The 144,179-nt window shown below is 40.4% G+C and overlaps 5 protein-coding genes across 9 annotated transcripts in view; 3 read left to right on the forward strand and 2 right to left on the reverse strand.

The window, feature by feature from the left end:
- Window positions 1-4,505: 4,505 nt before the first annotated feature.
- Window positions 4,506-28,283, forward strand: cables1 (Cdk5 and Abl enzyme substrate 1). Of its 4 annotated transcripts, none has more exons than XM_080861949.1 (10): window positions 4,506-5,369; window positions 14,170-14,241; window positions 16,383-16,475; window positions 17,494-17,571; window positions 20,278-20,377; window positions 22,084-22,240; window positions 23,560-23,663; window positions 25,879-25,985; window positions 26,113-26,320; window positions 27,559-28,283. In XM_080861949.1, the coding sequence occupies exons 1-10, from the start codon at window positions 4,810-4,812 to the stop codon at window positions 27,583-27,585; spliced, it is 1,506 nt and encodes a 501-aa protein (XP_080718075.1). In that variant the 5' UTR covers window positions 4,506-4,809; the 3' UTR covers window positions 27,586-28,283. The 4 variants fall into 4 exon arrangements, with proteins under 4 accessions (XP_080718075.1, XP_080718073.1, XP_080718074.1 ...); XM_080861947.1 differs by having other exon boundaries at window positions 4,515-5,312; window positions 27,299-28,283; XM_080861946.1 differs by having other exon boundaries at window positions 4,518-5,369; window positions 27,299-28,283.
- A 4,262-nt stretch (window positions 28,284-32,545) lies between these two features.
- Window positions 32,546-50,633, reverse strand: npc1 (Niemann-Pick disease, type C1). The gene is made up of 25 exons (XM_080861941.1): window positions 50,470-50,633; window positions 47,825-47,956; window positions 47,564-47,670; window positions 47,079-47,224; window positions 46,715-46,882; window positions 46,342-46,591; window positions 45,402-45,484; window positions 44,930-45,297; window positions 44,105-44,331; window positions 43,676-43,776; window positions 40,929-41,031; window positions 40,654-40,843; window positions 40,234-40,416; window positions 39,628-39,742; window positions 39,047-39,174; window positions 38,615-38,749; window positions 38,403-38,492; window positions 37,951-38,141; window positions 37,685-37,800; window positions 37,136-37,265; window positions 36,848-37,033; window positions 35,915-36,146; window positions 34,772-34,885; window positions 34,433-34,595; window positions 32,546-34,348 (listed from the first exon to the last, which is right to left on the reverse strand). The coding sequence occupies exons 1-25, from the start codon at window positions 50,545-50,547 to the stop codon at window positions 34,266-34,268; spliced, it is 3,819 nt and encodes a 1,272-aa protein (XP_080718067.1). The 5' UTR covers window positions 50,548-50,633; the 3' UTR covers window positions 32,546-34,265.
- Window positions 50,634-51,915: 1,282 nt separating this feature from the next.
- egfra (epidermal growth factor receptor a (erythroblastic leukemia viral (v-erb-b) oncogene homolog, avian)) lies at window positions 51,916-95,653 on the reverse strand. The gene is made up of 28 exons (XM_080861942.1): window positions 95,384-95,653; window positions 74,770-74,921; window positions 72,937-73,123; window positions 72,691-72,816; window positions 72,528-72,596; window positions 72,198-72,316; window positions 71,300-71,441; window positions 70,233-70,349; window positions 68,899-69,025; window positions 68,739-68,812; window positions 68,569-68,656; window positions 68,254-68,453; window positions 67,958-68,090; window positions 67,455-67,545; window positions 66,742-66,899; window positions 65,077-65,115; window positions 64,799-64,943; window positions 64,569-64,691; window positions 63,813-63,911; window positions 62,261-62,446; window positions 61,628-61,783; window positions 60,064-60,139; window positions 59,148-59,294; window positions 58,263-58,360; window positions 57,982-58,149; window positions 55,491-55,538; window positions 55,274-55,367; window positions 51,916-53,824 (listed from the first exon to the last, which is right to left on the reverse strand). Exons 1-28 carry the CDS (start codon window positions 95,493-95,495, stop codon window positions 53,481-53,483), a joined length of 3,618 nt encoding a protein of 1,205 aa, XP_080718068.1. The 5' UTR covers window positions 95,496-95,653; the 3' UTR covers window positions 51,916-53,480.
- Window positions 95,654-106,790: 11,137 nt separating this feature from the next.
- mmp16b (matrix metallopeptidase 16b (membrane-inserted)) lies at window positions 106,791-123,865 on the forward strand. 2 transcript variants are annotated; one of them, XM_080861943.1, is made up of 11 exons: window positions 106,791-107,213; window positions 108,835-108,983; window positions 109,247-109,261; window positions 109,619-109,735; window positions 110,824-111,128; window positions 113,318-113,479; window positions 113,910-114,127; window positions 114,216-114,354; window positions 116,836-116,986; window positions 119,639-119,754; window positions 120,123-123,865. In XM_080861943.1, exons 1-11 carry the CDS (start codon window positions 107,085-107,087, stop codon window positions 120,482-120,484), a joined length of 1,863 nt encoding a protein of 620 aa, XP_080718069.1. In that variant the 5' UTR covers window positions 106,791-107,084; the 3' UTR covers window positions 120,485-123,865. The 2 variants fall into 2 exon arrangements, with proteins under 2 accessions (XP_080718069.1, XP_080718070.1); XM_080861944.1 differs by lacking the exon at window positions 109,247-109,261.
- Window positions 123,866-141,342: 17,477 nt separating this feature from the next.
- The window catches only part of pter (phosphotriesterase related), a 14,655-nt gene continuing 11,818 nt past the window's right edge, over window positions 141,343-144,179 (forward strand). The window contains exon 1 of the mRNA XM_080861953.1: window positions 141,343-141,612. The gene's annotated coding sequence lies outside the window, so the exon portion shown is untranslated. The remainder of the gene's footprint in view (window positions 141,613-144,179) is intronic.

Consider the following 144,179-nt stretch of genomic DNA (forward strand, 5'->3'; position numbering starts at 1 on the left):
CAGAGGTTCTTGAGTCTTTGTTAAAGTTATCGGTTACACCTATGTTTACCTACTGTGTAAAAGAAAATCATGTTAATCGCTTCTTTGACATCAGGTAGTCAAGTATGGTTTAAACTCCTGAACTGACCTAAATGAAAGCTTTCATTCGCCAAGAATGACAATTATAAAACTGGATATATGCAGATATAATTTATTAGACTGTTTTTCAAATTCTTTTGAATGCATTTATCAAAATAAACCAAACTGTGGTTACTTTCTTTTGTTCTATTTCCTGTCAAGATGATCCTCAGTAATGTTGATCTCCGGGCTGTGGGGAGCCCCGTCCATGACTGATAGTGTTGCACTGCATGGTTTTCTATCCAGGTATGCATTTACCACACTGGCAGTGTGTTTGGGATTATTGCCATGTTAGAAGAAAATTAACCATTTGCTTTCCAGATGATATTGTAAGGTGGTTCGAAATCTGATGGCACTTTTCTGCGTTCATGATTTTATACATTTTGGCAACATCCCCAACAGCACTGCCTGAACCATGACAGAGCCTCCACATTGATTTACAGCTGGCAGTAGACACTCACTTCTGTACCTCTCTGCCGACGTCCTCCGTACACACTGTTTAAATTGGTTTAATTTTGGTGGTAAATTGTCATCAGTGTGTGTTGAATTCATGACTCTATAAAACCTGTTGCCAATGATTTTTACTCCAGCTATTGTTTAATCTGACATATTACAGCTTCTTGCCCTGTTCCCCTTAAGAATGGCTTCTTGACAGCCATCCTTCCTTTGAGACCATTTCTGATGAGGCTTCAGCAAACAACTGAAGGGTCAGATATATTTATCCGGTCCTGTGTCAGGACAAATTTTTTCCTGTTTCTTAAGAACATGATTTTCAGGAACTGTTCATTTGTTTCTGTCCTCATCTTGTCCAGTTTCCTCAGTTTTTAAGAACACAGTGAACACTATGATGAGATATGCAAAGTTTTTGCCAATAGTTCTTTGTGAATACTGTTTTTTTTCCCAGTCAAGTTGTGCTACCTACGTCCAGTCAATAACATTCATTTTGGATCCTTGAGGTAGTTCTTCACCAGGAATGATGTATCTTTTGAGTCACTGTCGCATTGAAAGACAAAGAAAATGTCTTTCAAGCCAGTCTTGCTGCTGACTGCTGGAGGTTTTCTTTCAAAATCTTCACTTCCCTGTTTCTTCATGACTCCTTCTGCCTTGACAAGATTTTGGTGCATACTCAATCATCCAGGTAAGTAAATCCCTAAAGGTTGATTCTGTTCATCTGGACGTAGCATTTTCAGTGGGAGAAACATTTCGTCACCCCAATCTTATAAACAGTACATTTGCATAATGACAGAAACCAGCCCACTGAAGGAGCAATGGGCTGGAAGGTCAGTTCCTTGATGATTAATATGCAGATTCTCATGACCACTGATCAACAACCACTGATCAAAGCCCACTGATCAATGGCCATGAGTACCATTCACAGAGAGTTGGGGAATGGCTGCAATCACAGCATTGCAAAATGGCAAAAGATGTACCCTTAGGCTCCCTCCTCAGTTCAGAGATGGTCTTTCCCCTTTCAGGTAAATGGCCTCCTTGACTCCCCGCTCAAACCAGCGTTCCTCCCTGTTTATAAGATTGGGGAAACCTGCAGTCGGCTGAGACTGAAGAAGTCACTTGGATGAGTGACGAAATGTTTCTCCCACTGAAAACGCTACATCCACATGAACAGAATCAACTTTTGGGGGCTTGACAAGATTCCCAGTTCCAGCGTTACTCCACTGGTTACTCCATCCATCTTACGGGGTGGACTGGACACTCTCCCAGATGTCATAAGGTGAGAGGTGTGGTACACCCTGGACAAGTTCCCAGTCTATTGCAGGGCTAACACAGAGAGACAGACAACCATTTGCACTCACATTCACACTTATGGGTAATTTAGAGTTACCAATTAACCTAACCTCACTAACTGCATGTCTTTGGACTGTGGGAGGAAGTCGTAGTACCAGGAGAGAACCCAGGCAGACATGCAGAGAACATGCAAACTCTACACAGAAAGTGCACCAGCAAGCTGTCAATCCATACTTTAAAAACAGTAGGAAAGCGATGACGACAAAGCTTGCTACAGAATTTTCTTTCGATTTTTGTTTTTGACAGGTTAAACCATAATAAATACTAATAGCAGACAAGTGTGCATGTGCTTTTCTGCCTCTTATAACCCCAGTGATTTCCTGGGGTTTGAAATCTCATGTCATCTTGTGAATTTCTCGAGTCCAGGCAACTAACCACTATTGCATCATGTCATCTCCACAAGAACAAATTAAGTTGTTAAATTTCATGCAGATCATAAAAGATTTAATTACATTCACTATAGAAACATTTGATTTTTTTGTTCAAATTACAAGTTAGACTCTTGTAAAAGTAACAACCACTCAATGTCTTTTTTTCTGAGTGCATCTCTGTGGCCAAACCAAAGCTCTGACCAAAGAACGAGCTTCCAGTATGAGTAATCTTTCCTCAGGTTGTTTTTAGCATACCTCAATTTTCTTTCCAGAGTCTTCGAAATCTTTCACTTCCTGCCTCTGACAGGCTTGTGCTGCACTGTGTGGCTCTCTTTGAATTTCTCGATGATGCTTCTCACTCTAGTTCATGACGCAGGAAATGCTGTGATAACTTTGTATATCAACTACTCTACTCAAGTCTAAACCGATTTCTTTTGTTTTGTGCATGATGCTTTCTCAAGCTCAAATCCTTCTATATTGTGTGCAAACTTTTAACTGGATTTTACAAGCTTTGACCATAACAATGTTAAAGCACACCGTTGCACAACAGTGGTTTGTGCTATGGCTCCATAAAGAGGTCAGTTTTTTAGGTGGCTAATAATGTTGACCCTGGTAATTTTTCATTGTTCTGAAATAATTCTGGTATTGTGTGCAAATAGAAATAATTTACACATTCTAAAGAAAACTAATATGTTTAGAAATGCCTTGTTGATAGGCGAACATATTTTCACTACTTCTGGGAGTGTAAATTGATTTCCAGGTTCTGAACATTTATTTCTAAGGAATTTAATTGAGTACAAATAATAAAAAGGGATCTTGGTGTTTCACTCTTAGGCCTGCCCTCTAGAGAGTTGCATCTACCCACGGCACATTACAGACATCTGGAGAAGCTTCTTTTAATTGGCAGAAAGTTGGTTTTTACACAACTGAATCAAAGCTTCTCTGCCAAGTGTTAGCATTTGGTACCGGGGAATTTTTAATTTATCCACATGAAAAACTACATGCAACTATAAAAGGAAATGAGCTGTTTTTGAGGGTCTAGTCACTTTTTTATAGTATCTACCTTCAGGCCTGAGAAAAGGGCTTCTAGAAGAGAAGAACTATGGTGAATAATACCAAAGGTATTTTCTCTTCTGCCTTCACAAACACATGAACTTAACTAATATCCCATTCCTTATCCATAGAGTTTAATATGATGCCAGCCCACTCTGAAGCTGTAACAGCTTCAACTCTTCGAGGACATCTATCCACAAGCTTTACGAGTGTGTTTAAGCGAGTTTTGGACCATTCTTTCCGAAGCACATTTGTAAGGTGATGTTGGATGGGAAGGCCTGGCTTGCAGTGTCCGCTCTAATTCATCCCAAAGGTGTTCTGATGGGTCGAGGTCAGGATTCTGTGCAGGCCAGTCAAGTTCTGGCCACATCTTCATGGACCTTGCTTTGTGCACTGGTGTGTGGTCATGTTGGAACAGGAAGGGGTCATCCCCAAACTGTTTCCTACAATGTTTGTAGAAGCAGTCTGCACACCTAGGTGCTTGGTTTTATTCACTCATGATAGTAATTGGAACACCTGAATTAAATGATTTGGGTGGGTGAGTGAATACTTTTGGAAACATAGTGTAGATGTAGTAGACTACAAGGCATGGGACAAGATACCCCTTTTTATGTCTTCCTGTCATATTTAATTTTTTATTATCACTGTTACAACCATTATTATTATTATTATTATTGTTAATGTGTCTTTTCTATTCGTTATAATTGATTTGCTAACTATGTAGTACAGGGGTATCAAACATTAGGCCCAACACTGAACATGCTCCAAATTTCCCTTTTTAGCTCTAGACTAAAATATGCTGGTTGCTGCAAGCACCCGTCAAAAAACTCCACTAGATGGCATATTTAATTGGGTTATGGCCAAAAAAAAAGCATACCCAGTACATGACAAGCGGACAGATGGCGCTATCGCTTCAGATATGCTGACTCATACGGTGCACGAAACCGATGGATTTTATCAAAACAAACAGAGCAAGGCCCCCATTCTATCAGCGCACAACGATCCCCGCACATAACACATGTCTGCACATTTAGAAAGTCCAGTTTCTACATGTATGAATAAAATTAGAAATGCACAAAGAAGGATAAAAAAAAAGTTTTCACCCTGCAGGAGTGTGAAGGCTGCAAAAACAATACAGCAGGTAGAAAAAGTTTATTGAAGATGTTACGAACATCTCGGAGTTTATGTAATTTTAGCACGCACTATCAGAGAAGTGGAGGCTTCAGCAGTCAGGAAAAAGAAAAAAAAAACACATGTATTCCCGACAGCTCATTGGTCCAAATTTTCCCTGTGCTGCCACAATACTGCGCACACGTGACCTCGCTGTTTTCACCCAGTTTAACGCGTGTACTTAAAAAGACGGGCACCACCGTTCGCCAACACAAGCACGACCATCCCATCAGCACTCATGCCCGCGAGGTGAGACCGCTGCTGAGGGTGGGACTCGGACACCTGGAAGTGGACCATGGCGGCTGCCACGAGCAGCAACACATCCACAGCCACGCTTCAGATAAAGCACTCCAGTCTCGAGCATACGCGGAAACGCATCGACCCGAGGAGGAGGCAAGCGGCGCTGTCCTTTCTCAGCAACATTTCTCTGGATGGACGGCCCGTGCAGGACGATGCGGGTAGTCAGAGCGAAGGGGAAACCCCGCTGGAAGCTCGGACTAGACAGAGCCTGGTTTCTACGGAGCCCTCGGCGTACGGAGCCGCTGCTGCTGCGGCGGCTGCAGCGGCGGCGGCCACCACCACAGCCACCCAGGCGCTCGCTTTAGCAAACCAGGCTCTCCACGCCAGCAGCAGGGCCAGTTTTGGGACGGGTCCCACTGCTCCCCCCGTCGGTACAGACGCGGAGGGCGACGCTTTTGTGCCCTCGACGTTCAGCTCGCCTTTCTCCGCGGTCCCAGCCTCGACTAGAGGGAGGCTGCAGACGTACACTCAGGGAATCCTACCTGCGACCTACTCCAGGCAAGTCTCCCAGAACTACTGCCCGGAGGGCGGACAGATAGAGCAGCAGAGGTCAAGGTAACTGTGTACACAACGGTTTTACTTCACTGTCTGAGCGCACAACGACCAAAGTTCACTTCTGCACTGCAGGATCGCCATAGACTGCTCATTAAACTGCACACGAAGTGCATCTCGCAGGCAAACCTTTCTTTTTCACTTCTAAAATCTCGCCAGCAGAATAGAATAGCCCTTTATTGGCATTGTACTTGTACAACGAGATTGTGGGTGCTCTACAGCAACTGTGCAGGAATGAAATATTAATAGTAGGCAGCAGGAATATATACACAATCAAGAGACTTATATATACAAAATAAGAGAAAGGCACACATTAGAGAACAAGTTGCAAAGTGTTTGCACACTCACTGTATGTTGCATATCTGTTAGTATTTCTAAAGCACCATGGCACTTTCCAAAATCAGTTTTATTGGGTATGTTGTGTTCCAGCAAGTTCTTAAGGAAATGTTAAGGATGATTAGCTTTCCAGACTTTCCTACATCAGTTGTTATTTATTATGTTATGATTTAGAAATGGGGTGTCAAACATAAGCCCCAGGGGCCATATTCAACCAGGCAAGGACTCCAATTCGGTGTTGTAAATGACTTGTTGGCCCATGATCTTTGAAACATTTGTCAAACTTATCTCTCGTCAATGACATTGAGCAATTTTAGGCCAGAAAGAACATTTCTGTTAGGGGGTTGAAGCTGCTGTCACTTTCTTGCAAAGTGACTTTTATACATCCTTTTATTTATGAATGGAAAACAATCAACGACACTAAGAATGTCTTTTTCAAAAGAGATGCAGTAGAAGTTGCAACAAATATCATGTAACAGTTATATAAAGATATTTTAAGCCATCAAAAAGCACTGGATTCATCGTAAGGTACAACACAGGTTATGTTCAATAACGCAGAGTCATAAAGATGCTTGCAAAACAGGTCAATTCTTTATCTCATATATAACCCCTTCAGAAATCCTGTTGACTGCAGACTGCTTATCAATAATAAACAGAGGTGTTAGACATAAGAACACACAGAAACACTGGAAATCACTTTTTGGGGCACCAGCCCCACTGCATGGGTCTTGAAAATATGAAGGAGATTATTTTTCTTAAGTTAAGCGTCCCTGATTTAGTAGTTTCTCATTGTTGTGTGACAAAAACGGAGGGGCGTCCAAATAAATGGACTCTTGGCAATTTTCTTGCAGGTTTCTTATGATCAGCTGTTTTCAAAAGATACTTGCACTTCTGAGAAATCAGTCTTTCCAACACAGCATGAGGAAAAAGTTCAGCTGTATGCTTTACTCCATGCAGGTGCCTGCAGGCTTATGACTCACTGATATGCACAGGGGATGGGGGGCAGATAGTTTTGATCACAAGTCCAGCAAACCATGGAGCTGTGCACCCTCGTTTCCCCCCGAGGAGAAAATCCAGCATCTTATTCAGTCTCTGTTTGTCTTTCTTACATAAACGTTCTTCGGCTCTTTGTCAAATTGTCCTCAGCTTATTTTTAGTGAGTGTCTTGACAAAACTTGGCACACACCTGCTGTCTACTTCATTTCTGTGTGACGCAAACATCCTGTAACTCTGCACTGCTGTCCAGCTCCACATGCAACAGGGGCTTGTTGTTTCACACGAGTGTCTTTTTATTTGCCTTCTTTGTCTACTTTATTTTCACACAAGGGGGAGAGTTTGGAGGTCTCCACCTCGAAGAGGGACGACTGTCAGTGCGGATCATCTTGTGGTTCTCTCACTGTCAGAACCTGCCGTCAGATCTTCTCTGTTCAGAGCCCCCTCGTCTTTTATCCAAATCCTCGCCTCCTGCTGAAGGGCGTGCCAGACTTCTCAGGAAGTTCTGCTTCACAGGGAAACGCTCATGAGCCTAGTTACTGCACTGAAATTGATTTGTCAAATCAACTTGTTTGGAATGTCTTATTCTCTACTTTTCTTTTTTGCTATATATTTAAATAGTGGGGGGGGGGGAAAAATGCATGACTGACATCATTACATCACTAACACATTTTAACTTGTTTAGCTTACAAGAGGCAGCATTATTGAACCAAACAACATATCTACTAATGAGAGTTGCTGTAATAATAAAAAAGAAGTGGTATTGGTTCATATGTTGTGCAGTATTCACTAGTATGAAAACTAACCTGTAGAACATGCAGATCTCTGTTAAGTTGATCAGGGTGTCATCACATAGTTTGTCCAGCAGAGGGCTTCAGCTCCTGTTTACTCTATGGTGTCTGTAGCACAGGTAGCAGAGTAGCATCAGAGCTCATCAATCAGTAGAAAGGGGAATCATCCCATATTTCACTCTCAACACGATATTGTTGCGAGCTAGCTGATTTAATATATTGCAGGAGATTAGCCCTCTTCTTAAAGTATAGTAGCATCACCAGAGTATTTACACACACAATATCGCTATGCATAATAGCACCATACTATGCTGTATTGTTGCCCCATCCCTAGTAGTGAAGCAGCGTCTTCACAGTAAGCTGCAGATTGATTTGTGACATTCATTGCTGATATCATATTTTTATTTTTTTCACCTTTAAAACATTGGTATCCAGTATTGGTCAGGCTGCAGATCATTAGAAGCCAAACTTTTCAAATGTTAATCATTACACATCTTAAAGATTACGATAAGCTTTTGCTTTTAAATGCTGGTTTTAAATACTTGGAAGTCAGCTTGTACAAACCTGCCAGCTTTTCATATTTTGTGCTAATAAGCTCAGCACCCGAGAAATACTGAGTTCCAGCCACAGTGTTGCACATGTTGGATCCAGTTTCTGCTTTGCCATGTGATGTACCAGCGACCGGTTTGTGTTTTTTACCCCGCCTCTGCTGGGAGAGACTCCATCCCCCAAAGATCCTCAGCTGAATAAGCGGTTAAGAAAATGGATTTGATGCTTCTTATTCTGCTTTGCAAATACAGTCAGAATTTGTTAAAGCCTGACTTTACCCCCTGTTTTTGATATCCGCTCGAAGGACGCCCACATAAAATGAATTCTGATGTCGAGAAATATGCAACCTGCTGATTGAGCGCGGCCATATTCTACCAGCGTGCGGACAGACGAGCGCTCTGCACAGTGCCTGGTCTGTTTTCTGAGGGCAGCTGGTGGAAACGTGTACAGAGGTCCCTCGCCGGGAGAGGCAGGATGCCCGGGCTTTCTGAGGAGCAGCTCTGGCTCTCAGCTCTGTATTTTCTGTCCTCCACTTCCTCTCCCAGGGGAATCGGAGACACACTCTCCCCTCAGACTTTTTGGCCTTCAATCCTGCTTTCGTTGAGGAAGCCGAAGAGCCTCTGATGTGCCGCCAAAATAGACTTTCTGAGCCCAAAGCTGCTTCAGACAATATCCTCATCAGAATCTAATGCGTGGAAACGATAGCTAATTTCATATTCCACTCCTCAGCGTTCATCCATCAAGAATCAGCCAAGAGCTGTGCTTTAAATATATAATAGTGAGTACCATCTGGTACTGTCTGCCTGAGGTGTAGAGCAATGTTCATTATATTGTTTCCCCTGTAAAACACAGGCAGGATGAGTCTTATCACGTCCTGCGTGGGTTATATTCCCATCACTATTAGATTACCCAGAAACACGTACTTTAAAGTATTTTAACAGGCCTTTTTGCATGTGGAAGCAAAACTGTGGCTGGAAAACAAGCAGCACAAGCCACCGTAATGGCTCTCTGGAGTCTTGTGTGTTCGGGTCACATACTTCTGGTTATGGGGCCGATTGCTGTTCGCTGAGGTCATGGTTGGCATAATCTCAGGATTATATAAGAATGCCTCATTTTCCTTCCCTGAATCTTTCGGCGTCTGAGTCGTGGATAAAAGGAAAGCTAAGAAAAGCCCCCAAAATTAACCAGGATCAGCCTGTGTGTGAAACGTGTTTTGAAAGTTATTTTGATGTAATTATTGTATTATTATTATTATTTTTTCTCTTGTTTCCTTTTTGCCCGTTCATTCCTCGCGTTTGTTGCTACATCCCGTTTGTACTCATTATACTTTTGAACCTTTCCGGACCAGACGGGCTGAACTCCCCAGAGTGCTATATTTTTATTTTTTTTTATTTTTTTTATCACAGTAATCACATTTCCCTTTTTCCTGACTATATTTGTGTGAATAAGCCCACAACATTACATGTATTTTTCACTCAGCGACTCTGCAGGAAAATGGAAGACTGTGTCCTGTGGCAAGCTGCCAACAGGTCGTACGCGTGAAACCGTTTAATCTCCACATCTAAACAGTCAACTTGAGTTTTACGGCTTCATTGCTTAGCAGGATTGTCAATAGCATTCAAAAACATTTCTTTTTTATATTGCAGGAGCATGGTGTGCATTTGTAGTGAAAATAATTTTACACTGTGTCTGACTTCATTCAAGAAAAGGTGTTTAAATAAAATCACTTCCCAGGCAACAGTGGCAGGAGTTGCTTTCAGAGACTCTGCTGTTGATTTACACGGACGCTTGTCTGACCCTTCTCACTGGGCCTAGTTAATGCCAGACTGGATGGAAACGGATTGCTCTAACCCTCCCTAGCAGGGTCTGAAGTGAATGAGTGGCCTGTCCCGTGTTATTGTTTCCAGGATTTGCACCAGCTTGGAAAACATCTTTTGCATTAAAAGCACGTGCTGCTGCTGATGTTCATGTAGAGACATTATTTCTCATTTAGCACACTCTTTGCAGAGTTTTAAGGGGGGTGGGGGGGTTCTTCCTGTTATAGTCCTACATGCATATGGAGCGGTTGGTAACTTGATTGATAGAATTTGGAAAGAAATGTAGCTCAGAAACTTTCAAGATAATGAAATGAAGCAGGTAACTTGCAGAGTTGTGGGCTTCTAATGCAATTCATTCACTGCAGCACCACACGGTCATAAAGAGAGACTGCCAAGAATGTAAGTTTGAAAGCTTGCCTGATTTATCTAACAAAGAAACCAACTCTATCCGTCCCAGTATTAAATTAGCTTTAGCTCCAATATACAGGGAGTGCAGAATTATTAGGCAAGTTGTATTTTTGAGGAATAATGTTATTATTGAACAACAACCATGTTCTCAATGAACCCAAAAAACTCATTAATATCAAAGCTGAATGTTTTTGGAAGCAGTTTTTAGTTTGTTTTTAGTTTTAGCTATTTTAGGGGGATATCTGTGTGTGCAGGTGACTATTACTGTGCATAATTATTAGGCAACTCAACAAAAAACAAATATATACCCATTTCAATGATTTATTTTTACCAGTGAAACCAATATAACATCTCCACATTCACAAATTTCTGACATTCAAAAACAAAACAAAAACAAATCAGCGACCAATATAGCCACCTTTCTTTGCAAGGACACTCAAAAGCCTGCCATCCATGGATTCTGTCAGTGTTTTGATCTGTTCACCATCAACATTGCGTGCAGCAGCAACCACAGCCTCCCAGACACTGTTCAGAGAGGTGTACTGTTTTCCCTCCTTGTAAATCTCACATTTGATGATGGACCACAGGTTCTCAATGGGGTTCAGATCAGGTGAACAAGGACGCCATGTCATTAGTTTTTCTTCTTTTATACCCTTTCTTGCCAGCCATGCTGTGGAGTACTTGGACGCGTGTGATGGAGCATTGTCCTGCATGAAAATCATGTTTTTCTTGAAGGATGCAGACTTCTTCCTGTACCACTGCTTGAAGAAGGTGTCTTCCAGAAACTGGCAGTAGGACTGGGAGTTGAGCTTGACTCCATCCTCAACCCGAAAAGGCCCCACAAGCTCATCTTTGATGATACCAGCCCAAACCAGTACTCCACCTCCACCTTGCTGGCGTCTGAGTCGGACTGGATCTCTCTGCCCTTTACCAATCCAGCCACGGGCCCATCCATCTGGCCCATCAAGACTCACTCTCATTTCATCAGTCCATAAAACCTTAGAAAAACCAGTCTTGAGATATTTCTTGGCCCAGTCTTGACGTTTCAGCTTGTGTGTCTTGTTCAGTGGTGGTCGTCTTTCAGCCTTTCTTACCTTGGCCATGTCTCTGAGTATTGCACACCTTGTGCTTTTGGGCACTCCAGTGATGTTGCAGCTCTGAAATATGGCCAAACTGGTGGCAAGTGGCATCTTGGCAGCTGCACGCTTGACTTTTCTCAGTTCATGGGCAGTTATTTGGCGCCTTGGTTTTTCCACACGCTTCTTGCGACCCTGTTGACTATTTTGAATGAAACGCTTGATTGTTCGATGATCACGCTTCAGAAGCTTTGCAATTTTGAGACTGCTGCATCCCTCTGCAAGATATCTCACTATTTTTGACTTTTCTGAGCCTGTCAAGTCCTTCTTTTGACCCATTTTGCCAAAGGAAAGGATGTTGCCTAATAATTATGCACACCTGATATAGGGTGTTGATGTCATTAGACCACACCCCTTCTCATTACAGAGATGCACATCACCTAATATGCTTAATTGGTAGTAGGCTTTCGAGCCTATACAGCTTGGAGTAAGACAACATGCATGAAGAGGATGATGTGGACAAAATACTCATTTGCCTAATAATTCTGCACTCCCTGTACATTGTCTTGGTGGAATGTGGATTCTATCTCCTCTCTTTACATCCATGTGGAAGAACAGTTACAGTAAAGAATAACTTTTTCAGTGGATTCATTAGCATGTGAGTAATACATGCAGATAAACTTGAAAAGCAAGTAAAACCTGTTTAAAGATTCATTTTGTGACTTTTTAAAAAAATTTTCCTTCATGCGGGCTGTTAAAAACAACATGGAAATACCCTTAACATGGGTCTTATTGCTGGAAAACACTGGCGTATTTACACAACCAGGATACACTAGTAGTAGTGGAGGGCTTTTGGAGTCTGGTGTGCGTTTTCTGAGTTGCTAAAATGCTGCAGCTGCAAACAAAGAGGATAAAAGTGGTGAGCAAACCAAAATGGTAATTTGTCAGCCATAATGTCAAAACAAGGAGCTGGAAAAGCTTAAAGTGCTCTGCAACGCTGAAGAGGACTGTACTGTTAATTGACAATTCTCCATATAAAACGATCAACCTGTTTTGAATCTAAGAGCCTCATGCAGCATAAAGTAGTTTAATGAATGAAGCGATGTTCAGTAGAGAAGCCTTTACTTTCCTCCGTATCTGCACTCATAGATCCCAAATCACCCAGCCAGTCCATCCCTCAGGGTTATCACTGAAGGAGGATGATGTAAGACTGGCCATAAATCACATGACACCACTTGTCTGACCCTCACGGAGAGGTCAGGCCAAACCCTTTTATTATGGCCCTTTCAACTCACGCAAGCAGGAGACAGAGTTTGTGTCAGCTGCCCACAGGTCTGATCATTCTTATCATTTAGACTCCGATTTTACTGCTCATGTCTTTTATGAAGGCTTGATGTTTTCCCCTTCAGTTTATGATCATTAGGCCCATTATATTGAGTGCAGAAGGTTAGTCAGTACAAAGGCCTTAAGCTTTTTTTGTCTGCTCCAGTGGCCTGGCTTCTCATGTAAACACTCAGCTCACCCAGTCTCCTCTAGTATACACTGTTCACTCAGCCTGTGTTGGATCCTCGAGGACGGAGCTATTTTTTGTTCATTTGTCTGCACGCTCTGTCACTTATTAACCAGCCGCTTTACTTTACACTCTACCGTCTCTCCCTTTGGTCAGCTGAAACGCTCCGGCGGGTGTGAAGTGTGTCCGGTTGGACGTCTTCGGTTTGTCTTGATGCTGCAGCATCTTGCAGCGCTATAGCACGTCTTGATTTATGAGGAGAATTGGATGCTGCACAATTACAGGCTTTTTCCTGGCTCAGAATGGGCATTTGGGGGGAGCGTGCCTATGCACATAACCATTATCTGTCCTTGTACAGTAAAGTCAAAGTGTGTGCAACCTCTGTTTGACAGAAATGTTTGCATTTTTATGCTAATTCAGATAGTTTGCTCAAGCGATCCAAACCCCAATTAACACAGACTGCTTGCAAATTTCTCTCTGCAGGAAAAAGTCCTGCGTTGTATACAGTAGTAAGTATATTTACCCTCTGGCACTGTTACAGATTTGTCTTCTACGTCATGACAGATAACCCGCTGGGGAAATGTGTGAGCTTTTTCTTATCTGACCTCTAATACGTTAATTTCCACTCCTTTAAATGTAGACACTTTTTTTTTTTTTTTTTTTTTTGAAGGACGTGTTGTTATTGTGGTGCTAAACGTGCAATTATAACCTAATTTTGGCACGGCTCAGACCTTCTTAGCTGTCACATGTGGGTTTGTTCTGAAACTGGCAGCTGATCATATAAAAGCGATCCAGCAGAATTAGACTGTTGAGTCGAGCAACTTAAGTGTGAAATAAAGGCCATCTGTGACCAAATGTGTTACACAAAGTGCTCGCAGAGCCAGCTCGTTATCCTCTCAGCAGCTCTGATCCTGGAAAATTCACTGTGATCCACGCAAGACTGAGTGGGGGGGGGGGCGATCATTGACCACACAGGGGCACAGTGGCGTTCGCTGATGACAGTTATAAGTCAACCATCCAAAACCGGTGTTTGCAAATTAATCTCAGAATTTATAGAAACTTAAAATTAAAGTTAAAATTGGAAACCACAGTTTAACCTTTGTTCCAGGCCACTGCTGACCACACGTATTGTTTTTAAACCTGGGTGTTAAACATTCAACCTTTTTGAGTACAGACTAAAAATATAACATTGACCCAGTGGAAAGAATTATTCAAAAGGTAGTTCCTCTTAAAGCTGACTGTTGAACTTGTGAAGTGTTGGTGTGATGTTGATATTTCTTCATATCCCGTAACATGTAACTTCCCCTCTATGTGCCCCCCCAGACGAAGGCTCATCTCTCAGCGCTCGTCGCTTGAAACTCTAGAGGACATTGAAGAAAATGCTCCTCTGCGCAGGTAAACGCTTTACATGTTCACACTGCTACTACAGTCATGTGGAAAGGGGGGAAAAACACCTTCTTTCATTAAGCTTTTACATATTTGGACGTGTTTAAAAACAAAATCGTCACACATTCATTTAATGAAGACATATTCAACATGCAGAAGCATAGTGTGAAAAACTACGTGCACAGCTGCATCAGGTAGAAACGTTAGCAGCAATATCTTGATGTAATATTTTTCTGTATGACTTCATCAGTCTCTTCAAAATTTTAGAGGAAGTTTAGTCGATTTCAACGCTGCAGGCATTCATTTATGCACAGGTCCCTCCACAGCGTTTTAATCAGGTTGAGGTCTGGTCTCTGACTGGGCCGTTGCAACACCTTGATTCCTTTTTTTTTTTTTTTTTTTTTTTTTTTTTTTTTTTTTTTTTTTACCTCAGTGGTTGAAAGTTACCCAGATCCTCTGATTGCAAAAACCACTCAAATCATCACCCCTCTGCCAAACATCTCAGCTTTGGTCTCGTCTGTCCAAAGGCTTTGCAAGAAGACATTGATTTAACACACACCCCAATGCCCCAGACATGCAAACTGCCAAAATGACTGCCTTTATAGAGGCATTTACTCACATTTACTCATGATTAATAAAACAAATGTATTTGATTAACACAACCTGGATGCTTCTTTCTCTCTTAATTCTTATGGCACTTAGCTTTTCCCACACTGCTTCTGCATATTAGTTTTTCTTAACTAAACAAGGACTATGTGTTTTCTGAGGCTGTATGTAGCTTATTTTAAGGTCTGGTATGTAGAGGTGGGCAGATCAATTCAAATATTGATTAGTATCAGTATGCTGGTATTGGATTGATAATGGCACGATAAGATCGATACTTTGTTTCTATCCTCTGAGTTCAGAATGTAGCTCACTGAATTTAGTTAAATAATTTGCTTTTTTGGAAACGGACACTTTTACATCCCTGGTCTCCAAAAACCTCGCTTCAAATACACGAAAAGCTGAAGTTAAAAAAAAAAAAAAAAAAAAAAGTAAAAATCACAGAGATTTAGCCGTCCATTAAAATATGTTCACAATTTGCAAATTGATGGTGATCATCTCAGCAACCATGACACACTGCTATCGCCTACATAAGGTGCTTTTGTAGGTCAAAAGTATCTATGTCAGTGTTGGTATCGACATTACTGGCTCTGTATTTACCTTGTTTGATACAAACATTTTTGCAGTATTGCACAGTATTACTTAGGGCTGTTCGATATAACGATATATATCGGATGACGATATAAAAACATTTATCGTTTCATTTACGCTATTGTTTGTTTCGTGGTGTCGCAAAATAAACTGTTTACGGCAATATTTTTTTCACCGTTTTGATGGTCACTGTAGTGGCTATGTTAATTTCTTAAAGTTCTCTCTTTCTCTTATATTTAATATAACCACACTACAGACGGACAAGCGCCTGTTTTTATGCGTTGTCGTTAGCAACAACGACGGTAAAACCATCGTGTCTGCTTATTTATGTTCCACATAAACCTTTCACAATAAAGCTCAATATCCTGTTGAGACTTTTCAAAATAAACTGAATCACATGACAGAGCAGATTATTTACTGATGAGAAGTAAAAAAGAGCCGCCAGGTGCTAAAAAAATAAACCTTAGACTCAAACGTTAGAACAGGCTTTCCCCCGCAGCACGCCGTGTAATAAATGCTCACAAAGAAAATGGCGGCCTTTACAACTTATGTCTAAAAATGTATAGTTTCATACATCGGTTAAAACACTCGACTCCAGCTACATGATGCGCAGCTGGAAACACTTCCCACAAGTCGAGATTCACAGAATTTACAGAAAATGTTACATTTTTGTGATTTATATCGTTATCGGACGATAGAATTCTTATATCGGGATATGAGATTTTGGTCATATCGCACAGCCCTAGTATTACTGGTAAGGATTATATGATTTTATTTTTAAAAAAAAATGTATAATGTACCAATATGTAAAACCTTAAAGCTAAAAAAAGGTTTGCTTTCTTTTTACCATTCCTGTGTATTTCTGTGTCTCAACATGAGTCACTTAGCACAGTGTCGTGCGCCCCACTTGGGGGGAACTGTCTGTTTCTAAGTTTTTTGTTTGTTTTACATTTCAGATGCCGAACCCTATCGGGTTCACCCCGACCAAAGAGCTTCAAGAAGGTTCACTTCGTAAAGAACATGAGGCAACACGATATGCGCAATGGAAGGTATGAAGCCAAACATCGCCTCCCCGCAGTCGATACAAGTCCTCACTGAATAATGGAGGCTGCCCCAGTCAATGAACTGCAGTATGGATGTTTCTCACATTACAAGCCACATCGCAGACAAGCAGGCCAGGCCCCGGCCACAGTTTCAGCTTATAGATAGATGCAACTGCCAATCCTGCACGTGCAGAAGAATCTGATGAATTTTGATGTTAATCTTTATTTGATCACTGTCACAAATTCTGTAATCACGCCACAAATCACTCGCTACTAAATTATAAGATGACTGTGCTGTAGCATGAATGCAGCACGCAAATCTTTAAATGCAAACAAATTTTGGCAGAAATGTTCTGATGTTGAAGTTGAGGTCAACGTATCTAGGGAGCGTGTCTGTGTAATACTGACGGGGTGACTCTTATTATCACTGCCACTTCGTTTGGATTTAGACGAGAGTTCAGTTAGCTTTTATTTATCGGTGATTTGCGTGGCACAATCGTGCTCTGGTGATTTTCAATTGTCTCAAAGTGTAGCTCTATGAGTTAGTCTTCACTTATTTTATCCAACATTTGGATAACATTGCAGTGTACCACCTCTGAAATTATTATCCAGTTTTCAGCTGATGTTGAAAGACTCAGCTTTTTGAGACCCTCGTGTGGAGTTTGTTTCCTGATGCTGATTTGTAGTAATAAGGTTCACCACGTGTCTGCGAGCCCGAGTTAGGAAGCTGGAATTATGAGGTTGTTGTAGTTAAAGTCAGAGCCGTTCTGCTCGCTGTGCTGTTGACCTCAGGTCATCGGGAAATGGGCTCTGATTGGATGCCTTAGTTATTAAAAATAAGGTCTTGTAACAAACGCATCACTGTTACACACAAACTGAGTGTATGTGCCAAACTGCAAGAAACTCAGAATAACACACCAAGAATGTTCAGTTCATTCTGTTACTGCAAACTATTACCAAGTGTAACCTGTGCATCTTGTCCGATAGATGTTGATTAGCTTGTTTGCCATTTTTGTTTTTGTAGGATAGTCCTTATCAGTGGCAGAAGATCCTTCTATAGTGTATTTTCTGTCCTGCCCTATCGAGATTGTAGCCAAGCGGGGTATGTATCCTACGGCATGCCGAACGTCGTAACGTCCTCCAACCTGTGCTTCCTCTTTCCCTTTGTTTTCCTCATCCCTCTTGTTTTGGTGGATGCATTTTTATCTTAATAGGTTAATAAAAATGTTTTTTTTTTAAAAAGTAATCTAACAAGGACTTTAAGACTTAGATTGTCGCCTAATGCTTGTTGCTTGTGATACTTTTCCCGTGGTGGCTCTTGGGCACTCATCCTTCTTTGTTCAAGTCAACCCATTCTTGTCTGTTGCAGCTGTTGCTGGCTTCGCTATTCAGCATTTAATATGAACCTTACCTGGTTATTAGAAATAGACGTTTTCGGTGTGTAGTCAACTGATTTTAATTCTCCACTGTGCTGACAGACTAGGATTTCTATTGTCTGCACACTTATAACATGTTATTAACCACTTCTTTTTTTAACTGCCAGGGTTTACATGTCTTAGCGGCGTAGATCTTATCTATAGATAATTTTTCCTGCTTTTCTTTTAAAGCAACATGAGCCCTGTGTTGGGGAGTTTAGCTGTTGTATGGCCTTACTTCTGACGCCCCCCCCCCCCCCCCAAAAAAAAGGTGTGTTTTGGAGGAAGTGAAAGAGAAAGGGCGACAGATAAACACCAGAGGAAACAATGCACAGAAAGAAAAGCAACACACCACGGCTTAGTGAAGAGCGGGGAATTTCCTAAGCCAGCCAATCAGTGCAAGGTCAAGGGTTAATAAACCTCCCGGGGCTCTCCGATAAGCATGTTTCACTGCTCCTTCACGCTAATCGCCCATTTCCAGCTCGACTTTGGCTGGGACAGCCAAAACTCAAAAATATTTTATTAGACAACTTGTTACTTAAATTATTTATTTATTTTCAGAGTACATTCAGCAGACTGGTATGCCTTGCATCTTGAGTAATTTTGCAAATTTTCAATACAGAAGTTAAATACATGGTTAAATCTGCAGCTCAAAGTCCAGCTCGGACTTTCGTAAACTAAGAAGGTGGAATGCAGCAGGCTTCAGGCGGTTAAACCTCAGGCTGTGGGTCATCACTGTCTTTTCATGGGCTAATTCTTTGAGTTCAAACACTCCCGTGTAGACTTTGCATGTTTCCTCTTTAGCAGCGCTGGATTCCGATGTTTCTCTGGCACGTTAAGGAACACTTCTGGCATCGGAGTGGAAAAAATTACATGGATCAAATGTGGGATGAATTTCCTCACAGGGATATTTGAAGTAAAAAAAAAAAGACTTTGGAATATAATTGGAAGCAGTCACCCTCGACTGTTCGTGTGAACTATGAAGTATTTGTAATGGGGTCAAAGTTGTTTAAGCTGTGGTTATTTTTACTTTCTTGACGCTGAATTTCGAAGCATGCGTGACGAACACTTTGCAAGAATTTCACCAATACTAACATACAGATGTTTGGCGCCAGTGATTCCTATTCGTGCATGCTGCTGAGCAGCTTTTCCTGTCATTTCCTTTCATTTCTCTGTATTCTCAACCAAATGAAGCAAAACCTTTTTATTTTCTGGATGGCTTCATAGAAAAGCGCTCTCCCTAGAAAGCTTCCCATCTCTTCTTTTCCCCCCTTTCTTCTTTGATTTTCACTGTTCTGTAAGAGGTCCACTGCCTGGGGATCTCCGTGTCTACGATGCATCTGTCATCATCGTGTCCTGCCGTGCCTGTCTGCCAGATAACGCTGTTTTCATGAAAGCCGATTGGCCCCACATGTCAACAAAACACTGGCATAGTCATGTGAGGAACCGCCGTGTCGTTAACGCTTTGTGTATGAACGACATTTTAAAGAGAATGCAAGACAAAGGAAAGGAAAGATAAGGGGGCCGCAGAAAAACAAGACTGTGTAGAGCCTGTACTTTCTGCCGCCGCTGTGAAATGTTGCAACAGTACAAATATTGAGATAAGGCTAAAGTTAATGTAACACAAACACAGGTGGAAATTTATCTGTCAGCAAACAGGCCACATTTTAATAGCTGTGGACTTTATTTCAACCCAAGGAAAAATGGGAGAACATGAATATCAGCTCCTGCTTAGAGCATTTTAATTTTCTACCAACCTTTTAATCACAAATCGCTGGAAAGACTTAGCCTTCAGCTTACCATCAGTGTTATCGGTTATTCTTTGTGGCAGACTGCAGGCATGTAATCTTCTCTGTCACTGTACACAATTTAAATTAGCTTTTACTGACAGCGACCTAAAAATATCGCATCAAGTTAAATCTTAGCAGTAAACAGTGTTTACTTTAATTATGGTATATTTGATTTGGGCCATGTGTCGGTCAAGCTCCACCGACACACTTCCCTCTTTGGCCATCTGTTTTCTGCTTCAGGAGAGCTTTTGACCTACAAATCTCCCACAGCAGTATGGCATTTCAGGCAGCAGCTGAGTTTGAAGAGGCTTGCCTGCTAGAACGAAACCGTACTCTACTCCGTCCTGCCTCCCAAGGGCGCACTTTATTACTGATTGCCCCGAGATGCACCCAAAGACACGAGCAGTTACAGAAACTAGGCCAGCTGATGAGCTCAGATCGATGCAGGACCCAAATCTGTGAAATGGAGAGTGTGTAAGTGAAGAGGTGAGCTAGAACAGGCCTCTGAAAGATTGCTAAGGAAAAGGAGTTTAAAGAAGCTGCAGGAAAACTTTGTATCAGGAAAGATGTGTTTTTTAAAAAAAAAAGTCTTGTTCTCGTTAGGGATGCAAAGCTGGAAGGAGGGCGTCAGCGGCATCCTTCAGGAGGCGCCAGGGAGATGGTGATTGGACTGGAGGGAGTGGAGTTGGGAGCAGATGGAAAGGTGAGAAACCAGCAAATATGTGTATGTGTGGTGGATCAATATAGATTGGTGTGTTTACTGGGACACTTCACTGGATACTTGATACAGAAGTCTTAAACCACCACTCATTTCTTTATATCTTGTTTCCAAAAGTCAGACTTTGGTATAACTTTTAAAGCTTTTTTTTTTTTTTAAAGTTTGTCTTTGATAAAAAGGCACCTAACTCGAGGGTGTCATCGACAAATACCCAACAACTTTGCAAAGTATCTTTAGGAACTTTGTTACAAGTGCCTTACTTTTTACAAAACATATAAATTGTTCTCACTTCGTTATTTGAATCTACAAGAAAGCCAAAGATAACACAGCATAAAACAGGATTTTTACACCAACAAGGGGATTTCAAAAGAGCTATTAGCCAGAAACTCAAAGACAGGTGGAAAATAAAAGAAGTGGCTGACCTAAAACAAGGACAATATCTGAAAAGCATGGCCTGAAGAAATGAGTAAAAATGCAGTCTAGAGCTACATCTGTCCTTTCAGTTGATCCATATACTATTTGCTAAAATTGTGTCAGTGTTTGCATCAAGCCATTTTTAGGGAAAGGAAACTGGGAGAAAGGGGCAAAATGCACAAGAACTGGACTGAAGGTCATCTGCAACAGGTCTTATGGAGTTATTAATCCATTTTTTTAAATTAATTTTTTTGTTTAAATCGTCATCTTTATGTACAAAGGTCAGGACCGAGGTATAACAGTGAGTGTCTACAGCTGTCTGTAAAATATGGTGGAGGCTCTGTCATGGTTTGAGTCTGCATTTCAGCCAGTGGTGTTTGAGATCTTATCAAAACTGATGGAATTATGAATGCATGAAGTGCAGTCAGATTTTGGTCGTGGCCTCTCCAGAGCCAGAACGTCAACATTTTTGAATCAGTGTGTGATCGTCTCAACAGAGATTGTTAGCCAACATCCAAAGAAGAGCTTTGAATGTCCTTATAGAGGTCTGGAGAACTGTACATATGTTTTAGCAAAGATTTCTCATTTTTCCAGCAAATTATAAAGAAATGAGGGACTTGTGCACATTATTGCACATACAGAAAGGCCAAAAATGGTTAAGGTTGGCTAAAAATGGCACATTAGCATCGTAATAGTTCAGAAGTGTTGTACTGTTGATGGACGTTAGCTAGCAAACTAGCTTGCTAGTTGCTACAGAAGGTAGAATTTTATAAAAGTTTCTTCTCGCACAAATTACTTCCATTTAAATATTAATGTTGGTTATAAACATTGTTTAGTTTTCATAAATGAGGAAAATGAAGTGAAAGGCTTTTATTTTTTAGTGCTTAGCGAGATGATTATTATTATTTTTTTTTTTTTTTTTTCAGAACCCTGTGCAATGAGCCTTTTTTTAAATTTTTTTATTTTATTTTTTATTTTTTGGCACTATTTTGCTGTCAGGGGAGTCCAAACGCCCCATGTGCAATTAAGCACATTAATAACAACTGCATTCCTTTTAGCCAAGTCAGTTCCAGTCTCTTGTTATTGTGTGTGATGTCTCATGGGTACGTTATACTGGGACACTGTTAGTGCTAATACTTATTTGTGGTCCTCTTGTGCTGGAAAACGGATCTGATAACATTAATAGGTTGAACGGGTTTAACATCAGAGCGAGCAAGTCTTTTTTTTTTTTTTTGGCTCTACTGAATAGACATAATAATTTGTATCTGTGTTTGCAGACTGTGTCGTACACCCAGTTCCTGTATCCCACTTATGTGCTGGGTGGCCGAAGAAACACAATCGACTCCACCTCGTCCTTCTCTCAGTCTCGCAACGCAAGCCACCGCAGCCTCAGCTTGGCCCGAGCCAACAGCAACCAGAGCAGCTTAGACACAGGTTGGTTTGCAGGCTTTACCTTTTCATCGTTTACTACAGTTGGGTCCACGTGTTTGGACAATGAGGGCTTGTTGTTTTTGTTTTTTTTGTTGGGGTTTTTTTTGGCAATTTTGTCTCTGTACACCACATCAGTTTATTTTAAATCAAGATGTGATTGAAGTACAAACATTAAGCTTTAATTCATAGGGTATAACAAAAGCCTTGCACATCTTTCAGAGGCACAAAATTAATTGGACAGCTCACTGATGAGCATTTCTAGGCCAGGTGAGACCCTGTTATTCACGACAAACTGATTAGATAAAACGTCTGGAGCTGAGAGGCCGTAATTAGGCTAAAAAAATCTGTCTCATTCTTAAAAAGAAGCATTTCACCATCCAGATCAGCAACAGCTATTGGTTACACATAAAAACAGGAAGGACAAGTTAGACTTTGTCAGAGAGCATCTAAACAAACTTAAAAGAGCCCGTACAATCCAAAAGAAAAATCTTGAAAGCAAGATTTCCTCATATCAGAATAGTGTACAAAATAATAATGATAATAATAATAATTATATTCAAATAAAGTGAAAAGAAACAGTCTGTGATTCAACCACATTACCTGCTAAATGTGCTACAGGAGGTGTTGTGTTGTGGGCTTGTATGGTTGCCAGTGCAACTGGGCCACTAGTGTTTGTTTATGATGTGAGCGCTGATAGCAGGCTGGACTGTGACGTGGCCAGGGCTATGCTCTCTGCTCAGATTCAGCCAAACGCCGCAGAACTGATGAGACGACGCTTCTCGGTACAAGTGGATAAGGATCAGTCAGTCACCTGATTGTTTGAGCCTCTGAACATGGGGGACTACAAATAAAAATGGCTGTTAATTCCTAAACATTTATAACTTTATTTTATTTGCTTTGTTTATATGTAGAAAAACAATGAGTTGGAGCAAATCTGCCTCTTCTAATAATTTAAGTTACTTTAATTTAAGTAATTTCTTCACTTTGTATGGCAACTATTTCTCCCAGTCTGGTATTCTTCTTCCATTTTCAGTCTGTATTTGAGTCTTTCAACCATAATCGCCCGTTGTCTATAGCTCGGTGTAATTCCTAAACATTTAATGCCAAATATTTTGGGTAAAGTTGTCGAATTAAAGCTCAAAGTCCACATGTCAGTCACACCATGATTATTTGATCTTAAAATGCTCTGTGTTGGTGTACAAATAGAAGAACGGTCTCACTGTCCGAGCACTTTTGGCCCTAACTGTATATTTTTATTGAAAAAGGAAATGCATGAAATTCTAAATCTGACTCAACCTTCGTTGTCTGCGTGGAAATGGCAGGGAATGATTTCGGGGACTTTCGCGAGTACGACCCTAATCTGCTGGATGACCCACAATGGCCTTGTGGTAAACACAAGAGAGTCCTCATCTTCCCCTCCTACATGGTGAGAAAATACTAATCTAATACATCACAATCACAACAGCAGCAGCAACTGCTGCCTCGTAGCCTCTTGAGAGCAGAAAGGAATGGTGGTTTTTATCCGCAGCTTCATTTGCTTTGAGATGTTTTGTTGAAATGTTCTGAAATATCTCACTGGTATTTTTTATTTAATTTTTTTTTTTATCATGCTGGGCTTCTGTGCTCAGTTTTCCCACCACAACAGAGAACAATAAAACCAGAAATATTTGTCTAAGGGTTCCTTCACCAAAAATAAAAAATCCTCAGTTTTATCTGCTTATTTAGTCTTTATCAGCAAGGTCACTGGATGAGACGCTCTCCCACCGCTTTGGGCCTGAAACGATGCAGATACTTTATCTCTGTGTAGTTGGCAGTAGCTATTAAAGAGCTACTGTGGCTCTCCCTCAACACTAATCATTCTTTTTACTTTTCCGGAAAAGCGCGGATGTTTTACTTTGGTTTGAAAAGCGAGGGAAAAAACAAAACGGCCCGATTCCCTCCTCATTCTTTCCAGGGTTCAGTTTTCGCTGTGGAGACTGGCAGAATGCACAACGAGTACTGACATAGTTGAAATGTTAGTCAAGGCCAGGGTTTTTTTGTCCTCTCTTCCTCCAATTACTCTTGACAACAATAGCTATTGTGTTTACTACCGCAATGGAAGCAGTGAATTCTCAGCACTTCAGGAATTGGACACAGGCTGCTTGGGAGACCTGACTCTAAAGCTTTCAGGTTCAAACCAGGGGATAAAATTATCTGTGCATATTGAAAGTCTTCTTTGTATTTCTGGCGACGTTGCATAGTAAATGGGTTGCACCCAAGGAAGGTTCCCTATTTGGTCCTATCAGCTCTCAAACTACAAATTCACCATCCCAGAGCAACAAAAGCAATTTTTTTTATGGACCTTTAATCCTGGGATTAATAGACAGGCCTCGACAGGGATCTAACTCCTAGCCCAAACTCACACCCACACATTAAGCTCTCCCAGTGTGACTCAGTGCTTGTTATGGCATGCTTTGAGTATGATGTGGCTAAGGATTGTTTAACAGACATTAGAAAGGCAAGTTAAAAAAAAAAAAATCTATAAACCATATAAAACTGAAAACTAAGATTAAAATAATGCTAAAATAAGATGGAAAGATACAGAGAAACTGAAAATCCTGCTTTTAGCAGCAGAACCATCTGTGTGGGATTGACTGCTAAATAGTTTGTGGCCGTCATGATGAATTAAAATTTGGCCAAAGGCATCAGTTTATCTTGTTACTGTCTTTTAATGCTACTTTTTGTGACACGGAGCAATTTTAAAAAAATTTACAGTCTTGGTTTTAAAAAACAACAACAAACAAACCCAAAAACAAACAAACCACACACTCTTTCATCATTTCTATGGTTTTATGTGTCAGGACATAATAAAAAAATTAATCTGGTCTCTACTAGGTTCCAAAATCATTTCATATGCAACCTCAGAAGAACAACATATTATATAATGTCATTATTTATTTAACGAAGGCAAAGTCAAAATGCAGAAGCAGTGTGTGAAAAATTAAATACACCCTCACTGCTTCCATAGGAATTAAGAGGGAAAGTAGCAGCCAGGTGGTGAACAAGTTTAGCTTGTTTAGAAGACTTACCAGTCATGCCAGGAGAAAATGGACGAGACATAATTGGAAATTTTTGTGGTTGTTTTATTTGTTTTACCGTGGTGCTGTGCATTGTGGCCACACACTTACTGCCAACTGTCAGGCACGGTGGTGGCGCGGTGATGATTTGGGCTGTAGGACAAATTGGGTCATGCAACAGGACAGTGATGCCAAGCACAGCAGCAAACCTACAACAGCATGAGTGAAACAGAAAACAAAGTATTGCACCCACTCAAAGTCCAGACCTCAATCCATCTGAAATACTGCTGCAGGACCTTGAGAGAGCTGCGCATAAACGAAAGGCCACAATCCTCAATGAACTGCAGCAACATCATAAAGACGAGTGGGCCAAAGGTCTTTCACAACTTTCCAGAGAAAGCAGTTACTTCAAGTTATTGCTGCTATGCAACTACAGCTTTACACACAGCTGCTCCTGCATTTAGTTTTTTATTTTTCTTCAAATAAATATTGACACAGTATAATGTATCATGTGTGAAGTGTTAGGATTAATTACTCGATTGAAAGTGTGGTCATTTTGACACCACCTCTGGTTTTCTTTTCCAGACTACGGTCATCGAATACGTGAAACCCTCTGACCTCAAAAAGGACATGAACGAAACCTTCAAGGAAAAATTCCCACACATAAAGCTGACACTTAGCAAAATAAGGAGGTAAAACAAACACCACACAGAATATATTCACCTTAACAGAAGCTCTTTTGTTTTCTTTACCAACTTCTTTCTCTTCATTTTTCCTTCCTTGTTCTTTTTTTTTTTTTTTTTTTTTAACTCTGTGCAGCTTGAAAAGGGAGATAAGAAAACTGGCTCAGGATGAGTGTGGCTTTGAGGAACCGACGGTGGCCATGGCTTTCGTCTACTTTGAAAAACTCGTTCTCCAAGGCAAACTAAACAAGCAGAACCGTAAACTCTGCGCTGGAGCTTGTGTCCTGCTGGCAGCCAAGATCGGGGGTGATCTGAAGAAACAGGAGGTCAAACTTCTTATAGATGTAAGCTTCCTCATGCACACATCCAACCCTTCCCCATCCAACCCCAATGTTTAATTACAGTACAAGAGATTAAAGGGTCAGTTCACTCTGATCAAAGGGAGAGGGCTTTCTTTCCAAATATTTGAGCATCATTTTTCACTGCTCTCAGTGACAGAGTCCACTGGGCTGGGTGTGGGTAGCTGATGAGGCAAAATCGACCCCTCAGGGTTCAAGTGTAACTTTAAACAGCCTACACAACATAACATAATGGAATAAAATCATCTGTAATAAGCCGTCTACAAGATAAAGTGTTTCAAAAACTTACTAATATTTAATTGACCTGAAAAAAAAATAGTGAGAACAGGGCCTGAAGCTCGAATCTCTAAATAGGAGAGCTTTTTGTTTTTTTCCCCCCTACAGGGTAACACATTGCTAGTCTCTTCAATGCTTTAACAACAGCTTTATTTAACTGGGAATCCAAGGGAATTAGTGTTGAACCCTTAACCTCTGGTTGGGTGTGGTGAGATATGTGCTGAGTTGCACCTGGCAACCTGGTACCTGGATGCACACCCCACCCAGTTCCCCAGGGTCCTAAAGTCCACCCTCACATTACCACAGCGGCATAATAAAAGCAAACCTTTTAAATATTTTTAGTTTTCAATGTGTTTAATCTCCAAAAAGTGCAGTTTCAGGTTTTCAATTTCAAGTGAATAAAAGAAGTGCATCGTATGATTATGAGAGAAGGAAATATTTAATATATAAAGCCCTGTTAGAGTAGCAAATGCTCCACTTTTTGTGACCATTTGTTGGCTTCTTGCACACGGCAACTAAATATAAAGCCGTCACTTTCACACTTCTGAGCCAAGTGTGCTGTGAGCAGTGCAGGGCCAGGTGTTACGACATCCAGGGTTAAAAATAAATAAATCTAAATAAGAAGATTATGAGTCGAAGCATTTTTTTTTTTTCCTCTCACACGGACTTGCTTTATTTTTCTGCCAGAAACTGGAGGAAAGGTTCAGAGTGAACCGCAGAGAGCTGATAGCCTTCGAGTTCCCCGTGTTGGTGGCGCTGGAGTTTAATCTGCACCTGCCAGAGCACGAGATCATGCCTCACTACAGACGCCTCCTGCAGACCTCCTAGCATTAGTGATCCATCAGGAGGACGACCGCCAGGTTCTCCTTCTGATCTCCCAGCTTTCCACATTTACCACAGTATCCATCCTGTGTCTTCTCTCCTCGTCTCTGTTTGATCACTTCAAGGTACCTCTGGCTGTTGGCGAGCCATAGCCACTGATCACTACAGACAGCCCGCTCCTTCCCCTCGTTGGACCGACATCAGCCAAAGGGACACGTGTTTTTAAACACTGTTTGACTTCTGCATTCGGCATCACTACATGGACTGAAAGAAAAGGGTTCAACCGTCTGGAAGCAAGCTGGTTTTTCTAGTTTGCATCTCTCACATCGCATCCTTCATCATTTTGTATTCTTAGTCCTCATGTTGACACGAGGCTCTTTTTAAAAAAACAACTGAATCTGATAGTGATCTTTGTCAGTTAAAACAATCCGTGATTGTAACAATTTGATCCTTTCTTTAATCTTTTTGTAAACTTTTTATGATTGGTTGCCTCATGAGCTGCATACAATTTAAACAGAAGCCTTTTAAGAGGCTGGTTTTGTGGCTGGACTGTTATTCCTCAGCGTGAATCATGTTTTCATTAAAAGTGCACTTTTTTTGAAGAAGACACTGGGGCAGGGTGACGGTTTTTCAGACTTTTAACAAGCTTGAGAACTAACCCTGAAGTAGCCCCTGCTGAAAAGTATGCGGTCTTCGTAAGCACCGTACAGAAGACATTGGAACGGACTGTTCAGTTTTTATTTTCTCTCTCTCTTATGGTTTATTCACAGTTTTCCAACCACAGTCTGCATGAAAAGTAGTGATTCTTTGTACGCAGGTACCTGCCGAGAAGTTTTGACTTCCTGTTTTTCACTGAAGTGTTCCATTCATTTTTCTACCACAGTCTTTTATCAGAGTTGAATTTTCTGTGCTCTATGTTAGAGTGTATTGCTAGCACGTTTACAGTGCTTTAACAGATGCTTGTTCTGAGGACACGCTATTGACCAGTGATCAGTATCAGCAGGATGCTCGGGTGCCGAGAGGACATGCCAGTAACTATAAGTGTGTTTGAGCCCCTACAGGCTGCAGAGATGCATCTCTTTAGCTGACCCTGACCTCTGACCTTTCTCTGATCTCTGCAGAGGGGAAAAATCCAGGCAAAATCTCACGTGGGATCTAGTCATAGATCAAACATTTACGTATACCTTGAATCATCATTTGATTTGAAATCCACAATGTTTTTTATTAAAAAACAAAAAGTACTGAACATCTCGACCGGTGCGACCACTTAAAGGTGATTCATTCCATTTTTCTGGCATGTCACTTTCACAACTTGATCTTTTGCTTCCTACCTTGCACTTGTCTCGCACACTACCAGTGTTCCACTGAATCAGAAGCTGAGGCGACAGAGAAAGATGGTATTTGATGCTACTCAGAGCATTATGAGCTGAAATGATCACGAGACGAAACCAAACCGCTTTTGATTGTCTTGATTCAAAGTTGGGTAAAAATGCTGAGCTTATGTTTGTTTGTAAGCCCAAAGATGTTGTTGTAAGATGCACACTAAATGGGGTGTGTGTGTGTGTGTGTGTGTGTGTGTGTGTGTGTGTGTATAAATAAATTGCTTTGCTTGTTCAGTTGAAACAGAAAAAGACTGATGCATGCTTCTTTTTTTCTTTCTTGCTTTACCCAAATCTGCTGCGCATAAGTGATGGTGACTAGATTTAGTGGAGTGTGTCTGCCTTTGTTTTCCAATAAGTTTCAAATTCTTTGGCTCCAGCGTCATCAAACTTAATATTGTTCCGATATGATAAGTTTTTTATTACTAGTAAATGAGGGAATGAATATTTCCAGCTAAAAATATTAAATTGAACCATGCTAATCATTACACCTACTTAGCATGTTAGCATAGTGACCATAGTTGCAGCACCCCGTTAGACCTCATGTCTCCTCTCTCTTTCCATTTGCCCTGTTTTGTAACTACTGCTTTAATTTAAAAATAAATAAATCAACAAAAACAAAACATCGGGCCACCTTAGTTTTTTCTTATCAAGTGGGAACTGTCCTCTTCCTGACACGTCCAAAGTAAACAAGGCCTGCAGTCACGCCGGTCTCGTGCTGCCATCAAAACAAACAGGTCAGGCCTGAGTGTGGGCACATGTCCTACATGGCTTAGTCCCCTCCATTGAGGGCCTAATTCCCCCCTCACCACCTCATAAAGGGATCTATTGACAGCCCTTCCTGAGCCCTGCTCACACATAAGTGACCCTCATTGTGAAAATGTGTACCATCGTTTGGGGCAAGCTGCAGCCTATTGCCCTTCCCTTTAAAATAACAACATTTGGCTGAAATGGCATTTTTCCCCCTTTCCTGTCATGATACAGTGACTCAGGGCTTTTCCATCATGTACAGTTTGTAAACAAGGAAACGATGAAAGCTAAGGATTGAGGCAAATTACTGTTGAGCAGCGAGTTCGGTGGTCTCTTTGTTCACATCTGCTTCATCTTTCAGTAACCACTGTGCTATTTTTCTAATGCTGCTGCACGGTCAGGAGGGGAAAACTCTGCAGGCAGACCTAAAAATCTGATCCTCTCCTCATGTTTGACGAGGCTACCTAATCTCTTTTGTTCCACCCCAAGAGTCTATTTCAGGGACAACTGAGCCCACTGTAACAAAAAACCAGTGACGCAAAGCAGGTCATTAAACGCTTCTTCCACTTATTTATTGATGGACACACAGATCAACTTTTTAAGTAGGTTGAGTGGACGCTCCAGTGCGAGTTCAAGGACGAGGCTTTACGTTTGATCTTTGAAAGCAGATGCGATGGTGATAGATGACATTTCAGAATTTAAAATCTACCAGGATACACTTGTGTTAAAAACAGTCAGTATTAGCTAACAGATTATTTTGTAGAATAGTCCTGTTACCTAAGAAAAAAATAATATAGTTTCCAGCTGCTGATAATCCAGAGTCACCTTCATCCAGACAGCAGTCAGTGTCACAGTACAAATTATACAATGAGATTTTTTTTTAAATAATAAAATCATCCCTGGTGACTTTGTATGTGGGGGATTTACACAACATACTGTAACCTTTTCACAGAAATGAAATCTACCTCGAGTAGATTTGCGATTAGGTGAGCTGGCACACTTTGCACAAAAAGTATATGGTATTGCAAAGATGAAATATAAGTGGTTATTAGAAAATATACACAACTAGACCCATTTTTTTTTTTTTAAACCAACAATCATTGTTTAGCACAGGGGTGGGCAATCTCAGTCCACGAGGGCCGGTGTCCCTGCAGGTTTTAGATCTCCCCTTGGGTCAACACACCTGAATCACACGATTAGTTCTTTAACAGGCCTCTGAGAGAACTTCAGGACATGTTGAGGAGCTAATTTAGCCATTTAAATCAGCTGTGTTGGTTCGAGGACAGATCTAAAACCAGGTCTCGTGGACTTAGATTGCCCACCCCTGGCATGTTAAAAAGCTGATTGACTCAAAGAATAATCTTAAGATGCAACAAATTTCGATGTCCAAAATCTATTCGAGAAAACCAAAAAAAATGAACAAACAAAAAAAAACAAAAACCGAAGAAATTTCTTCAGAAAATTTTGTTCTATCGTTTATTGTAAGAGATGAAGAGAATGGCTAAAAACACTTGAGACCTTTGACAAAACCGTGCACACTGGCTCCAGACAGAGCAGAGCAGTAGAAAACAACTTTGGTTCTTCCCCCCCCCCCAGAGGTTTATCAGGATCCCCGACTCTCTAGTCTGACAAACGGACACCTCAAGGGTTAACTTAATGAAAAGTTATCAGAGCCAAGCTGTGCTGGTTTGTGCAGGGAGAAGTAAATATGGAAGCTTCGGCTTTGAGTTCCCTGCTTGCAACCTTCATCTGTTAGAAGCTTAAAAATGCTGATGAGTTGCAGAAAAACACCACCCTTTTTTATTGCTTCTTTAATCAGTAAAACAGCTTTAGTTGTGCCAACACAAGCTTACATTACAAGTTATAAACAATGTGTCATGAATGACGCTGTTAATCATGGTCATGTACATTTTTGATCAATTTAATGTAGCTAGATAAAAACAAATGTGCTTCTCTTTTTTGAAAAAACAAAACATGGGTAACCCAAACTTTTCAGCAGCTGTAATAATAACTAGAATTTTATTGGGCTGCCGGTAAATTATAGATTACAATCACACTAATAAATCAACTAATCTTTAGTTTCAATTCCAGACCACAATTTTCAATTTTCACTTTAGTTTCAGGTTTCAGGAATAATCATGAGTCATCTATTCTGGGCGTTACTACCAAGCAAAATTTGTCTCGTATTTAAGAGATTCTTGTACAGTAGTGCAGAGGAAATAATTTCACACCAGCTGATTTTAGAGAGACACACACACACACACGGTTGCAGCGAAATGTTTGCCATGCTTCCTGTTTTTCTAAAATAACCTTACTGTGCACATCTGTCTCTGTCATAATGAAAGATGAGGACAGGTCAGAGTCCAGTGAGAGGCAAGCCTCGCACATCTTACATAATAGTACTCCGACAACCTGTCTGCCTGATTCAAAGAACACTCCCTGCTCTCACGGGGCAGTGGATAAATAAGTCATGAGCTGGAGGATTGTGTGACAACAGTGCTCGACAGACAGTCACAACAACACATGCTGGCAGGAAGAAGACAGCTCTAGGTTTGGCAACTGCTTTCAAATGGGATGCGACTGTGACTGATGGCCCCCAAAGTGTTGGTGTTGATTTCCAAAAAGCTGCAAAACTTAGATGCTAAACAATCAGCTCCATTAAGACGTCTGTGTAGCTGTGAAATGGTGACATGCTGCAGAAAACTGATTCACTGACTAATTAAAAGCACTGCAGGACCGCTTCTCTGCAAACCATAAAAATTAGGTCACTTCCACTACATAACTGAGAGCGTGGATTCAGGCGCCACACAGTGGTCAGTCTGAGCAGCCTCAGCTACATTTACTGAGTGGGTTATGCTACATTAACGTCTGCTACAGTTACAGTTCACAGCACTGAAAATAATGAAGAAAAACAACAACAAAAAGCTACATCAGCAAGATTTATAGCATATACTCTGAAAACAACATGAAGTAGGCTCTGCAGTATTTTTAAAAGTACCATTTATTTTATTTTAAAATATTTAGAAACTTAAGAATCCCAAAGGTTTGTTAAATTCAGTTTTGACAACAAAATTCATCATTTTAGACGCGATTAACTGTGTTAAAGCACAGCTCTATTAAAAGAAAACAAAAACACCACAATTCATTATTAATGATTACATCAGCTGTGCAAAAGCATTCTTCATATCCAGTTCAAATTCCAAACAATATCACTGCGTCACTAAAAAACAAACATGGAACCATAAATGGGAAGCAATGGGAGGTATTAATGGTGTCAGCAGAGTATACCGTGGGTGTGAAAAAAGAAAAAAAAAAAAAAGTTCACCTCCTTTAGTGGAGAGACGCCGTCACCCGTATCAGACGTGCTGTGACCTGGGTGAAGCAAGTGAACAAGGTCCTGGAATGTAGTTACAATTTCAGAGTGCCCACAAATTAGTTGTTTTTGTTTTTAAAAGGACACCAGAAGGAATTCTAAGACAGTAATGCATGGTAACAAAACTTTAATAGTTAAAAATCAACTACATAATAAATTAAAAAGGTGAAGGGATGACTCTAGATGAGCACAGCACAATAAGTGTATTTTAATTCAGTCCTGTGAAAGCTTTTTCATGGCTGAATGTGAAGCCGCATCTCTCCACCTTCTTGGTGCAACACGTTGCACTGTAACTGTATCTAAACACTTCAATATAAAACCGTTCTAAGCACCATGGCTCCCTTTGCACCTGGCATCAACATGCATTCTGGCTGCATTTAAGTCCAACAATCCACATCTGCAGTCGCTTGAGGCACTAAAGATAAATAAGCAGGTTTGAAAGTAAAAAGCGACAACTACCAATGTGGAAGCAAACAATGCGGAATGCACATATATGGAATGTTTTGGTTGGGCTCTGTGTCACAGTGTTTCAACACTGATGGCGTTTATATCCACCAGATGCAGAAAAAGTCCTCTTTCTTTAACGCTGCTGCTAAGCATAGTTTCTGTATTGCTTTGTTAAACCTGATTAACCTTAGAAAATGTTTACACGCAGCCCACTGGGGTCAAATCGCTGGAATTGGAAAATGTGGTGGATCATTATTTGCTTGATGTGTCGTTTTGTGTGATGTGAAGCTGAAGTTATGATTCATGCTAATGCCAGATATCATAAGAGCCTGTGATACCATTATCATCATTAGCTCTAATGTTGTATAATATCAAATAGCTATATAAAAGTCCTGCTTTGACAAATTCCATTTACATGTTTTTGTGGTTATATACATTTATAATAAAAGTAACCAATATCACCCTTTTTAGTTTTCTCGAATCAGAACCACACGCACCATTTGGAACTGACTGAGGGTTTGTCTGTAAAATGATGCCGGGGGTGGTGAATCTCCCACATTCAGACTGGCAAAGTGTCTGTTCTGTGGTATGTTGCTCAAGCTTCAAACTCTGAAGTCATACTTATCCTGTAGTGTGAGTAGGCGGAAGAGGAAGGAGGAGGATTGGTGGGATCCAAAGTCTTCGGAGGAAGTTCGGTAAGTATGTATTCGGGCAAGGCCTCTGGCGCTCCCATTCCCAAAGTATATTCCTGAGTGAAATCCATGCATAGTAGTGGCAATGACGACGAGTGCGTCAGTGGTCACAGAAATTGCTCGCGCTCGCACCCACGCATGTCGCTCACAGACAAATAGTTAGTTCATTGTTCACTGGCTCAAGCAAGCTGCTAGTAGTTGAGTAGGCGCTCCCTTTCTGTGCCAGACCAGCTCTTCTTAGCAGCAAACACCTTTGCTTTGTTCACTGACGGACCTGTGAAGAGTCAAACACGTTAAAGTCAGTATAAACAGCCTCTATATTGGTGCACTTGTTTCTTCTATTTACCGCATTACTGACCTATATAGCTGAGCAGTACAGGGAGGAAGATGAGGCCGTGCGCCGCCCCCAGCAGCACTATGGCCAAGTACATCCTAAAATAAAAGACCTGGAAGATCTGCGACTTGGAAAGTGCCAGGATTAAGATGCCTCCAAACTTTGTTAATGTGATCCCACTGAAAACCTGCAGAAAGAGGAAAAAGTTACATGAGGCAGTGATAATTAAAAGTAAACGTGACCCTTTCATCTAGCAGTTTTTTTTATGCGCTGCATTACCAAAGTGCCAAAATTATTCTTTAAGCCAAAAGAGATCATAATACGACGCCCTCTTGTGGATTTAATGAGAGGTGAAAAACTTACTGAGCTGCCCATGTGAGCTAGGGCCTCCTCAGCACGCTCCACTCTGTTGTTCTTCACACTGACGGTGAAGGCTCGCACGATGTGACTGCAGAACTCCACCGAGATCCCACAGCTCTGCAACAGAGGACAGGAAACACCTCAGCACCACCAACATGAACATTCAGGAGTTCTATTCTGTGTGAGGTTTTCTAATCTTTTTTTTGTGGTTTTTTTGTGTGTGTTTTTTTTTTTTTTAAATTAATACAACATATTACTTTGCCAACACATCTGCAAACCTTTAGGGACACTGTTACATTGCAAAGACAAAATCCCTGATTGGAGGACTGAAAATGTAAACAGTCCCAGTTTAAAGGGTACAGCGTGTGAACCAGATGCAAACAGGAACAAAACTTGACTACACCTACATTGTGTTCCGTTTCACCTATTCTACAGTAACAATTGGGGAAACAGTGGCTGGAGGCAGCAGCACAAAATGACATCGGCCATGGCAACCTTGCTTTTATATACAAATATACCGAGAACACAGTCAAGCTGGCAGCCACCGGAATCACTGATTGCAAAGATGTGTTTGCAATCTATAGGCGTTTAACAGTGAGAGAATTCTTTGGAAATTTGTCTCACTGATTGCAGTCAGACTGTGATTGTTTGAAGACAGGTTGCCTCCCACAAGGCAATCTGTGCAATTGACTCAAGTAGCTGCTGGAACTGCTTACAATGAGTTGCTGGATGTTAAAGTTTAAAATAAATAAATAAATAAAGAATTCAGTGCAATCACTGGGCAACCACAGATTCTACTCCTATTTGCAAAAAAAAAAAAAAAAAAAAAAAAGGCATTTTTCTCCTACTGTGACTGAGCTATTAAAGGTTATATCTTTAATAATATCACAAAAAACAACACCTATATAAAACACTTAACGCTCAATGAACCAGTATATTAGGATTAGTTGTTACTGTATTGTGAAAAGCATGCAATAGAAAACAAAATCAACAAAATCTGGGTTTAAAATACAAAGCTTTTTGGTTTTCCACTGTATTAAAGTGGATATTTTGGTTAAATGATAGACTTTCACATGATTACAGTGTAAAACAGGCTCACTCTATCAAACCTAAACTCCGAGTCCAGTGAATTCAAGGTGCTCTTACCATAACCAGGTTCACAAGTGATACTGCATTGAGACTGATGTCCCACAGCCACATGACACCGAACATGTTGACCAGAATCATCGCGATGGTAATGCTGACCAGCACGCCTGCCCACAGCTCGAAGCCCAGCAGCACCGTCGTCACCACAAATATGGCTGCCAGCGAGACGCACAGGTTCAGGATCGTGTCATTCATGATGGTGAGGTACTGCTCGTAAAACACGTAGAAGACGCTGCAAAGGAGGAGAAGACACATTAGTTAGCAATAAACTGTTATCTCAATAGATAAAAGAGTATGTGTTTAATACTTGTATTGAAATATTGGTCTATATGTTTAAAAACAAGGAACTGTCGCTTTATTACATTGCATTTTTAAACTAGTTACCAATCATCCTGTTCTGACAAACAGCAAATGTAATTTCATAAAAAAATAAAGTGAAATTTGTAGAGAACAGAAAACGCTTTAATGTCAAACATCTGCATTTCCATAAATGTTAACCTTTCACTGCATTATTCCTGATTCTCCTAGGTAATATTTTTATATTTTGAATTGACCCTGAGGTGCCGTACCCATTTTATTTAGCCCCCACTCCTGGTGCTTCCCACCTGTTTTTGTACTTCGTTAATGTTTTATATCAATAACTTATTGCATTATTGTGAAGCACTTTGGTCTACCTTTGGTTTTAAATCTAATATAAATAAAATTGTACTGTATTGTATTGCAATGTTGTTTTCTTTGCTGTGTGTTTATCTACAACCTACTTCCCCACCTCTGATAACCCTAAAGTTTCAGTTCAAAAAATTCAGCATACACCACCATAAACCATAAAACAGCGGCTGAAACTGAAAACTTTTCATTTGGAACAAACTTTAATAAAGAACTATAAAATGATTTATATATTTATGCGCGGCAGGTTGATACGATAGGTCTTACCTGTAGGCGAAAACTTTGTGGTCCATGGACTCACTGATATTTTTGGCCAGGATTCGAGCCATTTTCAGAGCCTCTACATAGTCTGGGGACTCCTTTAGGATGGTGTGGTAAGTCATGAAGTACGTGGCTCCTACCCCTGTGTTGTTGGGATACAGGTCAACTGCGGCAGCATAGGCTGCATGGCCACTAGAGGAATATGGGAAGAAGTGAAACATCATAATCCACAACAAAGCTGGTACACCGTGCTTTCAATAGAAGGAGGAGATGTCGACAGAGCTTTAAAATTACCCTTTTCCGCATTTCAGGTTGGGGTTGTCAGACAGGAACATGGGTAAAAAGTGCATGAAGTCTTCTCCTTCAGGCCTCTTTTTTCCACTGGGAGTCATCGGCCGACAGGATACACAGGACGAGTTCACCACTGGAAAAATACATCAATCAGTACATATAATTCTGCACATTTATTGTGACAAAAAACACAAGAACAGAAAACTAATAAAGTAACAAGTGAATGTTTTGGAAAGTCTGATATACAACATAGAGGTGATTAACATACAATATATACAGATCACACTGTCAACATTATTACTAAGATTACCATTATCATCACCATGGATACAGATTCCTGCACCTGTTTTTTGTTCTGAAAAATGTAATGCACCTTACTTTAACTGTTTAAGTTCTTATATTGCCTTGTTGTTTTGGCATGGATTATACGTTTTACAGCCATTGTTTCATATGAAGAACTAGAAATAAAAACCTTTGGCCAGACTGGCCCATTGTAACGGCAGAGTTATGGGGTTATGAAACAAGCGTTCAAAGCACTGAATAAAACTTTACCGGAGGCATTGCAGAAGGCCCCGGTGGTGTTGTAGTACCGACAGCAGGTGGACTGAGGCTTCACCCAGTCAAAGTAGTCATCCAGCCAGGAGGATGGTGTGCTGGCAATGCTTGTGCTATAAGCAGAAGAACAAATAAATAAATAGCTCTGGCATCACAACATCAAAGCAGACAGGTTTCAAAACCTTTGCAGGATCTAAAGTTTAGCAATTGATATATTAATTTACACAAACACTTAAACAGTTGGATCAGGAGCTCAGACTTACTAGTTGCTTATAAGTGAGGCTGTGTAGACCTGCTGCACCAGGGAGTTGTTGTTACACCCCACCCCTCCACACACAGCATTCTGACCCTCTGGGCTACTGTAGTTGAGACCTTCCTCTACCACAAAGTAAACAGGTGCTCCAGTGTGGAGATACTCGCTCATGTTCTTGAAGTACTGCAATACATACGAGTCCTAGAGAGAAAGAAACTGTCAGAGCTGCCCGCAGGAAAAAGGATGTGAGACAAGATATCGTGCTTGTTCCATGCCCCCCCACACACACAGCTGTGAGAAATTATGGCACATTACATGCATGATTTAGCTTCCTGAATGACTAAGCAGCAAACTAACCAGACTACAAATTTCAATGTCACTGCTGAATGTTGCTACAATCAACCTGTAGACAAACTTTTCCAAAAGTATCAAAATGGTTGAAATGGTGTACATAAAACTTACATCCGGCATGGATAATTTCTGGTCCAGTCCGATCTCAACTTTATTCACCACAGCAATACTGAAGGAGAGCATTCCCACAAACACTGCCACCTATAAATAACAATGATCATGAATGCATGCTCATGATAAACAATTCTTCAAATCAAACCCAAAAACCTGTTTTTAGCTAATTATTAAAAGGCAGGCGTGCATGACTGCACTGAGGTACTCACTATGACCGGTCGCACCCACTCTGTGAGGATGAATGGGGCGAAGACTTTCTTGAAAAACTGGAACAGGAAGCCATCTGTTTTGATTTCCTGTCCTTCTGGCAGCGTCACGCAGCAGCAGATATCAAGTCGATTCCTCTATTAGACACAAACAACAAAGCATTTGATAAGTGTACGTTACCACTACTGACCTAGTCTGAAACTATCAAGAATATGCACTCAAACATTTGTTATTGAGATTCAAATACACTCCAAACTCCACTAGGAAATTTGAACAATAAGAAGAAACATCACTGCACCAATTTCATTTTAAATCTCCTCAAAATTAGATTAAGAGTTTGCTGGGACTGAAACTTTCAGCTTAAATATTTGGCAAAACATCTCCATAAACCCTCAGTCTGTAAATCTCTAACTCTGTTCATATGATCGTCTCACCTCTTGCCTTTTAGCGTCCAGACCGAGCAAGCTGACAAAGCAACTGATCTGCAAAAGGAAATCAATAAAAACAGCCAAGCCAGCAAACATGGAGAACGTCCTGACTGCTGGCATGCTGGACAGCGCTCCTGGAAAAGAAAAAGAAAAGAATTATTTTATCAGTATGTGACTCACCAGGGCACTTTGACACATTTTGTGGCCATGGCAACAATTCGGACCCCAAAAAAAAAAAAAAAAAAAAAAAAAAAAAAAAAATTGTTCCAGCTTTTAATGCCTTTGATAAGTGTAATGGAAACAAACACTATTAGAATCAAGATTCAGACAATCAGCGTTACACAGCCTTGGCATACAGTCAGAAGAGTGAAATAAATAGCACCGTCACTGCCAAGTGACTCAGTTGTTAGAGATTTGAAATAGTCCCATCAGTACAAACAGTGTTACAGAGCATTTATTATACAATCACTGTTGTATGAACACTATGTCAGGGTAGGTATTGATGATAAAAAGAGCAGTTTGATCTGAGAGCTCTCTGTGTACTTGATGTAGTAATAAAGGAAAATGTAATAACCGATCTATTTTACCCAGGAAGAAGGCGACAGTCTCAGAGAAGGAGGACAGAAACAAGCTTGGGGCGATGTCTCCAAGAATACGACCGATCTGCTGGTGGAGTTCTTCCTGTGGCATCCGCTCATCCCTCTGTTCGAAAATACAAATGAAGAACCAATTTAGTACACGTAGCTGGTACAAAAGGGACCCATTTTTATTTACAGCTCCATTTTTCTATTCTTGGACTCACCAGAGTAGCTTAACATGATTCACCGTCCGAAATAATCCTTATTAATCTTACACTGGGCTTGAGCGCAGCCCCTCAGTTCATCATCCATCTGAAACATGCCATCTTATCTCCCCTTCTATTTAGACCACCCCCTCTTTACTCTGATTGGTTGTCAGCCTGACTGACCTTTTGGCAAACATGGATCACTTGCAGATAAGCTGACCTCATTATCTGAACGTTTAGTTATGCTTATAAGAAAAAAACCAAAACAAAACAAAACATAATAGAGAGACAGAAAACTGGACAATAATTTATATTTAATATTAATAAAGGTCTAGAGTAGCACCACATTATATGGCAAACCACTTGTTAATTATGTGTCAGTTTAATGGACTGGATTGAAAGAGCTTACCTGGTATGTCTGTACTATGATAAAGATGTTGTCCACTCCAACAGCCAGCACAAGGAAGGGAATGACCTCAATCACAATGAGCGTTAGTGGGACACCACAGTAGCTGAAGATCCCCAGTGAGCAGGCCACAGAGCTCAGCACAATCAGGATACCTGCTATACCCAGGGAAATCTTAGAGTCCACCTGTAGGGGCAAAAGTATAAAAAGCCCATTATGTGCACACTTTATGCACGACTAGAAAAAAAGCTGCCAATCATGTTGATCCAGTTTAGCTAAATTAAAGTCATGTGTTAAATTCTATGGTCACAAACAGGAAGGAGGAGTTACAAAGCATAATGTGTCAAACTATTTCAGGCATGGATTATGTTCACTGATCATTAAAAGCACATGCACAGTGAAGAGAAAGAATTTAATTTTTACCAGCACTCTTCTAAAGCTGTGGATGTGACCCAGGGCCAAGGAGATGTAGATGAACATAATGCCATAGCTGAGGACCACAGTGCTGATGTCGCTGTTGCTCTCTCTGTTGATCTCATCTTCAATGCTCCTCTCTGCACTGAAAGCGATGGTCAGGTTGGGGTTGCTGAAGTTCTTCATAAATTTGATGAACCTGAAATGGAAGCAAAAAACCCAGATGTTAACATAGGAGCAGCATCTTGAGCTACCGTGAGCTTATTGATCGTTTGTTGTCTCACTCGTTTTCCCATGCCCGAGCTTTCTCCAGTCTGACGGTATCATTCAAATAGTTGTTGATGGGAAAAGTGATCACGAGCGCAGTGGCATTGTTGTAGTTTGTGTCTGTAGTGGGAAAAGAAGGAATACAAAAAACAAGATGCATGAACCACTTAAAATGCTTCTCATTTATCAATCATAATAATTAGGATTACTGAACTGACAGTTATTGCTTAATGTTCCTTTTGAAAAAGTGTACAGATTAAAATGGCTTCTAAATTACATCGTCACACTTGGCTGAAGACAAAAATGGGAAGTTGTTCTTACTTTTGATTTAGGCTTTATTTGGATGCAACATTTCAGATCTAGTAATGCTCCATATTCTTGCTATTAGTAGAGATGGCACGATACCACTTTTTTATGTCCGATACCGATATCATAAATTTGGATATCTGCCGATACCGATATGAATCCGATATAATGTTTTTTAATCAACAAAACTGTTTTTTAAAATATCTTGCTGCATTTTGTATAAGTTCATACTCAAGTTTAAAACAACAACTACACTAAAGCTATTCTGTTATACCTGTATGCAAAAAAAAATATTTCATAGTTCAGCAATACTGATCAATCTAATAAACTTAGACCTACACCATCCTCCCTATTCTGGTATTTTAAAGAGTACTTAGCGTAAATATTAAGCAACCTAACTAATAGAGTTCCAACTCCCAGCAACAACAAAAATAAATAAATAAAAAATAGGGAACCACCCCTCACGCTCCACCTCATGATGCTTAATCAACGTAATCAACCTTAATTTGATGCAGTGTGAAAAAAAATGCACAGAAATCAATTATTTTTCAAGAAATATTAAATAGATTCAACATCTTTCTTCAACAAAATTGCAGACTGCACAGATGGTACCTTCCCAAAGGAAAATGTACTATAGCTTACTAGGGTATATATATTAGACTTAATAGTCACTATATACAGTAATTGACTTCTATTCATTTTACATCAAATTAAAACTTTGGGTGTCAGATAATTATTTATTAAAAGCTCGACATTTTAAATGAGAATAAGAAAGAAAAGTATGTCTTTGTGCCCCCTTTTCCCAGTTAATGCCCTATCGGCCCCCCTGGCTAAACTTTGCTAGATCCGCCCCTGCACAGTTACCAGCCGTCAGCTACGTAGAAAAAGATCCTGGTGTAGAAAGTAATATTAAATAAATTGTAACAACAGCTTATCAAGCTTAAACGTGCTGCTGTTGTTCAGCCGCTGGTTTGCTCTTTCTGGCGCAAAGTGGACCAAAAACAAACAAGAGAGACTCACGACAGAAAAGCCGATCAGCTGATCATTAGCAGTTTCACGATTGAAGTAGCAGCCGGAGAGCGAGAGGCAGTCGCTTGTTAAGCTTAACGTGGGAATGCTTTACAAACATTCAGAGATGGACTTACACACTTGCTTTACTTCTCTCGGGGATAACTTTGTTGGAGATGAAATGCCAGGTTGCTAGCGAAGCTCCAAATGCTATCCAGACCACCGACAGGTCCCGCATGCCACAGCTGCTCTATCACGTGATGCATACTGCTCCGACGTTCTGAGGCGAGTTACGGCGTGTTGCAAGTTTTGTGAGGTGCTTTCGTGATATTTAATGGATCGGATTACATTTTTTATTTTTCTCCGATATCCGATCCAGTAATTTAGGTCAGTATCGGACCGATACGTAATATCGGATCGGTCCATCTCTAGCTATTAGTACTTGAGTCATTTGTTTTTCATTTTCTAATTGTAGTACAAGATCAGTTCTAATGATGTTGCACTACACTATAATAAATGCAATGCCACAGTTTATTCTGAATCAACACTACTACAACTGCAACATAGCCCAACACCATCTAAACCTCGCCCCGATACTTGTCTCCAACCTGAGCTGTCCCCTCTAAAGTTATTACAAAACCCATCCTTCCATGGTAACTCCAACAAAATATTACAACATAAAATGAATAAAATTAAATTAATGTAGGTATAAATGAATTATATAATCAGTCATTTGGAAGGCCAGACATTTTCTTCTACAACAATCATGCACTGTAGTACTATTATTATTATTTTTTAATTTACCTATTTATATATTTTATAACTTAACACCACTGAAATTTAGACACATGTTATTTCCCCCGTTGGATTTTTCCTGCTTTTAACTTGCACAGAATTATCTCTCTCTTTTTTTTTTTTCATTGTTTGTTTTGTATGCATTTCATGGCACTTTTTTTTTTAAAATCTATTCCATTATTTTATTATAATTTCTAATCAAATTTTTGGCACTTTAGGCCCTCCATACACTGCTACAAATGGAAAGTTTATACGCAGAGTACAGCGAGTGATCAAAGACCAAAGTGTTTCTTTCAGCGCAGTAAAACTCAATAAAGGAATAATACGAGAAGCTGTAAACCAATTATGTAACTACTGTAGGGGAGAAAAAAAAAAAAAAAAAAACTATTCCCACAGTTCTGGGACAAACAGCAGTAATGATTTGCACTTAGAATTGCTTTTCTATGAAACGTGTTGCATGCAACTTAAAAGTACAATTTCATTAAAACAAAATTCGGAATTGGTGAATACGCAAGTTTCCCCCCCAATGCAACAGTTTAACTACCAGGGTGGCGTCCAAACAACTTTTAACATACAAAGCTGTGCCAGTATAACCCCCATGCTCTGATTGAAGTTGTGTCAAACCGAAGTCATGTGAATATACTTCACAACTCACCATCGTATCCTCCCAGTGCAAGCCAAGGGAAGACAGGGCCACCAAAGGTGCCTAAACAAGGGTCATGTAGCATAGTGGTGTCGTTGAGGGAAGCCGGTGCACTGCACAAGCAAAGAGAAAACAATTATGTTAAAGACAACCGTCAGTAAGGGTTTGCAGAAATCTGCGTCACATAAACATTTATTGCACATGACAGCGAATGAGGAAGTTTGAGTGCACTATTTTAAGAAGACACTTTTTTCAGTGACCTCAAGTGCACAAAGGAGATTCTTGTTAACTGCAGGTGCCATTTTTCAACTGTTGGTTTGCTTTTTTTAACTTTTAAAAATATTTCTTAGACATTTAACACAAATGTGACAGCAATTAAAACAAGCTGATAAGAAAAGTAAAGGCTAAATCTATCAATAAAACAGATACAAATACTTTTACCTGACACAGTAGAGGAAGTGGTCATGATAGTCAGCCCAGATATAAAATTCATCTCCCATTAAGTGATCCAGTGTAGCGTGGCTGTTCTGGAAGTAGTTTAGGACACTAAGAATTGTACAGTTGTCATTGTACGGAGCCAGAGGAGCCAAGCAGATGTCCTTCAGGGTAACGGATTCTTGATTATATGAGGCTACGAGGCCTTCAATTTCAAGCTGCAGATCCAGGACCTGGTAAGTTGAAAGAAAATGGAAAAAGAAAGGAGAACCTTTTAACCACCGTATGAAAAATTTGCTTGCTTTTCACGTGCAAAGCTTCTATTTTATCTAACAAAGGAAACAGTGACGTTGTTACAGAATTTACACACTGACAGCATTGTGGCTCGGTGGTTAGCAATGTTGCTTCATAGCAGAACGGTCTCTGGTTGAAAACCTGCGTGAGTCTGCATGTTCAGCCAATGCCATTAATGTGGAATATATTAGCCAAGGATACGCTCAAAACAGAGACACCATGGTGCTGTATTTATTTATTTATTGAAGATAAGAAAGTCGCTTGTGTACATTGGGAGAGCATTAAATCATATCTAACCTCATTGAAATATTTGGATGGTTCGTTAATACCTTTTGTTTAAACTTCTATATAGTTTATATGTGTCAAAAATTGTCAAAGTAGACTGAACAGGCTTCCAAAATAAACCAGTGTGTGAATGGGTGAATGACTGAATGTAGCGTAAAGCGCTTTGGGGTCCTTAGGGACTAAGTAAAGCGCTATACAAATACAGGCCAATTGTTTTTTGTTTTTTTTCAAACCAGTCTGACTTCAACTCACCTGATGCAGGAGCTCTTTGTTCAGAACCGAACCGAATGGGAAAGATCCTCCAAAATACGGATTGTAGGTCTCATTGAGCTCGAGTGGAGTAGTTATGATGAGCTGCACAGTTCTAAAGAAAGGTCCAAAGTGTTTGTCGAAGTAATCCTTCTCTTGACGAGCTTGGCTCTTGGGAGATGACCAGAGCTCAACGGGGTCGGTGGTGATGCGCATGTAGGCCAGGCCCCCAGCTGAGGCTCCCACCAGTACCAGGCAACAGAAGAGGATGAGAAATGGATGCCTCACGCAGAAGGAACCCCAGGAGCTGAAGAGCATCCGCAGGCCATTCTCAAAACGCTCACCCAGCGTTTCACAGCATGATGCATTTACTGAAAGGTAGGAAATACCTAGAACTTAGTTTGGGCTGTGTGGTAATTACATCAAGACACATTTGGAGAAATTATGCAGTCTCAATGACATTTCATAGCTGTACCTTGATCAGGATCATCACTGTTAAGTGACAGTGGGTTATTACTGTCCAAAATGGGGCCATACTCAGATGTGATAGCTCTTTTCCTGCAAAGAAGGACAAACATACGATATCATCCAAATCTGTTTTCCACTATGAAATATATTCAGCTACATTATGTACTGCTTGACACAGGACCCAACAGTATACAATCAGAAAGATTTGTTATTTTAATTATTCAATGAATTATAAGATGCAGTTACAATTTCAATGTAAAGCAAGGTGCAAGGCACTCCGCCCCCCGCCCTTTTTCTTTTTAAATTTGCCTGATCAATTAGTTTATGACCTTTTGCCTGCTTAACTTCAGAGAGTGGCATTTGCATTTGGAAGTTGCGACTAAATGAATTCTCAGGGCAAGTAAATCAGACAATTCCTATGCTATAAAAACAACACCGGTTCCTGCTCTTTTCATATGAATGTTTGAGTGAATGAATGAGAGAGAGAATATCAGGAGTGGGATAAACAGTCTGGTAAACTTATGGGAAAAATAAAATGAATCACAAAACGTGGCAACTTGAAAAGGCTCGAGTTCCAACTCAAGGCAAAAGTGGTGGATGCTTGCAGGATCCTTTGAACAGTAGTGATAATTTAAAAGAATCACATCAACTCTTTGGACAGACAAACGCAAAATCAGCATGAGTGACGATGTATTTCCCCAGATGAAAACCAAACCATAAGCAGAAAAACAAAAAAACCTGACAACTGAAACCAGCTGCAGTTAAGGCCTGGCAAAGCATCAAACCTCTTCACACAGTCATCGCCTTTACCCATCATGCGCGTGCAGTCAACCCTCAAGGCTTATCTCGTACCAGAAAAACCCTGCTTAACCTTGAAGTGTGTCATCATACAAATCTCTCCACATCCAACTATACAGTGTGTGTTCAAAGCTAAAAAATTCCATTACCTGTAACACCACACTCCCAGAAGAACTCCAAAAAAGATGAGCAGGAAAGCCATGTAGGAGATCCACATGATGACAGCCATGGCATCGATACCAAGGATGGTCCATGGAGGCGGGAGCAGTGGAGGTATGGGTTTCGGGCCGCAGGACTTGGCGCAGTCCTGACAGGAGCACGGACCTGAACCATCCTCCAGGCTTTCGTTACAGGCGTACGTATTGTTGTTCATGGGAGTGTAACCAGCCAACGGGACATCTAGAGTAAAGACATTGCACATCACAGGACAACAGAGGGATCAGACACTTAAAAATACTCAAGCTCAGAAAACTACTGCTTTTGGGGGAAAAAAAAAAAAAAAAGTACTTGAAAAATACTGACCTGTGAATTTTGGATCGATGGGAAAAGGGGTCTGTTTATTCTCGGTATTGAACATGAACTGGATCCAGTTGGTAGCATTGCATGCTTCTGCAGTCTTGCCACACAGAAGAGATAAGGCCTTCACATTGCTAGATGGTGCCTGGACATCCTTGCATGCATTGTACATGGCTGGCAGAAGTCAAATGACATAATTTTAAAAACAAGGCAAAAAACAAAAAGGTGGCATATAAATAATTAAGTCAACTCCAAATTTAAATGTTATAATTATCAGTCACCAAAAATGAAACAATTACACAAGAATTTGTATAGAACTGATCAAGCTCCCTACTGTTACAATACTGGGAATTCTGGCTAAAAACCTCACCGTTAGAAAATGTTTGTCCAATATAGTATTGCACTGCCATTACGTCTTCGCCAGTAATATTGGTGACATTCATAAACTGACTCTGGTGTGGACTGCAAGTCAGCTCACAGAAGAGGTTCATGAGATTGTAGAAACACGCCGGGCACCTGCAGGCAGCCGCACAGTCAGACAGAAACAGGGAAACAGATTTGCTGCTATAACTCACAAAATAATAAAACAAGTTAAAGTGTAAAAGTCTGTAAAGGTTTCTTGGAGAAAACAAAAGTGTGCTGACATAAAATGAAATTCCTTTGGCCTTTGAGCGAGTCCATGTCTAAATCAATTAACTGGAAAATGCAACGTTGACACTTGAAACATGGAAGACTGTCAGTATGCTGTGTGCCACTGCAGAGTTTATCATCAGAAATTTTTAAAAAAGGGAACAACGATGCCAAGTCAAGCAGGTCATGTGTTCTGGCAGTTTATTATATAACATCTTTGCGTACCGAGACAGGAACTGAAGTGGCAGCTGGAGACTGCCTTTGAGGGTTCGCAACTGGTCAACGTTGCAGCAGAGACTTTTGTTTCCATAGTCGTACCCAGGACAGAGCTCCTTCATATTCAAACACAAAGAGAATGACAACACTTTATAAGAAGATTTCTGTACGAGGAAACCTGTGGGATGCTTTAGGTGTCAAAAAATGTGAGCAATAAGAGAAGAAACCCCCCCCCCAAAAAAAAAAAAAACATCAAAGGGCTGTACGTACAGTGAGAAGCAGATAACCATCAGGTGGTAGTGGCTTAGGTGGACCAGTGTAGTTGCAGTTGTACTTTTTTCCAGGCACAGGCGAGTTACCGCACTCACCGTACCACACGCAGTGATGGGCCGCAACATGATACTTGTAAAACAAGAAAATCAGAAGTCATTTATTTAGTGATCGCAGCGACAACTGCAGTGCAAGTTTATGCTCGTTTCAGCTGCACAGTCCAGTACAACATGTTTTTTGTTTTTTTTAACTCATGTGACTCAACTTCAATTTTCACCAAGTGAGGATATGGTCAAAACCAAGAGGGCAAAGAGAAAGCCCAGACGCATTTAGTTTCTCTAAAGGCTACAGCAGACCATATGACTTTGTAGACCAATGACCTGACTTCCTTTAGATACATTTCCGCCTCAAAGACTTTCAGAGTGAGTGTGCTTTGAGGGCTGCAGAGATTTATGAAAAAGAAAAAAAAAAAAAAAAAAAAAAAAAAACACCAAAAAACTAAAACTGTGATTAAATGTAATTGATAAAAGTTTACAAGATTAAATATCAACTCAGGATGTTGGAATGAGACTTGAAACAGTGGCAGCAGTTAGAAATGCTAGCACTTACACAGTGATTTTTTTTTTTTTTTTTTTAATTCGTCTCACTCACTCTCAATCACTTTTTTCTATAAGGTCTAATATTCACACACACCAACTTAAACTGGGGTTCAGCATTGTGCCCAGGCTGGGGCTAACTGGGGAATCGATCCACCAACCTACCTCCTGAGCCACAGCAGAAGTGGGTGGCCCTTACGAGCGTTCAAATATGTGTGAAAAGAGACCACCCCTTAACAGAGCCACATTTATGCATTCTTGCATTTGTGTTTGAGAGTAATGAGAGTTCATCGGTACATGACTGCAGATTCTCACTTCCCTTACACAAACGCAAAGAGTGGCCACATTTGTCTCTCTCCATTCCTCTCCTGTCATCCCTCCAAGAGGGTGAAGAGCTGAAGTGAATAGAGGGAGGTTTCCTTGCTTTCACTCCTCTCCGCCAGCTTTTCCTCCAGCAGACTGTGTGACTTTCATTGAAACTGCTTAAGGGGATTTAACAAATTTGGATGCAGACGACATTTAACAGAGTTAAATATCAGACCGGGTCTCATTTCCTGTGTTTCTAGTATCTTGTGCTTTGCATGTCTGAAAATAGTCACTTCACTTCTGCAAACATGTTTTCTTTTCATCTGGTATTTTTAAGAATACCCTTTGAAAAGCAGACAGACACATTTCTCAGTTTTTGTTTTCCAATCAGTCAACCATGGAGAGATACTCTTACATAAAGATTTAAAACTAAACTTTTTTTTTTCTGTTTATTCAGCATCAGTGCGCTCTCACATGCTTTTTGCTTTCCGATGAGTAACTTAAGGAAGTTGATTCACTTACTCCACAAACTTTTATGGGAAAGCCTGTCACACTTTGTCCTACTCGTGTCTTGTGGTGCGAAGATGACACTTGACATTAGAATATCACTAAAAATTGAAAGTGCAGCCAGAGCTAGTGACCAAACTCTGCATCTATCAAAATTAAGTCTTGTTAATTCAGGGTAAAAAGCAAAACTCCGCCTGGGAATATTCAGAGAAATTCACCTCAACTCAGGAGCCATGCATACTCAGAGCCTTTGCTAAAATACTTTCAGCTTCATCCACAGCAGCCACAAATCAATACTCTTTCACTGATTTTGACATTCCTGCTGCTTCTGTCAGGATATCTTATCCTAAAGAGGTAATGATTAATCAGATTCTGGTGTTTTAGCAGGATTTCAAAAAAGTGCAGTCAGTGGACTGACCTAATTACATCATGAGGAGAGCAAACAATGCAGTGACAGTCAGGAGCTGGGAGGCTTAGCATTATCTACATCTGATTAAATCACAGACAAATTCTTTTTTTTGTCTGCTTTGATCAAAAATCCTTTAAACTGATCTTAAATTATTTTATGGGTATTTCTTAAGGAGATGCAGTAATTTAAACGTTTATCAATACATGCAGAAGTTGAAGCTGGCACACAAAACTGTGCTTTTTTTTATGTGAATTGATGTTAATCTCAAAATAAACCCCAGTAGTTTCAAGTCTCATGAGCGTCTGTATTCTCTCATTGCACCATTTTTTTCCAGCAGCTCCGCGGTTACTACATCAGCTACATGACGTGTAGTTCAAATACTTGATACATCCAAATAAAAAGCGAATTTTTCACCACAGCTATTCCTTCTAACTAGCTAGCTTTTAACTCGCAGGTTTTGTTCACCCTTTGACAGGCTTGAGATTTTAGCGACATTTATCATAGCTGTGATGACATTTCGGGAGCCATTAGTCAGCACACAAATCTGGTTTCGACAATCGCTGAACCTAGAACCTGTACACGCACCGCCGGTCTCATGTTAGTCCGCAACAAAGCAGCAGTACTAACCCCAGCTATATGTTCAAACCGACATTAAGCCAATTATCGTCTAATATTGTCTTCAATATATGCAAAATAGGGTGAATACTTTTAATAGCTCAACTCAGCCTAAATCCGAGTTTCCCTCGACAACTGATAAACAAACACTAGCTACGCCTGAGCTGAGTCATTAAACAGTCACGAGAGCGGTGACGTTAAATCAAACTTACCGATCTAAAATAACCCTCGGCCAGGAATATAACGAGGAAGAGCAGACTTAAGAAGCTTCTCCCTGCCATGAGCCCCATCTCGGTGCCTGAAACGATCAAATTCAACTGACTTGCTCAGGTAAACTTTACATTTCCTCACAACTGTCTTCTTCTTCTTCTTCTTCTTCCTCCCAATATTTATTTGGGGCGGAGATAAATATTTATCCCAGCGCTGCCCCCTAGCGACTAAGATGACCCACTGCACCACGAAGGCCACGAAAGGAACTCCCCCATTTAATTTAATAATCCCCGTTACCTTTTTTTTTATTGTCTTCACGTGAATTCACATGATTAAACTAGGGATTAGAGTGTTCTTGAGTCAGATACATTTGGGTTGTAGTGATAGACATCTCCTTGCTTACATAATAAATGATTTACCTTATTTTAAGACAATAGATATATTATTTAACCTTAGCTTATAAGGGGAAACCATATATACCTTATAATAAAATCTAACATTTTTTAACATCTATGGAACATATCATACAGTAGTCAATCATCCGTATCAGTTTACCACTCACAGCCCTACCCTGACCTATGTCATAAATACAATCATTAAAAAAGTGACTGTACTTTATGTAAATATGTGTGCCAAGAGTTTGTTTGTTTCAAGATTTGTCCCGGGGTTGATGTGGCATTCCTTGGCCTTCCTTTTCCCAACTATTTTTAAACACTGCCAACCAGGAAGTGAGCATTTCTATTTTATTCTGATACCACAAACCACATGTGTTTTCAGCATTCCTTTGAAACACACAAGTTTGAATATTTTACCAAAACAGGGTAGAGTTCTGGCTCATGTGTCACCTGAACAGCTTTATATTACTGTTATAATTATGTATTCTGGAAATGTCCAAAGACAGGACAGAAACTTCAAGAAAGCAGAGGATATTTCCACATTTCCCCTGAAGCCAAACGATTTAATTTACCTTTGATCCTGCTGCGATGTTAGTGGCTCTCTGCAGTCGCAAATCTAATTTAAATAATTCTTTCCTGCAGGCTGACGTTTTAATTTCAAGTTTTTCTGCCCACAACCCAGCAGTCATTACCTTATCTCATGTCCTGGTACTGCAAGAAACCTTTTGTGTTTTTTGTAATGACTCTGTTTCCCTTCACATTCCTAGTTTTTGAGGTCCACCAAAAGTCATCTGCTAGGACAGAAAAAAGTGCATAAGCGACATATAAACCTGTAATTTGTTCTGCCAAATAAATTGAATGTTTTAGTCTATGCACACAGCTAAAATTCAATCAAGAGCATATCTTGATGTCCGGATCTCTTTAAAGCTGTGAGCAGAACACCTTAATGCATCGTTGTTTCACTAAAACAGAAACGGGAAAGCATTCAGGCTGCACTGAAATAACAACAAACAGGAGACATGTCCATAGAAAATAAGATTTATTCATTTACACTTTTGAATGAAATAATCACAATTCAGGAATAAGTGCATATTCACATATGATATGACAAAACTGTGTACTGAGTATAAATTACAGGCGACTATGCCGGGTTATATTACAGCATACACACTGTTACCTGTACATGTACCTGTGTAAAATCTGCAAAGGTAGGTTTACAGGCTGCTACAAAACTATATTCCCTTAAAACTAGGAATAAATATTTGTGAGGCTTAATGCTGCTGCAGGACTAAAAAAGGCTTTAAAGCTAGGAACAGATTCATAGATGGACTGTCAACATTTTTTGCGAAACAACAAGGAACCAGCCAAAGGGGTTCTGGTGATAATAACAGACCGCGGGCGTCAGAAACATTCATCTCTAAAATATGTCCCAGGGAAGTGCAACTACTGCTACAGTTCAAACAATTTACTCAAACGGCCTAAGACAGGTCAACCAGCATTTCAAACATGGTACAAACAAGACAAACGTACTATATATATAGATCACAACTGGTGCTGCTGAGATTTTTCCCCAACTTGTCTATCTATGATGTGGTTTTTGCTTGCCCAAAATAAAAAAACAAAAACAAAAAAACCCAGCTGTTTTCTGAAAAGTACTCAGTCATGAGGGCTACAAATGACTTCCTTAATACTCAGACTTTAGTATGACACACTGATAAAAAACCTCAGACTATCTCGCTTTGTGGGTCTCCACAAATATGCTTCATGTTACAAGAACGCTGCCGATTCTGAGCTACAAAACACAGCAGGACGAACGGGAACATTTGCTGTATTTACCATCACATTCTCCACATAGTTACGACAGGGAAAAACAAGAAGCTCAGCTCTCTTGTTCTATGCCAGGTGATGCGACAGTCTTTTTTAATACATACAGAATTAATTTAGAACATAAAGATCACACATTAAAATGACAATTCACCAGAATTCCCCTTTATGCCGACTGTACATTCCCTACATTCCAAGGTATTTGACTCATCCTCTAGGCGGGGTGCCAAAGGAATTCTGGGGAATCTTTAAAAAAAAAACTCCCTTTAATCTTTTTGACTTCACCACAGAGAAACAGCCTCTAACTAGCGAGTCTACAATGCATGTACCTCAAGTTGTGTTTTTGGGTTGCGCTGCCCGCTTCGGCGTTCTTGAAATATTACCGGAGGTGTTTACACGCTTTTAATAGCATTCCTCCACCAACACATTTGGATCACAACATCTTTTGTGCATAGCATCTACACATTTCTACTTCTCACATTTTCAGAAGAGAGTTTCTCTTCCTGTCAGGAGGTACGTCACAAAGGTGGAGTCTATCTGGTCTCTTAAGGTCAGCTGAGACATGCGAAACAACTTTTGTCGTTCTCATTGGTAGTTTGGAGGTGGTGTGAAAAAAAAAAGTCTTTGGAATGAGACTGGTTTAACTTGAAAGCATGCCAACAATGCTGCTCAAACTGTCAGCTGACTCCATAAGATAGGACAGAGTAGGGTGGTACCACTCAGCAATCCAGCCAAGATACTGAAGATAACGCCTTTCATAAGTAGTCTCTTATTTCTTGTCACATTCCACTAAGTCAGTCCGGGCCCAGGTACTCTGCATTCTCCGCTGCCGGTATGTGTCCATTGGTGTGGGTCTTGAAGGTGGGAGTGAAATCCTGTTGGTAGTCGGGGTTGTCTATGCTTTGCTGAGGCAGGTATTTCTCAATGCTGTGGACCGTGCCGTTTGACGTGAGCGGGAGGACGGCCGGGGACAGAATCTCATTGAGATATTCTGGTCCGGCGGCCCCGTTCTTAAAGTAGTTCAGGTATTCTGTCTCCGTATGGTCCGAGGAGATGGTGGGAAGAAGGGTGCGAGGTGGACCGGGATGCTGATAGATAGGATTCACCACATCTGAGATGGGATTCTGGTTCATGTAGCCTGCAAGAAAGGCATTTACATTAACGAGGGCACCAGACAATTTCTCTGATCATAACAGGAGCGCCGCATATTTTAGGGTATTTATTTATTTAGATCAACTGACTATTTAGACATGGCATGAGTGAAGGCTAAAAGATGAGTCATGACATGCAGCAGAGACCCCTGGTTTGATGCGCCACGAGCTGAAACCATCAGTGCAGGTCTTTTCCGAAAGCTCCCAAATAATGCTGTAATCTTTACGTTGAGCTATTTGCATATATTAGAGCTATTTCTTATATTTTGTAACTTATATTATTATATATATATATTGTATTATTTAATTTAGTTCAGTCTGTTACTGTTCTTATTACCTTGGAGCCACTGTAACCACATACCTTTCATAAGGATTAATAAAGTATTCTGATTCTGAAGACAAAATGCTACAAATCTACAAATCTATGCAGAAAGGCATTAATAAGACTCATTTTATCCAACAAAGAAAGTCTTCTTTTTCTTGTTTTTCTTCTTCTGCCTCTATCTCACCTTGTCCCTATCATCCTCATCATCACTAACCCTCTCTCCGTGTCCTCTTTCATTACATCCACGGCAGCTCCATCTCTCACATCCTTTGTCCAGTATATCTACGATCCCTCCTCTGCACATGTCCAAACCATCTCAGCCTGGCCTCTCTAGCTTTGTCTCCGAGCCTGAGCCGTCCCCCTGATGCACTCGTTTCTAATCCTGTCCATTCTTTTCACTCCTGATGAAAATGTTCAACTCTGCCACCTCCGGCACCACCTCCCTTTTTTTTGTCTGTGCCACCGTCTTAAGACCGTACATCATAGCAGGTCTCACCACCATCCTGTAAACCTTCTATTTCACACTGCTGTCCTTATCTCACAAGTCACCCCTGACACTTGTCTCCACCCACTCCACTCTGCCTGTACTCTCTTGTGCACTGTCTGATCTTTGGATGGTTGACCCCAGGTATTTAAAGTCAGCCCCCTTCGCTACTCTACTTCTCACATCATCCCTGCTTCACCTGCCTCCCTCTCATCTCCAAAGAAACTGGGACATGAATAGGTGTGGCACGTCAAGGTTGATAAGCATTAAAGACACATATGCAAAAGCCTTACAACGTCTGACAAAAAGAAGCGGTCAAATCCCAGTGGAGATGGTAATAATAGTTGCTCATAAAATCTAATGCCTGATTGCTAAGCAGTTCTCATTTTAAGTTCCCCACTAGATGTTCTTGGGCTAAAGATCTGAGTGGTAACACTAATGTAACTAGTAAACAATACATGGGTTACTGCATGTTCTGCTAACAGCATTACAGGAAGAGGGGGGCAGTACACTTGCTGGCCACTAGATGTCCCCCTTCCTCACTTAATCACCCAAAGAACACAGAGGCAAGCCATGTTGAGATTTCTCTTGAACTAAAGTAATGGCATTTAGTTGAAGTTTACTAACCTGGAGACGGCTGGAAGGCTTCATCGAGAAATTTGTCTGTGGGGTCTGGAATATATCGCAGGGCCATGCTTCCATCTCTGCTCGGGAATCCGTTCTGTAACAAAGAGCAGAGGTTTTCAGGGCTGTGGCACTCCCTGTGAAAATATTGCAAAGAGGCCAGCACAAAGAGAAAAATCATTTTCTTTACAGGTATAATAAGGGTTTAATGCATTCTCACCAGTAAGCCAGTTCTGCTGTGGCACGTCCCGATGCTGCTGTTGAGGCTCTGAAAAATAGGTACGGCAAACGTTTTGTTAATCATCAAATGATGATGCCACATCAAATGCGACACAGGAAATTGTGTTTTATGAAGCCATAACATAATTAAATAATCCTCTATAAACCATAAAGCAGCCACTGAGTGAAGAGGAAGGTTTAACATTTTATTAAGCAGGCATAAGGCACCGTACAAAGACAGGCTGCTTTGTTTAGTTTCTTTTATTCTTATTTTTTGTTACTGCATGTTTCTTTTGGACACAGGGACAGCAAGTTCTCTCTGAACTGTGACATGAACGTGTTTTTATGGTCCCCGAGAAGTTATAGCTGCCATTCTTAGTACAAGCTGATAGGGATCAAAATAAACGTTCGCCGTGCAGATTCATATGGATTCAGACAATCTGACAAGCTTTGCTGTGTCCAAATCAAAGGGCTGTGAGTGGCATAAAACCATGAAAAATGGGAAAACAGGGAAAACAGGGTGACAGCTGTGGCAATGCAATTACTTTCAACAAGAAAAGGAAATTAAATACGCTGAAGCACTGACCATGTGGGGAAAAAGAAAGAAAGAAGGCCTTACTGGGCCATGTCCCAACAGTAATATTACAAAAACAGACCTATTCTGAAGTTTTATTGGACAGAAATAAAAAACAACAACGGGAAAAAAAGGCGCCTGTAAAGGTAATCAAACCTGAAACCTCATATGGACTAACCAGGCTGTCAGTGGCCGGCAATAATCCCAGGTAAAAGAGCCAGACCTACGCATGGCCTTCACTGAACCTGCAGTAGAAGAGTTCTGCTTATTCCACCTTCATCAATCACAGGACAACTGGGAGGAAACGTGGGAGAGGCGCTGATTAAGGAGGGCGAGTGGGTGGCAGTCACGACAGGCCAGGTAAACAGAAGCAGGGCCGCTGGGGTCAAAAGCAGCCTTTTCCCACTTCAAGTCAGTAAAATGAGTTAAATTCTGTCTAAACACCTCTGGTAGAGTTTAGCAGCTGCAGCTCTGTTTCTCCTGACTGAAGGCATGAGCAATTGTTTTCAACACAGTAAAAGAAAAAAAATGACTGTGTTTATTTCCATCCAGACTCACAGGGTAATGATTTATGCCGAAATCTCATTTCCCCAAAACACAGTTAACACAGCACAATTACATTTTCAAACAGTTGACTGCCTGTTGGTAAAGTGTTCACAGCTAAAGCTGTGTGAACCAAGAAGGTCAGTGTGAGTGAATCTGGTGTGGGTGTGTGTCTGTGGTAAACGCACCATTACATGGCTCATTAGGGGCCTTACAGCTCACAGCACAAAATACAGTGGCAATATTTTCCATGTGGATCCTGTATTTGTGTCAAAATCTTTTAAAATTAGAAGTGAACGTGCTGAAACAGGTCAGCAGTTCAGCATTTGGCTTCAGCCTTGTGCTAATAGAGGGACAGCAATATATATATATGTAGAGAGAGGATATATTGTAAGTATATAAGGGCTCTTTCTGTGTCTATAGTCATAATTGCATCAATTTTGCAAGATCCAAACCATGACAGAGCCTACACCGTTTACTGAGCCTCACTCACTCTTCCTGTTTCCCTTCATAAAAAATGGCAGATGCATCTCTCAGATCCTGGATTTTTCAGACACTGTTCATCTGCTGTAGACAAAATGCTTGAAGAAACAATTTAAAATAAGTTTTATTTCCCTAAGTTGCCTGTTATGTGTAGACAACACTGCCTCATCCCCTGAGTTAGGTGCCTTTTTATGCTCGAATGACACATTATTAAGTATTAAGAGGATTAAAAAAACAAAAAAAACATTCCTTGGAAAATGGTCATGTACAAGGACTGGATTAAAATGAGTGAAAAAGCAGCCAATGAAAAACTTAATAAACCTTTCAGAAAGTCTGGAGAACTATTGCTCAAGATCACTTACAAAATTACAAGACAGTCTGGCTCCCTGGAAGGAAAATGTGATGAAATGAAGAATTGCTCAAGACTTTTGCACAGTACTTTAGTTCCTAGTATTCACAGCAGCAGTGACTTCAGCCTTTTGATTACTAGGTGCACACAGCACAGTCAGTTTGTGTGATGTTCACAAGAACGATAGAGTGGGTTTCTGGTGAGCTGCGTCACCTTGTGGGTGTAATAAGGAGTAATCACTACTCAGTGTGACACCAACGCAAGTTGTGATGATTTCCCGTCTCGTAATTACATCAGTTTTGATTTCGCTTTCAGTTGAGCTGCACTAGTTAAGCAGGAGCACGCTCTCCAACACTCCTAAGTTTTGCATAATTTCTAATGATTTTTAGTTTTACTCTTACAGGCCTGTCCTGACAAAGCAGAAAAGCTTCACGCCATTTCTTTTTTTGTGTAAGGATTGCATGATTTATGAGATTTCTCTAAAATCTAAATTACTGTAAACCACGTACAGACTTGATTTTACATTTCCATAAAGGGTCTTACTGTTGAGTGAATCAGTGGGGTGCGGGAGGTACTCGGGCTGCTGAAGAAGCCACGCTGTGGCACCAGATATTCATCAACATCCACGGCATCCTCCATGTCCTCCCCGCTAATCAGGCTGCGGTAGAACTTATTGTCTGAAGGACTCGGTAAGTGCATGCGGTCATCCCCCTAAAATCAAAGAGTTTACCCTTTTTGTTATACGTAAAAAATCACTGCTGCTCATCATCAGATATTCTGTATATTTAAGCAATTTTAAAGAAAGAAGTGGCTTAAAATTATACCTGGATGACAAGATAACGCGGTGGATCCCGAGCCATCTTTGTAAACTCCGCTATAAGTTCTCGGAAACGAGGGCGGCTGTCTGCATCAATCATCCAACCTGCGCACATGCATCAGCAGAGATCATCAGGGTGGGTTGACTCAGTAACATGAAGCTTTAAATTTGTGAGTACATTAGCAGACATAATCTGTAAAAACAGCAGGTCAGCAGGAAGCAGAACTGGGAAAGACGGATGATAAAGACAAAACTAGAACAAAAGCCTGAACCACAAAACAACTGCCATAAAATTTGAGTGTTTATTGAACATTCTGACGAAAAAAACTAAACAAAAAAGAAATTGCTTTGTATCATATTTGCTACATCACATCGATGATGTAGGAGTCTCGCGTATCAGATATGATACTCTAGGCCAGGGGTGGGGGAGCTCCAGGCCTCAAGGGCCGGTGTCCTGCAGGTTTTAGATCTCACCCTGGGTCAACACACCGGACTCAAATGATTAGTTCATTACCAGGCCTCTGGAAAATTTCAAGACATGTTGACGAGGTCATTTAGCAATTTAAATCAGCTGTGATGGATCAAGGATACGTCTAAAACCTGCAACACTCCGGCCCTTGAGGCCTGGAGTTTCCCACCCCTGCTGTAGGCTGTACAGGGGTAACATAAAAAAACAACTGTTTGCTAAAGTGCATTATGTCTTAATAACAATAAAACAAATGGTGATGTAACTAATTATTACTTTTTCCTTCCTGATTCATTTGCTGTTAACTGTCATGTGTGTGTTTGTTCTGGAGGAAACAGACAAAAAACACCCCCCAAAACAGACTAGTAATTACTGCAGCTCTTACATAAAGTAATAAATGCACACGGGTTTTGTACACGAGCTTACATTTCACCATGATCATGTAGACATCTATGGTGCAGATTGGTGGCTGAGGCAGGCGTTCTCCCTTCTCCAGTATCCCAGCTATTTCACTGGCTGGAATCCCATCGTATGGTTTGGTCCCAAATGTCATCAGCTCCCAAACTGTTACACCTACAGTACAGAGACGAGGACAGATGGTAAATGTCAGTTTGATGAGCTGTCACTGACTTTGTTTTGCTCCCAATAAAAAAAAAGAAAAGAAAAAGAAGGGAAGAAATGAGAGTGACAGGATGTACGCTTCTTAAGTATTGCACAGTATCAAAATAGCTATGTTGACAAATTGGCTCTGCATGCAGGAGTGGGAGTGAGCAGGATGCCTCTCTGCGTTGGAGGAACTGAAAAAGGGAAAAGGAGAAAAGGAAGCCCGCCACTTCTTCTAGGGTCTGCTGATGCTTTTGCCATACTGAGCGGAAAGCATGATCAAACCCTCGGGGAAAGAAGATTTGGAAGCTGGCCCACAAAAAAAGCTGTACTGTGTTTGGTTTCTGTGTGTGTGTGTGTGTGTGTGTGTGCTCCTGGGCTGGTAGAACTGTATATGTGGGTTGATGTGAAATTGTCCATCCGAGACTGCCAGCATGTAGGTGTGCGCTACCTAAAATTGCAGATGCTAACAAGATGTTCTCCCTTTTCACTCCCTGTTTGATGAGCTTTATTGACTCCAAAAACAACACGCTATCCGAAGCTTCAAAACGACTGCCCGCTCCCTGCCTCACTTTCTGTTAAAGCGCTTTATTTAGCGATGAATGAATATTGCTCCAGTGAGAATGTCACCAATGCTCAGGAGCACGGAGGGCCAGCTGTTTTACTTATCAGAAGTTACACAAGGATTCGGGCTCAATCTGGGACAGCGCAAGCGAGGTTTTCTTTCCTTGTGACTCACCGTAACTCCATACGTCGCTCTGGTGCGTGTAAGTTCTGTTCAGGATCGACTCGAGAGCCATCCATTTTATCGGCACCTGTGGGAATAATCATTACAGTGTGATTAAAAAGAATGCAAAACCCGTGTGCACTTAAACTAATGACAAGTTACCCACTAACACGTTTATAATGTATGGTGTGTATATCATGTTGCATATGCATGCATGGGATGAATTAAATGTGACACTACTGATAACAGTGAGTTTATTTTTTGGCATCACTTTGCATCAAGTATTTGCAGGGATGTTTTCAACTTAAAACGCTGCAGATCTTTATATTTCTGAAATTGATTAATGTCTCTGGCCAATTCATTAGAGTTTATGATGCAATTTTGCTGCCACCTAATGGTGAGATATACAAAAGTCTCTTTTTATTATTAACCTCTTGAGACCCGAACTCTTCCACAGCATGCATTTTTAATTTCTCTTTGATATTTGGGCATATTGGGACCCGATGAATGTAAAAACAAAGAATTACCAGATTTTTTTTAACTGATTTTTGTTTCTAAGAAAAATTAGGATATTCATTTAAAATTTTGATAGAACAGTAGCAGTATAATGTCCTCGTAAGTAGATATCAGGCCCTTGTAGAGCAAATTTTGTATTTTGGTCTAAATAACCCAAAATGTGATGTCCACATATGTGGATGCCAGGTCCTAGGAGGTTAAGGCAGACTTAAGGTATGTAAAGACCGTCACACAAACCTTATGGCAGTTTTTCTGCATAAGCCAATTATATTTTTTTTAATTGCACTACACAAAAGAGTGTCTGAAGTTTAGTGATTCATCTGGATTTGTCCAGATGTTTCTTTTCCACACCTGCACATTTGGTGTTGACAGGCAATACAGAGAGATGTCTGGGCTGAATTTGTATTATATTATTTCTCCTAATTACATCTGATATAACATGCACTGCTCACCCTGTAGTTACAGGCACAAAAAAACAAACAGCACAGCATGTTCTTGAGTAAGGAATCCTTCAGTTTCCCAAAGGAAACAAAAGACAAGAAACCCTTTTGATTTGTCATTTCTCTCTGAATGTAATTCACTGACAGAAGCTATTTAAATACAGCACCACTTGCATGAGATACAGAACAAAACAAAGTACAAAAATATATCTTTTATGCAGTCGAGCTGAGTGAACTACAGGAAGCGGTCTGTCAGTTGGCAACTGGCTATAAATTCATTAAACAAGATCATGTTCATATTTAGGCCCATTTGTGTGCAGCAACAACTCTATCCATCAGTTTTCTTCCACTTATCTAATTCAGGGTTGTGAGGGGGCTGGAGCGTACACTCTAGACAGGCCACCAGTCTAATGCAAGGCTAACACAGAGAGACAGGAAACCATTCACACTCACATTCACTCTAAGGTCAATTTAGCATTTCCAATTAGCACAAACCCATCAGTGTCTTTGGACTGTGGGAGGAAGCCGAGTGGATTCTAAACTTCTGGGATCACCCGCTGTGATGCAACAGTGCTCACAACAACTGACTAATAAATTTAAAAAAAAAAACCCCAACTAACCTTTCCTCCATCCGCATGGTACTCTTTCTCATCTGCCTTTAGCAACTTGGCCAAACCAAAGTCAGTGATCTTGACATGTTGAGGAGTCTTCACCAGGACGTTTCTGGCTGCCAAGTCACGATGCACTAAGTGGCGCTCCTCCAGGTAGTTCATTCCCTTTAATCAAACAAATAGTAAAATACAGATTACATAAGAGCCGTGCTTTCACGGGCTCGCCGATATTGTTGGAAACGTGAAAACACCGCTTGCTCAGACAAAGTGAAAAATGACATCTGTCACGACAGACTTGTCATGATAATCTGATTACTCAGATAAAAGAAACGGTATTTCTTTACAAAAAACGGCTGTTCTTTATAAAACCTCTAACAAAAACGCTGACGACTTGACTCGCTCTGCAAATCTAAGTTTAAGCGTATGTTTTGAAATTGCACACCCACTAAGACTTAAACCCACAAAAGCATGTGATTAATATTATTGTTATTGAAAATAAAATAAATAAAATGCCTAGATTTATATCTTCATTGGCTGATACAGAGCTATGCGCATGTAAAACAACTCCAGCAACAACAGGTCCAACCTAATCAACAGATTACTCAACTGTAACGTGACACCTTTATGAACTTTCCCTCTTACCTTGGCTATCTGCACACACCAGTTGAGCAGGTACTGGGAGCCAATATTGTCCTTGTGCTCTTTGACATAATCCAACAGGCAGCCGTAAGGCATGAGCTGCGTTATGAGCTGCACCGTGGAGGTGAGGCAGATGCCCAACAGACGACACACGTGGGGGTGCTCCACACTGGCCATCACATAAGCTTCCTGTAAGATGACATAAATGATTTACATGATTTACAATTCAAAATTATGTTTATTTCTCTTCTTTACGTATTGGCTGTTTATGCAGCCCCTGAGCTCGTGTCTGCTTAGCGCCCTCTTCCTTTTAATGGACTTCTGCGAGGAAACCCGGTGATGGAAGCCATTTAGGAAATCCATGCCATGCTAGCATCGGATTCATGTAAGATTATTAAAAGAAAAAAACTTAAAAAGAAAACACAAGGTAAACAAATAACCAAGTGTTTAGGACACATACTTTTATGTGTGTTTAATTTCATTTTTTGCAAACTTTGTCCACATTTTGTAAGTAAGTAAGGGAAAGCACAGGTTCCCTTCAAGGTACAAAAGCAAAAAAATACATTTTTAATTATTCAAAGGTCCTGTGACTTATTGGCTGGTAGAGATATCCTTGTGAATGATAAACAAGACATTTTTTTAAATACCCGTTATCAGGCGATAAGTTTCTCAGGAGCAGTAATACAGCACCAACAGCTGTGTATTTTATTGCTCGACAGTGGAAATTATCAAAAGAGACAAAGTACTTTAAGAATTTAAAAAATGGGGATAAGGAAACCACTGCAAGCAGTAATTCAAACTGAACTTTATCTAGTTTCCTGTCATGAAAGCAGAAATGCATGCAAAATATTGTCTACACACCTAATACGATATCAGTATTGCTCAATAAATTCTCGGCTTGGGGCTACGCAATTCAGACAGCCTGATGAAAACAAGGTTTCCAAACACGTTCTACTTTACAGTGAAAGACTGCCCTTAAGTTAAGAAGCTGAGAGGACATTTGTGTCCACCACAGCGAGTGGACGTGCAGTGACTGAGCAGCAGAACCACAAAATCACAGGATCCAAGATGCACATTTGTCTGTGTGCATAATGCATTTAACACAGGCTGCTTTCTCGGCACTGCATCAGCGCTGCATTCCTTTCCAGAACACCTCAGCCTTGGATTACACCAACGCCCACTCGCTGCCTTCCCATGAATTAATCCCATTTCCAGCAGTCCCATAAGATGAATGCCATGTAAACAGACACGTTCTCCATTACAAGGAAAAGTGGCCATTAGCTAGATTATAGGACACATTAGTGGAAACTTGACAACCAGCAGCCAACAACTGTCGCTCCTTAAGGCTGATGTAGTTTTGAGTCAAAATATTGTGATAATTCCTTAAAAAATGTGCGTAACATTTGTAACTTTTAAAATGTATACTTTCATTTCCAGCCCTTAACAGAAGGAGGCAGGGAGGGAGTATTTCAAATGAGCTGTTGTGTTCAGCTCCAATTTAGTATTACGGTAAGCACAGAGGCCAAAAATTACCACATAAAATGAGTGAACCTACATCCAAGATCTCCTTGTTTGCTTTAGGGGACGTGGCCTCTCTCAAAACCTTGATGGCGACCGGGATTTTCACGTCCTCTCCCTCCGGGACCCACAGACCCTGCATGGACACAAGCATTTTATTTTATGTGCTGCAATTAGACCTGAATCATCAAGTGAGCGCACAAGCATATGTGTAAATGTTAGCATACACTGTGCAGTACAAGTACAAATATTGACATGCATGTGCAAGCCAAAGCTACACCTGCTCTCAAACATACAGTAAACAGTGCATTTGTATTCTGCTTGCAGTCCATTCTTTGCAAAACTGTCCACACTACGAAGGTCAAAAAGCGACAAACAGGCAGAAATACAAAGCAGAACATCGAGCTGACCTACAGTCTCTCCCTCTCTCTCTGGAGAGTTACGCTAACCTAAAACCGAACCCTAAAATAAATGGTTAACCTTGAGGAGACCAGTGTTTTGTCCCCACAGGGAAGGAGAGTTTCCAGAATGTCACTGCATAAACGCATAAACCCAAATTAACACACGAGCACCGAAAGTGAGACTGAAGTCACCCGTGCATGATCTGGCTTGTTAAAAATGTGGTTTTATAACAGAAAAATTGACAACAGATGTAGCAGATGAGTGAAAACGCTGACGGTGTGTTGGTTCTGGCTCTGAGAGAGACCCAGATTCAGTAAAGCTCAGCACTGGGGTTCAATTATAAGAAAAAAGAAACAACTCCAGGGTGCCGCTTTTTGTTTTGTTTTTTTACCTTGTAAACAGTACCAAAAGCTCCTGATCCCAGCACCTTGATTTTCTTAAACTCGGGTTCCTTCAGGATCCGCAGCAGAGCCTGGTTCGGTGCCTCTCCACTGGGAGTGAGGGGTTCGACCAACTAGAGAGAAGAAATCACAGTCTTGCATATTGTCTCAGCTGTAAATGAATGCTGACATTTCCTTCATCATCTTAATGTACTCCTCCAAGCGCGGTGACTCAGCTTACCTCTCTCTCTTGGAGCAGTCTACGCATGGTCCTCTTCCTCTTGATGTGGCGTCGGCGGAGCAACACAAAAACAGACAGGCCTGCGATGAGAGCGGCCAGCAGCCCACCGACAACACCAGCCGCGACCATGGAAAGACCAAGGGGGCTGAAAAACAGGAAGGGGGGGGAGGTTGTCAAACAGAGTGCGTTTGTGAGTTTCAGCAGAAATGTGATTAACACATCTACCTCAGTTAACTTATCCCTAAGAAGTGGTGATCTGTGTTGCTGTGTTTACTCACCCTTTGCTGTGGCAGCCTTCAAGACCTGGTCCAATGCACCTGTAAACAAATGAGTGCGAAGAGTCTAATGCAACTGACAAAATCAGCACAGAGGGATTGTTTTCCTATGAAAAACCCTTTGCAACCAATCAGAAACCAATGCTGTTGCCACGCTTATGTTTCCCAGCGTACTTGATTTCATTTCTGCCACATAAAGCACCAAAATCGTCTGTAAAATGCCTACAAAACTAAATACTTTCAATCAATGCATCAGTCACTGGGGTCAACTGGGGACTGTTTATTTCCACGCAGTCCAGTGGTTTATTTATGAAACTACTAAACCCAGTTGTGGAAACACATATCCTATTCTTCTTCGCAACAGTCACTGAGGCTCATTTACACAGCAGCTTTCGGTGGTTTAAAGGTATCTCAGACGACTTCCCAAGTTACTCATTGGGCTTAACACTGATCCTCTATCATTGTGAAAACTGTGTCTGCTTTTAGTTCTGCTGTTGCTATTATTTCTTTGTTCTCAAAAGTACTACAGATTTGCAAAAACAACATATAGTTGTCTGAAAAGGAAAGTTTTTCACAGGAATCTAATCCAGTCCTCTCAAGCAATTCAGCTAATCAAAAGCACTTTAACTGATCACCACTAAGTGTGAGAATCTCTGGAGCATTCAGGTGTGTGTTAACAAAATGCCACAAGCTTCCCAGGATTGTACACCAGCAAACTCACCCCAAGGTCAGAGAAACTGGAAAAAAATTCCACGAGCTACATCTCAGACTCTACAGGCCTCAGTTAGGATGTTAAATGAAAGTGAAGTTCATGATAGTACAATCAGAAAAAGACTAAGTATGGCTTGTTTGGAAAATACCTCTTCCTCTAAAAAACCCTCCAAAAACATACTTGAACACAATCAAAGGTAGACCTGCTGCGGGGCTCTCGAGGGGAGTCGACCTAGCTCACCCAATCAGTGAATTCTCCTTCTTGATCTATTCTGGCAGGTATTCAGAAAATCTGGTACCGTATGTTTCAGTTTTCTCCATGTTTACCTTCTCATACTGTCTCTGATGGGTCTCCAAGGAGGTCCAGAGGACTTGTGTACCTCACTCCCTGTCAATTAGCCCATCTTTTTGCCATGAGGGCTCTGAAGCAATCAGGTGGTCTTTGTCTTCCACCAAAATACGCTCAAAGACAGAAAAACCTTTATTTAAAAAACTCATATGAGGCCTCTATTCTTGTGTTTAACAAGATTTACTATAAGACATGAGATAATTTTCCTTTGGTATAGCTGAGGTGTTATATATACTTTTGCTATTGCTGCTGAAGGTGCCTATACAAGCCACAGCATCACAAGGTGTTCTTAGTTCTTCACAGAGAGCCTCCTCACATGACTGTAAACCTTCTAGGTCCAAAAAGCATTTAAAAGAAGAAGAAATTAAGTCAGACATAATCGGTTTGTTTTAAATTGAAAAACACACAAAACCACACAAAAGTCCTGCAGTCTAGAACAACAACTCGTCTCTTGGGGTGTCTGATTTTAATCAGAAGTCCAAGAACCGCCTCAGCAGACGCTTCAAGCTCGGGGCACATTTCTGCATCAGTGTTACAACAGACAAATGTTTCCAAAACAGAGAAAATGCCTGTGCCTGTTCTCAGGTCAGCTGAGCAGTGCTTTTTACCCCTGAGTGCAGTTTTTGTGGCATTGCTGGCACACTTTCTGTTCATCTGCGTATTTCCACACTAGTGCGTCGTCCTCCCCCAGCACGCCTTGGGGACAGCGGGGCACGCAGAACAGTCCATCTTTGAAGTTAGCACATTTAGTGCAGTTAGCAGACTCCTGAAAGTGGAAAAAAAAGAAGATAAAGATTTATTATGTTTACCACTCTATTGAGAGCAGTTATAAATATTTGGTAAACTACACTGTCTCATAGTAATAATTTCTCAAAGCAAATGTTTGGCAAATACAACCAAGTTAGATCTTTCTTTTCTTTTCTTCATCTTTAATTTTTTTTGGTTCAGGCTAGTGAAAAGACGATTCAATGCACTGATCATGCCTGAATAAAATAGCGGTAATTTAATACGTTTCCCAGATCTGCCTCCCACTCTCTCTTTGTCAGGTTGTGCTTCTGTTTTTGATAATTAGAGGGTTTATTTCCCAGTTATCAAAGTAAAAGAAAAAGAAAACAACCAGATTGCACATTTTGTGGCTGCGCTGCATTACAGCCGATCAAAGCTGCTGCTGACTGACAAATCTGCAGAACTAACGTGTCTGGATTGGATTTCACGCTGTGCAAATGTTAATCTCTTCTAAGCAACGCTCACAGAACTGTTTAACACAACTGCAAAGTGTTTTGTTTTGTAATATTAGTTTAGCTGCTGATGGCAAACATACAGGCGCGCTGCAGGTTGCGGTCCCGTTCATGTGCTGACACTCGGGGTGGCACTTGATGCAGGTTTTATTCACAGCTGTCTCGCGCGGCTCTCTGCAAAAACAAGAAAGAAAAAACAAACAATAAAAAGCATGACATGCCTAGTTTGAAACTATTATATGTGTTTTATTTTTAAAGTTTTTTTGAGGACAGGAGTTAAACTGTAAGCACGTCGAGATTCTTTGTTGGACAGAGGTCTCTGAAGATAAACAGATGTGAGCGACTGTGTCGTTTCGCCTCCAGTGTTTGTCTTAAATCCACTGGAGACTGAATTTCAAAATGCTTCGGATCATATCTGCTTTTCTTTTTCTGTCAATTAATTCTCAGGATCGTGTAGCGTCAAAGTCTTGGAAATACAAAAATAGACTCTGAAGGAGTGAACTGTACAGCATGGAGACCTGTTGTGTTTTTAGCTTGTTTGTTTTTCAAAGCTTATTAAAGGCAGTCAGAGAGATGCCTCCCTCACCCCTCCAGGATGTTGCAGGAGTCGACGCAGCTCCCGTCGCGCTTGTAGTCGCGGCACAAAATGCACATACTGGGGCCCGGACCCCAGCAGCCGTCCGCCGTGCACTTCTTGTCGCAAGTGTCGTTTCTCAGAGCTGAAACCCAAACACACAATCTCAGCGAGAGCTCTTTCCTGCATAATTATCCAATTTTGAAATTAAGATCCTGTAATTAAATCTTACTCGTGCAGCGCATAATCAAAAGCAACAACAACAGCAAAGATCCGACTGAAGCCGGTGTGAGACAAACAGAATTTACCGCAGGTGGCAGCGTTGGCATTGCCCTCTATATTAACAGTTTGGTGTGGTGATTTGAAAAGCTTCTGCCAGTGCTTTGCATCGGTGTAACAGAGTTCAGAGTTCTTAGAGACAAACACATCTCCATCACTGATTTCTCTGAGGGACCTCAGGCCCAGGTGGGTGATATGTAGACCAGCCACAACCAAACTGCGGCTTCCGCTACCAAATGGGAAACGAGAACAAAATAAGAAGAAGAAGAAAAAAGAAAACATTTTGTGACGGGTTGAATAACACTGCGGTTTGAATCAACAGGGGGTCTTTACAAGGAACATACCGTTTAGTTCTCCCCCGAACGACCTCCAGATTCTCAAAAGGACTCAGTGAGCTCATGGTATTTGGCCACGTTTGAATCCACAGGTACCCTGAAGCAACAAGGTTTGTTAACCTTAAAACTGTTTAGATGCACGCATTTAGATGCATGACTCAGCCCTTACGCAGTCTTACCAGTAATTTCTTTAACTGTCTTAAACACATTAAGCTGGGCAGGATCCATCTTTGGTGTTTTGGTGTATTGATCCCTGAAAATGAGAAAATACACCGTACTGACTGCTGATAAAGGTGATCGAGCACAAAGGCAGCAATGCTAGTCATAGCCCAGACTTACCCATTAATTGATGTGTGGATGATGTCGATGTTTCCATTGATTTTGGTGCAGTTTTCAAAGGAGCCGATGTTTGTGGCATTGATAGACAGAGTGTGAACCAAGTCTCCTGTTCCAAGTCCATTACACACTAAAAAAAACATTTAAAAAAATACTACGGTAGTTAATAACAATAAAAAATAATCATAATAGTTTAATAATAGTTTCTCATAGATTTTGGTCCATATTAATGTGATAGCATCACACAGTTATTCCCGATTTGTCATTTCAGTACAGCGAACTCAAAATGTTCAAGAATCCAATTTCAGATAATTTCAGTTTTGTGATGTGAAATATTATCTCGCTAGAAGCAACCATCAGAAGATGGGAACACTGTGGTCAAGGGGAAGACATGGTCAGCGGCAGCATTAATTGCATAGAGATCTGCAGCTAACTGGGTATTTTCTCTGTGGATCAGCAGTTTCTGAAATACTCAGAGCAACCCGTCTGGTGCAATCAAAGTCACTAAAATCTTGCCCATTCTGATGCTCACCTCAGCAGGTCATCTTGAACATAAGCCACACCTAATGAAGTGAGTCAGTGCATAAAATATAGCCTATAAATTTTCACCAAATCAATAATATTTGCTTTTTTATTCATCTCAGTTGTTTAAAATTCCTCTGAATATACGTAGGATGCATGACATGTCTTTGAAATCGAAATCTTATGTGCATTTAGAGCATGTGTCTAATATGCATTCATTCATCATAAAGATTCAGGAGTTACATACATTTTAACAAGTCAGTGCATAAAATCTGGCCTGTGAGTTTTCACCAAAACAATACCATTTGCTTAAAAAAAAATCATCTCAGTTGTTTAAAATGCCTTAAAATGACTGAGTTTAATAAAAATGTTGTTCAGTTGTATCTGTGTTCCTCTGAATATAAAACCAAACAGAAATAGCTTAAGGATGAGTGACATGTCTTTGAAATCGAAATCATATGTGCATTTAGTGCATGTGTCTAATGTGCATTCATTATAAAGATTGAACTTGGCAGGAGTTATATACATTTCCATTAGAACGTACAGTGTGGTAAACATGCTCCCGTCCCAACTTTTTGAAGACGTTTGCATCAAGTTAAAAACAATGAAACATTTGTTTTCCTTCACTCTTTTCAATTAAAAAGGGTTAAATTATTTACAAATTACTGCATTCTGTCGTATTTACATTTTACAGCTTAACCTCTGTGAAAACAACATAATAAGAAATTGTTCTTAGCGTAGCTACAAACAGTTTGTTTTTTGTACACGGTGAGAAATATTTGTCCAGATTGCACAGTAACAGCTTATCTTCTTACCTTTTGGACACAGCCCGTCACACTTGGCGCACTTCCTGATTCCTCCTACCTCCACCTCATATGTGTTATCGTTGCACGTCCGCACACATGCGCCGTAATCAGAAATAATATAATTACCTGGAAGAATATGCAAAATATAAGCTGCTGCTGCTGCTGATAATCTCATATTCATGTGCACTAGATGGATCTTAAATCATCTTAAAATCATATTAAAATATCTGGGGGGAAAAAGCTTTTTTGTAGCAAATAATCTTTTATTAGTTATACAGCAGCTTAACTAGCAATGTTGCTGAACTGCAGAGCTCCTTCAGTGACAGACTGCTGCATCCTAGATGCATGAAGGAGCGTTTCCGCCCTGCAGCTGTCAGATTGTACAATCAAAACCGCTCCCAACAAACACATTTGAACATGTTTGTTTACATACATATTTAATTTTAATAACTGTACAGTACTCTGCTTTTGGTAACTATTGTCCTTGATGTAAATATGTAAAAAAAAGGTGTATGTTTCTGTTCTGTTTCCTGTGTCCTGTTTGTTTGTATATGTGTTTTTTTCTTGCTGCTGTTACAACCAAATTTCCCCTTGTAGGACAATAAAAGGATTATTCTATTCTATTCTCTATTCTAATGCATAATGATGACAGAATATAAACACAGAAATACAGGGACACACCTGTGCAAGTTAAAATGATAAAACGCAGTTGTTGCATTAACACACTCTCAATCATTTGCTTTTCTTGTTTATACAGTTTAAAATTAAACTTGGACAAACTGTCACGACTGAATGTCTAACCACCCTGAAGGACAACCTGGGCAACTGTTCTGCAAGTCAGCATGCCGCAATATGGAACAAAAGTGTAATCATGCATGATGAGCTTCATACTGCCGATTGGGACCCATTATTTTACTTTTATTTATCTTGACTGTCGAGACATAGCTACAATGCACGCATCAATGTAGGCTAATGTAATATATCTGTCTAGCAGGATTAAAAGTTTAACTGAAATTGGCAAAAAAAACCTAAAATAAAAAAAACCTAAAAATTTATCTGGTTAAAGCCGGCCTTACGTGGGCAGCTTTTGACACAGGTGGCCCCGAAGCTGTACTTTCCATGCGGATTAGGAACCAGCTGGTGCAGGTTGGGGTCGTAACGATGAAGGCCTGGGCAGGAGTCCTTACACACCCCATCATCCTGGAAGTCCCGACAGGCCTGCAGCACAAACAAGCGTCATCTAGCACACTGGGACCAAAACAGAGCCCCGCACTAATGATAACACTGCATTCCTTTATCACAGCCTTGGCTTAATACTCATAGCTGCACAGAGAGGCAGAACAGACGCTGTTATTCAAGGCACTGCCAAGTGCAAGATCTAATCAGACGCTCCACATCTCATCTCTACTGAAACCAATAACAAACTTCGGATGATAAAAACAGATGTCTGAGAGTGAGAGCTTTATTCTGTTGGAAGGTCTTCTTCAGGAACCTACAGAGTAGCAGAATTACGTAGTGTAGTGTTGCACTTAGGAACAGTTTTTTATTAGTTTTGGTGTCTTTGTGTTGGTTTCTGTTTGACTGGGAGTCTTACACTCACCAGGTACACCTGTTCCATTTCTTGTTAATGCAAATATCTAATCAACCAATCACGTGGCACTAATGGCTGCTCCTATTAGCTAAAAACAGGAAAATTAGGGTACAATTCAAACAAGGTTCACCAAAATTGGACAAAAGAAGATTTTGTGTCGCAAAATGTGTGTGATGCTATCATGTCAGCATGAACCAAAATCTCTGAAGAAAGTTTCTAGTACCTTGTAAAATCAATGGCATGAATAATTAAGGTCATTTAAGACAAAAGGGGATCCGACCTATATTAGCAAGGCATAACTAAAACATTAGCTGGTGAACACAGGCCTTGGTCACATGTTTGTATGATATCACACAGTAACATTAAAAGTGCCTTTGTCTCACCAGACAGTCTTCAGCTCTGGGTCCCGTGCACCCCGCGGCACAATGCTCATTGCAACAGTCACTCGGTGAAGGTCCTTTGCACCTCTTGGAGCACTGCTGGGCACAGTTCAGCTTTGTCACTGGAGATGAGAGCAGCAGAAGTTGAGTGGAGTGTCCAAGCCCAGGAATGAATTTGTTCTTCTTTTGATTCTGATGCCCTATCATCACCGTGCATTACAGTACTTTAAACATGTTCAAATTATGAAAAATTGGAGGATTGTGCACACAGATTTGTTTTACCTTGCTCTTGTTTGCAGTAAATAAGCTAACAATTAATAAAACAGTGCTTACAAGTCTGACAGTTTTCAGGACCAGGTGCCCAACATGAGCCATTGAAACAGCCTGAGTCACATTTTCCACCTGTTGAAAAAGAAACATTGCGAAGCACCAAATTAAAAACCTTTTAACTCACAACAAATTATATCTCTGTCTTCTGGTGTAAAGTAATACTTACAATTTTTGTTTTTGCTAGGAGTTGGATCAATGCTGATGTTTCCAACATTAACAATATCAGACCACTGGATTGTTTCCACATTGCAAAGCTGGTTGGTCAAAAATTTTACTCCTCCTTTAAGAATTTCTGCAAAAAGAAAACTTCATATGAACTACTACGCAAACATGCACACGTTGGAATATTTACATAGTTTGTAATAATACTGAGTGTCATATAAAACATGATTATATTTAGGGGTTAACCTACCTGTCAGGCTGGTCAGAAGAATCTGATCGGTGCCCTTATTTGTAGATTTGTTATAATTGGAAATCACAGAAAGAGCAAAACTTCCATCATAGAGAGAATGGCCTCGAATGATGCGCAGGTTCTCCAGAGGAATCCTGGATACTGTATTGAGGGCGATCAGGACGTAGCCACCAACTTCTTTGATTGACTGGAACGAAAAAAAGACAAACTTCATTTTTGAATTAAAAAAACAAAAACTTTTGTATTTTCTGAACGACCTGCATTTATATACATTTACATTAATATTTTAAGAGAAAACTGTGAAACTGGTGGTCCATAACACTGGTAGACAAAGATTAATCCTATTTTTATTGTGCTAGAGTCACATTCAGTTTGTCTGATAGAGGTGTGTAAATTAATGTTCAGAAGCACAGGGACACCTACACATATCACCTAAATGAGCTGCTTAGACATTGAAAAATACCATGAAGCTCCCAGCACACAGGTTTTGTGCTGATGTTAATACCAGAGGATGTTTAAACCTCCTCTGGCAGAGTGTTGGTGACTTTTGCACACCGTGCTCCTCAGGTACTGGTGACTGGTAACTTGCCACTTTCAGGCTGAGTTTCACTTTCCAATAACAGCACATAGAGTTGATGGTGGAATAAATTTCACAAACTGACTTGATGCAACAGTGGGATCCTAAAATAGCACCAAAGTCAAATTCAGTCTTTTCTTTCCCCATTCTTTCACAAATGTTTGTAAATGCAGACTGCATTGGTAGGCGTTCGATTTTACACGCCTGTTGCAATGGGACTGAAAACACTTGGGTTCAAAGATTAAGAGGTGTGGCCCAAATACTTTTGTTCATACAGTGTATGTGATGGATGCTAAAAATAAGAAAATATAAATAAAAGCTATGAGATGTATGGTTAACTCCACAATGTCAACTCTAAATCTTATAAATCAAATCGGGTTTTCTGTCCAACTAGAATAAGACTCACAGTTGTTTGTATTTGCTAACCAGTCAAGTTTCACTTTATATGTCATCCCTTTAATTCTATTCTGTACTATTCTGGTGAAAAGCGGTCATCAATAGCATATGAATGCTTAAGTTATGGCAAAATAACGTGTTTCATGAAGTCAGGGTGACCTTTATTTTTGACATCTTTCTTGAGATATTTCATGTAAAGGATTCCTTCGACGCGCTCTTCACATATCAAATACATAAGAAATAGACAGATGTGCTCACAAGCCAAAAACATGTGTCGATGGCACTGAATCATAAAACTTTCAGCCAAACTATATTGCCTCAGGTCTACCTCTAGGGCTACAGACAGCCCACCAGTAGAATGGTTAGCACAGTATGTACAGTATGTTGCTCAATAGGTAATACACAGAGCCACAATAGAGATGGGCTAATCTGAACTGTGGACGCTGGGCAGGTCCAAAGTGATGAGAGAGAAAAGTAAGGATGAAAAAATAGGACTCTAAAAGTGACATCATTTAAGACACTTCCTCTTAATATCAGTGGAAATAAAGCCTTAAAACCTCTGAATAATATCTGCTGACTGTATGCTTTTCTGTCTTTGTGTGTGCAACCCTTCATGAGAGTGTGTGTGCCCAGTGTGCAAACCCCTATACAACCTTAAGCAAAGCTCCATCCACAGCATTATAAATACACCGAATCATCATACCTATTCACTCTCCACTGATTTTAATTATCTGAACTGAAGCGATGCAAGAGGCTACACACATCCAGTATAAGGGGCTTGGACAACTTTTAATCGCACTCTTTCTCTAATCTGCTATATACATGCTTATCCTCAACTCCTAACAAAGTGCGGCTTTTACCCGGAGGAAGGACAGGTCACGGTGATCCTCCATGTGTGTGATCTCCAGGTTCTCCAAGACTACGGTGCAGTTGCTGTAGGTCTTCACCATGTTCCTGTAGTGGTCCTCTTTAGTTCCCAAAAGGTTTAAACGATTGGTTACACCTTGGCACACTGCAAGAAAGGAGAATTCATCATTGTTTCATTTAAATGTTAAAAGATTCAGATTGTAAATCATGTGGAATTGCAGTGGAGAGTCACCAAAGTATTTAAACCAAGGCCCACAGTGCAATCAGTCAGAAACAGAAACATTCCCTGCTTATGCAACATGCTGGCTCCGTTTATGACTTTCTGTGTGTGTGTGTGTGTGTGTGTGTGTGTGTGTGTGTGTGTGTGTGTGTGTGTGTGTGTGTGTATCTCTGTTGGAGAATTTAGTCTGTGCAGTCATAACTTGGCATGCTTTCATGTGAAAATAACAGATCTGGGCTGCATCTGCAACAAAATCAAATCTCAGTGACGAGTTAAGTTCTGGCCCGCGAGTCAAAGTCAGCTGCGTGTTTTTATGCTGGCAAAGGTCTCAATCTTTCCACTTGTATGAAGGCTGGTTAAAACAATCCCTGTGACCAGTAAGTCCAACCCATTGTGGTATTCTCCAGAAAAGTTCTGGTGTGTCACAAATTCCATGACAGTTGTAGGTTTTTGTTTTTTTGGAGAGGAGATTCACATGTCTACATCTCAAAATTAAAAGTCTAATTTCTAGTTTAACCATATTTGACTCAATCGCAGGATTCATGACATGACGAAATGACAATTTAGTGCTTAAACAATGTTGATAAATGAATGCTCTCTGAGTTTTCAGCTCCCAGAGAACAACTATGGGCTGATAAATTCGCCTATTTAATGTTACGTAATACAATGAGTGAATAAGGAAGGTAGTGCAACAAACAGGGAGGCTCTTTTTTTTTGTTTTAATGAATGAATGGATTTTATTTAGAACAGCTCATCTTCTCTTATGCATGTTTAGGCCCCAAGCTGGTCAAACAGGTTCTGACTGGCAATGAAGAGAGAGCCATCAGTTAATCACCGCAACAGCTTTTTAACACACACACACACACACACACACACACACACACACACACACACACACACACACACACACACACACACACACACACACACACACACACATACAGTGTATGCACGCATAATAAGCAAGTAATTGATAGAGATTTAAATGATGGGTTCACTTGAGCAATTAACTCTGAAAAACAAAATATTCCTCCTCGTGATTATTAGAAATTGCGGTGCTGGCGTAATCCCTAAAGCACATTCCCAAACATGCCTGCTCTTGACAAAAGAAAGCCAAACAACTTGGTCCGATTTCTCAGACACACCTCACAACACATAACAGCTCATGCAGTTGTGCTAACCAAGACACATGTGATTCACATCACTGAGGGAAAAGAACAGGGTTTCTCAACTGGTATCAAAGGATAAAACTGCGTTTTTCAATCGCACTGTGTGTTTTACTTATGATGTTGTGCTGGGTTCATACACACTAAGCGCAAAAGGAAGCTAATCAGTGAGAATTAGGCACAAACAGCTGTCAACCGCCCTCCCTCTTCTTCCTCCTCATTAGCTGGTCCCTGAGGGTTCTCCCTGACATGAACCCTGCAGTCCAGCAGCCCAACACCAGAGTAACAGAGGCAGATGAGCAAAAGCAAGCTGACAGTTTTAATTAGAAGAGCCACGTGAGTTGTAATTAGCCCTCTAATTATTACTCAGATTGTGAAAACCAAACTGTAATAAACAAAAGGTTGTCGGGTTTTTGCAGCTGTGAATATTAATAAACCTGATCTGAACATCGTGAATGCTATTTTGCAAACAGAGACAATCACTTAGAGTATATATACATGCATATCTCCCAGTTATATATAAGCAGCCTGCTCCCTTTTTGAGTTATGAGCAGTGAAGGTGGAAAAAGACAGGTGAGGCTGATGGTTCAACAAATCTCCTCCAAGGGAAGATCAGACCTTGAGTGCCAAACAAGGAAGTAAAGCAAACAGCCAATTGGCCGAGCAAGCAGGCACACAGCCACAGTAAAGGTTCTCCTTGTCCACTTGGTGATTTCACAACTCTCTTGCAGGTGGTAAATGATCTGATATTCTATGACCATAAATGGACTTCCAGGAGCAACAAAAGAAAAAACAAATGAGGTCAAGCTGTGGGACATAATTGTTAAAATCTGAAAGAGTGCTCTATAATTGTGCTGGGAATAATTTGTGTTAGACTTTAACCTGGGAACCTTCTCCAAGTGAAAATGACTCATGTTGAATCACATTTACAATAAAAGTTTGCAGACGTGGTAAGCTACCTTCGCTCTGAAAGAGACAAACTGTTGCTAGTGAGGAAATGAACATGCAGACTGGAAATGACAGGAACCTGTTTAGTTGCTTTTTTAGTCCATAAACCGTTGATTCTGAAATGTAACCTACTGTCTGCAGCCTGCTATAATGCAAGGTTAAGGGTGGGGTTTCTTATGATGTAACTGATACTGTGACAAAGACTAATTGCAGATTGCTTCACTCATTCCAGCTGTACTGTCGTCACAAAACGTCCAGGAGGTAGGTGCAGGGAGTGGTACGGCATGAGTGTGCGGGTGTGTGCACTAGCATATATGCAAGTGTGCAACACTCTAAGCGGCACAAGCTGGATTGAGCTCCGTTGATCAGCACCCAGTCAGAGAATGACAAAGGACCTGATAAACCCGATCACGAGTCATCTAAACTTGCAGAAACGTCCAGTCGCATGTTTTGATGTTTACTTGGGAACTAGTGCTGGAAGTCGAAGGTGTGCGGGCACATATCTGTTTCTGGAGGCTATGGCATCTGCACCACTACATAAAAAAGAAACCATTGTTTAGTATTTGAGATAATTATCTCATTATGTCTTTAATAAACATTTACAAAGAGAATACAGAATAGAATAACTTTATTAACCCGATCAATGGAAAATTGTCTTTGGTTCACCATTCATACATACACACATACAAAACAACAATAAATAAACAGTATTGGTAATGACCAAAGTCCTTCTTCCCCCAAAGGGGGTTAATCGGTTGTCTGTCTGTCTGTTTGTTCGCAGCTTAGCACACACAACATGAATATATCTTAAAATCTTTAATTTTTTCAGCTTCTGGAAGCCAAAAAAATTCTGCCAATCCTGCTTCAATCATATGGATAAAGATAATAAAATACACCATTTTAATATGTAATACTTTAAGGTCATGGTCAAAGCTCAGTCATCAGCGTGTTGTATACAAAAGGCTGATGTCAGCATGTTGTAATAAAAACATCATAAAACACCAGAGTTTTAGTAGGCTATGGCCCTTGCCCTTCAGGGGAAGTTGTGCTCTCTGGTTGCTCTTGTTTGCTGTGTTGCTGTAATAAATCAGTGTGTGCAAGCCGTCTTTAATCAAAATGCTATGCTAAAGTGCAATTATTGTTGTTATGCATGAATCTTTAATTTTACTGTTTTGCAAAAAAGCTGAAAATACACCACACAAGTAATGGATTCCTGAAGAGAAAACGTATATTTGCAGTTGAATGTTCTGTTCATTTTTTACTTCTCAGAGAAGTCCTGTGTGCCAGCTCAAATATAGGTGACTTTGGTTTGTTATTTGCCTAATAAAGAACAACATCTTTTATATTTTTTCAACATTTTTTGATGACAGATTTAGAAAAGATTTCTGTTTTTTTGGTTTTTGTTTTTACGACAGGTGCTCTATTAAATTAGTCAAATGCGCTCCTCTTGAGATTTCAAGTCAATGTTCGAGTAGGCAAACTAGTAATCCTGGAAATTGGGCTGGAGAGAATTGAGACTGAATGTCTGTAAAGCATAAATATGAGCTGCAACATCCAGCATTGAAAAATGAAGTCAAGGCAAAAGTGCCAAAAACTGCAATTCCTCCCTTTATAACTAATTCCTGTCTCTATAAAAACTATACTGGTGCTAGTTTTTATGACTCACCTGTCAGCTTAAAGCTGTCAAGGAAAAATGTGTGTGTGTTGCTGGAGGCCGCTAGCAGTTGCTAGGTGAAGATGTACATGTGCTGCACCAAAGGCCTTGCTGCGACCGCTTTGCATTCAATCTCATAGCGTGGTAACAAAACTGTGAAATCACAAACACCGTTTCCCTTGCACCTTTTGAAATAGGTTAGCTGTAGCGGTAAAATGTGTAAGTTTTACTGTGAAGGCGAACGTCTCAGGTTTTGGATTGTGTCATACTTTTTCAAGTTCCACTAAGGCTCAATGACTAGTTCGCATGAGCAGATTCCTTGAAAACTACAGGCAACCTGCTAACAACCAAAGCAATCACAAGGAGGCTTTTCCTGCAACACCATCAACCTCCAGCTACCATTAGCCAACCATTCGGGGAATACACATTTTTCATTAGCAGCCGGTGGTTGCTGATCGGTTTCTAGGCCTGTATGACTGAGGACTCAAAGGAATGGGTCAACGTTTTGGCGAATGCACATTTGTTTTCTGATGTAGGGGTTACATTAGAACATCAACACTCTCTATCCTGGTAAATAATGTTTGCTGAGCTCCAAATCTTGCACTTTTCCTTTAAAAATCTTTAAAATGACACATGAACTAAAGGGTAGGGCTGTGCGATATGACCAAAATCTTATATCCCGATATAAAACATCTATCGTCCCGATAACGATATAAATCACACAAATGTAACATTTTCTGTAAATTCTGTGAATCTCGGGCAGCTCGACTTGCGTGAAGTGTTTCCAGCTGGGCGTCGTGTAGCTGGAGTCGAGTGTTTTAACCGATGCACGATACTATACATTTTTAGACATAAGTTGTAACGGCCGCCGTTTTCTTTGTGAGTATTTATTACACCGCGTGCTGCGGGGAAAAGCCTGTTCTAACGTTTGAGTCTAAGGTTTATTTTTTTAGCACCTGACGGCTCTTTTTTGCTTTTCATCTGTAAACACTCTGCATACTTTTTCACGTGATTCCGTTTATTTTGAAAAGTCTCAACAGGATCTTGAGCTTTATTGTGAAAGGTTTATGTGGAAAATAAACAAGCGGACAAGCGATGGTTTTACCGTCGTTGTTGCTAAGACAACCCATAAAAACAGGCACTTGTCCGTCGGTAGTGTGGTTATATTAAATATAAGAGAAAGAGAGAACTTTAAGAAATTAATATAGCCACTACAGTGACCATCAAAACGATGAAAAAAAATATTGCCGTAAAATTTTGCGACACCACGAAACAAACGATAGCATAAAATGAAACCATGTTTTCTACAGTCAATGAATGAAACGATAGACGTTTTTATATCGTCATCCGATACGACTAAAGGGCTGTCGTATGTTTGTGTTAGCATAAATATTCTTAGATTATATTCGTAGACTGATGTATATAATGTAAACCTTTTCTTTGATGGTTGGCAAAATCATAATTATTTATTGAGAAAATGGGTACAAATTGCAACGGGCCACAACACCACAGTCAAAGCAGACAATATAGTGTAAACATTTGAGAGACATTAACCAAACAGGATGAGATCGAATGTACAATCTTACTCACTAAACCCAGACAAGAAAAGAAAAAGTCAGTTGCACAAATTTACATTTGAGGTCTTATTTGCATGTTTGGATGAAACTTCGCCCCCCCCCCCTTTTAAGGCAATAACGAGTCCTCACGAAAGTAAACCAAACTTCCCTGATATCCCTCTAATGGTTTCCTCCAACAAAGTGAGCCGCCATCTACAAAATTAAATCATAATGCTTTATACCTTTCTGCAGACAACAGAAATGGTCTTGCCGCTTTCTCTTCCTCTCACTCACTACCTGCGATTCAATTATGCTCTGTCCAGAGTCTCATAATTACATTACCTGAAAACGTATACATGATTAAAGGGAGGTAACGATGCTAAGTGACAGGACTCTCTCAAGTCAACAGCATTACGGTAAAATATCTTGCACAATTCAATCTCCAGTGTATCCGCCACTTTTATAACAAATCGATGCCAAGATTAATTCACCTATTTAGAAGTACATGTGTATTGTAAGAGGATAGTGATGGGAAGAGAAGAAGAAACCATCTGCTTTAGTTGGCTTCGGTTTCAAGTTGACGATTACTGGTGTTGTGGTTATTTTAGTTCCTGAACCTTCAGATTTAAGGGAATTATAAATTTCCCAAAGGCAAGTAAGTTAATGATGCAAAAAAAAAAATTCAAAGAAGTACATTCAAGCTCCCTTTTCCCTCGCTTATGTTTTCTGATTGGCTGAGATTGAGAAGGCACTACAAGTGGTCATATGTGCATTCAGTGGTGTTCATTCATATAAACATACTTTGTAGTTAGGATATCAGGAATTTTTAAGTCCTGCTTTTTTTTGCTGAGGGGAAATGCACTCTTCCTTTGCGTGGGAGTCATATCAATCCCTAAGAGAAAACATCTTCGGGCCTCAGAAAAGAAAAAGGGGTCAGTGTGGACTCAGAGGATACCCTCCCCTCCACACACACACATGGAGACACTCTCCCTCCCTATCCCCAATGAATGCAAAAACACAAGGCCCTCTGACATCTCAGGAAGTTGCTCTTGCATGGGGTTAGCTGGCTACCCCGCAACACTGAACCAGATGGTTGTTAACAGTCGTCTTTAGGGAGAGGAGGACACGAAGAATGATTTAAACTGAACTTCATGTACTATTTGAGAATAAGAAGTGACTGAAAGGAAATGACAGGGGGGAAAAAACTGAAACCAAAAAGAACAAAAAAAATGTCAGGACTGGTTTGTGGTTTAGCCAACAGAGAAGTAAATGTGGGACACCCGGCTGTGGGGTCAAACTGTGGAAAGAGGGTGTAAAGCTGAACACTTGACGTATGGCCGTGGATGACCTTTCCCTAAAGACCAACAAAGGGGACAAAACATAGGGGTGGACAGCTGTAGAAGACCAGCAAATGGAGGGTCTTACTCAATACATCACATGTCCTCATAACAGTTCAGTCCCAGTGACTGCATTTGTTGGCCCCACTGCAGATGGAGCGCAGTCAGTGAAGTTTAGCTGTTAAAAGCTCAGCAAAGTGACCAAATAAAGACCAAAAAGGCTCGTGTTTACTCTCTGCTCCTGATGATTCCTCTCTACCAGTCACTGAGACACTCCAGATACCTGTGGCTGGACCCATCATAATGTTTACTCTCCACCTCAGTGTGAGGAAACTGTGGATTTAGGTTCTGCACAAACACAGGAAAAAAGTATGTATACTCACTGCTGCATACTGTGATCAGCATTTTCAAGACCTTAAGGCAGTACACAGTGCTGGAAAGGCTACATTAATGGGATAATCAACTGACCTTTGGGAGAAAGCAGTGAGCTCGATTTATAAACGAAAAAAAAAAAAACTACTACTTTTCCTTAATTTAGGCAACAATAATCAATATTTAATATTAACAACAGGTCAGCTCACAGTGTGTGAAAGGACAAACCTCGACAAAGAAATAACACCTGATTATGAAGTTACCTTGAGCTCCACGAAACTCTATCAGCTCATTGTTTTGGTTTCTCATCCAACAGCTTTACCGTTTTGGTCCAGCAGTTTAGGTTATTGCACAATAATTCCACTGCGCCAAACATGATTTTGCTTAGAAGTTAATAGAAACCAAAACAGAATGAAAGGGACAGTGGATGCCAAAGTTTTGTTTGCCTAGTTGCTTGGAAAAAGAAAATCCTTAAAAAGCTTTGTTTGCTATCTACTGCTTGTGTTTGTTAAATACTCATCGTGTGATTATATGTGTCATTTTTGTGTTTATAGCCTGCTGTGTTGCTGTTGAATGAAATGATGTGTTTTGGGGGGCACCATGGGCAGAAGTCTCAGACAAAGAGAAGGAGAAACTAGAGAAACAAAAGCAACTGTTTGCTGGAGGCAAGAGAGAGAAAAAAGTGTGTTGGTTTTCTTTAACTTTCAGTGAACAAAGTTCACCCAATCCTTAAAAAATAAATATGTTACTGTATGTGCCTATTGACTTACAAGGGGCCTAACTCACTGACTTTCATCCTAGTTATTGTTTGAGCTTCTCCTGTGAATAATCAACATTTCTCTTCATAGTTAACAGAAGAGATAAACCTTCAGAAGGAAATTTGTGGGAAGAAAGTCGATTTTTCCGGAGTGAACTAAACAAAACTGTGCTCCTTCTACTCCAGAGCTGAAACACTTCCTGTATAAATGATGAGTATAAAAGAACAGCTGAAATAATTGAGGAATAGTTTTAATTAGGCGAGTCTCCTTCATAGCCTGTTGGAAAGTCCATTAGTGCTCAGTAAAGGCACCCATCAGCTCCACTGCTGTAACTCAAAACTCACCACTTCATCCCCATTTACATTCCAATAATGCACCCACCATTCCCCTGAAATGCTCCGACATTTAACCCACTTCCTCTTTAACATCCAGACATTCTCCCTATTGAAGACCGTTCTGGCCAAGACAACTCCCAGCCCCCCGACTTTTTCTCCTTCTCTTTCTCCTTCCCTGTTAAAACCATACTACTCTTCAATCCCACAGGAAGCTGGAGAGGAAGACTGAGCGAGTGGGCGTCCAACCCCCCCCCCCAAAATCCTCCTTTCCAACAATCATCATTGAGCCATGCCTGGAAAAGAAGAAATGAGGGTGAGTGAGAGCGAGAGCGAGAAAGAAAACCAACAACCACTAGCAAAAGTAGCCCACACACTTCACACATCGTTCCAGCAAGACAAAGCAGATGTGGATCGGGAAATCCCTGTTGGTTTAAGCATTCCCAGCCCAGTTCAACTGCCCCCAGGTTGGAGCACCTCAACACAGAGGACAGACAGATAACTCTCATCGACTGAAGTCCTCAGTTCATCCAAACAAAAGAGATAAACGCTCTTCGAGACACCCTTTCTGCTTAAGGACTTCTTATTTTTAGCCCGATAGCTGACAGGCTCATTTCTGTGTAGCTCTAGCCACTGCTTCACAGCGCTGCCTGCCAACAACTCTGTTAGAGCCTTAGTCATGTCTCCAGCAATTCTGCCCCACTGGAGTCTTCACAGAGAGTGACCCCATAAAAGGAATATTCTGTAAAAGCCCTGGGGTTTGTGTTAGTAAGCCTTGCTCTGTGGCTCATCCCTTACTCACAAATTCAGCCTGCGCTTTACACATCAGCAGGCCCCAAGTCCACTGATGAGTAGTTTCTTCCTCATCCACATTGGCAGAGGGCAAGTGTCAGGGACAAACGGAGCTCAGGGAATAAGTTTGTACAGCTGAGGAACTCTCATAATTTTTCAGCGCTGTGAAAGGGTATTTAGTTGCGTGTTGTGTTGTACTTGCCAAAAGCATGACCGATTTAATTTGCACAGAAATGCTTTACAGTTGAGCTACGTCTTCCTGGTGACACACAGCTAAAAATGCTTGAGATGCTATGGTGGGCCACTGCCAAGCACATGAATCCAGGGAGTGCTCTGTTAAAACCTTTGGAGTATTTTCATCTCCACAATAGAAGCATGAATAGCAGGGACTGACAGAAAGTGTTGGTAGTTTTTCATCGAACACCTCTCTCCAAAGCCCACAGCTCAGTTTTCTTCCATTGTTAACGTGCGGGGCGTTCTCCTTTTCCTGACAAAAAAAGCACATCACACATGCAGCTCCAAAACAATGTCCAAAGCTTGCTTGCTTAAGTTGATTATGACTGAGGAGGCCACCCCCTCACTAGAGACAGAGAAGGGCGTTTGCACAACCTCAGGCATGAGACTTGGCAGACTAGACTCTTTTCTCGCTATCAGCTACACTGCTGAACACAAGGACCACGGCTCGGATGCACAGTGTATAAAACACACACTACAAATTCTAATGACTACACCAGAGGATGGACGATAAGTGTGCACGCCGGGATAAAAACAAAAAAACAAAACAAAAAAAACTTTCCAACATTAAACCTGCAGAGATAGAAGAAGAAAAAAATAGGCAACCATCTTCAAGCCTTCCCCTATGCCTGTCTTCGAACAGACAGGCATGCGGCCTAAGCATGTCTTTTATACTGGCTAAAAATAAGTTAAAACTCAGTTCTGACTATGCACAAGCCTAAATCCCCACTCTCCCAGGTAGATTTCCTTTAAAATAAACAAATAAAATTAGGGAAATTTGCTTGAGTGCAAATTTCTAGAGCAGGCATAGATAAGTTGACATATCTGAAAGCTCAAGAGCGGCTACTAAATGGACCTTGAGGTTAAACTGACTTAACCTTTAAGCGAGAAGGTCTCTCAAGTGGCGGAAAAAGGAAATCTGAATGTCTCATCTACCATAATCAAAAGCCTCAGTCTAGTTCCTCAGTGAACCTTGTAGTAACCGTGATTTAAACACAGCTCAGCAGATGTAAAGATGCTTCCAACTCCAAACACAGAATCCCATTTCAGATTTGTCACTTTCTTTTTCAAATTGACCAGCAGTTGCCAAACATTTATTACTTTGATCATTTTATAGCTCAGAAGCATAAGGAATCAGTGGATTAAACAGTAACCAACGTGGACAAAAAAGGAAGAAAGAAAGACAGCAAAGACGGCTTTCTAACATCAATATTGTCAGTGACTCGAGTGTTTAAAAGGAATCAAATTTAGTCGCCTGCTTACGTGTCCTCTGACCTGAAAACCCAATTTGGTTTTAAGTATTTTTAATCTTGTGTAAATCTTGGTGACTGATAATAAGAATAATACTAAAACAAGTGGATTGATATGACAAAAAAATAATAATCTCAGACTCCTGCCTAATCAGCTCAGGAAGAGGTTGTTGATGAAGTGGATACAGTGACAGTTCAGCGGGCTAATCCTACTTCCTGGCACTGGTCCAGGTTTGCACTCTCCAGGGCATATCAGCCCTACCCATCCTCCACCCAGCTGAAGTGGTTTGTTATGAAAATGAAAATGGAGGTGTATATATTGACCATTTATCAGTAATGCTTTAAGAGTGATACGATTTGTGGGTATATAAAATATGTGAGCTTGACTAATGGTTTAGTGGGAAGTCTCGCAACGACAGGGTTGGGTTCAATCTTTTTTTATTGAAGGAAACGCTGCCAGTGAAGGAGTGCTAGTTTTTTTTTTTTTTTTTTTTTTTTTTTTTTTACAAGCCTCTGGCTTCAATTATGAAAACATGCAGTAATGAAGATGTTCCGCTCAAAGTCCCACCAGGAAATTAATTCTGAGCTCAACGAAACATTGGTGTTGTGAAACCTACCAGGCAATTAGAAAAGGTACCTCACGAGGGGCGTTGAGTATATTACATTTTAGTGCTGCTGGAGTAAAACAAATCAAGGATCAACTCTGTAGAAGTCACTGCCACAGCTACAATATCATGAACAACGCTGTCAGCTCATCTATAAATGGCTGCGATGAAACACGTTTTACGATGGTGATGAAATCGGCGAGAGGTGATGCTGGCTTCTAAAATGCTGGAACCAAAGCAAGAGAAGAGCTGATCTTCTTTTCCTCCTCTAACACACCCTGCCACAAAACTGCCAACAGTGTTATAACTGCTCGTAACTGAGGCAGAGGTTTATCATAAGGAAGGACGGTTATTCACTTGTCAGAATTGTACTTTACTTGCTATCAGGAGATAACCTGGTGGTAATCACAGAGCTCTTTCTGTTTTGGAGACAAACCTGTAGGCATAAACATAAGCCTCATTTCTTTATGTTTTGCTTCCAATGAGATGTCTTTACTTGTAGTTTTTTAAAGTGATTTTAGAAATACATAATTTGTTCTTTCAACGAATCTCCCAAAAAATGCCAACAATAGCGCAGTTTGAGTTTGATAAGCATAAAAATAGTCTTTTAGCACCAACAGGTTGAATCCCAATGAGCTATTAGCTGAGAACTTGGCATATCTCAGCATGGTCAGCAGTGTGTCCTGAAAAGAATGTGAAGAAACTGGACAAGGACTAAACGATAAGTCCTAATGCATTTGGTGTCCAGCGGTTCTTCTTTTGATATGAATGACTGGCTGAAATTTGTGGTGCAGTAGTCCCTCGTTTATCACAGGAGTTACGTTCTAAAAATAACCCGTGAAAGGTGAAAACTGCGAAGTAGTCAGCTTTATTTTTTACAATTATATATATAGATGTTTTAAGGCTATAAAACCCCTCACTGCACACTTTATACACTTTTGTTAGACAGGCATGAACATTGTCACACTTTTCTCTCTTGTTTAAACACTCTCAAAGTTCGACCTTCGTAGAAAAATAAGTCCAGTATTATAGAATGAAACCAAAGATCAAACCCTGTTTTCTGGTTCAGAACATGGGAATGGAGCAGCTGTGAGAGAATTCAGCATTAATGAATCAATGGTATGGAAGTGATAGAAGCAAGAAGAATAAGTTGAGTAAAGTTTGACTTATCTGAATGTTTTGTTTTCGCTTAATGCGCCTTATAATCTGTAAAATACAGTAACTTCTACCTTCCTTTAGCATGTCCAGAAGTCCAACTTTTTGAGTGATGGTTAGCATCTTCTTCTGCCTTTTGGGTGCTACCACAGGTGCGTTCGACGGTGCAAACGTTTCGTCATCATTGTTGTGTTTGTTGTGGAGAAAACTTACAAACATACAGTACAGCACTTCAGAGTCACCCTGCCAGCAATCAAAGATTTACGTAAATTTGACAAGCTGAACGCATTCTGTACTGTACAGGAGACACGGCACGAGATTGATTGACAATTGTCTACAGCCAATCAGGACGCAGAACACAATGCGCTGTAAAAAAAAAAAAAAGAAAAAGAAAAAAGCATGCAAAATTGCACACAAAAAAATCTGCGAAACAGCGAGGCCACGAAACGTGAACCGCGTTATGGCGAGGGACCACTGTATTAGACTATTGGATGTGCTGCTTTACAATCTATTACATTCAGTTATATCAGTAGACCTGTCCCAGCTTTATTTGTATAGGAATCTGAATGATTAGCTGTACTGATCATTAACACAGTTAAAACAATACTTAAATATCAGTGTTTTAGCACTGTAATATGTAACACTGTGTGCCTTAGTGGAGCTTTTCATTTCCAAAAAAACTCTTATATCTAACTTGGATTTGCTGCCCTGATTCAATATCAGCTGAACTGATTCCGCTATTCACGCAGCAGCCTCATGAATTTGAGCTAATAGGCATGCCTTTCTTCTCCCTGTTGACACAGGGTTGTAAAGTCATGTCCACATGACAAGATAAGGTCAAAGAAGACGACAAAGACTTGAATAAGGAACCCTTTGTCCAGACTTGGGGTTTCTGAGGCTGATGTATTCATGTTTCCTTTTCTTTGTGTGCGTTTCTCAGTCAAGCGCGCACTCCTATTACCTTATTTAGAAGGCAGCCACAAACAGACTATGAATGTTGTTTCATTTCGAGCTTTAAAATTTGCTTTAGGAAAGAATCCTTCCTGTTAGGGAAGCTCACCACAGTTGGCACCCAGTAAGCTCAGATCAATCTTCAATGACAGGAAAAGGAGGTCTAGACTGGAATAAAAGAAATAAGTTAAGAGATTCTGAATGTCTGTAGATGTGAGCATAGCACATGACCACACAATTTTCCTGTGTACATAGAGTTTAAACTAAATTCATGAAGTCAACAAGCCTATTTTATCTTAATGCCGAAGTGTAAGCCGAGCTGAACGACAGAGAAAAGGTAAAAACATCACTGAACCTGTTTTTCTTTTCCACACTGAACACACAGTACATGCCAAATTCTTTGGACAAAACAAGACAAATCCCTTTTGTTTTCTATTTGACTAGAAATTACTCAACAGCACTACCTTTTCAATCTATAAAAGGGAGTCGTCTTGTCTTGTCTGTCTTGATTGACATGACATGCAAACTTTTAATGGAGCATATAATGCCTTAATAACAGAGGAAACACTCTTTTTCATAGGTAATAAAAACTACGGACCAGACAAGCCTGATCAGAACTCCTTTGAAAGGCATCAGGATTTATGTTTGCAAAAAATTAAGCTGATAAAGTTTGATGTTCACTCTCAAGCCAAGCTTTACACAGTCAGCTGCATGAAGTCAATTTAAATCAGTTGAAGCAGAACAATTTTACATCAGTATCTGTCAGCACTGTTAGGAGTGAACATGGAAAAAACAAATCTTTTGAGCAAAAAAATGGACCAAAGCCAATGCACGCCAATAAAAAAAAAATTGCATAATGCTTCTGGTTAAATGCTCTTGGGGACCTCTAACATCCTTTTGTAATCAGGAAGAGAAGCAGGAAAGCCCCTCTCTTTACACTGCAAAGTGGTGAACAATTAAACATCCTGGACCTTTAATGCAATAGTTTTTGACAAACGCTGGGACTCATATACATAACCTGGACTAATTAACCATATTGTGTCACAAGGTCCAAACCTCTAACACAGTCTCACATTAGTGAATCACGCTCAGACCGCACAGGAAGAGCCTAAATGCTATTAGGGAAGCAAGTTTCTGAGATCGGCCACCACCCCTCACAAACAATGCTTTCTTCTGAAATATTCTGAGATGGACATTTATTTGTGAAGCTATTGTTCTCGTCCCTGTAGGGGATTCCTCTTCTAGCCGGGATGCAGTTTGAAGCATCGCGCCTCATAATGACGTGGAGGTCAACAGAGGTGACGACACACCTGCAGGAGGTCTGCAGGATAATGCTGAGAGACTCTCATCTGCAATTTGGATGCTACACTGAAGCGGCAGCAAACTAAAAAAAGAAGACGAGGCCTCTTTGATGAACAATTAAACGAGGACACGGATAACAAAGTCAAAGATCGCACTCCATCCTTCTGATGTTTGTTTGCGTATCCCGACTTTCCTGCTTGTCTCTGCTGCTGCGATTCTTCCTTTGATCTGTGCACAACCCCTGTCCGTCCCATTGACATCTCAATGACATGCACATCTATAGAGCTCCACACTGAATACAAATACAGCAACCTATTTCTTTCTAAAGAAAAACGTGTTTCAGAACAGGCTATGCAGTGTGGCAGAACCATGGCTTTCATTCAGGCTAAAAGCCTGCAGGATGGAAATATGTTCAGCGCCCACTTTCCAGCTAAAGTCAGCTTACTGTTTCAGCAGTTTCACTGCAGCTTAACCCAAGTTTCATATTTACACATGAGGCACTCCTAGAAAAACACTGATTATCAACACACTGTGAATTTCTAGTACATTATGAATCAGATGTGAGCTGCTGTATGGCATGTTTACCAAAGATAAAGACATTTTTCAGCCAAACAAGGGCTTGAAGCATTACTCCAAAAGGAAAAAGAATGAAATCAGACAAAAGTGTGACAATCCCACAACGCCCCTTTCCCCCCCCTACCTCAGCAAAGCATTCTTTAAGACATACAAATGCAGTCATAATAAAACTATTGGAGCTTTGGCCTCCTTTCCCTTTTGACACGACACTGCACTTGATGAGATGACAGATAGCAGAAAGCCTTTTTTTCCAGCTCAACTCTGGGTCTCTTTCCACTGAATACTCCATGCACAACCAGCGGATCATGGAAAGGCCATAAAGTGCTGCGGATGGCTTTGCTACCATAAGTAACCCAATAAGTAACCCACATATCTAGCCCCTTACTCCATGCTGGTTTCTCGTTAATGTATATAAACTACAGAATGGGTAGCATCTTTAGTTGTTGCAGTAAAAACACTGGCTTACTGACTGAGAAAACAAAGTTTTTAAAGACTGCAATCCACGCCACTTGAGGCTGACTCCAAAAGCCAAACAATCCCCATTGCCACTATAAACACATATCTCAATATGAACATTAATCTGCAGCAATGGTTGCAGTTCTTTTTGTTTTGTTTTTTTTAGTATTCTAGCTGTTTGGTTTCAATCTGTCCTCCTTTTGTAGTCTGAATTCTTTTGACCAGTCATGTTTGAGCAAGCCTCAGTTGCCTTGAGGTAAACAGTCTGTATGGTAAGGAGGGATGGCATTTGCATAAATGCTGTGAATATCCATTGGTTACTGTCTATAAACTATCGAGTCTTCAATGAACAAGATTCTGTTTGTGGTGTTGGAGGCTTTTGGAGCATTTAATGGATAATATTGCCTAAAGTCTACACGCTACACCCCAGAAAGCTAATTCTGCTCATCTGGAGAAATGTTTCATCACTCATTGAAGAAACTTCTTTAGGCTTTCGAGGATTTCTGGGTTTATGCTTCATGGTAGTGGAACCGAATGTATAACATTTACAGAAGTGCAATACTACTTGACTTGTAGGTCGACACAATAGATTTTATTGTCTTTTCAGAAAAAAAAATGAGGTAAAAAGAACAAAAGCTGCTTCACTTCTAGGCTTCCTCTTGATGACATGGATGTCTAGCCTCGGGTGCGTCTGCTACACAGCACAGATCTCAGTTGCTCGACAAAAGTATCAGTGCTGCCAGATCCCCTGCTTTCTACAGAGGCACTATTGTCACAGGGTGAAACCGAAATCCTGCACCTCTGCAGCAGTCTATGCTGCTCAGACCTGGTGCAGTTCATCAAAGCAAGCAGAGAAGGCGGAAGAAGGACGAAGAAATTATATTCCTGCTCCCATGGCCCAAACATTAAGGAAAAAAAAAAACAACATGATTTCTGACAATGACTGCAGCAGATGTAAATCTGGGAAGGTCATCAGCGGACCTGCAAGAGATAGCAGCAGCCACAGCAGTACTTGGATCACTCAGAACACTAAAATGCATGCAAGATGTTCTAGGATTACACAAGATCATAAACTATATTTCACTACTAACATTCATCCAATCCTAGAAAAGAAATGGGTTTCTTAAAGTGATGAAAAAAGAAAAGAAAAAAAAACAGATGACTTATGGGGGAAGCTGGCTTGTTACACAGGGAAAAGCACTTACTCAGGATGCACTGCAGGACTGAAATGTTGTCATGAGTCAGCTTAACTTTTGCAGGTGTGCAAGCAGATGTAAATGCAGTGATTGAGGCAGACTTCCTCCTATCTTTCTATCGCTTTCTGTCAAGAACTTGATTAACTTGGGGGGGAAGCATATTGATATAAGCGGGTTACATTGTGTCAAAAGCAAGCGAGGGAGCCTCGATTTGGGATTAAGGATTTAGCTCTTGACATGCTCCTGTGATTAGTTTCATCTTTCACTGGTTAACTCATGTGTCAGTTAGAGTGGCTCTTAGGAAGGTTTTACTGCATATTTCCGGCTTGGCATCATTCTACAAAAAAAGTAGAAGTGCTTAGAAATTTTTGAGTGCACAATAAAAAAAATATATAATCATCGCCTTTGCAGTACAAAGCCAGTCACAAACAGTCACAAAGGAGTAATCATTCTAAAACCATTTAGCGAATGTGAAATAAATCATCCGTTATTACTTGCGGTCGGCTGCTGGGCGAAGCTGTGGGCATTACTCGCAATAACAAACTAATTATGCCAGTGTAAGGAACGAGGAGCTTTTCCATTTTGCAGCAGGAACACAAGAGTGACAGGCGGGCGTCCTGAGGGAAAAGCTTCTGCATTATCAAATCTCAAATTCATTTCCAAAAGCCTTAATGGCCTGTCAGTAGCACCCCTAGAAACAGGTGGGCTAAATGGGCGAGCAAAGTGGAGAAATGTAATAAGCTAAATCATCACAGATGGCAACTTTGGCTGATTTAAATGCTTCTTTGGATTACCGGAGCTATGCCTCCAAAGTAAATATCAGAATCAGAATCAGAATCAGAAAGGGTTTTATTGCCAAATGTTGAGCGGGTTTACAACATTAGGAAATTGCAAACATATTGTTATAAATATGAAGTTATGATTATAATAAATACAAAGTTACATCTGTAATGCTTCTTGAATCTTGCCAGCGACCACAAGTTTGATCTCAACTGTAACGCTCCTAAATCTGATGTAACAGAACTGAAGCACGGCAGTTCTGCATGTATTTTAGCTCTACCAGGTGGCCTCTTCAGTGAAACCTTTAAAAACCTTTTAAAAAAAATGCCGCTGATTGTGTTTCCATGACAGAAACTCAGTTCCAGCACAGAGACCTCTAGGGTGAAATAGGTCACATGATCTGTAAACTTAGATAAAAAAAATAAATAAAAAAACAGGAGTTCAAACACAGAACAATATGCAAAAAAGTTTCCATGATCGCAACCAATTTCAAATTGTTCTAAACTTACATTTTCCTTTCTTTCTTTTTTTGCTTCTTCTAAGTGTAAACCACTGGCCAGATGTTCATTTGCTTCCCAGCAACACAAACACATTTTAATAGGTCAAACAGACACTGCTTAGTTAGACTGACTAGTCAAGCATCCCTGGAAAATGTGCATCTGCCGGTCTTGTTTTTTAAAGTCCAAAGACTACACTCTCCTTGATGTCCTAAGAAAACGACCCTACTTTTTTCTAAAGCTTAAGCTGGAGTGGCATGGTGATGACCATCACTTTACAACAAAAAAGGCATTGGATCAAATCTACCAAACATCTGGGGCATTTACTGGGGAGTTTGTCCTGTGTGGGTACTCCCACAGTCCAAAGACATGAATGCTAGGTTAATTGGTGATTCTAAATTGCCCATAGGTGAAAATATGTCTTTGTCTGTCCAGGATGTACCCCACCTCTTGCCCTGTGACAGCCAGTATAGTTTTCAGAACAAGTGTGACCTTGGAGAAGAAAATGTATGAATATGACATCTCCACAAATATCACAATAAAAATATTGAGAAGGTGTGCCCGTAAAAATGTAAAACATCAGGAAAAGTAATTAAATACTAGAAGGCGTAACACACCCGCGCCCCCATTACTACCATAGTAATATCATGTATATCCAGTCCTACAGTAAGTAGACTGGTATCAGCATGTCTTTACACATACACATGTAAATCTCCCCAAGACAAGACTATAATCCAAGCACTAAACAGCTCAAGTTTTCAAGTGTTCATCATGTAATTATTAATAAACTCACTCCATATTTGGTTTCTTCTCAAGTTACTGGATAAACCTGCAGCACAGCGATGGCACGACCCCCCCTAGTAACTAGTATTTGGACTTTTGATTCCAAAGGAGCGTCATGGAGATGTATTTGCCATCTTGTTCAAATCAATTTGACTGCTCTGGACACTGTGTGCTAGTTAAAACACAGCGTGGCACATAGAAACATCTGTCTCAGCCCCTGGCCAAAAACACACGAATCAACAACAACAACTTGAACTGTCAAAAACATATGTTGCAGCTCACACTTCACTGGAAATTCAAATGGGATCAGTTGTAAAAATAAAAAAAAAAACTAACAAAAAGAAGTGTAATTAAACCTAATAGTACTGCACAGCGTATCTGTCATCACAGCTGCTCATCACTAATCTTCTCTTGTCTTAATAAAATTCCAAAATCCTTATTTACTGTGGGAGACTTGCTGCTGCATGAAATGTCCAGTTTGTTTAGAAGCCCAGAAATATTTAGGGACTCTGTCTTTTTGGCTCGCAAACACTTTTGATTTGTTATGGTTCTCTTCAAAGCGGCACTGGTCTCCACTCGTGGAACCAGACAGGAGAGATGGGGCTTGCACGTGGGCCGGTGGCACTATGAGTACACGCTTATCCGCTTAAAAAGGGGAACAACACTGTAATGAGTAATGATACATGATTCACGAGAATAGGAAGTTAAATCCATTAGGGATTAAAGTGATATGTTTGGTCACGTTCTCTCCTAACATCTCCCCTCTGTGGGTCCTGAGTAACTCAAACCAACAAGGAGTAAATAACATATATATATATATATATATATATATAATTTGTAAGTTTTTGAAAGTAGGCTAACAACTAATGTACTACTGATTTTTCAAATAACTCAAGGATACTGAAAATAGCGGGAGAAAAGTAAAGGAACAGTCATAACACTGCTATCTTTAAAAATAATAAGACTACTTTGACCTTATTTTCAGGGCCAAAAGAACACTTAAACAAAACCCAACTTCATATCGTTTGCGCAAGTAGACTACGGAGAATGTTCGAGCTGATCTAGGATCAGATGTTTATCACGTCTGAAGATGCTTAAAATACTAACAAACAAATGTGACCGCTGGCGTGAGATCTGGTCTGTGAGAAAGGATAAGAAATCCACATTTATGAAGTGTACTTCAGCATATGCCAGTAAGAGTTTTGTCACAAAACGGAGTATGGAAAGCTCACACAGTGCTCGCACATTTCATAAACAGACGAGATTAAAAGGCAGAAATTTCCCAAATCCACATCCGTTGCCTGCCTGCATGATCCTCAGAGTGGTGCAGATTTTCTCGGTACGGTCAGTGCCAGATTTTTTTTGGTGGGGAAAGATTTGAACAATTGACTAAAAGGAAAAATCACTTTTTTTCTCGTTTCTTTCTTTCTTTAAAAAAAATAAAAAATAAAATCGGTGTGTTCGTTTTCAGTGACTAACCTCTTCTGAGCCCCTCTGTAGCTTTAACCAGGTTACAGCCGGAGCAGCGAGACTGTGAGAAACTTTCTCCACCCTCCTATTCTGGATCAAGTTTCTCTGCGGCTTCGTGACCGGCCCGAGATTTCTCTGTGATTTTAAGTTAACGCTGACAGAGAAGAAAGTGAAAGCCTGCTTACCATTAAGACCCAACTACGTACACCTCACATACCTTTATTTTGCGCCAGACCGCAGAAGCTCAGCCAAAGCAGAGACGTGAGACTGATCCACTTGAGAAAACGGGCTGCCATCGTGTTATTTTGAAGCTCCCGGTGAGGTGTCATTCCATGCCAACAAGCCGAGATATTCCGCTTTCCCAAAACTTAAAAACGTCGCCTTTCCCTCTCCCTCTCTGCTCGTTGAGTAAAACAGACTTTTCCTTCTGTGGGCAACTCAAACTTTGACAGCTCCTCCTCCTCCTCGCAGATATCTTCACCAGTCCCAGCTCAGGCAGCGACTGAGGACAAACTACTGGCTTGATCTGACGTCACCACGAGGTAGGACAGATGCGCCTCTCGCGCAGGTACACGCCGGATGTACAAAGAACTGCACAAACCAAACAGGAAAAAACGAAAAAAAGGGGGAAAGAAAGGCAGTGTTTTCGGAAAATGGACTGCACTGTAGAAAAGTGGCCATAATGTGAGCTACAGCGTGCATTAAAACATGTACAAATAAAAAAAGCTGAATAAACTTCCTTGAGCAAACAAAGGCAATAACAGTAGCTCAGTAGCTGCAGAACAGAAACACCGGCTTTTATGGTCTGTTTTCTTAGTTTGGTGAAGAAAAAGACAAACAAGCAAAAGAGGAAGATGTCCCTCATAAAGTCATTGACAACCTGAAAGAGCCTCGCCGATATTCGATGAATGGAATATCAGCTGTTTTCTTTCATCAGTACATTTTAATTTCTATTTTTGAAATTTGTCATAAATACGAAAATAAATAAATAAATAAGCAAAAGGAAAAAAAAAATCCTCGTTAATTTTGTGCCAAAAATGATTGTATTTAAATTGTGGTAAATGAGTTGTGGACCATATTTAGCCAGAGCATAGAAGGTGCAATCAGTTTTTTTGTTTGTTTGTTTGTTTGTTTGAAAGTGACTTTTATATATCCTTTATTTATCTGGGTAAATAAAAGTGTAATTGACATTAAAAATGTCTTCATCAACAGATGAGACCAGTGGAAATTGAAGCAAATAACACATCAGAGTCATGAAGACACTTGGAAAACAGGCTATTTCTTTATTTTATATATGTCTCCCTAAAAAATCTTCTTGACTATGGTCAGCATTTGCCATTACACATAGAAAATAGAAACACTGCTTTTTGGCACAAAACAGTTACACCGCGTTGGACCGCATTTGCCTTCATAACCACCTTAATTGTTTGTAGCATAGATTCAGCAATCCGCTGGAAACATTCCCCAAAGATTTTTGTCCATATTAAGCATGACACAATCGCTGCAGATTTGTCGGCTGCATATCCGAAGTTCCTGTTCCATCACATTCCAAAAGTCCTCTATTGGACTGGAATCTGGTAACTGGAGGCTGTATAAGTACAGAGGACATATTGTTATGTTCAAGCAATCAGTTTGAGAAAATCTGAGCTGTCTGATGGTTGTAAGAAGCCATAATAAGATGGACATGGTCAGCAACGATCCTCAGGTAGGCTGTGGCTTTTGAAGGATGCTCAGTTCAATTCAAAATCCTGCTCCTCACATACAAGGTCTTAAATAATCAGGCCCCATCTTATCTTAATGACCTTATAGTAACATATCACCCTATTAGAGCACTTCGCTCTCGCACTGCAGGCTTACTTGTTGTTCCTAGAGTATTTAAAAGTAGAATGGGAGGGAGAGCCTTCAGTTTTCAGGCCCCTCTTCTGTGGAACCAGCTTCCAGTTTGGATTCAGGAGACAGACACTATCTCTACTTTTAAAATTAGGTTTATAACTTTCCTTTTTGCTAAAGCATATAGTTAGGGCTGGACCAGGTGACCCTGAATCCTCCCTTAGTTATGCTGCAATAGACGTAGGCTGCTGGGAGATTCCCATGCTGCATTGAGTTTTTCCTTTCCAGTCACCTTTCTCACTCACTATGTGTTAAGAGACCTCTCTGCATTGAATCGCACCTGTTATTAATTTCTGTCTCTCTTCACAGCATGTCTTTATCCTGTTTTCCTTCTCTCACCCCAACCAGTCGCAGCAGATGGCCCCGCCCCTCCCTGAGCCTGGTTCTGCCGGAGGGTTCTTCCTGTTAAAAGGGAGTTTTTCCTTCCCACTGTCACCAAAGTGCTTGCTCATAGGGGGTCATATGATTGTTGGGTTTTTCTCTGTATCTATTATTGTACGATCTACTGTACAATATGAAGCGCATTGAGGCGACTGTTGTTGTGATTTGGTGCTATATAAATAAAATTGAATTGAATTCAGTTGTGATGAGCCTCAGTTTCTTGTTCTTTACTGACAGGTATGACACGTTGTGGTCTTCTGCTGCTGTGTTGTGCATTCAGAGATGCTCTTCTGCACACTTTGGTTGTAATAAGTGTTCATTTCAATTTTTCCTTCCACTCAGCTTATAGCAGTCTGGCCATTGTCCTCTGACCTGTGGCGTGAACGAGGCATTTTTGTGCAGAAAACTGCTACTCACTGGATTTTTTTATTTCTCTTTTCCAGACCAGAAAAAGACCCTGGAGATGGCTTTGTGGGAAAATCTCAGCAGACCAGCAGATTCTGAAATACTCAGACCAGCTCGGCTGACCTCAACACCTAAATCACATTTCTGCCCCAGTCTGATACTCAATTTGTACTTCAGCATGTTGTCTTGATCATGTGTACACTGAGTTGCTGCCATGTGATTAGCAGATTAGATATTTGGATCAACAATCAGTTGAGCAGATTTACCTGATAAGGTGCCCAGTGAGTGCAATCATACTGAAAACTACAAAAATGTATAGCTGCATTAAAATCAGACTGATATTTATTAGTTTATATAGTAATTGATGATATCTAATCAAAATCAAATACATATTCACTTTAAAAAACAAATAAATATTTTCTGAATTGCAAATAAGGATAGTACAAAATGGTTAAACATTGACTGGTTTTCCAGTACTTCCTGCTGGTTAAGCCAATATTTACTGAAAGGTGGCCACATTCCTTGGCCCAGTTTTCTAATGCGGCTTTAACAGAGACTGGTTCTGTCTGTTTTTGGTGTGATTTCAATCCTTTGGTGTTTTTTATGTAATAACACTGAACCAAGTGGCTGCAACTGGACTGTAGAGAGACAAATATGTACGTACAGCATTGTTTTACAGCCAAACGCCTCCTTACTGGTGGATTTTTGTCACTTTGCAGAAGACCTGGATCTATTTTAAGTAAACACCTAGGCAGAAAAAGCTAGTATGATGATGACTCATCCATGATACCAAGGCCTATAACTTTTAGAGGCCTCACTGAATGTGCCCATAAAAACAAAGCCAACAGTAAGTTTTGACATCCTGTTTCGATGTTATCCGTATTCATTTGGCGATGTATGAAAGACGGTTGTCAGAATCAGTGTCAAGCAGGGGTTGAATGTACAAAATGTCTTGAGAGTGCTGACAGAGTGTCTGTCTTATGAGAGCTGAGCCTAATTGGACGTCAAGCTGCTCAGATGTGTTTGTTGTTGTATATCAGACTCTATGGGGACAGGAGTGATGGAAATCATTTTTCACACTGGTGTTTATTTCATTATCGCAGCCTAATGGCACAGCAAAGCGTCTTTGCTCGTACTGTTGGAGGAAGAGGTTATTGTGTCTGGTGAAATTATAACCATTCTCCTCGAGGAGAAATTACCTAATGCGAGGCTAACGTTTCACTTGAGACGGCACAGTGAGCTTTTGTTCCCTGTGCTATAGTCATAGTGCAACTGTCAATTTGACTGTTCTTCGTATTGTGATTGCTAAAAAAAAAAAAAAAAGTCAGTGGCCCTTGTTGTTTATGAGCATTTGATCCACAAGCAAAACCTGACTTAGTTCTTTGTTGAGAAACCTTTGTTGACAAACACAGCAGGAACACGTTTCTTATAGATGTCACCAGGTTTGCACACATGCAACCGACCACCTGGTATTGAGGTGAAAAGGAACGCGATTTGTCCCTTTCTTCAGTTAGAATGAAAAAAAAAACACAAAGCTGGAGTTATTCTTTGTCTTTACGCTGCTGCCTCTTCTTCTCTCATCCTCTCCCCCTCTCTCTCCTGTTGCTACTTCAATCATGAAACTGATCAGTGATCAGCTGATCGGCTTTTCTGTCACCACTAGCCTCGTCTCTCTTGTTTGTTTATTGCCCATTTTGCGCCAGAACGAGGAAATCAGCGGATGTCGCGTGAAACAACAGCAGTACGTTTAAGCTTGATACGCTGTTGTTAGAATTTATTTAATATTAATTTCTAGTATCAGCTGATGTTTGCTGGAGCCACATCGGTAAAAGCTGCTGGTCATGATATCGGTTTGGATATCTGTTGAGAGGGAAATGTGAAGATGAAACCAGGAGATGTCCTTACTTAATCAGTAGAGCTGAACAGGTGATGGAGAAACAGGTTTACCTTTTAGGTGACATGAATGAGTTGAAGGGAAGTGGTGAACTGTTTCTGAGAGACAAATAACCCCAGGATACTTTTCTAAGTAGCTGACAGCTGGTAACTGTGCAGAGGAGGATCTAGCAAAATTTTGACAGGGGGGCAGGCAGGACATTAACAGGGAAAGAGGGGCACAAAGAAATAATTTTCTTTCTTATTCTCATTTAAAATATCTAGCTTTTAATACATAATATTCAGAATCTTACAACCAAAGTGGTCATCTGATGTACAATGTATAGAAATCATACATATATACGAATAAGATAAGATACCAATAAGACCAATATTGTAAACTAAGGAAACACAATGAAGATATAAATTGGTACAAAGTTCATAAAGCGAGCGATTTTACCAGGGAGGTAAAATATTCCTGTTGTACTTTCAGTGAAATAAATTTCACTAAAAGATTCAGAGGAACGCTGGTTTGAGTGCGGAGTCAAGGAGGCAATTTACGTGAAAAGGTAAAGACCATCTCTGAATCGAGGAGGGGGCCTAAGGGTACATCTTTCGCCATCTTACAATGCTGAGATTGCAGCCATTCCCCAACTGTCTGTGAATGGTACTCATGGCCATTGATCAGTGGGTTTTGGTCAGTGGTTGTTGATCAATGGTCATGAGAATTTGCATAATTAAGATTAAGGAACTGACCTCCCAGCCAATTGTTCTTCAGTGGGCTGGTTTCAGTCATTATGCAAATGTACTGTTTATATGATTGGGGAAACTGGCAGTCAGCTGAGACTGAAGAAGTGACAAAACGTTTCTCCCACAAAACGCTACGTCCAGATGAACAGAATCAACTTTTGGAGATTTACTTACCTGGATGATTGAGCATGCATCATAAGGTTTGTCTCACACTCAGCCACAGTTGAGGCAGAGAGGAAAAAAAGGGGGAGAGAAATCACCTCGGCTTCTTTCCAGAGACCAATTTCTACACCAGTGGCCAATATTTCAATTATGAAATGTTTCACAGTCTGAAAGAAAGGCGTTGCAGTCGCCATCCACATTCTGCTCTGAGGCTCTGTGTGTCTTGGAGAGCTGACAAAGCAGAAACACTGAACAAACAAGAATAATGGCCAGAACCAGGAAATCAAAACAGAGTAAGATAAAGAAAGAGAGAGGCGGACGTGTTCAGAGGATGAGAGATGACAGCTACGGCTGGTAAAATAATTGCATGTGCTACCTTGTAATAGTCTCACATTTTCCATCTCTCATGCTAAATAAGCGCTGCGTGTTGCGGTATTTGTTCCTCAAGTAAGATTATAGATTAGCAGTACGAGTTAATTAATCAAGCTCATATTCGCAGCTTGAGGTCTTTGAAGTGCAGTAAAAGTTGAGCAGTATAAATAATCCTCAACCTCTAAAAACATTTCTTTGACTAATGTTTATACAAGGACTCTTATTAAGTGGTTCAACGAGGCAGAACTGGTACAGTATGTGACCATGTTTTTGATGGAGATTACCCCTTTATCCCTAAGGTCTTATATCTGATAAGCATGACAAAGCCCAGGTGGGCTGGCAACATCCCAAAATATATATAGTTTTAAAACAAGTGCAACAAAATAACAATCCCCACTGCCGCTGCTGCTGTTGTTATGTCGCTGTGCTGTTTCTTGTACATGGCAGGGTTGAGACTGCGCTGAAGAAGCAAAAAAGAGGATTAAAAAATACGGGATCATACAGGATCAGCTGTCACTCGGAGCCATAGCATCCCTAGTGTAACAGCCACTATGGTGTGGTGTCCCTTTAAGACACCCAAGTCGAGGGTTGATGGTGTCATCAGTTTGTGCCGCTGCTCTCTCTCTCTGTGATTGTGGGGACACGTGCCTTCACGCTCGTGCTTAACGAGAGAGGGACTTATGTTTTCTTTTCCAGACCCTTTTTTTTGTTTTGTTTGCAGCGCTTGGGTTGTATGAACGCTGGGCATTTTGTTGTTGAGCCACAGCCGTTCAGCCGGGCTTTTATACGGTTGCTGAAGAGTGCGTATTAAAGAACCACCGTGGATTACTGATACCAGCGTGGGTGTGTATTCTTCCGCCTAGCCAGCTAGGCGTTTTGCCGCCTCTTCTCAACCACACAACACAACACAACCCAACGTTACAAAATGGCGCCCGAACATCTTCTCTTGGACCTCAGTATGCAGTATCTTCGAGCATCTGATGATTGGTACATAAAAAGGTACGACGCGGCAAAGTGGCTGTCCGCCATGTTTCGCGGGAACGGACCAGGCTGGCCTGGACGAGGACGTCGGGAGGATCAAAGGGTCGCGGTGGTGCATTTCCATGGCAACGACTGGAGCTGCTCCAGCATGGTTTGTGGACTGTGGCGCCGTTCTCTGTTTGGCCTCTTCGTCGTGGCTCCATTGGTGGTGCGTGGACCTGCGTTTCCCGGGCGTGGGTTCGATGCAGCTTTGCCATAGTTCCTGAATTTGCATTTTTTTTCTTATGTATTTCGTGTTGGTTACTGTTGTAACATGACTGTTGTTTGGGTTTTCTACAGTACTTTCTGGTACTGTTTTCACATATTATGCTGTCTGTTGCAAGTTTGTGAAGTAGAAGAAACGCAATGAAAGAAAAAGGGAATTTCATTCTGTAATTGTCCCGGCTATGCTAAGTTTATTTTCTTTCTTTAACATTTATTTAAATGGACATTCACCATGTGGGACACTGTCATGTATGCCAGTTTGTCAATATTGCACTGTACATTTCCCTGTTTTGGTTTTAACTTCTTATCCTGCTGACCATGTATGGAGGCTGGTTAAGTCTGGACTGTACCAATGCTGTACAGGTGTGTAACAATTCCTCCACGACCTGCTTACTACCTAAAGTAGCTATGTGTGGTGAAAGGGGGTAGCGGGAGGAGGGTCACCTGGGTCCGGCTGAGGGCAGCCTTTGTTTAACCCGGGGGGAATATGTAACAGCCACTATGGTGTGGTGTCCCTTTAAGACACCCAAGTCGAGGGTTGATGGTGTCATCAGTTTGTGCCACTGCTCTCTCTCTCTGTGATTGTGGGGACACGTGCCTTCACGCTCGTGCTTAACGAGAGAGGGACTTATGTTTTCTTTTCCAGACCCTTTTTTTTGTTTTGTTTGCAGCGCTTGGGTTGTATGAACGCTGGGCATTTTGTTGTTGAGCCACAGCCGTTCAGCCGGGCTTTTATACGGTTGCTGAAGAGTGCGTATTAAAGAACCACCGTGGATTACTGATACCAGCGTGGGTGTGTATTCTTCCGCCTAGCCAGCTAGGCGTTTTGCCGCCTCTTCTCAACCACACAACACAACCCAACGTTACACTAGTTATGATCCAAAGAAGGAGGATGCAGATAACCAACACAAATGAAGCAGTTTAGTAGCATAGCAGCAGTTTTTGATCTTCTACAAACTTTAGCTGGTTCCAGCTTCTCAGACGGGAAGTTTAATGCTTTCTTTTGCTCGTGTGATAGATTAACACAAAACAAACTATGTTTTGGCCTATTGTTTGAGTGGGGAAAAAGTAATTTACAATGGGCTGTCAGAAATGATACTGTGTTTTTACATTGTCCTCACAAAAGGATGCATTTTAATTAAGCTGGAATAAAACCCTGGGAAAGCTCTACTGTTTTGCATTTAAATGTGAGACACCTTTCCCCCCCCCTAAATTAGATATAAGGCACAACAATAAGTAGATCATTTATTTGAGAACTCACGATTACCTTTTTGTAGAAAGCATTATTGTACATTAGGTGCTTCTCCTGGAAAATGATGAGCGGAACCATCAAATTTTGTTTCAGCATCTTCATAATGCAGATTAATCTGCTTTGAGTGTATAGCATTAACTCTTTGACTCCTTCCTGTGAATCTCACTGCTCTAGTTTGGACTGTCATGGCTGCCATATTCATGACATGTGAGATACTGCAAGGCTGAGATTAGATGTGAGTGAATCCCTAAAAGCTTTAATAATAGCATGATAAATCCTGTCTGCAGTGGTATGGTTGAAAAGCCCCAGGCATTCACAGCAAACTGTCAGCCACCAATTAATTAGGTTTAATTAGAGAAGCCAGTGAGATTACCTTGTATCGCACCATCTGGCCCCCCTCAAGGCGAGTCTCCTTAAGCTAAACTTAGTAAATAAAATAGTAAAAGGCAAATATTTGATTTTAGGAATTGTTTGTTTTGTAATACCGAGTTCACGTGCACACGCACAAACAAACACACGCGCGTGTGCTCGTGCATGCTCGTCTTATTGCATTATGGTTTACCTCTCCTGATGAGGCCCCTGGTCTTTGGCCCTGAGCCACGTTCAACTTGTCGGAGCATGTGGTCTCCATGACATCTCAGTGCGTTACACAGTAAACACCTCAAAGTAAATGAATGAACGGTTTTAAACCAATGACCGTCCCTTTCTCAACTTCTCAACCAGTCACATCCTGTTTCAAAACATGGAACAGCTTGTTCACAGTTATGAGTAATGGCAATAATCTCCTGAAGGTTGTGTGTGCTCAGGCTTCACAGGTAATTTAGCTGTGTAGCTCTAGTATTGTGATGTGTGCAGCTAAGATGAAGAAGCCATACTGGTAGTAGCACTTTACAAAATATATAAGTGTGTGTAGTAAACGCATACACCAACAAAGTAATACACATATGTTAGAATACAATAGAATAAAATTCAACTTTATTGTTATTGCACATGTCACAAGTACAAGGCAACGAAATGCAGTTTGCATCCATCCAGAAAGTGCTTTAGCAATAATATAGATATATTACAAAAAAGGGTCTATTATAGGTATGTTACAATGTACACGGTATGAAGGTTTGTTATGAATATGCTATAACTATAAGTATGTACAGGCTATGAACAGGATACAAATATGAAAACTATACAGAAATATGAAATATTAACTATATAAGTTATAAACAGTTGTAAAAAGTTGTAGAACTATAATTATTGTTTTGTACAGAATGATTGTCTATACAGCATTTACAGTAGTGCAGTTTAGATTAGTGATATGTGGCTAATTTCTATAGTGGGTATATAAAGTGCAAGTGGTTGTGAGTGGTGGTTCAGTCCATGTTTGTTTTTGTCCATTGTGTGTGTGTTCAGTTATAGGTGGGTGTGTGTGTGTGTGTGTGTGTGTGTGTGTGTGTGTGTGTGTTCAGTCCATGAGTTAAATGTGGGTCAGATGTCAGGAGACAGAGTTCAGGAGTCTGACAGTCTGACATGGAGTCTTTTATGATTAAAAGATCAGATTCACTAAGAATATGTTCATTTTTGATGTTTTGAGTATATTTAGTCTTACTCATGGCTCAAGAGTGGCTCAAGAGTTGAGCCTTCCAATTACAAGTTCGCCTTGTAATCGGAAGGTTGCCGGTTCGAGCCCCGGCTTAGACAGTCTCGGTCGTTGTGTCCTTGGGCAAGACGCTTTACCCGTTGCCTACTGGTGGTGGTCAGAGGGCCCGGTGGCGCCAGTGTCCGGCAGCCTCGCCAGTGCGCCCCAGGATGGCTGTGGCTACAATGTAGCTTGCCATCACCAGTGTGTGAATGGGTGGATGACTGGTTGTGTAAAGCGCTTTGGGGTCCTTAGGGACTAGTAAAGCGCTATACAAATACAAGCCATTTACCATTTACTCTTATAAACATCTAAATATGCATAATAGTCATAATAAATGGTTAGAATCTAAGATGACATTTTCACTTATGTGTGTGCTCCTTAATAGGCTTTCATTTCTCAGCATCACAGCTGGGTAGAGGGTTACTTTCCTAAATCTGGTGACACTGATCGCTTCCGTGCCCATGCCATCATATTTCTTCAAATCTGTCATTCAGTGTGCGTGACTACAGGAAACTTTGAGTCATTCGTGAGTGATTGACTGGCTGCAGCAATGCACATTGCAGGTGATATTTAATCCAACCTTGTATTGTGCAAGTGACAGATCAGAAATGCAGCGTAGATTTAATCAGCTCACATTTCTCTGCAGGTAGCCTCATTCTTTCCACTTGAACATCAGATTCAGACACTTTGAAAAACAAGAATTCCTTTTGAAATTGTCCATAGGTCAGACAGAAGAGCGCAGGATAGGACACGCTGGGAGGCTTAAACGTTAACTAGGCCACTCAGCTTTCCCTGATGTCTCCATACGATCTTTTTATTCAGTCCCTGAATTATTTTTCATGTCTGCTGGCAAATAAATCACACCTGCCTCCCTCCTGGGTGCAAACTGTGTGCAAACATTAATAATGATGGTAATAATAAAATAATATTTTTAAAAAACTCTAAAGTCTGATTTGATTTTTGTCATGAGCTCCTACTGCACTCCTTCCCACAGGCCTAGGGCCTTTCTGTGTGCCATATCAAATGAATGTCGGATTAATTTCTCGCCTCATTAGTTTATATGGGGTGGATTCCTGTCTCAGTTTGTCCTGTCTTCAGTGTCCTGGCAAAAAAAAAAAAAAAGCAGCTAGTGGCTCTTTCTTCAACGAAATGCTGCCATCTGGTGGCTCGTTATGCTTCAGGCAGGTTTTTGGTGCCGTTTGAGCTAAAAATGTCGATCAGGTCTTCTATTCTGGGTCCTCAAGATTGAGGGCACATAGTGGGATAAGTGCAGGACCAACATTTAAAGATAAACGATCATGCAATTGATCAGCATCTGTCCTGATACACTGTATTTGATGGTTATTCGTGGCACGGGACTATTTAGCAGTTTGTCTAGCGCATAAAGGCAGTTACCTGCTTTATCAGAGCGAAAATGCAAGCCACACAGTTTAAAATCTGGCTTTGCGGCCTTTGTTTTTCGGCATTTAAGATCAAAACATACGGCTACGTGTGCGCTTCAAACTGCACAGAGCCGTCGCCTTTGCAATGTAAACGTCAGATGTGCAGGCAGTGCTGAGAAATTGCGTTTTTATCTCGTATGCACTCTGTAGGGCAGCTCTTATGATGCTGCCAAGCAGCGCTGCGCTGTGTGAGAAATCAAAGCGCAGGCGTCGAGTCGGGAGGGAGCCTATCTTGCGCAGGCTGGATACTGTACATGGCCATTGATGCTGCTGGATAGATGTAGCCCCCGATGTAAATAAGAATGGCGAGGGCAGCGGGTCTGACACGCCGAGTTATCTCTGCTTGACATCGGAACATCACACCATCGGGATTATATTTAAGAAGAAAGAAAGAAAAACGCGGGGTCCGTTTTTTTCATCTGAATCTGTCTTGACAGCTCGCCCGATGGTTTTCATTTGACACAAAGCAGACGGGCGGCTTCTTCTAATAAACACTTGGGAAAAACGGGTCATTATGACCTTAGTATCCTCCAGTAAAAGAAAACCATCGGATTGTTTTTACGCGGCAGCATTCTGCTTGCATCTTTTGCTTTGGATTTCGTGTGCCGTGTCCGGAGAGGGGGATCATCAGTTCAGCGTTGAGGTAAGATAAATGGCCTCCTACCCCCTACCACCACCACCTCCCCCCGACTCTGAGAATCATAAATGACCGTGCTCTCTCCTCCACATCGTCTGCCTCAGCGTGGAAAAAACAAAAAAACAAACAAAACAAAAACAGAACAGAACATGTATGTTGAGTTACCCACGCTATCCGTGGGCACATGCGATAAAGCATAACATGGAGACATTCCAAGCCTGTCAGGACAGCTCACGCACTGGAAAAAAATACCCCTCATTTGTTGGGTGCAATGAAACAGAAGGATGCTCATTTCAGGTTATTACATTGCGGTTCATGAAGTGAGGTGATCCAGCCCACTGATCCAAAATGTGCACATATGAATGCACTGAGATCCGTCTATTTAAAGTACAATGAACCCAAAAATGCCTCAGCGCGTCTGTTGTATTGCTAGAGAAGCTACTTTTTTGACAGGTCATCATGAAGTGAGATGTGCTCTGGCAGCATCACAGTGTTGGAGGAGATAAAACATCTAATGACACAAGTTGCATAATAGGATTTGCTTCTTTTTTCTACCTTATTAATTGATGTCATTTCCATCCTCACCACAGGCTCCCCTCCCACCACTCGGAAGAAATTAAATGCTGAAGCTGACAGTAACACACACACACCATTATTCAATTTAATGGCTCAATGAAATCTTGCCTGATATCTCTCTGAAATCTGTGCCTTTGAACAAACACAACTCATACAGGAAACACACCACGGGAGAAACCGGGAAAAATAAGAGGGATAAAAAAAGGCGTTTAGCAAAGCTGAGTAAGGGACAGAGGCAGAAGGGAGAGGGAGGGATGGGCAGAGGAGACAGTTAGTCAGATTAGCTAGCTGGAACATATCTCATTGGCTGTGTGGTGATAGGGAGGCACCTGGTTGGTGTGTGGACAGCTGTGGATAGTGTGGGTGCCAAGCTCACTTTCAGGACTGAACCTGCCGGTGCCCCTGAATGATTCTCAGCTTCACCTCACTTGTTTGCATCAAATCACACTCTGGCTTTTTAGGGCAGGAGGAGGCAGGGCCACAGTCCTGCTCATGAACACTGACCGAGAGCCGCAAGACACGAACACTGACTAAGGTCAGCAGCAGGGATTCAGCTGCTTTTGTTTTAGCAGTGCTGTCCACACAAGCAACCCTTTAAACCCTAAAAAATGTGCTTGATAGACAATTTAACTAAATAACTGACTATAAATTATTGTATATGTGTGTTTTTCTCAAAATTAGCTTTTGATACTCTCAGGCATACTGTGATGTTAAATAAAACACTGCTGCAGCTCATTCTGTTATTTTATTTAATATTCAGTAGTACTGTAGCCAAAGGTTAGTCACTGTCTCTTGTGAGATGCACAATGAATGATGCACTTTCATATTATTATTATACTCCCACTTTTAATGTATTGTATACATTACAAGAGTTTGGTGGATATGTGTGTTGTGTGGTGAATCATATGCCTTTTGTAATATTCCCAAACTTGCAAAATGTGCAACACTGTAATGTAATCTTTCCTGTTTTCCTCTCTCAGATCTGAGCTTTGGTCTTAAACCAAAACAAAATATGATGGCTCAAATCTTTCTCCTTCTTCACCCCTTGCAGGGATGGCTACAGAGGTATGGCTACCTTCCCCGCACAGAACCAGGCATGTCTGTCCTGCGATCGGCCCAAACCATGCACTCAGCTCTTGCTGCCATGCAGCGTGTCTACGGGCTCAATGTCACAGGGACACTGGATGAGAAAACCAAGGAGTGAGTGTATACATGTGTGGTGGACGTACTTGCGCAAACACAAACAGCTGAGCAGCACATGCACTTCCACTAGGCCATTAATGTCATGTTAATGCATTATGCTCCACTCGTTCATTTAAAATGCAGAAGGACGGACTATCAGTATTGCAAAGAATTAGTAAAGAGACAGAGATGTTTGTTTCACCTCGCGTCACCTCGCCTCACACAACCTCAGTTGAAGGTTTTAACGCTTCTCCCTCTTCTCATTTTGCATGATGATGCAGTGATATCACCCTGAGGTGAGAATTAAAGTTTTGCCTATGTATTGTGTTTGTTTTGTAGTTGTGACGTGGGTATGAATGAGAAACATGAAGGGCTGTAGTTTGGAGTAGTTTAGCGCTGTTCTGCATTCCTTATTTTGGTTCTGTGATTCTCTGGCACCTGTCAGGAAGAGAACTGCTGAGTTCACTTCAATGATTCCTGTTGTCTTGTGACGCAAAACTGAGATCCAAAGTTTTTTAGTCAGCAAACTTAAGTCACCTTCTCTTCTCTTCTCTTCTCTTCTCTTCTCTTCTCTTCTCTTCTCTTCTCTTCTCTTCTCTTCTCTTCTCTTCTCTTCTCTTCTCTTCTCTTCTCTTCTCTTCTCACTTTTTAAGCTGGATGCAAAAGCCACGCTGCGGTGTTCCGGACAAATTCAGAAGCATGTCAAGGTCACGGAGGCGGAGATACGCTCTGACGGGACAGAAGTGGCAGCGAACACACATAACCTACAGGTGACAGACGGCTGAGGCATGTTGTCATAGGGAGGTTACGGATTCAGATCTGCTAGTGTTAATTTCCTCAGCTCTCCTCTGTCTCTCATCTCCTCCTCTTTAACCACCTGGGATCACATGCTCCGTGTTGTCATAGAGACCGAGCAAGTACGTCACGTGTGTGTGGGGGGCTCGCGCACAAAAATACAGTGATAATCACACATCCAGAAACACATAAATTAACACATAAATGTACCCATGTGTGCTGCGAGTATGTTTGCTCCACAGTTATAAATAACTTGGTGGCGAAAACAAAAAAACAAAAAAACAAAACAAGATCAGGCTGTTTTGTTTTGCTTTTTTTTCTCCTGTTTTTTGTTTTGCTCGATCATTTTCATAAAACAAAACGAGCCGTTTTGTTTTATGAAATGGGGGCTTTTCGCTCCCCGATATTAAATTGTTTGAAAATTCACAGTGTAAATTATCCATAATCTCAGCAGAAATATTTAAACACTCATCTTATCAGGCCCGATTAAGCCCACGCTTTTAATAGGTTCTGAGAAGAACCGATAAACGGGTCTTTGGCACAACTGCAAATTGACAGGTTTCTGCAGTAATAGACGATAACACTGTCAATTTATTCAAATCCTCCCTTCTTGCCTGAATTTGAATTGATGAGCCACCTCTCCTAATGGAATGTCAATCAGTGCTGAGCCAGTGCTGCCGCTGCTGACTGCACTTTATTCGTGAAAATGAACGGGGAGCGAGGAGAAGATTTCCCATTCCTCTCTGCCTGCCAGACACTGATAACGACTGCTGTGTTAAAAGTTCAGTAAAAAGCTGCCGGGCTTGAAATAGTTGTCAAGTGCAACTTTTTTTAAGGATCTTCTTCTCATTCTGAAAAGTGTGTGTGTGGGGGGGGAGGGTGATCAGACAAATTAACAGGACAATGAAGCAGGATGTGTTTTATTTTCCTCCCTGAAGTTTGGAATTATATGCGATTTGTGTCTTTATCTAAACTCGGACTTTGCAGAGTATTTTTAGAGCGAGTTCCTCGACCACCTCTTCAGCAATCTTTTCACTTGGTATGCTTGTTCGGTTTCCCGCAGCATAAAAAATGTTACCCCGAAGGTGGGCGCCCGTGAGACTCACGATGCCATCCGGCGGGCGTTTGACGTGTGGCAGGGTGTGACTCCCCTACGCTTCGAGGCCGTTCCGTACAGCGCCCTGGAGACTGGCAGGCGTGACGTAGACATCACTATCATCTTCGCTTCTGGTTTTCACGGTGACAGCTCACCCTTCGATGGGGAGGGAGGATTCCTCGCCCACGCCTATTTTCCGGGCCCAGGCATAGGAGGAGATACACACTTTGACTCCGATGAGCCTTGGACGCTTGGGAACCCCAACCATGATGGTGAGTGAAAGGGAAAGCTGGCGTGAGGGATGAGACAAGGTGACTAAGACCGGCAACAATGGAGCAAGCAAAGCACAAGAAAGGAGAAGCTACAGCAAGGATGGGGAGGGAGGTGGGCAGGGGGGATTTTAAGATAATTAAAAAAAGAAGGGTTTTAAATGCTGAATGTTGGCAGGAAGGTATATAAACAAAAACTGCATGGAAGATGTGAGGAAAGCACAGAGAAATAAAAAAAAAGAGGTAAATGAGGACTGACTGAAGGAAAACCATCTAAATAAAGATGGCTCGGCAGGAAGGCAATATGACAGAGATGGTATCACAGGGCATGAGTGTGAGGGATGCTTAACCAAAAAACTAAGAATGCAGAGATGTCTTTGATCCGCCCGTGCTCTGTAAAGACGCATCACTCCATCTGTCAGGATTTTGATGTTTTTTTGTGGTGTAATAAGCTCTTCACACGAGAGGATAGAAGGCCCTACTATTTTAAGATAGTGGTTGCTGGCTTATTCAGTTTTATTGAATTTGATGTAGCCCACTGGTATTTGTACCATTATATAATTTAATATTAATGATATTAGGCTACTTTGCTAATATCCATATGCTAAGTGCTTGCATTCTCCCATCCCATCCGGTTTATTGGGGTTGAGGGGAGGCAGGGGAGGGGTTACAGTTCACTTTGTGTTTGTTCTGGTAACCTGTTTGCCACCCATCAGCTCCTCTCCCTCTCTCCCCTTTCTTCTCATGCCCTAATGGTAACTGTCTCAGGCTCCTGAGTTGAATTCACGTTCACCCTTGTGCAGCATCCCATGGTTATCCATTTGGAGTGCTGGGGCTGATTTTGAAAAGCACCCGTCTCAGCTTATGTGTCTGGAAAGCTTTGCAGCCTTTAATGGGCTTTCACAGCGGTGTAATTGTAAATGTTGCATGTTGACATGTGCGCTAATGGTAGCTCGGGCTTGTCTCCTGGGAGTCCTTATGGGACAATTTGGGTTAGGTGGAAGAGGCTGGTAGTGTTAGATAAATGGTGGTGGGGGTGGGTAACCTTTTAGCTGCTGGCTGACGGTCAGTCGCTGGTCTGTGCAGCGCTCCTGGCAGAGGGGGATATCATGTTGTAAAGGGCAACAATCTCCTGGGGACAGCTTCAGTCACAAGCTGTACTTAAATGGTGTACTTCTCTCTAAATCAGGTTGACACTATGAGCTGAACGCTGGCCATATGTACCAACTGTGACATTTTTATTTTTTCATTTGTGTGCGTGTGTGCGCGCGCGCTTGCATGCAATGGGACGTAGACTCACAATGTTTGTTTGCGCCAATATTCATATGGGTTCAGGTGCAATAAATGAGCGCTTCTTGCCCGATGCCCTGGGCAGCAATCTGAGTGTGTCCCTCCCCGCTCGCTGATGCTCTCATGTGGCTTATCTTCCTTTAAGTACTAAAAGAGAAAAAGTGCACCTGTTTCATATTTTACCTCCAGTTCGCTTTCCTTGTAACTTTTTGCACCACATTAGCTCAGTGGAGGTACAACTGGAGCAGATGGCAGTGAGTAATTATGATTTTCGCTGCTGATAAATTAACTATTATGCACTGAATGGTTAGTCTGTAAAAAAAAAAAAAAAGAAAGAAAGAAAAGAAAAGAAAAACTGTGAAAGCTGCACCTGGAGAATGCAAAGCCTTGAAAATACTTTGTGATTTTTAATCAACAGTAATCCAAAAGAAGCAGGATTTTAAATAACAAAACAATAAAAAGAATCAAATTTTCACATTTAAAATCCTGTGAGTAGTACTTGTTTGGCATTTTGGGCTCGATAAATGGTTAAACAATTATTGGATTTGTCTGCACAGAGCAGGTTACATATTGATGCTAGGTAATCATAAAAACTTTTTTTCACACAGTATTTTTTTCTTTTTTGTGAATCTAGTTTGCAGGGTGTCTCTGTACTTTTCACTTGTTAAGCTTTTGCACTGGTGATAGCTGTGGATGGAGACCTGTGTTTACAGGTTCACCTGGACTCAAGAGCAAACAGATTTTAATTGAAAAGGTCAAGAATCAGGGTCATCATACCATCATGAGTGTTAATACTGTTAATATTTGCCTGTTCTGTTTTATCATAATGTGTAATCTCTCTTTATTTTTTATGTTTTTGAACTTTTGGATTCTAACTCATGCCATCCTCTTCCTCTCTCCAGGTAACGACCTATTCTTGGTTGCGGTTCATGAGCTGGGCCACGCCCTCGGTCTGGAGCATTCCAATGACCCCACTGCTATCATGGCTCCTTTCTATCAGTACATGGACACTGAGGACTTCAAACTACCTCACGATGACCTACAGGGCATCCAGAAAATCTACGGTAACTTTCCCAAGTGAATTTCTCTTCAGAGCACGAGCTGAAAGTCTGAAAGAGCACGTAATCAAGACTCTTACGTCTTGTTTTGTTCCAACACTTCACTGAAGCTGTATAGCAAAACAACATAAATAGACAAGCGCTGAAGCTTAGTCACTTGCTTATTCAAATGCTGCTGCGTCAGTCATATTGGGTTCGATGCCAGTAAGCAGCATTTGTCAGCTGTTAAAGAGGGCAGCCAATCTATGCTTTCAAAACAACGTGAGTCCACTAATGCTCAGCCAAAAAAAGGATACAGTTTCCGTGCCAAAATAAAAGGCGCAATGGCCAAAAAGCTGTAAACTCACTGGACACCGACTTAAATCTTGATGAAAGTTTTGAAAAAGACGAATATAAAGGAATGCAGATAAAATACGTTCTATTTTGGGTTTTTTAGGTCCACCGGATAGAGCCCCACAGCCCACCCGGCCTCCACCCACAGTCCCACCTCCTCGCTTTCACCCTCCTTCCGACCCACGTAAACACGATCGCCATGCCAGACCCCATCGGCCTCCACTGAGTGCCAAACCCTCCAGCCCAAACTCCAAACCTAACATCTGTGATGGAGGCTTCAACACTCTGGCCATTCTCCGAAATGAGCTCTTTGTGTTCAAGGTAAAATCGGTCATCACATCAGAGCATTCTGGGATTTCATCGGTGGCGATAAAGAGCAGTGATGATTTGACCTTGTCCGTTTTTACAGGACCAGTGGTTCTGGAGGGTACGAGACAATTCAGTAGTTCCTGGCTACCCCATGCAGATAAGCTACTTCTGGAATGGCTTACCTCCCAAAATTGATGCCGTGTATGAAAACAGCGAAGGGAAATTTGTTTTTTTCAAAGGTAATAACAGCAACCGCTCTTTATTTTTTGTGTGTGTGTGTGGGTGTGACTGTAGTTCAGCTACTGGTAGTTAACACCCCCTTTACGTTAACTGGTCCTAAATGATCTGTTCATGGCATTAGGGCACCAAACAGTCTAATGACTGCAGGACCAAAGAATAATGTAGGTTTCTAAACATGAATGTAAATATGACGGTGTATTTTAGTCAAGGTAGGTAAAGAAAAAACTAAGCCATAAAGAGCAGGGGGGCAATGTGTGATACTGCACAAACAACCTCTAATAAATTTCTCGCAATTTTACCATTTTAGAACGAGACATCAAATATTCTCTGAGATGATTAGGTCATTAATTTCAATAAAAAGAAGAATTAAGAAAATGTAAGAAAATCAGAATCAGCCTTTGCACTCATCGCTACCGATGGCTGTTTATTATAGCTTCAGTGGCGGACCTAATCATATTATACTTTGCAATCAAAAGGGCCAGAATTACCAGAATTACCACAGTTTAGCGTGAACTGAGCCTATTTAGAGGAAAGCAAATTAGACGAAGTGACAGCTTTTGTGCGCGTGTGCCATTTCCTGTTTATTGGAGGCACCAGAGGTGTGATTGATTGGTTGATCCACACATGCCAAAATTGAAGCTATTGCTCCAATATGACAATAAATGTAAAAACAATGCTACGTTTAAAATTACATATGCTTTTGGGGCAAGGAAATGCATTCATATTTGCCAGGCTTTACTAAAAAAAACATTTTAGTGTAAAAAACACAAATTTATACAACAAATCTTCTTTATCCTTAACTACAATATATGTAGCGAACAGTTTGCCACTAAAAGTTAAACTAAAGAAATGTTCCTACCAATAAAAAAATGGACAAAATGTGCTTTTATTAAGTATCCTGGGTACACACCGGCTACATATGTGTATCTAATAATGTCTGCGATTTTGACTATGGGAATATAACATGGGATAAACAAACACGCCAGTATTTTTTAGTCATTTATGAGTTCTTAGGCATCCCAGAGCACACCTGGGTGAGAGTTAATCCATGGGTGTGCTCCCATACAGAATGAGAAATTCAGAGACACTAGTAAAGCTGCTCCTGTTTGCCTCTTTCTCACACACACATGCACAAAAGTCCAAATATGCTAATAGTCTCTAACAGCCTACCTCTTTCCACATTTTAAAAATACAACCCAACTATTTTTTTCAAGTTTTTAGGCTTTTAAATGTTAACATCTATTTTCCTTCTGTGTTTGTAGCCAAGCTGTTTACATCCAATTTTTTATTAGCAGCGAGCCACAGACCAAATTAGGCAGGATAAGCAATCCCACCACAATTTCTGCAGAAATTCCATATTCTGGTTAATTAAAATAATATTTTATTGCATACCATCACTTCAAGAACACTGGAAAGGGCATGTTGTGTTGGTATGTATATGTGTGTGTAAAGACCTGATATTCAAAGCGCAGAGAAAACGTTTATTAGTCCAAAGATTAATCCAAGATGAAGGCCAGTGAGTCCAAACCACAACTAAACGCATAGAGAAACAGACATGCAGGTGACAGGCAACACAACAGAGCACAAATTAAAACACACAGCTATTTATACTAGGACCACACTGAGGGTTAACATGGTAAAACTAATAGCACTACATGAGTGACAACAGACTATCAAAATAAAACAGGAAGTTACTCAAGAAACCGCAACAAGACTTAAGCTTGACACAGAAGGACACAAAGGACAGAACGAGAGATTGCAGAAAATAAAGCATAAGCAGAATACTAATGGGAGCAAACAGGAACTGAAACAAAGCATTAAGGCACAAAATACAAAGGAATGTGAAAATCTGGGGAGCAGGGCAAGCTTTACAGTACATATCTTTCTTTTTTTTTACTGTAACAGGCGACAGTGAGGTTGTTTTGCTTTCTGTCTGGTAGGAGAACGAGTGCAGGTCCAGTGGAGCCGTCCGTCCACCAGGCAGATTAACATGACATCTGTCACTCTGTGGGATCAGAGTGCCTCATGCTTTATTTATTCACTCATAGGGACTTAACTGTGTGTGTGTGTATTGGTGGGTTTGTGCATGTGAGCGTCGAGCTACTTACTGCACAGCAGCCCTTCTTTGCTCTGCCTGAGGCATTTATGATCAAACTGAATTAAATGCAACAATAGCTTCAATAAAGCTCAACACAACAAGTCTCAGTAGAGTTGTCTTCAGAGCATCAGCTTGCTGTTTATTGTATTGTACTGTAGATAACACTGCATAGATTTTCCTGCTGAACACATATTCTTAAAACAAGGTGACATCTTCTGACTCTTGAAATTACATGAGCAGGGGAAAAAAGCCTCAATGAAAAGAAAGAAAAGCAACAACACAAAAGAGTTGAATGAGCTGAAAGCCCGTGGTGCTTTTTTTGAACTCATATTTAGTTATTTGCTTTGTCCCAGTGCAATCTAACTTTGCCCGTGTATTTTAGGAAACCGTTTCTGGGTCTTCAAGGACACAACTCTCCAGCCTTCGTACCCTCAGGACATCTCGCTGTTCGGGAGTAGCATGCCCACACAGAGTATTGAGACAGCTGTCTGGTGGGAGGATGTCGCCAAAACCTACTTCTTCAAAGGAGACAGGTCTGTGTAGATTATTAGTCGTGTAAAGATTTGGACAGAACTGAAACTGCTCAGAGTAAAAACACCATGCACCATGGGGACATTTGAAGGATAGAATGTTTTTTAACATATTCTATTATAGATAGCATATGATTATTAGATTATATATCTATTATACACTCATATATTGATTACATCACATCCACAGTGTGCCTTTTGTCCTGTCTCCCTTCCCTCACCCCAAGCCGTTCACAGCAGATGGCTGTCCCTCCCTGAGCCTGGTTCTGCTGGAGTTTTATTCCTGTTAAAGGGAGTTTTTCCTTCCCGCTGTTGCCAAGTCCCTGCTCATAGGGGGTCGTCTGTTTGTTAGAGTTTTCTTTTTCTATTATTGTCTTTACCTTACAATATAAAGACTGTTGTTGTGATTCACAACTATACAAATAAAGTTGAATTCAATTTAAATGTTTTAACCTTTATGTTACGCAGCAGATCCTAAAGACAAAAGAAAGCATCTTTTGTGCTTTCCTCTTCCTCCACTGCGATATAAGGGGAAGGTTTTTGGCTATGCTTGGTTTGGACACCTTTTGCAGCATTGATGGCCTGAAGTCTCCTACAAGTGTCCGTCAAGCTTGGCACATCTTCTCTTTTAAAAACATTATCTCTCATCCATCTTGGCAGAACAGTTTAAGCTCGATCAGGATTGTCAGTGAGCTCCCATTTTTCTAGTCTCTCCAGAAATGCTGTTTTGGGTCCAGAATTCAAGACGTGAGCTTTTGCCTAAGCTGGACCACTTTGGAAAAGGTGTCCAGTCCCTGTTGCTGAAAAGCCTCCTGACAGCATCAGGTTGCCACCGCTGTTTGACTGTGCAGATGGGTTTGTGGAGGTGGTGCTCAGTGGGCGGTTTCCAGCCTAGAATCATGGTGATATACTTCAGTCTTCAGTCTGTAAAATGTTGCTTCTCTGGAGTTGTTAAGGTACCTTTTGGCAAATGCCTGGTGGCCCTCATGAGGAATGGTTTGATTCAAAGTAACCACTTGGTTCTTAGTTAGCAGATTACTGAGTTTGATCTGTTTGGTCAGATCAAGGAACCGCTGGGGATTTGAGATTTCTTTGATTTGGGAACGATGGAGATTACTACCTTCTTTGATCTTAAAAGCTTTGCATCTGGACTGTATGTTATCCTGTGCATGGATTCATGCAGAGTATAATTGGGTACCTGCAGTTTGAACTGAATTGAATCCAAGGATTCATTCCAAGACACCAAATATGAGAATCTGGTGTTTATCTGAGTGTGTTGCAAGTCCTAAAGTTTGAGTTTATGCCAGAGTGACTCACATGTTAAGCTGTCAAGTTAAATCATATCCTAAGAGGTCATAGGACGCTGTGATGGGAGCTGACTAAATGCTTTGTCATGATACTATCATCCCAAACCACAAGTTGCCACATTTTGACAAACAAGATATTTTGTCTTGAGCGTGATTTTATCTCTCTCTCTCCCCGCGTGTATGACAGGGAGGTGTTTGTTCTAATTCAAAGAAATGACAGTTTGCAGCGAGATTTATGTGCGTGAGCACGAGTGTATGAGAAGCACATCAATCACAGCTACTAGTGAAACAGATCTATGTGGCAGATACACACAGAGCATGGATGATTGATTTACCACTTTCTGTAGTCATGTGAAATACTTGAAGTCTGTTGCTGATCGTTAAATAGTCACATGGAAAAAAACGACATTTGATTGCAAGTTATAGATATGAGTTTGTGACAGTAAGCAGAAATCCAGTGCAGTGCTCTCGTCATCCCAGGCTATGATGTCTTTGTTTTCCTGAAGGTAAATGCTGAACTACAGTTATTGCTTTCTGGGCTTAGTGCGACTTTTAAGCAGATCAACTTGAAATGAAGGCCTGTTCTGTGTTGAACTGGTTGACCTACTGAGCAGTAGACCTATTTTCAGTGTTGCAGACATGTTGGTGAGTCCTGATTATCTCAAGCTAAACATAGACTTTGTCTCCCAAGTGGTTTTGTTCTATATTGCATAATTTATATCTTACACAAATAAACAGAGCTGTAGCATAAATTCAGGCAGGCCATGATGTCAAGCTCAGCATAATCCTGTCTGTCAGCTGCTTTTGCAACCCACTGTTATCCCAACTTCTCCTTTTAATGCTGCGTCTGATTATTATGTCTTATCCACTGATCCACTGATGGCTGCTTGTATGTGCATGATCCCTGCTCATGTGTGAAGAGTGTTTCAAAACATCTGTCGCCATCAGTATTAATATCTCCAATTAGCTAAAACGTCAATGTCATTATTGAGGTCCTGGCCAGCAGTTCTTTACAAATCACTGCCACCCAACGCCTTTGTGAAGTCCCGATTAAGGGAGCTGTCGAGTAAAAGAAAAACTTAGCGACAATTTTTTAAAAAAATATTTAAGTGTGTTTTGAGGAAAGTAGTCCTAACTCCTTGTATGATATTAATGCCTGTGATGTTCAAGGCTACAGGGTTGTTAAAATGACAAATACATCTATTGTTTCCATTTTAAGTGACTAAGTGATGGTAACACAAGTGTGCTAACATTTTTTAATACTTATTATGACTACTGCACTAACTAACAGGTGTCCCTGAACCTCTGTATTGACTCTTTTTTGATATATTTGCCTGTCCTGTTGTAGATACTGGAGGTACAACGAGGATATGAGAACCATGGACCCGGGTTACCCAAAACCCATCACCATCTGGAAGGGCATCCCTGACTCTCCACAAGGGGCTTTTGTGGACAAGGCCAACGGTATGTTTGCATTACTGACTGTAAAATCTGTAAGAAATAACAATGTGATACCAGATGCCTGTAAAAGGTAATAAAAACAAACACAAAAACAGGAAGTTGATAAGTTTATGTGGCAATATCCAGTTTGTTTTTGACTAGTATGTAGTACTATAAAGTAGTGCAACCAGCTGTGAAATACATTTAGAGTAAGTAATGTGTTTTGAGTGGGCGGCGGGGGCAGCTGAATAAGACATGTTGATTCCAGCTGGAGACCTTTGGTGCATCTTGCAATCCATTACTTTGTTTTCCAGCTGTCTCTACACTGTTTAACAAATTCAAAATATCCCCAAAAAGTCTTTAAAAGACTGCCTATATCCCTAAATCCCCAGGTTTCACCTACTTTTACAAAGGAAAGGAGTACTGGAAATTCAACAACCAGCTGCTTCGCGTGGAGCCTAACTACCCGAGGTCCATTCTGAGGGACTTCATGGGCTGCGACAGCCTACCCGCCGACCCCGATTGGGACTGGAGCCCCACGGTGGTAGAGGAGCGCCACTATGACAACGGTGATGCAGACGTTGTTATCAAACTAGACAGCGCTGGAGGTACGGAGAAAGCGGTGGCCATTGCTATCCCTTGCGTTCTGGCGCTGTGCATGATGGTCCTCCTCTACACTGTTTTCCAGTTCAGGAGGAAGAGCACGCAGCGCCACATACTGTACTGCAAACGCTCCATGCAGGAGTGGGTCTGAGGGATTGTCGCTGCACTGTATAGAAAGGGTTGTAAAGCTCTGATAAAGGTCTAGTTATTGCTCCAAGCCCTAAGTACAGTAATTGGGAGCGCTGTAAAGGGTACAGCAGATGAGGTTTGCCATGTAGGCAGATTTCAGAACTGCTCGAACTCGTGACATGCAAACTGCAAAGAAGTGAAACGATCAGCAGAACTCAAACGAGGACGGTGCTGGAGCCACACCTATGTCTAACTAATATGTATGTATCAGCTTTGACTTTTTCTGTATCTTGGAATGAACTCAATTAAGTGAGACAGAGTTAAGCTTGTGTAAGTGGGACCTTTGTCTATCCCCATCTCTGCACGCCACTTAAAAAGCCCCAAGCACTAACTTCAGTGGACAAATTAGATATAGGCTTCTACTTTGCTTTCATTTCTTAATTAAATTGCCCTGAGCTGTGCTTTCCTTAATTTAGGGTCCCCTGTAAAAGATTATTCATTGTGCTGCGGATTCACACACGAACCAAATATGACCTTTTTCTTCCAAAGAGGATTACTGCTTGATGTGTTGTTTTTGATGGGATTTTTTTTTTCCCCTGCGTGGATCAAACTTCGTGGACCATACTCTGATTTTCTTTTGCCATGTCTATTCATATCCACCCGTCTGCTCGCTAATCTGTTGGGATAAGACGCAGCCGTTAGAGGTAGGAATTCAAGACTGTTGTGGAGTCTATCTCCAAAACAGGGGCCAAAAAAACCTCTCTGCAATATTCATGAGACTGCCTTAACCACACATTGCTTAAAGTTCCCTTTGCTCTCTTTCTCCTTTTCTCTGGTCCAGAGAGTTGAAGATGCTGAGTGAATTCCTTACTGCCCAGACGTTAAAGCAGTATTTGAGGAGGTTTATTGTTCTTGAAGTGTGCTAAGCTGTGCCTGGTGGAAAGTAGGCTATCAGCTTTCATTTACTCCATCACCTGAGGGTATGAGAGAGGAGGGCGTTTGTTGTACACTGTAAAAAACAAACAAACAAACAAAAAGGCACAAATGTGCGAGTAATTTACATTGTGCATTACCTGTTTTTCTTGTTGTTGTTGTTTTTGGTTTTACAGAAGTTTCCATGAACGGTAAGTGGTAAAATCGAAAGGTCATTAAAAAAACAAACCATGAGTAAAATATAAATATGGAAAATTAATTCATTTTAAAACCGTACATTGTACTGCATTTCTACTATTTTTTTTACAGTGTATGTTTGAGGGAAAAGAGGGGTGGATACCCACATTATAGATGTACTGTACTATTATTGAACTATTATATTGAACAACCAACAACCTGCATCCTTTTTACCTGCCCGGTTTGGACAACAGTACTCCAAACAGCGTTAATCCATATATTTTAAAAAGCTTTACAAATCCATGTTTTTTTGGTACAAGGTTTGTAAGTTTACATAATATTTCATATCGAACAAAATAACTTGATCCACCTGTTTTTTTGAAGACAACATATTTCTTAATAGAAGCAAACAATCTCTACTTACCACAAGCACAACACGTATCAGTGGCCAGTGCTGTTGCCCAGATTGCTCCATCGTCTCACTACTTTGTGCAACAAGGTTTTGATGCACAGCACTGCTGTAATCAAGAAAATATGTCTAAACATGCAGAGGAATTAAAAAGCAGAAATAAAGACACTAACTTATTTTGATATTTGAAAAAACTCTTAACCAGGTTTGTCTGTGTTTTTAAAACTCAGGCTGTTTTATGCAATCTAACTCTTGACTAACCACTATACAAACACTATGTTACATTAACAATTTACTAATCCCAGTTTATAGAACTAATAAAAAATGGAATTAACAGGATTATTTGAAAAACAAAAACAGCTAAATTTAATCTAAAATATTTCTCATATACAGTATAATATGTGTCATTTAATATATGCATAGTACATATATAAATCTTATGAATTTAGGAAAACAAAACAACATAAAAAGACAGGCTCTCTCCGAGGTGAGATGGAGCCAAACTGAGCAAAAGCTTTTCTGTCACCATATAATGTGTTATAAATGCAATACAGCCTGGATCCTAATTAATATGTCGGTCTGCCATATATGTAACGACGGGGTTGTGCGGCGTAGCATTTCTCAGAGTATGCCAGATGATCCATCTCCATTCATGATGTGATTTCAGTTCTTTTTGCTACTCTTTTACTTGAAATGGTCCTCGGCACCAACTGTACAGGATATCTTACATAACCCTCCGCTGATATTGAGGCAATGCCATTTTATAACATATCAGATAGGGAATTTTAGATTTAAAATGTTCTTATCTTTGAATGATCTACTGAAAGGTACATGTATGGAGCTGTGATTGATGGGTTAAAACCTTTATTATACATAATTTGTAACAGATACAAATTAAATCTTAAATAAGGGCAATGCATGCCGTGTTTAAACTAAGATGTCATTCTTTCATAGCCGTTGCCCGTGGGTCATCCTCGTACCAGTCTTTCCCTCGGTATTTAGATGAAGTGGTTGGTCAGACTTGGATTTTTTCTGCTCAAAGCATTGACAGTCATGCTATATGATCCATGTAAAAATGGCTAGCTTCCTTCTCTGTCCTTGCTGTTCTAGTTTTCATGCAACAGTCAACAGTAATGAAAGAAAATGTAAAGACAGGAGCAGCTTTGCTTTCCCGAAGCAGTGCTAAATCGCTGTGCACATCAGTCCCTGTCGATCCATGATCAGGTTGAAGCAAAAGCCTTTGGCTCAGTGTCGTGTATGATGTCTTATCAGTTTGTGTGTTTGTGGTGAGGATCTGGTGGCGCCAGAGCGTGTGAAGTGAGGCAGGTCAGTACTGTATTTATTGCCGTATTTATTCCTGTGTGCTCAGAACCTCAACTCTCGCATTGCATTGTACTGAGGGCAAGAAATTGTCAATAAAATGGGAGTGAAATGCAATATTTTTTCTAGTCTCACAGCTACTAAGTAATCCTTGTCCTTCTGTTACTGCCTAAGCAACAAACCATTTCATGTGGCATATGGTTTTCCGTCTTTGAGAGGGAGACCAAATGTTTAAAGGTTAAAAACTCTTCAGTGAACTTTGTCATGCATCAAGTGAACGAACCGCTGGACTTTTTTTTAGATATGTGAAAAGCAGAAGGTCACAGCGCGTCAACATGTCCTTGGTTGTCCCCAGACTCCTGAGTGCTTTTTTTAAGGTCTGCCTTGACACATGCTGCTAAGCATTAGGGCTAATTTAGAGTGTCATTAAAGGAAGTGGATGAGGCTGATTAGACAGCAGTTATTACACCAGAGAGGCAAGAGACGAGGAGCATTCTGCAGTCACTGCAGTCTAGATGTGATAGCCAGATGCAGTACATGCCATATATACTCCAAGGCACAGTGTATAAGAAGTAAACATTTGGCATAATATGTATATATATATATATATAAGCCAGACTGTATACTGTTTCCTTCAGGCAGTTCTGTTTTTAATCCATCCATTTCATGGATAAAGAACATGCTGTGTGTTGTAAATAAAACAAGTGCATAATGAACGTGTCCTGTTATCACGCTCTCACACAAACATAACCCGTCTCTCCATTACAGCGACAGCATGCAAAGGCACATTTATATGCAGCATTAAAAGATAATTTATTTAAGAAACTGGGATTCAGTTTTGCACAAGATACATTTAGCATGTCTGAAATGAACAGTGACAAAAGCAATCAAGAAGACTCAATGTTCCAAGCTTTTAGGCCTTGATTTTGAGAAGATTAAAAAAATCACATTATTAAAGCTATTATTAAATCACTGACGATGGCACATGCAGGATAAGGAAGCCTACTCAACATGTAGCCTTTTGTGTGGGACTCTCCGCTTTCTTTCAGAGTTACAATAGAAAAGTGCAGAAAATGTTCTGGTTCAAATTTTCCACGTTAGAATTAAATGTTAAAGAAGGTAGGTGCTTATTTTCTCTGAGTTTCAAGTGTGGAAATACCTTGTTTGTATCCATTTCCTGATTTTAGGAAATGGACTGACCTGAGCTGCTGTACTGGGTTATGGTCTCACCACTGGTAAAGATGAACAAACTCCAGTGTTAGAATAGGTGGACAACAAAGGTATGATTTTCATAATAAAACATGTCTGTCTCCGATATATGCAGTAGTGATTCGTGTGATGGTTAGCATCATCACTTCCGAGGAAGAATTGATGGTTTGAATGAGAGTCATTATAGTTTTGTGTTTTCTAATTAGTTTGTGTGTTTTAGGGTTTGTTTTTTTTATTTTAATTTTCATTAGTTTCAGTGTTTAGTCATTTTAAGTATTATTGCATAGAGGCAAGATTTAGTAAAATCAGTACAGGTACCACAATCAAAACACAACTACTGAAAGCAGTTGACGCACAATGTTTTAGATGTCAAGAGTCTTACTAAACATGTCGTAATAACCTAATAAATACTGTGAATACACTACCATGTCTATAGACTGAGAAAAACAGAAGTAAAAGAAAGTTTTATTAATATAAAACCAAATTACAACAACAGTAGCCTCAATGCACTTTGGATTCTAAGGTAAAGACCCTACAATAATAGAGAGAAAACACCAACAACCACATGACCCCCGATGAGAAACACTTGGCGACAGTGGGAAGGAAAAACTCAATTTTATGAGTAAGAAACCTCCAGCAGAACCAGACAGGTAAGGGCAGCTGTCTGCCATGACCAACTGTGGGTGAGGGGAATGAAGACAAGACAAAAACGTGCTGTGGTACAGAGAAAGAAATGAATCATAACTACTGATTAAATGCAGAGAGGTGTATAAAAACATAGTGAGTGGAAAAAAGGTGAGTAAAGAAGAAACACTCAGTGTATCATGGGAATACCCCCAGCACCCTAAGTCTATTGCAGTGTAACTAAGGGAGGATTCAGGGTCACCTAATCCAGCCCTAACTATATGCTTTGTCAAAAAGAAAAGTTTTAAGTCTAATCGTAAAAGTCGAGAGGGTGCCTGTCTCCAGAATTCAAACTGGGACCTTGTTCCGCAGAAGAGGGCCCTGAAAGCTGAAGGCTCTCCCTCCCATTCTACTTTTAAATACTCTAGGAACCAAAAGTAAACCTGCAGTGCTCTACTGGGATAATAGAGTATGTGAGGTGTTTAAAATAAGATGGGGCCTGATTATTCAAGTCCTTGTATGTGAGAATAAGTCTTTTAAACTTGATTCTGGATTTTACAGGGACCCAATGAAGCGAAGACAATATAGCTAATACCTTCTCTCTCCCTGTCACTACTCTCACTGGATCAACTGAAGAATTTTCAGGGAGCTTTTAAGGCAACCTGACAAGAATAAATTACAAAAGTCCATCCTAGAATGCATGAGCTAGTTTTTCAGCATCACTCTGAGTCAGGATGCTTCTCATTTTAGAGATACTGGACAAACAGAAGAAATCAGCCCTAATTTAATATGCATTATGCTTTGAAGGACATATACTGGTAAAATATTACTCTAAGATTCTTCACATTGTTATTAGAGGCCAGGGGAAATGCCGTCCAGTAACACTGTGTAAGACTAAGCATCTGGTTAGATACCATATTTCTAAGATTTTTAGGGTAGACTACAATTACCTCAGTTTTATCTAAATTTAGAAACAGGTCTTTATGTTTATGTTTTCAAAATATTCCAGTTTAAGTAACTGGTGTTTGTCTTCTGGCTTCACTGACAGATAGACCTGGGTATCATCTACATAGCAATGAAAATGCATGCTATACCTTCTAATAACAAAAACGTAATGGAAGCATGTCGTGTAAACAGAACTGGTCCTACCAAGGAACCCTGCAGAACTCCATATCTAATTAACCTCTGTGTGTGGTGAAGACTCCATCTGTCTATTAGACAAATGTGATTCAAACGACTGCAGTGCCTCTTTACATGGCTCAATTATTGTCTCTTTTAAATCACGACCTTACCAGCTGACTTACAGAAATGAAAGCACTTCACCATAGTTTGCTTCAATAGATAACTGAAAGGTTTAACCTTTAACAATAATAACATTTTTTTTTTTTTTTTTTTTTAAATAAAAAGTTTAAATTCCTGGTTAGAAATCCTTATTCAAGAATCCAGAAGTGATTTTCTTTTTCTAAAGGTTTGGCCAAAATAAAAAAAGTCATATTTATTACTGAAAGACCCAGCTCATATGTGTATGTTGACTGTTGGAACACTAATACCTTTGACATTAGAAATTGTACTTATTTTAAACAGAGTTTAGAAGTGAGCATAGAAATTTTTTACCCTTTCAAAGCAGATGAAGAACCTCTGAACTGTAAAACTCAGCAAAGCTTATACGTGAAGGAAAATAATTGCTGACCAAAATACACAAACTTTCCCTGAATGCTTGACATTTACAGAGAACAGTAATTCCTGCCTATAGTTCAGACAGCAATTACAACACACAAGCTGCAAGGTAGTACATTTTACGCTTTTCACAACTATTTTGCTGGGTGAATACTTCAAATTATTATAAATTATTATTAAATAAAATAAAATAATAATTATTCTTCTTTAAACCATATAGGAGTGTAATTAATGTCAACAGCTTAAATGTAGCACAGATCACAGGAGCTATGAAACAAGCCACTCCCTTCTATTGTGCAACTTTATAACTGTGAAGTCCCCGAATCACACCGTCTCCTATACCCCTCACTAAATTCTCAAACCACCTAAACAGCCTCAATTGCCATTTCCTTCCCAACAGACAGACTTCCTTCCTGTACCTTGGGTGTGCTTGGAGGTGACTCTCTGGTCTTTGGACTGTTCCAGACCCAGTTCTCTGGGACAGGGAACTTAGTCTGTCCAAGTCGAAGCCCATGGGTGTGGGCTCTGCCCCCAGATGCTCACCTCTGCCAGAAGGTGCCCCACTTTCCAGTGGACACTCTGCACATTTTTAAGCTGATTAATTAGTGCTTCCGTATTGCTCATAGTGTGCTGCAGGGGCACTGCAAGGACACACAAAACCCCTCTAACACAACAAGACAGCTGTGGAGGAAGTAAACATGTCAGCCCCGAATAAAACAAGCAGCCTTCAAGCAAATCAGCAAGACACAGTACCTCTCAAGGTTTTATTACATTTGGGCCTGTTCGCATCTGAGTATCGCTTACATCAGTGCTGCAGGTGTAATTCTTTAAAGAGAATAAACAAATACTGCATGACCTGGTTTCACTTTCTCTAGTGGGAGACTGTTTATGAGTTTGCATGTAAGTGTGAGTGCTGGTATTTGGAGATGTGTGTGGCTGTAATAACCATGGCCTGTCATGGCTATGTTGTGTGAAATCACACGATTATTCGATTTCACAGTCGGACAGTAGTTACTGGCAAATAACATGATTTCCCTTAGCGTTACATCTTGTGATTCAGCAGTCCAGGGAGACATGTTTATACTTGATACTGTATAACAAGTGATAGTTTATCCCATGCTCCAGGTGAACAGGAAGAAGGTGGATGGATTATTACATTAATAGACATTAATGGTCATTAAAGGTCAAAATAAGTTAATGGCAGGGCACTTGGCAGGGCAGGTAACTCGGGTTTGATTCCACCCCAGATCATTTCCTGATTTACCTTTTCTTTTAATTGCTTGTAGGTATGATCATTAGTAAAAGAGTTATATAAAACTCAGCAGCATGTATCCTTTAGAAATCCTGTTTACTTGCATTTTAATTGCATTTTAATTTGGCACAGTCTGTTTCTCTTGGACTCACCAGACTTTTTGAGGCTGGAAACATTTACTCCAAGCACTACAACATACTGAGGGTTGAATTCTGCAGCCAAATTTCTACCACGTTGCTATGTAGCCTTCAGAGATAGTTATGGCTCTAATTTCGTTCATTACACTGAAGCTTTTATTAACACATCGGTCTTAATAACAGTAACATGGCTGTGAGAGCTGTGTGTAACTGTTGAGCTTTAAAAAATTACGCCAGTCACCTGCATGTCGTTTTCCCTTATCAAAGATGTTTAAGACGTCTAATTAGAAAAAGCAATATTTGCGTCACTTGCTACACAAGGATGACAGAGCAGGGCCACCTTTCATTACAACACAGACCCAGAGCCTGTAAATCAGTTGGGATGGGATCTTTTTTTAAACACACACAGCCTGACAACCCATTCTTTTTAAATGCAACAGTGCAAAGTGAGTTTCACCTGAGCAATAGATCCTTTACACTTCTCATGCCTTACACATCCAGATTATTAAAGAAAAAAGGGAGCAAATAAATGTATTTTTATGTGTAGAGCTAATTTTAGTAGCATGTCTTTGGCATGATAAATTTGCTCTTTCTGTGATAATACCATGGAAATGGGAAACTGCTCCGCCTCAGTAAAATAAAATGACAAAAATGTGTTCAAAATACTGAGGAAAACTTTAAGATGCAAAAGCTGCTCATGCACAAATTTTGCTGTTAGGCTTGTTTGTTTTTAGGTCATGCCTGAAAATGCAAAGTGATGGCAGAAAGACATAAATGAGAGGAGGTGCCTGTAACTGCAAAACCACCCCACGAACGAACCAGTCTGTCTAAATGATGATTTCTCTGTTGATGTTGTAGTGATGTTAAAAAAAATAAAGAAACATTTTAAAAACACATCAGACCTCATTGAGAACAGAAGGCATGTTGGATATCATTACAGACATAGATACTGGGTAGCATGTTAGGAAAAATTAAAAAAAAAAAAAAGGATATCTCTCTGTCTGAATTCCTGCCTGACAATGTTTGGAAATGAAACGACAGATGGTATCCTGGAGGATCTCCTTCCAGATCTGGACCAGGGCTCGCTGGTGCAACGTGGCAGCGTCGGACAGACTGAAACATAATGTCCCAGGGGTGTTCTATTAGACTTAAGTCAGGCGAGCGTGGGGCTAATCAATGGGATCAGTTCTTTCATCCTTCAGGAACTGCCTGCATACTCTCGCCATGAGTACGGGCATAGCTGGGCACCAGCTGGAACCCAAGGCTTTCATCCTGATACCTAATAGCAGTCAGGATCCTGTTGCTTAGTATGCATCCCTCCATGGATATGTCTCCAAGACCATCACATAACATAACATAACACATAACATAATGCCTGTCATGGCTGCTCTCATTTGTAAAAACCATAGGGCACCAGCGGTGGTCCTGAAAATCTGCTACGGCAAATGCTAATTGGGCTTCACAATGCCAGGCAGTGAGCATAGGGCCTAACTAGAGGACATCAGGTCCTCAGGCCAACCTCATGAAGTCTGTATCTGTCTCTGGAAGTGCTCATCCTGTTCCTCCTTGCACAAAGGAGCAGATACCAGACCCTCTACAGCCTTGTGCAGCTCACCAAAAGGAACTCCATGTTTCTGGCGATGGTACATTTTGATGGAGGAGTTAGACGATGTGTGCAACCTCAGCAAGGTCCAGGTATCACCTCATGCTATATAGTAGAAGTGATACTGAGCCTAGTCATATGAAAAATTAGTGAAAAAAACAGTCAGAAAAGACAAAACTGTTCCTGTTTAGGGGGTTTTCTCATTGTTGCCCCTCTAGTGCACCTGCTTTTATTCCATTAACACCAAAGCAGCTGAAACAGATTAACAATTTCTTTGAGCTGAGTATCTGTGTGTTTGGTTGGTGTTGGTTATATGTCAGTTTTTTCCTAAACAAATATTGGGAGATTCCCTTTATTAATCATAAATCATAATGAAGTTCATAACATGCGTTCGTCAGTTTCACCAGTGTGTCAGCAGTTGGAGGAGTGAGTGAGTGTTAGGTGCAGAGTGTTATGTGTGAGGAAAACCTAAAATAACCAGGCCGCAGCCAACCAAACAAACTTTTAGATGCCCAGGGAGACTGGCCAGGTGCTCCCAGTTGTAATAATTAACTCCACCTACCAGGAAGCTCTAATTTGCCTCTATGATATGCGAATGCGTACGAGTTCTGTATTGATCTGTTTATGTACTTGAATGACTTTCCAAGCCCAGTCTACTTCTTATGGATTCAGCAGCATTCTTAATAACAGCCAAAGTTACAGCAACGTGCCCAACCTGCTGTCAGTACTAGCCAGGGTCTTTTTGCATAAACACATACTATTTGATTATTTGGAAGAAGGTGGAACATCCTAAATAATTCATTTTGATTCTAGTAAGTGAACTCACCTCTGCATTGGACTTCATGGCATTAACCAACTACTGGTTTTGCCTGGGATACAAACTTGCCACCTGAAAAGCCTGATAAAGTACAGAGAAGAAATTACTTGGTCTAATCTTCTTTTGTTTATTTTCAATGAGGCTCTACAGGTTGAGCATTAAGTATTTAAATCGACTTAAATAACCGATAAAATCTCTTCAATGTAAAGAGATCATCTTTACAAAAGCAGACTGTCACTGCCCTCTTCTGATCCTCACAGTGTGGATTAATACAGGATAGTAGAACTGGGTTTTCACATTAGTCACTGTCGGCTGTGGTTTGACTTGGGCAAATGAGAATATCCTGATTAAATTTACTCTTAGGCCACGTTTAAGCTGCGGCGATGGCTGATAGTGCTGAGGACAGGAGAGGACATGATTTCATCATGCAGTTAAAGTGGAGCAGTACCCGTGAGGCTCAGACAGCCACTGCCTTACTTCTCTCAAACAGGACGTCTGAACGTGACACATTTAATTGTGAGCGATTCAGTAATCACATGACATAGCAACAACCATTTATGATTAGTTGTGATTTACAGTCCTGTTTTGTTTGTTTGTTTTTTCCAGGTGAATCGCTGTACAGTCATGGTAAAAAAGTTCAAAGGTTTTACATAAAATGGCATAAAAATAATCTCATCTTAAAATTTAAATACATCCTCAGAACACAGGAAAAATTACATTACATCAATATTTATTCAACAAACATGAAGCCAGAATTCAGAAGCAGAGTGTCAAAAATTAAACATACCATTACAGCTTCCAATGGCGTTAAGAGGGTAAGTAACAGCCAGGACATCAGCAGCTTATATAAAAGCAGAAGTTTTGGCATTTGGCTGGTCTGAAAGGAGAGGAGGAGAGTAACACAATGCCAAGGAGGAAAGACATTAAGCAACTGTTTTTACCCAGCAATCTGGAAAGGGTCATAAGGTCATTTCCAACACATTTTGAAGTTCTTTATTATACACTGAGAAGGATTATTCACATGTGGAAAACATTCCAGACTGCTGCCAATCTTCTTATGAGTGGACATCCCAGTAAGTTCACCCAAAGGTCAGACAATGCAATGATCAGATAAACTGTAAAAAACAGGTGGTGGCAGTGTTTTTATAAGTCAGTCCTTTAAATCAAGTAAATAGGACATAAAACATTATTATTTTAACCTTCTTCCTATACAGGGTCATCCTGCTTCTCTCGTATTCTCATATCCAGTGGCCCCAACCACCGCAGCCTCTAAAACTGGCTGACAGGTGAGTATCTTTTATAAAACAGGAATGACTTATGTGAATGTGCATACTGCTGCTCATATTTGCACACTGCTTTCATGCATACACACTTTATCTTTCAGACACACACTCACACACTGATAGAAGCATCAGAGGCAATTTGGAGTTTGGTACATTGCCCAAAGACACTTCAGCATGCTGACTGGGAAGCAGCGATTGAACTGCTGACCTTCTTAATAGACCTCCTGAGCCACAAAATCAACTGGGAACCATCATGAAAGTATTACAGTATGGAAAAATAATTTCCATAAACATTGATTTGATTTTAGTAAGAAGCCTCATTTACTTATGATGAGAGCATTGCACTTTTTTTTAAAAAAAAAGTGCAATTTTAAAATCTGCGCTGATGTGAGATCTGGATCCGTAGCTATGCTCTGTAAACCTGACTCATTTTGTCAAATGTATGATGTTTAAGGTGTAACTTGTCATACCTCAGTATTTTCCTCCTGTTACCTTTCCTTAATGAAACAGTCTCCTTTCTACTGAGAACATTTCTGTAGTAAATAGTTCAAATCAGTTAAATTCAATTTTATTTATACAGCTCCAAATCACAACAACAGGTGCTTTATATTGTAAGGCAAACCCTACAATAATACATACAGAGAAAGCCTCACAATCGTATGAGCCCCTATTAGCAAGGTGACAGTGGGAAGGAAAAACTCTCTTTTAACAGGAAGAAACCTCCAGCAGAACCAGGCTCAGGGAGGGGCGGGGCCATCTGCTGCTACTGGTTGGGGTGAGAGGAGGTAGACAGGACAAAAGACATGCTGTGGGAGAGAGACTGAGCTTAATAACAAGTATGATTCATTAGAGGGAGGTCTATTAACACATAGACAGTGAGACAAGTGACTCAAGAAGGAACACTCAATACCCCTCCACAAAAGAGGGGCCTGAAAACTGAAGGCTCTCCCTCCCATTCTGCTTTTAAATACTCTAGGAACAATAAGTAAGCCTGCAGTATGAGAGTGAAGTGCTCTAATGGACCCTTCAGTTGATCCAACTGAAGGGTCCATTAAAGCACTTCACTCAGGGCCTCAGATACATCTCTGAGGTTCTGATTTTTCCCCCCCTATTTCTTAAGCACGTGACTTTCAAATAATGCTCAGCCACTGCAGTGGGTTTTTTTTTTTTTGTTGTTGTTGTTTTTTTGGCCTGCCACTTCTTTCTCATCCACTTGTTCAGTGGACATACAATATACAACCATAACTTTCACTATGGTTGCATATGTGGTTTCTCAGTCATACGTAAATGCAAATGCGTTTTGATGTATATAAAAATACAGTGTTTATACACATCATATCTATTTAAACAAGTTGCACCACCTGTATTTATTCCCCTTTCTAAGTGATTAAGTATATCAGTTTGCCCACAGCACAAACAGACCGAACTGCATTGTACAGTAGGGATGTACTAGTAATGAAAATATCAGTAAAACATCAGATTTTATGCCCCTTAAACCACAATCTCAAACCAATAAATCACCAGAAAGCCCAAATATCCTCTGGGCTGAGAATTTGACTTTTCTGTTCCAGTTCAAGTCAATAGTGCTCATAAACATCGAACCCAAGTGAATTTTATTTCTTGTACATTTCTCAAGATCGTTATTTCAAAATGGGGGGAAAAGTTTTGTCAAAAGGTCAAAAGGAGTGGAACACGGAGTATACTTTTACACATGGTTGGATTATAAACGGGGTAATTCAGCTTTATTCCACATAAAGGACAAGCTGATCCCAACCTTTTTTGACAGCACTTTTAACCAACTGAAGAAAAAACTCGCACTGATTTTTTTTTCTCCAAATTTCTACCTCATTGATCAGCTAATCATTTCAGGTTTGGAGTGCTGGCTGCTTTCTGGTTGCCTGGATAAATGAAGACACTGACACTGCAGTGAAGATCTACGAGCCTGTAACAACATATTACCTCCTCCTTAAAACCTGATCTCGCAACAATAATACACCAATCAGATTGACTAACTGCCTCCTGATTGTGTTCAGCCAGAAGGCAGAGGAGAATTCTTCTGATAAGGAAAACAAATGAAACCGACCATGACCGGTTGTTTTCCTACTGCTCAAGAATCTTGTGGCTTGCATGACAAAGTCAGAGTGTTGCGCTCCTACGCTTTTATGTGTATAATCACTTTATAGTCGCTGTCGGGCGACCTCTCGTCGAACCCGTTCACAGTTTAGTGAAGTGAAGAGAAGATAAGAGATGAGAATATTACATGCTGTGACCAACTAAGATTGCTGTTCTGACTTTTGACCAGGCGGCTTTTGCAGGCCAGCACGTTTGATTTGATGCTTGATTGCTATCAGATTAACAGAAAAAAAGCAAAAAAAGAAAAACAACGCCGCTGAGAAAACACAGACGATGAAGCCAAGACTTGCAAAATCAAGCAAATGATAACAGTGTTTACTGAAATTCAACTAAGAGTTGTCAATAATTCTTAATAATTGTGAACCCCAACTCTGTGAGGCTAATAACTGAGCTGTTCTTAAAGAAAATCCAATAAATCTGCTCAGCATGACCCGAAGCCTGTGAGAGTCAGAGCACAGCATGCTGTAGGTGGGGGGGAAAAAAGTCTGTTAATGGTCTTGTGTTTGTTTTTTACTATTATTTATTTACAACATTTAAGGTTTTTAATATATTCAAAATGACCAACGCTCTGGATTTTATATGCCTTAAATTAAAACTGAATGAAAATATAGAATAAAGGATTATTGTTTATTGTCAGTAAGGTGTTTGTTTGCCACTTAAGGCAGTTAGTCGAGGTCTTGTGTTATCATGCTTCTGATTTGTGCTCCAAGTAAGTTCATGCTGGCACATTTGAATTCTTATTTTTGGAACATTTGTCATCTTTCAGTGAAAAATAAGTATAATATAGATGGATAAGATGAAACTTTTAAAAATAAAATCACACATATTTGCAGCAGAAAATGCAAAAATGAGCTGAGACAGATTACTCAAAACCAAACCATTCAGAGAAGAAGTTCCCTTGCTAACGCAGAAACGGTGGCTTTGATTTCAGTGAACCTCTTCTTATTGTTTGAAATATTGTCAGAAATTCCAGTTACGGTGACAGATCACTTTAAATCTCCTGATTATTTGCAGGCAGAGACTCCAAATCTGAGGCAGAGCCACTCATTAGTGAACTCAATAAAGCCTGGAGCTTTGGTAAGTCCACTTCCTATCCAGATAGGAGACAAAAAGGTAAGACAGACAGTTACCGAACTCATTTACACATCATAGGTTTGGATTCTAACTGGATTTTCTTTGTGTGGAAGGTTTTCTTTGCGTATAAGAAACATTAGAGCTTAATATTAGCGTAAGAATGAATCCAGTCAGAGTGTGTGAAAACGTGCCTTGTATTCCATTGTGCAGATTGCAGTAATTAGTGCCATTGTCAAACAAGCTGTACCAAAATGCAGACACAGATGAACCCTGATCAGTAATCAAAACAAGCATGTTTAGCACATTTTGCACCAGAGTTAAGTCAGAGATCATCTTGTGTTGATCAGGTGTTGATCAGGTGGAGGAAAACATCTTTTACCTCTACATGGCAGCCCAGGCTCATAGATGTGGAGATCATGGTGAAGTTAACGCTCTCGACCTGACCGAGTGCAGAAGTGTGGCCTGGATTAGGAATGGAGTCACAGGGCCCAGCTGGAATGGAAATTCAGTCAAATGTTTTTTTATTTATAAATATTTATTTCACCCTACAAAAAGAACACAATACTTTAGCAGTCTTCTGACCTTGTATGAACCCATGGCTTTAATCTGTGTCACAATGGTGAGGCTAACTTTATCACACAGGACTCCAAATAACCTGGGCACAGAATAAAAAAAAGAAAAAGTCTATCATGTAATCTATCTATCAATCACTGTTGGCTAAAAGAAGGAAATCTGAAGTCTGTCTAGTCATGGATAAATTAACTCTTACCAGATAATCTTGCAGAAGGCGTGTGCTGCAACTGCAGGTCTTCCTGTTGTGATGATGCACATTCCCATAAACAGAGCACAAACCACAACCAAAGCTTTCGGAGCCATTATGAAGTTTTTTTTTTGCTCCAGAAGCTGAACTGGAAGGATGTTTACCCAGTTGGTTTTTATATTGGAGATCACATGATAAGAAGCAACTTGAAGACCATCAACTTGTCATGTCGACCTGTGATGAAAGGATTAGCATGATGCTTTATGCAAAATTCATGGCCCATAGAAATCGATTGGGATTTATAGTAAGAAAGTACATTTTCATGGAGTTTAGAAACCTCTAATCAGCGTCCCATCGCACAGTGCAAGAAGAAACAGTCGGTGCATCATGATGATTTAAAATGATTGCTTGTATTAATATTTTACACAATATTGTGTTTCAAGTTTAAATCTCTTTATCCCTAAAAGAAAACAAAACCCCTAAAATCAGTAAAAGCAGCATTATGTTGAATCTCCAGTCTGGACTCATATTTAATTGGATTCCAACAGAAACTTTTTTGAAACATGGACTCTCTCTGACCGTCTGTGTGGGCACACAGCCGGTTTTTTTTTGGTTTTTTTTTTTAAACAGTCTGTCGTGTTTATCAGATTCAGGAAATTTAACATAACTCGGTACTATATTTCACTTCAGTTATCTCTTTTTTTCTTTTTTTGGGCCCTCTGGCTGAAAAAGATCTCAAACTGAGCTTTAACATCTCCTGTTTCAAGTGTTCCTGCACACAAAAGCGGTTCGTTTCAAAAAAAAAGAGTTGACTTTCTTTGGCAAACAAAGAACCAAGAGCATGCACACAACCCTGAGGCATGCACATCTACCACAATACACTTAAATATAAAGTACACTGCGAGCCATGCTTTAACAAGCCAACATCAGACTGAGCTCACTGATGCGTCTGATGATGTAATGGATAAAAAGCCCTGCAGCTAGAGCTCAAGATCTTGTGGAAAGCCTTCACAAATGAGTGGTGACTGTTACAGTGACTTATTAATGCGTAAGCTGTAGCTGATACTCAACTGATATCCAGTGTTTCAGATGCTGTATGGTGAATCTTTATAGATGTACTTTCTCTTCTACTTTAGTTGGATTTATGTATTTCCTGCCATTAAATCAAACCAGGCATGAAGAAAGGCATAATGAGGATGTGTCTTTTAAATGATAGAACAATCTTAATGAATAAAACCTGAATGGAAGGTCAGTGTTCAGTCACATTTTCTTGTCTGTGGACCATCAAGAAATCTCTGCCTCTGCCTGAATTTTGTAGCTACTTGAGGGTGAGTTTTGCGGTACATCACAGTTCATTGTCCTCATAATGCATTGTCTCACTTTTATTTCTTGACACTAATTTATTGATTCACAGAGCCTGAAGCACTGGTCAGCCTAACCAGCCTGAAAATGTGACACAGACCAGAAACAACAATCAGGCGGCCACAGCTTTTATTGTCATTCACATCAGAGTTATTGACTGAAAGAACCACAGTCCCCCCCTCAGGCAAGAGTACACCTATGTGTATATTCACTTACATCAGTGGACAACAGCGGGTATTTAAAACGATTAAAGCATTTTATCTTTTGCCTTTCACATAAAACTACAATTGATGTTTGCTTAATTTGCCTCCAGAGGGCGCCAGAGCACAACGTTTGCTCTATTTTCTGCTCGACGTGCTGCCTGAAGTCCAGTCTCAGAGGGTTTTTAGCAGTCACAGTAATGATTTTAGGTTATGCGCAATCATATCTTGAATTTATATCTAAATTACAGTGAAAAAAGGAGAAATGAAAATAAGATAGGGAATACATTTCCATACACTATTCATTGGCGCGAACGCAGTGGTAAGTTTGGGCTTTCAGTGATTTTAAAAAAAAACAAACCTTTTCCAGGATGGAAATATTATACAGCATGCATCTTTAATGACTTAAAAACAAAAACAAAGAAGAACTGGGGGCACAAATTTGAATTTATTTTGGATTTTCTTTTATCCACACCGGGTAAAAATCACATTAATATTTTAATATGTGATGTTGACAGCACTCACTGGATTGACCAATTACCCATAACAATTGGAAAGTCCAAGGAACTTGGTGAAAGCGTCAGAAGGATAACTGTAGATTTAAAGTTAGGAAGGTCTCTTTGAGCATTTTCTAAACAACTGCAGATTCCAGGATCATTTTTTCAAACTGTTTTACATAAGTAGAAGTGATTTGGATCTGTCATCACTTTGCCATGGTCTGGAAGAAGATCCAAACTGTCACCCTCAGATGAGCAGAAATTTGTTAGGATGTTCAGGAATAACCAAAGAGCCACCAAGACTCAAGCCTGCCATGAACTGGAAACTGCTGGAACACCATTGTCACTGTCCACAGTGAGGAGAGTTTTCACCATGGACTGAGGGGATGCTGACCAAAAAAATAAAGCACTGCATGAAAATGCATCAAAACTGGTTTTGTAATGGATAAAGCAGCCAAACATTAAGCTGATGGAATTGCTTTTCCAAAACCCAGAGTGCAATCCTATTGAAAATGTGTAGGTTATCCTTAAAATCTGCCTCAAACTGATTTAAACTCTACCAATTCTGCCAAGAAGAATTGTCAAATATCGAGCCACAGTTATGCCTGAAGCGTCTTTTCAAGTTGTAACTTGCTAAGGGACATTTGACCAAATATTAGTGGAGGTGTATGGTCTGGACCCTGTGTGGATTAGAGAAAATCCTAAACAAATTCAAACCAATTCATGTGATTAAAGATGTATGCTGTACAATCATTCCAAACTGGAAAAAGAACAGTCTGCACTCTACTTTTCAAATCTGATGGTTCTGATCAGGACTGAACAACTGCCCAAAAAGAACATTATCTCCATAAAATCAAACTATATATCTATTTTAAATGCTTGTTAAAGGCTGAGCTGGGCCTCGGGAAGTATAAGTCCACATGAGAGATGGTTTTACTCATGCCAGAGAATCTCCCTCTGGTTATGACCCTCAGAAATATGTCATCCATGCAGATGAACGGGAGGTGACATCTTCTCTTGTAATGAGGAACCCTGCAGTGGTATGGTATGGGCTCATGAGTAACAGCACTGGAAAAATCCTTATATTTTGACTCACTACCTTTATTCTGTATTCCTGCTAGTTTGCCTGATTATTTTATGTGCTTATGTAGTTGCTGTCACGGTGGCTGGCAGCATTGATTTTGTTTCTCAGCTTACTATAAGTAATATTGGTTGATTTTCTTTAAATATATATATAAGTGCTTTTTTGTGTAAGGTTCATTTTTGTATATTTCTGCGATTTGTCGTGTATTTTGGTCTCATTTTGAGTGCCTGTTTTGGGGAGTAAAACTGAGTCAAAATGTTTCTCCTTTATTTATTGTTAAGAGTTTTCATTTCATTAAATGCTAATGAATAGACAACAGAGTAAACTAAGGAAGATAGAGAAATAAAACGTGATAGAAATAGATAAAAATAAGTGGGGTTTCCACAATTTTTAGTCCAAAGGACACAACTTCAACTTCAAGTGGAACAAGGATCTAGAGGTGATGAAATAAAACCTAAACAATCCTGTTTGAACCACAGTTGGGTTAGAGCAAGACAAAAAAAATAAACATCCATCCATCCTTTTCCGCTTATCCTTGTCAGGGTCGCGGCGGAGAGCCTATCCCAGCTGTCTTAGGGCGAGAGGCAGGATACACCCTGGACAGGTTGCCAGTCTGCCGTGGGGCTTAAAAAATAAATAAATGAAAAAATAAACACAAAAAACCCACCACAGCCATATGGCCATTTATTCACTCTGAACATGAAAACTGAACCCAGTCCCATATGTTATCATTCTGATCTATGGAGTCATCTTGTTGACAAATGGATGCCACGGGCCCCTGCATCATGTGATTTAGCCAAACCATTTGCAGGGACGGCCAGAGCTATGGTGAGTGCTCACAGGGCAGTTCCCTGCACCAGCAGACCAAATGCTGCTGTGGAGACCATCTGCTGAGTGAAGAGCAAACAGAAAGAGTCACAGTCTGTCTGCCGAAGCCTGCATCATCTTCATATGTCCTCCCATTTGATGTGGTTACGTGAATAAATCTGTTAAATTGCTCATGCTTTCAAAATAAACTGGTGTTAACATTTCATTAATCGCCATCTATAAGAGGTTTATAAAGTGTTTTAATAACACTTTTGATTAGTCTTTTTAAGGTCCAGCTCACAATCAGCTGGGATGAGCTTTAGTTACCCCAGTGGTTCCCAAACTTTTTTTTGCTGGGCCCCCCTTTGTTTTACAAGAAAAATGTTGTAACCCCCCCCCAAAGAAAAACACACCCTCCAACAACACACACACCCATATTTTGTTTTCAAATTCCATTGAAATTGGTAACATGTTGCCACGTTATTGTTTACATGAGATGAATTGCAGAATGGCAGATAGAGACAAAATACTGTTAATCTGACTATCTGCAGTATTTACATGCTTACATATACACTCGCAGTTACTGTCCCTCCATTTAGAAAGGCAGAGGTGTCACGGTGTAATTATTTTACGTGTAGTTGATTTTTTCCTGTGTAATAATATTCAACATTGCTATCAATACATTTTTTTTTAAAATCTCTGTCCAAAATGGGTTTAAAAACATAAACAACTGTGGGATGGGATGCTGTTTGTCTGTGATTTGAACCGGGGGAACAAATTACAGCAGGATCAGTCTGATAATATTTGTATCCCACTGTAACTTTATTATATAAAGAGCTAACATCTCCAAAATGCCAAGAGTAGTTAGTGGTTACAAGAAGTGTTTGTGAACTAAAAATCAAGAATGTGGGATACTGTTTGTCCGTGATTTGGAGAACCCAATGCGTGCTCCCGACAGAGAAAACTAATTCTGCAGGGGAGACCTACCTTGGCACTTGTGCAGGTGAAGCCAAAGGGAAGATATGCTTCACCATATTTTCTAGTCTTTGGCTTAGAAGGAAGTTTGTTTGAAAACATATTTGGCTATGCTTCATCTCCTGCTTTGCGTTTGTGTGGGAGCCCCGTCAAAAGTTCTGTCCATTATGCTAGCAGTGTCCAAGTGTTTTTTTTTTCCTTTTCATACTGCGCCCCCTAGGGGGCGGGCCCCACACTTTGGGAACCTCTGAGTTAACCTTACCTGATCAGATAAAAGTTGGATGGATGTAAAAAATAAAATAAAATAAAAATAGAAGATAGCTGCTTCAATACAAAAAATTACAATAAATTAATTGCTCCAGGGTGTTGCTTGATTGTTGGGGGTGTTCTCTGTATTATTGAAGGATCTACCTTACAAAATAAAGCGCACCGAGGTTACCGCTGTTGTGATTTGGCGTTATATTTCAACAAACTTTGTTGCTCTCCCTGTTATATGCTACAAGAAGCGTATTCTCGCGATGTCTCGCGATGATCACCGAAGGCGTTCAGCTAACCTGTCAAAGCAGCTATCCGTACTCGGCTGAAGGAGGAGGTGGGCTGAAGTGAGCAGAAACAAGGTCTAGCAGACTGTTTGTCTTACAGTTTATTCTAAAGCTCGGTGAAAGTTTAAATCCCCTAAATATACTGCTGCAGGTCTGACTCCGCTGCACATTATTTAAAGAGAAGCAGTTTTACTTTGTTCCAGTAGAGCAACAACTTAACGCGTACAGTGCTGGTCTGAAGGGTTTTTTTCATCGAGCATACAGCAAAGATTTGAGTAAGTAAATGCAACTTTTCAAAGTGTGGCTCGGGGCTTGTACTTGCCAGTCCAAAGGTCCCGCTCTGGTAGGGTTGCCAACTCCCTGAAAAATAAATAAGGGACACCTCGTGGCCAGGGCCGGTGTTGTGCCAAAAAGTGATTGTCTGCCAAAAACTGATTTCCAGTGTTTCTGTGTATTTTTTATGTGTAATATCTTTACGTATGTTCGTAAATAGACTTCGGTGAACAGGGGATACAAAGGGGTTACATAAAGAATTAAAACATTATCTGTTTTTTAAGTATCTTTACAACTTGTACTTACATTATAACCAATCCGGTCCTTTATCCCCACTTAAAATATTTTTACAGAACTATTGTAATATTTGCTGCCATTTCTGCTGTCCTGTTGGGCAACTTACTCTTACAAAATACATTTTTAATGTTAATGAGATTTTTTTTACTGCATAAATAAAGGTTATATAAAAGTCGCTGCCAAAAACTGATTGCGGCTTGTATCTTGCTACACGAATGTTGTTTGTGGCTCAAGATGACTTTATGTCATCCATAAGGGATGCATTTGACATATGTTTAACATATTATAGCCCAACAAGTTACTTATAGCACTTTAAATATGAGCAATCGCTTTTTGGCAAATACCGGAAATCAGTTTTTGGCAGACAATCACTTTTTGGCACAACACCGGGCAACCCAGTTGTCTTCACCCTTCCCAGTGTGGTAGCTCTTTTTTTTGTGTGTGAAATTATTTTTTTAACCATTTGACTTGAATTTGATTTAAGCAGATGCATATTCTTTGTGATATGACCATATGGGAAACAAATGATCATTTAGCCATTTATTTTTAGCTCAAAATGACAACATTAACACAGTAAAACAGGTCTCTTTCTTAAACAGAAGCCTGTCATGCTTAACTTTTGAGAATATAAGTAAATCTTTCTTTAAAAGAACTCTGTCCTGCTTAACTTAAAATTATATAAATTAATAGAAAGCAATACAACAAAAATATTCTTGTAACAGTGCACATATAGTGCATTTAGTACAATTGGCTTCAGTTGAGGTATTATTTCAGCTTTTCTAATGCTAATCAGCTGCTCCTGTTTGTAAACCCGCTTGTTCCCATGATTACGCATCTTAACTCATCATCATTATTCATCTATGTATTACTTTTATGTATTAGTCATCTATTTGTTGTAATCATCTATCCTTGCAGTTGTTTATTACACAAAATAAGTTATATTATCACACTTCTGGCCACATAGCGCTGATATTCACTGCACATGCAGTTATTAACTTGTGTCAAGCCAGCCTCCAATTCGAGACTTGCAGTCAAGCCAGCCTCCAGTTTGTTTTACGTTCCCTGTGTATTCAAAGTATTACGGGAATGGATGTGGAAACCGGATTTCAAAATAAAAGCCAACTTCGAGTGAATTAACAGATATGTTAAGAACATAATAACATATAATTTAGGCTTTTTTTTTTTTTACAAACTCTAATGTTAGATCTATATGACACAGCCTTGTACCCTAATTGTGCCCTGTCACTATCAAGGCCATCTTATTTTGGATTTCAAAGTAAAAGCCCTGTGAATCTTCATTTTTGAACTACTCTTTCAATGACTTAATAATGCTCTTAAAAGCAAAAGTCGTATTTCCAAATACTATTTGAACTTTATATCAACACTTTCCAACCACAGTCTTTTTACAGTGATACCATATCAATATCAAGTCAGTCTGATTTTGCCTTTCATAGTAATGGCCCTTTGAAATTGTCCATAATTGACTTAATCTTCTAACGATTCAAAATGCTCTAAAATGAAAAATTCTTGTTTCCACAGGGTAATTCCACTTTAGATCAACAGTATACAGCCCCACAGTGATACCATATCAATATCAAGTCATTCTGATTATGCCTTCCAAAATAAATGCCCTTTCAAATTGAGCATATATACGACCTAATTTTTTAACGATTTCAAAATGTTCTTAAAAAGAATTTTGCTGTTTCCACAGGATAATTTCACTTTAGGTCAACAGTATACAACCTCACGATGTTACCATATCAATATCAAGTCATTCTGATTATGCCTTCCAAAATAAAAGACTTTTTAAATTGTCCATAATTGACCTAACTTTCAGTGATTTCAAAATGCTCTAAAATGGAAATTTCCTGTTTCCACAGGGTAATTCCACTTTAGATCAACAGTATACAGCCCCACAGTGATACCATATTAATATCAAGTCATTCTGATTTTGCCTTCCAAAGTAAAAGCCTTTTCAAATTGTCCACAATTGACCTAACTTTCAGTGATTTCAAAATGCTCTAAAATGGAAATTTCGTGTTTCCACAGGATAATTCCACTCCAGATCAACAGTATACAGCCCCACAGTGATACCATATTAATATCAAGTCATTCTGATTATGCCTTCCAAAATAAAAGACTTTTCAAATTGCCAAGATACGACCTACTCTTTTAAAGATTTCAAAATGCTCTAAAAGTGAAAATTGCTGTTTCCACAGGATAATTTCACTTTAGGTCAACAGTATACAACCTGACGATGTTACCACATCAA

Source organism: Rhamphochromis sp. 'chilingali', assembly GCF_963969265.1.
Source record: "Rhamphochromis sp. 'chilingali' genome assembly, chromosome: 16".
Taxonomy (NCBI): Eukaryota; Metazoa; Chordata; class Actinopteri; order Cichliformes; family Cichlidae; genus Rhamphochromis; species Rhamphochromis sp. 'chilingali'.

Excerpts from the sequence above, each read along its gene's own strand:
- cables1 (XM_080861946.1), top strand. The coding sequence starts at position 4,810 with ATGGCGGCTGCCACGAGCAGCAACACATCCACAGCCACGCTTCAGATA. Across the intron at positions 16,476-17,493 it reads CACGATATGCGCAATGGAAG|GATAGTCCTTATCAGTGGCA; the intron begins GTATGAAGCCAA and ends TTGTTTTTGTAG. Across the intron at positions 26,321-27,298 it reads AGGTCAAACTTCTTATAGAT|AAACTGGAGGAAAGGTTCAG; the intron begins GTAAGCTTCCTC and ends TTTTTCTGCCAG.
- npc1 (XM_080861941.1), bottom strand. The coding sequence starts at position 50,547 with ATGGGGCTCATGGCAGGGAGAAGCTTCTTAAGTCTGCTCTTCCTCGTT. Across the intron at positions 47,225-47,563 it reads CCACTTCAGTTCCTGTCTCG|GTGCCCGGCGTGTTTCTACA; the intron begins GTACGCAAAGAT and ends GGCTGCCTGCAG. Across the intron at positions 45,298-45,401 it reads CAGTGATGATCCTGATCAAG|TAAATGCATCATGCTGTGAA; the intron begins GTACAGCTATGA and ends CCTACCTTTCAG.
- egfra (XM_080861942.1), bottom strand. The coding sequence starts at position 95,495 with ATGACACCTCACCGGGAGCTTCAAAATAACACGATGGCAGCCCGTTTT. Across the intron at positions 73,124-74,769 it reads GTGACCTGTCCTTCCTCCGG|TCAATCAAAGAAGTTGGTGG; the intron begins GTAAAAGCCGCA and ends TTTTCGTTCCAG. Across the intron at positions 60,140-61,627 it reads ACCATGCGGATGGAGGAAAG|GTGCCGATAAAATGGATGGC; the intron begins GTTAGTTGGGGT and ends TTATTCCCACAG.
- mmp16b (XM_080861943.1), top strand. The coding sequence starts at position 107,085 with ATGACCTTAGTATCCTCCAGTAAAAGAAAACCATCGGATTGTTTTTAC. Across the intron at positions 111,129-113,317 it reads TGGGAACCCCAACCATGATG|GTAACGACCTATTCTTGGTT; the intron begins GTGAGTGAAAGG and ends TCCTCTCTCCAG. Across the intron at positions 116,987-119,638 it reads TACTTCTTCAAAGGAGACAG|ATACTGGAGGTACAACGAGG; the intron begins GTCTGTGTAGAT and ends GTCCTGTTGTAG.